Here is a 144179-nt window from a genome sequence, read left to right as displayed (position 1 = left end):
ATGAAGGAACAGAGCTCCAAAAGCTTGTGATTCCAAATAAACCTGTTGGACTTTAACCTGGTGTTGTGAGACTTTTTACTGTGCTCACCCCAGCCCATTGCCGGCATCTCCACATTAAGTCTAATGAAGACTGAAAAATTATAGCCAGTGCTTCTGTCATTTCCATTTTCATTTGTCCTTGGTTGCATCTAGCTGTATCAACTTTAAGTGCAGATAACCTATCCAATACCTCCCCTTTTTAATTTTAAACCTTTCAAGTGTCTCAATTATTTTGTATTTTCCCATAGCCTGGGTAGCATCTTCTTCCTCCATAAAGACAACTACAAAGTATTCATTTACTACCTCAGCTATGTCCTCTGACCCCATGTGTAAATCCCCCATTTTGTCCCTAATCAGCTCTATTACTCTTTTTGCCACCATTTTACCATTTAGATGCCGAGAGAAGACTTTGGGAATTCCCTTTTATGTTGGCTGCCAGCCTCTTTTTATACTCCTTCCTTGCTTCTCTTATTTGCTTCTTCACTTCTCCTCTGAACCTTCTATATTCAGCCTGTTTCTCAACTGTAATTTGTACCTGGCACCTATGATAAACAGACCCTTGCTTCTTTATATTAATTTTGATTTCTTTTGTCATCCAGGGAACTCGGCATTGTTTACCGTCTCTTTCTCTTTCAAGGGAATATTCTTCAACTGTGTCCAAATTATCTCTTCTTTGGAGGTAGCCCACTGATCATGTATTGTTTTTCCTGCCAGCCTTTAACTCTAATTTATTCAGCCCAGAACCATTCTTATTCCATTGAAGTTGTCTTTCCCCTGTTAAGTTTTCTTATTTGGGACAGATCCTTAGTCAGCCTAAACTTTATGATACAATGATGACCGTTCCCTAAACTTTCTCTTGCTGACACTTAATCAACTTGTCTCTTCGCATTTCCAAGAACTTGGTTTAGCAATGCATCCTCGTTGGACTGAAGACATACTGCTGTAGAAAATTTTCCTGAACACGCTCTAGGGACTCTTGATCCTCTTGGACATTTACACTAATATTATCCCAGTCTAAATTTGGATAAATAAAGTTCCCCAGCATATATACTCTATAATAATTGTCTATAATAATAAAGTTCCCCAGCATAAATACTCTATAATAATTGTGTCTCTATGCAATTTCCTTGCAAATCTTTTCTTCTACATCCTTCCCATTAGTTGGCGTGCTATAGACTACATGAGGCAATGTAATTGCATGTTTTTTTGTTCCTTAGCTGAAGCGAAATACATTCTGAGCATGACCCCTCTGGGAAATCCTCTTTCTCCAGCACAGCAATACTTTCCCTAATCAATACCACCAACCCTGCTCCTTGTTTATTTTTCTTCCTTTCATGAAAATCTTGTACCAGGAATATTTAACATCCTGTTCTGCCTTTCCAGGAGCCAGGTCTCTGTTATTGCTGCCTCATCGGGGCCAGGATTGTACAGCCCCTCCCATCTGGTAGGATATCATGGTTCCACCGAAGTAAACAGCAATTTAAATGGCCCTCTGCAACTACCAGGTGGAGACGTACAGTAGCAGGGCTGTTAAATCCTGGTGTATAATTCTACATGGCGATCTATGCCTGTTAACTCACCAATCTTATTAACCACACTCTGTGCATTCATACACAGGCATAGTAACCCTGATTTAGATTCTTCCACTTTCTCCCTTGCTCTGACCCCACCTATTAATCTACCATTGTCTACCGCTATCCAGTTTTCCCAGTTATTCTCTGCACTTCGAATTCCTTTCTGATATTGACCAAGATTCTCTGACTTTGCACATGGCTGGGATTCTGTGATCCTGTGGCCATGATTGCGGGATTTGGATCAGTGCCAAATTCTCCATTCTCACTGGCCGCATTGGTGGGGCAAATAACATCAGAGAATTCAAGCCATTATCTCTTCTTTCCCAAATCCCTGTTGGCTTCGTTTAAAATTTCCACATTAGCATCAGCATAATTCAAAACATAAGGCATGATAGAACAGAAAGCCTTTCTTTGACGTTAATGCTAATAACAATAAAGGAACGATCTGCACTTTTCTATTCTACGGTGTTCCTTGCATCTCCAAGTAAACTGAACATATTAAAAATAGACCTATTTTTCATTTGAGTTTTAGTAGAATAAAGAGACAATTAAATCAAGAATGAGTCAATCTTACCTCCTGGAGGAACATCACGTTCAAATAGGCAGAGTCGGTAGCCAAATTGTTTTTCTAGAATTGCAGGTAACAATCCCAAAGCAAATTGCTGCTCTTCCTCAGCATTGAGGAGAGTTTCATTACTCTCAAGGAGCAACACATAGGCATCATATTTCTTACTGTCTGAAAGTGAAAGCCAAGACGTTAGCTGCAATCAGCATAGCTAAACAGATTTTGTTTTTGGTTTAAAGTTTATCCAATTCCATCTCTCAAGAAGAATCAGCAGGGAGCAATCAACACTGATCTTGCCAGTGTGGCATACATCCCAAGAACAGAAAAATATAGTATTATGTTTATGCTTAGTGGTGTAGCAGAGGACAGGAAATTCTAGCTTTGGTATGTTTTGTGGAATGTGCTTTTTGAAATCTCATGTAACTTTTGAACAATAAAAAAAAACCCAATGTATGAGACATAGTACTATTTGGGCATTATATGATGTTTTAAATATAGAAGAACGCAAGGGAAACATTCCATGACATACTCACCTAAAAATATTAATGACTATCTTTTTCATCTGCACCGCTCATATATCAGTGTGCACTTTGTTAGATCAGCAAAACTTCTACAATCAATGTGATCTTGCAGGAACATCTATTACATGGTCTCTCATATTATTCAGGGCTTCACTCAGGGCTGTTACTTATTTACAGGTAGTAAGTGTTAGGCTTAGTGGTAGCATCGCCATTCATAAATTGATGGTTCAAGTCTTATTCTAGGTAACGTGGAAAACGAGAATACTGAGCAGAATTATGAGAAATAGATTACCCACTCCCTGACTAAAATGTCAGGGGGCAAGTTCACCGAGGGGAACATCCGCACCTTACACTCATTTAATGGCCAATTGGTCATTAATAGACTGAAGGTGGGATCTCTGCACCTCAGAAGGTCTCACCACAAAGAGCTACAAGTACTTTGGGACATAGGCATGTGGCATTGGTTTAGGTTGTGGATCAGTGTTTGGAGGAGTGGGGGTGAGGCAGGCAGGTCTTACTGGGTGTTAAGCAAGCAGGCCCTGCCAAGGGAGGTGAGAGCTTGTATTTTGAAATTCTAATGGGAGGAGGGAGGCCTGGAGATAAAACTGAGTGGGGTTGGGGGTAGTATTGGAGTAAAGGTGTTGAAGGGGCTCTCTGATGGGACCTAGATTAAAAGAGAAACTATCCCCTACTCAACACTAGCCTGCGGGAGAAAATGTGCTAGGGTGGTCACTTGGTGAGGGCCTCTTCTGCTGCTGGTTAATTCCCAACAGAAACAGAATAAATTGAATAGAATAGAATGCAATCTGCTCTGCTGAAGGAGGCCTTTTGGCCCAACAAGTCACTACCAATTCTGACAGAGCATCCCACCCAGGCCTTATCCCCACAAACCCAGCATATTTACCCTGCCAATCCTCCTAATCTACATATCTTGGTATATTAAGTGACAATTTAGCATGGCTAATCCATTTAAGCTGCACATCTTTGGACTGTGGGAGGAAATTGGAGCACCCAGAGAAAACCACATAGACACAGGGAGAATGTGCAAACTCCATACAGACAGTTACCCAAGGCAGGAATTGAATCCGGGTCCCTGGTGCTATAAGGAAACAGTGCTAACCACTTTGCTACTGTTCCGTACACGACACTGTACGGCCCTTAACAATGGAATAAGGCTCTAAAAAGTGGGAATTAATAGTCAACTTAAGAGCCCTCACTGGTTCACTGGTGGACGGATCACAGAAGACCATCCCAGCCACTAATACATTAGCAGTGGGGACAGGGATAGCTGGTGGGCAGCAAGCAGGTTACTCACCCACTGGATTTAATGAGCCCTCCTGCCTTCAAACCTTTGGGCGGGGGAGCATAAAAGCCAGCCCATCGGTCTCTAAATATAAGTTGACATTCAACAGGTAGAGTTGTAAGTGGCTCAGTCAGAAGGGTTGGGTTTGGGGTGTGCTCAAGAGAGAGACTGGAACCTTGGCTCTTAATATTGAATTGATGTACAGCTGAAGTACTTTGAATAAGAATCTATCCTAGGGTGGAACAAGGTGGATGGGGCCATTCATAAACACAACAATACCAAAATATTTTTTTCTCTTACTTATTGCCAGGAAGTATGAAATGCAAGCAAGGCTGCACTAATTGTCCAGCACATTTTGTTCTTAGAATGTGCTGGTGCTTTCTTTTGCTTGAATCATTGCAGGTCTTGACAGCATGTCTATCAGAACATAAAAAGAATGAACTGCATTTACTCAGCGCCATTCACATCCTCAGGCCTTCCCAGAATGGTTTTGTCATAAAGAGTGATCACTATGCAGTGTGTAGATGACTGCTTTAAAGTAAAGGAGTTGCTATCTTTCAGAGCTTTTTCACATTCCTACCTTTAAGAGTTTCATCTTTACCAGTGAGGTCCCTGAAGCAAAGGGCAATTTCCACATTGAACACTACACATGCAATAGCCACAACAATGAGTACGACAAGAACGGAAGCTAGTATTGTTATAACTCCATGAACATCACTCTTCCCTATGAGAGAGAAGAGAACATTTTAAGTGATCATTTATGCTGCTGTCTATTTTCATATAACAAATACAATCTTAGTGATGTCTGAAAAGTTGGCATAGACGCATTCCGTTAAACATTATATTTAAGAACATTTCTATTTGTTCTGACACGTGACATTTACATTTTAAAGGATTATAAAGCCACAAGAATGTGCATGAGGATTCCAGGAGATATTTTTGCTTCACAGCCACATCCCAAATGCAAAATAATGTGAATATTTAACATGTGGATAAAAATGTTTAATTGGAATGTTTCAACACAGGTTCTGATTAAGTTCATTAGTTTACTTGATTAAATGAGTAAAAATTCTATTCTTAACATGAAACTCCAGAAATTTTGCCTGGCCTTTGAATCCTCAGTTCTATCTTCTTTCCATGAATATCAAAAAACCCATCCAAATCCAAGGGGGTCCTAATTCTTAAATGCTAATTAGGGTCCTATGACACCACTGGTGTTCTGACTGCAATCTTAACTTTGGCCTGAGTGAGAAAGTTGGCAAAGGTCAATGTGGAAGTGATCAGAAGTTGAAATGCTCCTTCAGTAATCTTTCATTTTCAGAGGCAGGAGAAGGAAGAGTTCCATATGGCCAGGAGTCACCCAGTTTCCCAGAGACTGCCAGCCACTCCCCAACCATTTCCTGCCCACGTTAGCAGACAACTAAAACAATAAAATTTATTATTAGTCACAAATAGGCTTACATTTACACTGCAATGAAGTTACTGTGAAAATCCCCTAGTTACCACACTCCGGTGCCTGTTCAGGTACTCTGAAGGAGAATTTTTTTAGCATGGCCAATGTGCCTAGCCCGCACATCTTTCTGACTGTAGGAGGAAACCCAGAGGAAGCCCACACAGACACGGGGAGAATGTGCAGACTCCACACAGACAGTGACCTAAGCCAGGAATCCAACCCGGGTCCCTAGCACTGTGAGGCAGCAGTGCTAACCACTGTGCCACCATGCCACCCCAACGGGACAGTACCTTTCTGTTGGAGAATGATGTATCCAGAAGTATGCTCTTCTGAAGTTTGTAAAACACATTTAAAGTGTTTATTCAGCTGCTGTTCTTTAATTTGAGTAAATATCAGTGGACGTACAATATATCGTTCATCGTTTTCAACTTCCTCTCTGAAATGCACAATGAATTTTACTTTGACAATAAAATATCAGAATAAAGTTGCATTGAATTGCCATAAAAAAAGCAACATAAAAGTTGAACCAACAGCTTGTTTTTATTTAGCTCCTTAAACATAGAAAATTATCCAAGGATGAATCATAAAGGTACATGTTCATGATATCTCCAAAAAGTAGCATATAAAGCTGGAAGAGGGAGGATCCAAAGATGAATTTTTGAAAGTTTCCAGGGGTGACCATATCGGAGTGTAAAGAGAAGACACTGGTTAAGATGTTCTGACTATGGTGGGAGTGACTGCAACCAAGAAGGTGTGATACTGCTGAGCTGGACAATGGAGGAGGGACCATACGAGAAACTGGTGCAATTACACCTTTCAAGTCTTCAGATAGGTCAAAGAGGATAAGGAGGAAAACAGACCATGATCACAGTCACAGGGAATGTCACTTAGATAGAATTGTTTCAATACAGTTGGGGGATAAAGACCTAACTGAAGGGATACAAAAAGATCAGTACATATGGATTTGCTAGGTAACAACAAAGTCAAGGAGCAAATTAACAAAAAAAAACACAGCATATCAGGAAACCTCTGTGGAGAAAGGAGAAACGTCAAAGTTTTGTATGTAATATGTAAATCAGGACTGGGCTAAGAGACCCTGCAAATACCAATGATAGGTAAATATTTGTTCATTTGAAATTTTTAAACCTTTCCCGTGAAGGGAAGCAGAACAGGACTTTTCCCTCAATTCTACAGTTACAATTTCCATGCCAATACCTAGCCCTCACCATCACCCCACTCCCTCAACCACTACTGCAGATTCAAAGAACAACAAAGAACAAAGAACAAAATCAGCCCGGGAAACAGCCCTCCTGGGGCTTCATTTCAGCCCACTGCTGGCATGGCCAATTGTTTTGGCTCTGTTCTCAAATTCCATGAGAACATTGATTTCAGAGAGTCCTCCTCTCTAATGTGTTCCTGCGTGAAGACAGATAGAAAGAAGAGAAAGCAGATGACAAAGATGCCTGGCATATGTGTACTTAGTGAATGGAGCCCTGGGCAGGATCAGGACACAAGTTCTAGAGGAGATAACACCAGGTGGAGATATCAGTACATGTGAGACTGAGTGGTGAGGTGGCAGTGAGTGAGATTTTTGTGAACGTGTGACGGGTTTCTGAGTTGAGATTGAAGAGATGATACACTTATCCTGGCGGAATGGAAGAGATCATTATTCTTCTTTGTAGTGGGTAGATGCCTTGGCACTGACCACCGCTCCGACCATCTCCCAAAGTGGTTTGGTCACCTTGCTGAGAGTCCTACAGACAGAGCGGGAGTACAGGACATTGCAACAAGCCTTGACTGTGTCCAACAGGCACTCCAGTGAGACATCACTAAATTTGGGCACTGCGGGTTTCTTGCATTTGGAAGCCATATCTTCTGTAGAGCAGTCCTAAGTTGCAGAGAGTTTGGAAGCTGTGCAGGGACAGTGTTTAAATATGGTATCTGGATTTAAGGAGCATTGAGGCATGGTAGCACAGTGGTTAGCACTGCTGCTTCACAGCGTCAAGGACCTGGGTTTGATTCCTGGCTTGGGTCACTATCTGTGTGGAGTCTGTACATTCTCCCCATGTCTGTGTGGATTTCCTCCGGGTGCTCCGATTTCCTCTCACATTCTGAAAGATGTGTTGGTTCAGTGCATTGACCCGAATAGGCACCAGATTATGGCGACTAGGGCAATTTCACAGTAGCTTCATTGCAGTGTTAATGTATGCCCTACTTGTGACTAATAAATAAACTTTTAAACTTTTTGGGTCAGAGGCAGCCGACCAGCGATACAGTGTGTTCTCTCTGAATGAATATCTAAAGATGTTTTGAAGTGCAATTGTGAGAACCTGCCATTGCAGCCTGTCTTTCACCCACACCGCACTTTGCAGTTTTCAGGGAGATTCCCAGCCACAATATATTTTGAAACTAGTGCACCTTTTAGTTCAAATGCTGCACCTACACCCATGTCCCATGCGAATCAAGGGATTAAACACCTTTTGATTTATACCGTGGCATTTCCAGATAGTGGCTAAATAGCAACATCTGTGTAATCCATTATTCCCTGAACCTTAAGAAATCCACCAGATGGAAGAAACTCTTGCTATTGAGAATGCAGGTGTTGTTCCACACCAAAGTTAACATATTCATGGGCATGGCCAAACAGTGCATCGATCACCAAACTAAATGCTCTGTGGACCAAACAGCCACTTGCTACTGTGCTATCACTGTTGAGTCTTATAAGCTATCAATGGCATAGGCATTGGTATCTGAACTCATCCTAGCACCAGATATCAGGTGGTGGTGTATTGGTCAATAATCATCTCCTTAGGCAACCATTAATTTTTCCAAGCACTGTATGTCCACTCAGGACAGTGTCCAGTGTGTAGGCCAGAGGCCCGACTACCAGAGCAAACTCAGAAAGTGAAAATAATTGATAGGGTAGTATAGCACAAGGGGGCAGAAGGATAATATCCATGCCAAACCTTTCATGAGACAAGTTAGGAAATACATGTTTATGCAAAAGATGGTAGAAGTCTCCCATATAAAACAGTAAATTCTAGCTGAATAAATCATTTTAAATACAGGATTGACACATTTCTGCTAATCAAAGCTGTTAAGAGACAAAGTGTCAAGAATACAGATCAGCCATCATCTCAGTAAACTTTGGAACAGGCTGAAGGGGCTGAGCTGCTAATATTCCTGTTCCTGTGCAAACTAAAAGCAGAAACTAGGAGCTCTCAGAAATGATGTTATAAAACTGAGCATGGGTTAAAGTAGGAGAGGACATCAAATCAGATTTCTCTTCCATTTCCTGCTGCCACACAATCAGGGTGGCAGTGACCAATCCCACAGTGACTATGATCCTTTTCTGGAACTCCTGTGGGTTCCAGGTGCTACTTTGATAATAACATGGAAATGAGATTGGATTGACATCAAGACAAATCCCACCTTATATTCTGGCATCTCTGCTTGGCAGAGGCACCAACAATGAGCAGCAAGTGAGTCTTTGGCATTGATGCAGTTCTGCGCACATTGGAGAGCCTGAGAAATGCTGATTATACCAAAAGCAGGTTTTTCCCTTTAGGTCAGCAGAGCCTTTGTGATCTGAAGCTGTCTGGCTGCTTTTTATTTGATAATATACTCACAAGCTTTCGGGGTTACCCCCTTCGTCAGGTGAATGGAGAGTTCTGGCCTCAGACAGAGCATATAAAGCACAGACAGTTTAGAGATTACTGATTAAAATGCGAATCCTTACACCTAACCTGCTGTTCAAGACCTGAAGTGGCTGATAATGTGAGTGGAAGGAGCACTGATCGGCAGGAAAGCAGAAGGCTTTGCGGCTGACACGTATTACTTCAGCTATAGAATGAAGATCACCAGATGCTTTCTCCCACTTTCTAGGTGCCTACATCAGGGAACATACTGCCCAAAACAATAACCTGGCCTCAGAAATAAATCAAGAGCTCAGGTTATGTGAGATACTTTAGGGTGTACTTCATTCGATCTTTTTCCGAGAAATGGGAGAGCATCAGTCCATGGATTTAAGAGTTCTAAATCCAAGCAATGAAATTTGTAGAAAAGGCTATCTAAAGTTAAGGTGTGTGGGCTCTCCCACGCTGTCCAGAGACTGGAGTAATCAGTAACATCTTTCTCACTCTCTGTATGTAGGTAAGAAATTCCTGTTGGTAAGAAATTCTTTACTTATTCCATGTTTTCCAATGTAATACAGGAGGCTGCAGTAATGATTGTTGTCATATAGGCAAATGATAAACACAAAAAGTATATATCCCTTACCTCATATTATTTCGACACACAGGCTGTGTTTGCTTACATTTAACCACAGGGCTATCACCCAAAGACCAAGTTAGCCGCATCTGCGACATCATTGCGTTGCCAGCAACAACTCTGCAATTGATTGTTCTATTTTCACCTAAATATTTAAATAATCAGATATCAGTAGATATTACCAGCAATTGCATAAGTCCTGAAGATTGAATTAATTAAATTAATTGAGATTTAATCAATCTTGCACTCAAATGAGTTATTTGAAGGGAATCACAATAGTTTGATGTCTGGGCTGCTAGATTTTACATTTCATTCAATCTTTATCTAAAATTAAATAATTCTGTAAACAAAATATTCAATTGAGAAGTGATATTGGCTTGAGGAATTGCACTGAATGTGCAGCAGCCTTTATTATTTCAAATTGATATTAATTTACAGAAGCGTAATGTAAGTTGATAATACAAGTATAGTGGAGATTTTGATGGGAGGAAGAGAATCAGAGGCTGCTGAAGCTGTGGAAATAATGAAATAGGAACTAGACAATATTTACAACTGGTCAGAACTATGGCAAATGATATTCAGCATAGATAGGCACACCTGGAAGAAAAACATGCTTATTGACCTGAGTGAATGGAATCCAATGAGTTAGATTTGACTGAAAGAGATTTGTGGATGATTTAAAAATTTTCCAGTGCTCAGTGGAGCAGTAAATTAGCAAATCCAGTCAACTAGTTATTGCAATTATTTGAAGTTCTTCTCTCCCTTTTACATCTTGATTTTCTATTATCTGTGGGGTGGTTAAGTAGCATCTAGAGTGAAGAGAGATAAAAATGTCTGTCCAATGCTTCTGCTATATCCTTGGTTCCCATTATTAATTCCCCAGTCTGACCTTCTCAGAGACAAATGATTGCTTTAAATATTTTTCTTCTTTTCAAATGCTTGTAGAAATCCTTACTATGTGTTTGTATATTCCTAGCTCGCTTTCTCTCATACTCTAATCTCTCTCTCCTTACATATTTTTCAGTCATTCGTTACTAGTTTCTAAAATCTGTCCAATCTTCTGAATTACCACTAATCTTCACAGCATTGTATGCTTTTTCTTTAAATTTGGTTCCATTCTTAACTTCCATAGTTAGCCACAATCAGTGTACTCTTCCCATCGACTTTTCTTAATGTCCCTCCATTATCCTACTCTTTAAACTATTTTTCCCATTCACTTTAGCCAACTCAGTCTTCGTACCTTTCTAATTGCCTTTATTTAGGTGTAAGACACCAAACTTTGGGCCACAGTTCTTACCCTCAAAATGTCAAAAATTCTAATAGCCGGAATTTTCCAGCCATTCACACTGGCAGATTTTCTGGTCCCACTGATTTCCCAGGGGCATTCAATGGGAACTCCAGGAGATCCTGCTGCTAGTAAGCAGCACACCGCCTCATGCCACAAGAAACACCCCATAGGGAGGCTAGAAAATCTCCCCTCATTATGTAACGTTCACTGTTGGCTAGAAGCTTCTTTGCCATAAGGTAATTAATTAATCCTGTTTCACTGCACATTACTAAGCCTAACATAGCCTGGTCCCTGATTGCTAATAGAATGTCCTATTCTAAGAAAATGCCCTGAATTTATTCTATGACAAGAAAAGAAAGTTAGAAAGAAAGATAAATAAGTTAAAGGGTGGTTATAAGGTTTAGATGGCCAGCAAGAGTTGATGGACTAAGAAAACTATGATGGAATTCACAAAGGATCTAGGCAGATTCACATCAGTAAATTGCTGTTATAAGATTTAGAAATGTGTCAAGAATCCTATGCTTTTAGCTGAAATCAAGAACTTGTTGTGTTCCTTTGAAGTCCACTGCATTTCACTTTCTGTTTCCTTCATCATAAACCATTCTGCTAATCCACACAGGTAAAAAAAACATATAAAATAGAATACAAATAAACTGTACCCACCTAGAACAACTTCAATATGTTCTTTAAGTGGGTAAATTAACTTTGGTTTGTCAGAAGGTTCTGAAAAGAAATTAAAAAGAAGTTAATGGAATGAAATTCTCCAATGAGAACCATACAATGATCTGTATTTATTCAGAATTCTAAATGTCCAAGAACTTTACAGAGGTGAAAATAACCTGTACTACAAGAATCAGGAGTGATAAGCATGATCAAAAGTTAGGCTTTGTGAAAATGAGGTGAGGTAAATAACTGGGGAAAATTTAGTTGATAAATGAATGTATTAAAAGTGTATTCTATCAAAACATAAGAGTAAAAGTAATGTTATACAAACACATTGCTAATGTAATCAACATTAATTTCTATGTATGTTGATTTTATGAAATATATTATTTCCACAGGGGATAAACTGTGAATTTCTATGTCTGGTATGGAGTATGGCTGGACTTAAGCGCCATATCAGAAACCCAGATTTTTAAAATTACTCCCAGTAAATCATCCTATATAAACCTGGAAAATCTTATGGTACCTAACTTAAGTGTAAAACTTTCATACATTTTTATGAAAGTTTTATAAATTTGCATTGAGACAATGATGATAATCAAAAGTACATCAATGACTTAAAGCGCTATTCAAAGTACCTTTTAATTTGTGCACAGGATGCGGGCTTTGCTGGCGAGGCCAACATTTATCGCCCATCCCTCATTGCCTTTGAGAAGGTGGTGGTGAACTGCTTTCTTGAACCATATTGCAGTTTATGGGATGTAGGTACATACACAGTGCTGTTAGGGAGGGATCCCATGCCTGGATAAATGCTAGGTGATCTGTCTATTTTCATTCTTTTCTGTTCTTTCTGAAGTAATTTGATACAACTGATGGATTTGTCACCTCAGTGGGCAATTAAGAATCAATCACATTGTTGTGTGTCTGAATCCACATGTACGCCAGACTATGGAGGACCAGCGGATTTCCTTCCCTGTTGGACATTAGTGAACTAGATGGATTTTTACAACAATCTGGTCATCATTACTGAGGCTCCATTTTATTCCAAGTTTGTTTAATTAACTGACTTTTAATCCTCTATCTTCAGTGCTGAGATTTGACTTCATAGGTGGGAGTTTCTAGTCCTGCTCACTCTGAGACCTGAGGTCAATAGACCTTTCAATGGTCTGTCAAATTTTCTGTCCTGCCTGCGACAATTCCTGCAGGGCCAAAAATTTATCCACTTGTCTCCAGATCCAGGCGTCTGGATTGCTCAGTCAGCTATCGCTCCACAGTCAGTCCCACAATTCAGTCATCACCAGTGTGAAGCAGGATAAACTATACTGCAAGAATAAGATGGATATGAAAATAGGGTTGAAACACCTCCTCATTTTCAAACACTCCACATATTTTGGAATATTGTTACAATAGCATTTTTAAAAAATGGTCAAGGTTAGGTTCGATCCTAAGACCTGGATCAGAGTTTGCAGACTATCTTCTTGAAGGTATCCACTAAAAAAGGGCACAGTTGTTCTTGTCATCGTGACTTGACTAAAATGCTTGCTGACCTGCCAATTTAATAGTAGATAGCTATTTCATAGCAATACTTCCAAACAGGCCCAAGAGCTGACACTGGTATGCTGTGTTACAGGCATTCAGCCTACCAAGATTTCTTCCATCCCTCCCACCAAGATTTTAGTATAAAGTATTACCTTTCAGTGTCAATGATAATGTCCGTGTAATATTATACTGTACTCCAAAACGTTCAACTGTAAGTGTACAAGTGTAATATCCAGCATTTTCTTTTTCTAGCTTCTTAAACAGCAGTGATGATCCTGTGTGAATATTCTCCTGACAATTCTATAAGATGTAATCAACCAAATGTTGTTACTATTTAAACAAGCAAAATCAAAGCTTGTAACATGATCATTAAAAACAAATGAATTCTCATCACGTTTCAAGCTCCTGGTATTTAATTGTGTTTTATTGGCACTCAATGAAAATATTAGTCATAATGGAACTATTCAGTAATCTGAAATTACTCCTGCTCTATGCAAAAACGGGAATGCTAGATTATTGGTCACTTATTTCTCAAATAGGGCCTTGAACAATTTAGCTCCAATTCAACGCTAATTTTTTTATACATATTCCAATCCCAGTGATTATTATTGTTGCCTCACGGCGCCAGGGATCCGGGTTCAATTCCAGCCTTGACTGACTGTGTGAAATTTGTACAGTCTTCCTGTTTCTATGTGGGTTTCCTCTGGATGCTCCAATTTCCTCCCACAGTCTAAAAAAGCACAGGTTAAGTGGATTGGCTATGTTAAATTGTCCATTAATGTCCCAAAATGTATCGGTTAGATGGATTAGCCATGGTAAGTGTGCAGGGTTGGGCAGAGGAGGTGGATCTGGGTAAGATTCATCGAGTTGGTGAGACTGGATGGGCAGAATGGCCTCCTTCTGCACTGCACGGATTCTAGGTTTGGGTCATGATATTTTTTGGTTGATAATTAACAGGTTTTAAAAATGTTCACATTTAATGTCCTTGTTGCTTTCTTTTATTCATTCGTGGAACATGGGCATTGTTGGTTGGCCAACATTTATTGCTCATCCCTAGTTGCCGTGGGCAGTTGAGAGTTAACCACATTGCTGTGAGTCTGGAATTGTGTAAGCCAGACCGGGTAAAGACGACAGATTTGCTTCCCTAAAAGCCATTAGTGAACCAGATGGGTTTTTCCAACAATCGACAATGGTTTCACGGTCATCAGTAGATTCTTGATTTCAGATTTTTTTTATTGAATTCAAATTCCACCAACTGCTGTGGTGAGATTCGAATCCAGGTGCACAGAACTCTGAGTTTCTGGATTAATAGTCTTGCGATAATACCACTAGGCCGTCAGCTCTCCTAAATTTAGCCATTGCTGCTGCTGTAATTTAATGCTTGCTAACATTTCTAATGCTTCGCTCTCTCTTTAAAGTGCTGTTCTAAGTGAAAATGTGATTTACAAGCTTGGTGATCTAATTAACGAAGCAGAATGTAATCACCTTATACCATTTGAGATCTTCAATATTATTCTTATACTCGATTTGCGGACATTGCAATTCAATAGATGATCCAATTTCCCCTGTTCGGCCATATGTTAGTTCCTCAATGTAACATTCTTTATTGATTGGTATAACACTCAAATTCATATTTGGACCTGTAATGTTGTGCGTCCCATTGCTATTAAGCAGAAAATAGGTTAGAATAAATTGTGCTGAACATAAATCTGGAAACAAAAAGGCCAGAACTGATTTAGCAGCCAGTTCCAGATTACAGATGTGTTTTTTTCCACTCATTTCCTTATTCTTTACCATACATATTTGTAAAGGATTCATGATTATTCATTTCAATGTAGCAAAAGGCACACATGTTCTAATAGTATCATTGTGCCTTATTAATACAACACACATTTACTGCACTGTTTATCCTGCATTGCAAACTCAGTCTCAATACAAAGTTGTTTTCAGCAGCACTGTCACAAGATCAGACTTCGTAGAAGGTTTTTTAGACCAATATCGGGAAAAGGCAGGTTCCTTATGAGGAAAAGTTGGACTGGTTAGGTTCGTATCCAATAGAGTTGAGAAGATAAGAGGCGACTTGATCAAAACCTTCAAGATCCTGAGCGGTTTTGGCAGAGTGGATGTGGAGAGGTTGTTTCCTCTTGTTAGAGAACCCATAACAAGACGTCATGGATTAAAAAAGGGGTCATCCGTTTAAGATAAAGATGAGCTGAAATTCTTTTTCTGTCAGAGGTTTATGAGTCTGGAACTCTCTTCCTGAAAATGCAGTGGAATCAGAGTCTTCAAATATTTTTAAGGCAGAGCTGAGATCGATACTTGTTTTACACAGAGGTGAAAGGTTATCAGGGGTAAACAGGAATGTGGGGTTGAGGTTATAGTCAGAACAGCCATGATTTACTTGACTGGCAAAGGACACTCAAGGAGCTAAGTGGCCTACTCCTGCTCCTAATTTGTATGTATGCTTCTATATCAGATAAGCAAAAAGAAATGCCAAATTTCATTTCATTCAATGTTGAATAGTCATGTGAGACAAAGCAAAGGAAGTAGTCTCATGCCATTGATCAAAAATGATTTAGATCGACATAACTGACACAGAAGAGTCGGTGCTGAATACGCTGCCACGAATTGCTCAATCTTTGAAGTTGGTTCGCTGTCTACAAGGCTCAAATCAGAATTATAGAAACATAGAAACTAAAAGCAAGAGGAGGCCATTTGGCCCTTCGAGGCTGCTCTGCCATTCATTTTGATCATGGCTGATCATCATATTCAATATCCTGATCCCACCTTTCCCCCAATTATGGTGGAATGCACATTGCCTGCCTGAAAAACTGCAGCCACTAAACATCCAAAAAGCATGACATCATTCAGAACAAAGCAGTACATTTTCTGGCACACGTATCACTGGACCTCTCTATCACTAGCTTGTTGTGATGACAGCATATGCTTTCTACAGGATATGCTGTAGCAACTTATCAACATTGTGCTTCCTAACCAGATGATCATTGCTACCAGGGAGATCAGAAACATGAGAACCTCATTACCTCCAATTTTCACACCGGCCTGAACTGGACGAATAGTTTTGATCCTTTATTACCATTGTGTGAAAATCACGAATCACCCTATCTCACACCAAAAGGATTGCAGGTGTTCAAGAAAACCTACCTTTCCTGGGAACTAAGAATAAGCAATTATTATGGCCTTGTCAAATCAAACAATTTTTTAAAATTCACACTCGTTACATTTTATTATAATTCAGTACTATCATCTGTAACTATTATGACATTAACAGTGTTTCACAGGAATTAGATTTACTGCCTGAGATTTTTAATGAACTCACTTTGAATATAAAGTAGCATGTACTTGACATAAACTGATTAATACAAATTGGTTAATGTTCAATCCCTAACATCATAACAGTTATATCCTTCAGGTTTCATAGCAATATAATTATGTTATCAATCTAATGGTTATTAATCTAATGAAATTTTCTGTTAAAGGTAAAGAATCAAAGAAAAGCAAAAGAAACAGCAATAGAAATTGTTTTACCCAAAGCAGCTTGGTTGGAGAAAGCCTGAATAGCGTATTCTGGTAGGCAATGTACAAGAACTTTGGTGATGTTAATTGTCAACTGAACTAAATTGTGGTTAAAAGTATTATGGATAAATGTTGTGTTTTGTGCTGCCTGTATGTGCTAGAATTAAATGCCGGGAGATCTAGAATTCTCAACCTGTGGACTCCTCTTATTAATTTTAATAGACAAAAACTCACAGGCTGGCATGTTCAACCTCTCAAAATGTATTCCCAAATGTACCAGAAGCATGGACGTAAAGGGAGAGGAAAATCCATAAGGGTGGAAAACGATGGTGAGTGAATGGCAATGGAGAGAGGTGAGGGTGGAAAGGGGTGGCAGTGATGGGGGGTGGATAACATTGAAAGGGAGAGTGGCTGTTAGCAAAAGAGGGACTGTGATTGACAGTGTAAGTGGGAAACAAATAGCAATAAAGAGTCAGGCAGATCAAAAGCTACAGGAGGGGATTAAATAATAATAGAAGAGAGCAATAAATGAAACAGGCATTGGGGAGAGTGCTCGGGGAGGGGGGGGGCAAAAAGGAAAAGCTAAGAGATGTGTGTTAGAATGGCAAGAAAGGCAAATACCAGCTTCAGATGAGGAGATTGGAGAGGGAGCATGTTGGCATGAATTGAGAGAAGGAAAAGAGTGCCCACATGGACACTAGAGGGGAGGGAAGAATGCCATTTTCCATGGATCGAGTGGAGGAAAAGACCAACTTCTCTGCACTGATGAGACAGTGTCATGATGTGGAGATGCCAGCATTGGACTGGGGTAAACACAGTAAGACATCTCACAACACCAGGTTAAACACCAGGTTGAAACTCACCTGATGAAGGGGTGAACCCCGAAAGCTTGTGGGTTTACTATCAAATAAACTGGTTGGACTTTAACCTGGTGTTGTGAGACTTCTTGATGAGACAGAAGCATTCCAAGCTCCAATAGATAAGAGGCAAGAATGACATTGAACTGGAAGGTTTGGAAACATGGTCCTCGGAAAGGGATAGATGCTAAATCCAAAGGTCTTGTGTATATTTCCAAACAGGGTCAGCAGGGGCACAATACCTATGGGATATGAGCTGTTTTTGTTGGCCTGTTATGTCACCTTATTCATTTTTAGATTCAAGGTCAATTTTTATGTACAAAAATTACATAAATTTTAAAAAGTCAACATTTTCTATAGGGAAAGGTTCCTTAGCTCTCTAGAAATAAATTTTCTCCATCAGGCTTTTATTTTTCTCCTTCATGTTAAAGTACATTGCGTACTCTAACAGTTTAATTTAAAAATACCCAGGCAATTTATTGTCACATCTTGAGCTTTCAGGTTATTTAGAGGAGTGTAATTTTTTGCTGATTTTCTGCATAATGCTGCTAGCACACTCATCTGCCATCCATTTAGATGTATGGGCCCACACACACTCCCAGTCCACCACTATGAATAGATATCATTATTTCTACTTACAAGAGAGAACAAAAATATCTTCCAGTGTCATTGACAGTTCCAGGCCAAAATTCTAGTACGAGTCCTTCACCAGCAATTCTGTCCATTTTAACTAAAGGCTTCACAGGACCATTTTTGTGGATTTCTTTAAACCAAGTTATTGTCAATCCGAGTATTTTGAGGTCATTCATGGTCAGTAGGGTAGATGCAATACACAGTCTACAACTTAAATAAGCAGGTTCATGGTCAATGGCAAAGACTTCTGTTGATCCATCTGAAAGACATCTGCCAATCTGATTTCCTAAAATGCAGCAGAAATCGTCAAAATTTTATTAGAACACCACACTTTATTTCATAATATCTTATATCATAAGGCAAAATATTTTAAGGGATAGAAATGTAGCAGATAACATATATTCATAAATCTCCTTCAATGTAGAAAAATGCAAAAGTGGCACAGTGGGTAGCACTGCTGCCTCACAGCACTAGGGATTGGATCACTCTGTGTGGAGTTCTCCCTGTGTCTGTGTGGGTTTTTTCTGGGCGTTCCAGTATCCTCCACAGTCCAAAGATGTGTGGTTAGGTTGATTAGCCTTGTTAAATTGTCCCTCAGTGTCAGTGGGATTAGCAGGATAAATACAGAGGTTTACAAGGATAGGGCCTGGGTGGGATTGTTGTTGGTGCAGACTTGATAGGCTGAATGGCCTCCCTCTCCACTGTAGGGATTCTATTAAAAACTTCCAGGTCATTTCATACAGGCATGATGAGATAAAACTCAAGATGAATGTTATATTAGGAGTGTTTCTAAAATCTTGGTTAAAGAAGTGAGCTTTAAGGGTTGTCTTAAAAGAGGATAGGGGATATAGAGGTCTCAAAAGGAAATTTGGGAGTTTAAAGCCTAATTGGTTGAAGTCATGGTTGATAATGAAGTAGCAAAAGGTAATGGAGGAGGCACAGGAGGACAGGGTTGGAAACGTTCTCAGATATTTGCAGGATATAAGAAAGATGATGAGTTGGGAGAGAGGTGGCCATGGATAGATTTAAACATCAAGTTGAGAACTTTAAAGTTCAGGCTTTAAACTGCCAGAAGAAAATGGAGATGAGTGATTTAGAAGTGATGGACTTTTGCAAAGAATCAGATAAAGGTACTAGAGTTTTGGTTCAACCAGAAAAGCAAAAAAAACTGTAAAGGGTGGAGAGAGAAAGTATTGGAGTAGATCCATTGGAAAGACATTAGATGAGTAAAACAAAGGTGATCATAAATTCAGTTCAAGTATAATGCTGAGATTGTGGCCAATTTTGTTCAACTGAAGATGGTGAAGGGGATAGAATCTATACTAAGGATACAGAGTTTGTGGTGAAAGCTAAAGACACTTTGTTCCTACTAACGGAGTGAAATTGTAGCTTATTTAAGCATAGTTGTTGGAAAAGCAGCCTGAGAACATAGTGAGTGGATAGGCCAAGAAAGGTGGTGGAGAGATAGAACTATGTGGCATCAGCGTTCCCATGGAACCCACATCAACCCACATCTACAGATGGTATTGTCCATGGGTAACATGCAGATGAAGAACATAAAGAAACTGAAAGGAAACACTTGAGGGCCCCTAGAAGTACCATTGGATGGACAGAAAGAAAAATTGCTTGAGATACTGTGGCTATGATTTGATGGATGGGAGAGGAATCAATCCCTCATATATTCCCATGCTTCTAATGTTCAAAATTTTAAACCAAAAAGGTCTTTTTTGCAAAACATAAAACTTGTATTTTCCCAATAGAAAATCATATTCACCAAAGGATGAGAGAAGAATATGAGTGAATGAATAGCTTATCAAGCGATGTAAACACAATCTTACATATGTTTTATGCAGTTTAGATGCATGAAAAGAAAATCTAGGTTACCTTACCTTTGGTACTATATCCATTCATCACTTCTGACATGGTAAATGTTACCAAGAATATCCAGAACATTGCTATCAACCTGCAATTCAGATTAAAATGCAACAGTATAATTTGCTTCAACCTAGTATAGAATCATAGAAAAACTACAGCACGAACAGGCCCTTTGGCCCACAGGTTGCGCCAATCTTATCTCTACCTACTAGTCTTACCTATAACCCTCAATCCCCTTACATCCCACGTACTCATCCAGAAGTCTCTTAAAAGACCCTAACAAATTTGCCTCCACCACCACCGACGGCAGCCGATTCCACTCACCCACCATCCTCTGAGTGAAAAACTTACCCCTGACATCTCCTCTGTACTTACTCCCCAGCACCTTAAACCTGTGTCCTCTTGTGGCAGCCATTTCAGCCCTGGGGAAAAGCCTCTGGCAGTCCTGATCAATACCTCTCAACATCTTATACACCTCTATCAGGTCCCCTCTCATCCTTCGCCTCTCTAAGGAGAAAAGATCGAGCTCTCTCAACCTATCCTCATAAGGCATGCCACCCAGTCCAGGTAACATCCTTGTAAATCTCCTCTGCACCCTTTCTATGGCTTCCAGATCCTTCCTGTAATGAGGCAACCAGAACTGAGCACAGTACTCCAAGTGGGGTCTGACCAGGGTCTTATACAGTTGCAGCATTATCTCCCGACTCCTAAACTCAATTCCTCGATTGATGAGGCCAGTACATTATACGCCTTCTTAACCACATCCTCTACCTGCAAAGTCAACTTAAGAGTCCTATGAACCTGGACCCCAAGATCCTTCTGATCTTCCACACTGCTAACACTCTTACCCTTATTGTATTCCTTCATCCCATTTGACCTGCCAAAATGTACCACTACACATTTATCCAGGTTGAAGTCCATCTGCCACTCCTCCGCCCAGTCTTGCATCCTATCTATGTCACGCTGCAACTTCTGACATCCCTCCAAACTATCCACAACACCTCCGACCTTTGTGTCATCGGCAAACTTACCAACTCACCCCTCCGCTTCCTCATCCAGGTCATTTATAAAAATCACAAACAACAAGGGTCCCAGAACAGATCCCTGGGGCACTCCACTGATGACCAACCTCCATCTACAACTACTCTCTGCCTTCTGAAGGCAAGCCAGTTCTGGATCCAGAAAGCAACGCCCCTTGGATCCCATGCCCCCTCACTTTCTCAATAAGCCTTGCATGGGGGATCTTACTGAATGCCTTGCTGAAGCCCATATAAACCACATCCACCACTCTTCCTTCGTCAATGTGTTTAGTCACATTTTCAAAAAACTCATCCAGGCTCATAAGACACGATCTGCCTTTAACAAAGCTGTGCTGACTACTTTTGATCATACTATACTTCTCTAAATGTTCATAAATCCTGTCTCTCAGGACCTTTTTCATCAACTTACCAACCACTGAGGTTAGACTCACTCGTTGATAATTTCCTGGGCTATCTCTATTCCCTTTCTTGAATATAGGAACCACATCCGCAATCCTCCAATCCTCCGGAACCTCTCCCAACTCCATTGATGATGCAAAGATCACCACCAGAGGCTCTGCAATCTCTTCCCTTGCCTCCCACAGTAACCTGGGGTACATCTCATCCAGTCCTGGCGACTTATCTATCTTGGTGCTATTCAAAAGCTCCTCTTCCTTAATGTCCACACACTCAAGCTTTTTAGCCCACTGCAAGCCTGCACTACAACCACCAAGATCTTTTTCCACCGTGAATACTGAAGTAAAGTATTCATTGAGCATCTCTGCTATTTCTACCAGTTCTAGACAAACTTACCCACTGTCACATTTTATAGGTCCTATTCCTTCACATCTCATCCTTTTACTCTTCACATATTTGTAGAATGTTAGGGTTTTCCTTAATCTTACCTGCCAAGGCCTTCTCATGACCCCTTCTGATTGTCCTAATTTCCTTCTTAAGTTCCTTCCTACAAGCCGTATACGCCTCTAGATCCCTAACATTACCTAGCTCTCTGAACCTTTTGTACGTTTTTCTTTTCTTTTTGACTAGCAGGTTAACATAAACAGAACCCAAGACAATGACGTGTTCTCTGTGCAACCTCTAGATTTTACTATATTTACCTACATGCAAAGTATAAGATTCTAGGCATGATACTGCATTCCAGATCATAAAAGGCTCATCACTGACTGTTGATTGTCTCTTTAAGGGCAACACAACAGAAGAGGGTCACCTAGCTTGCAGGCCCAATTGGGATTGAGAGTGGGTGTGGTGGCATTACCCTTTAAATTGCCAAGTTAAACAGGCCACAATGAGGCTAAAAATCAGAGAAATGTACATTCCAAGCTAATAAAGAAATACATTTAGGGTTTGGAATAGATGCAAACAGACTGCACCCTATGGAATTAAGGAAGTACCAGCACCCAGCAATGTATCGGAATTAAAACATTTTTTAGGGTGGTGAAATATTATGGGTATTTTATTCCCAATCTTTCAATGGTGTTGGTACCCTTAAACACGCTGCTCAAGAAGTACCTGAGGTGGTATTGGAAAGAGCACCAGGAAGAGGCCCTTGAGCAGCTAAACTGGCATTTCAATCATCAAGTCTCTTAGTTCATTTGGACCCTCAAAAGACATAATTATTGGCTGTGATGCTAATGTACAGAATGTAATGTCTCTCTACAGAATCAAAGCAATGTTATCACATAAAATGGAAGATGGTGCAGAAAAGCCTATCATCTACACTTTGAGGAGTCTGACTGATACTGAAAAGGTTTACGCTTAAATTGAGAAAGAGGGACTAATCGCCATTTATGGAGTGAAGACATTTCATTCGTACATTTATGGGTGCCATTTCATAATAGTCACTGACCACAAATCTCTATTTGGCCTATTTGAAGAGGATAAGGCCATTCCTCCCATAGTTTCAGCATGGGTCCAACACTGGGTTCATTAGCTTGCAGTTCCCAAGTATACTTTTCAACATGGGCCAAGCACATTATAAACACGGATACTTTGAGCTGCTTTCCCCTTCCCGAAAGTGGACTCATCTGATGAAGGAGCAGTGCTCCAAAAGCCCGTGATTCCAAATTAACCTGTTGGACTTCAACCTGGGTGTTGTGCGACTTCTTACTGTGCCCACACTGATCTAACACCAGCAACTCCACATCATGGCTTCGCAAAACTATACTGCCTTCGGTAGTACCACAGGAAATTGTTCTTGCCCTACAATTTTTCAATACATTGTCCATGTTGGAGCCAGAGGTCACGTTATGGACCCAGGAAGACTCCTTAGTTTCTTGCATCAAACACATGGTCCTCCACGGCTAGCAAGTTAGGCCTCAGGATTTCAGGCCCTTCCAGATAAGAAAGGACAAGTTCAAACCAAAGTTAACTCTTCTAATGCTACTTCAGTAGTGGAGAACCTGCTAATGAATTCTGACATTCCTAAAGAATCAGGAAGTCCCCAGACTAATTTGTCTCATATAGAACTGTGTTGAGATCAATTTGTGTATAATATTGTAAGTCATTTGATTGTTAGGGTTTGAGTTACTCAGGAACTTAAAATGGGCAGGATGCAGTAGTGTGCTACACTAAGGGGGAGCTCTCAAACAGTCATGTGACCCATTTGGCCAATCAAAAAGGAGCACAAAGCCTGAGGCAAGCACACCAATCCTGGGGTGAAGCACAGATTTTTCCTCTGTCTGGAGTTGTGGAGTATGGCAACCCTTATATCACTCTTGGTAAATAGTTATTTTCCTCTAATAAGCTGTTTGTTGTTACTCAATATTGCCAAATCCTGAGAGACAGTTGCAGAGTGCACCTGAATTGGCTCTTGCAGTCAGAGATTTAGAAATGTTTGAAAAAAGAGAAAATAAATCTCAAAAGCAAGTGCTTTGGTTAAGTTTGGAGGAAAAATAGGAAGTTGAGTTAAAATAAAGTGTTGCTGCAAAGTTTTTAAAACAAGAATAAAGAGAAGAGAGGACAGAGAGTAGTGTTTTTAAGTGTTTGAAAAAAAAATGCCCAAAGGAGATGTAAAGTTTATTTATTAGTCATAAATAATGCTTACATTAACACCGTGCTGAAGTTACTATGAAATCCCACTAGTTGCCACAGTCCAGTGCAATGCGCCTAACTAGCACATCTTTCTGAATGTGGTAGAAAATTGGAGCATCTGGAGAAAACCCATGCAGACACAGGGGGAATATGCAAACTCCACAGACAGTGACCCAAGTGGGAATTGAACCTGGATCCCTTGTGCTTGGAGCAGCAATGCTAACCACTGTGCTACCCCTGGAGACCATAGATGTGTCATGGTCTTCAGAAGTGTGGGGAGCTGAAGAGGCAGAGATTGCCAGACTCCAGATCACAGCAGAGCCTGTGGTGGTCCCTCCACTGAAGGACTGCAGGCAGTGAGGTTCCGAATGTTTAGGGTGAAGTCCCCAACCTGTTTGAAAGGAAGAAGTTAAAGTGCTTAAAAAAAGGTCCCAAATAGATGGAAATGGGCACATCAAAAAGAAGAAAAGAATAGATTCTCCATGCAGGCAAAGGAAGAAAAGGCTGCAGAGATCACTGAAAGAATTTTCTAACAGTAGAGGAGATGATTTAAGAGGTAAAAAAAGGGGTTCAAAGGAAAGCAATCAGGATTTGTGCTGGGACTTCAAAAGCACAGGAAAAGTACATAGAGTGAACTGGCAGCTGCTGAGAGCAGTTAAAAAAGAATTGACAGTCTGAAAGCGATAATGTATTTAAATAGGTAATGCATTTAAAATGATAATACATTACATGTGGCAATGCACATAAAGCAGCAACCACAAGAAGAAACAGTGGACAATGCACAGGAAAATTGGAGAAGACCCATGATAGAGAGCAAATCTCAAAGACAGGTTCATAAGAAATGAAGACCATAAGAAAGAGTCAACACAAGACCTCAGAAGAGGCAATGAAGACTTCAAGAGAGCAATAAAAAGCCTCAAAGGTAAGGCACTGAAAGGCCTGGAAGGAGGAAACTAAAAGACCTCAAGGGGGGGGCAATGAAAGACCCCAGAAAGCGGCCCCAAAAGACCCCAGAAAGACAGCAATGAAAGACCAATAAATGACCAAATGAAGAGCAATGAGAGAATTGCAGAATAGAAACAAGTCAACACGGGCCTGGCTAACAACGAAACCAAAAAGCGTTTAGCCGAAGTTAGGACAAGTAGCAATGAAGGTTCCATTTGTGAAATATGTATGTTCATTAAGAACATGGTGGATTTCCCTCAGAACAAATGCAGAATCAAACACTTCAAAAGAAACTAGGAATACAAAGAGGAATCAGCAAAAAAAAACAAAGCTCTAAAACCACAAGATGAAATGACTGACAGCAAGCTTGGAAAAAAATTGACAAAATGAAGTTAAGAAGAAGGCTAACTTAATGAGGCAACGGAGAATTAGCTGAAGTCCACAAAAAGCAACCAGAAAATATAAACAGTGAAGTCCAGTGAAGAATTGAATTGGGAAAATAAGAGCTTGAAGAAAGAAGCATGACAATGAGGAATTAACTGAAGAAGTAAAAACATTGAAATTGACAGCAGAATCAGCAATTTGGATAGAGAAAGAAACTGAGATTACATGCCAGTAAACAATTGCTAAAATGGTCACTTGAATGGAAAAGCAGTAAGCATACATGGAAGAGTTACATGCTCAGTCATATTTGGAATTTGTGCATAGTTAAAGCCTGCCAATAAAAGTGTTTCAGCTTAAAAACACACAAGCCTCAAGATCTTATCAATGAGCCATCACCATTGCAACAACTAAAAAAAAAAGTAATAAGTACATAATAATATGACATGGTATCATAATATGAAACTTCAGTAGCCAGATCAAATTAGATCCCTGGAATTGTTGTCTCTGTGACTGGACCTCTGTCATACCCAATAGACATGGAGAGATGGATCATTCGTAAACATGTGGGTCACTTGAGGATTAGAGAGATGATCGGGCAGTCATCAAGAAACTGGCCACAAACCTATAAGCAACAAAGCATCCAAGTGCCTGATTAACCTGTTATAGACATTACTGATGTCTCCTTGGAAGCAAGCTGTAATGAACTGCCTGTGCCAGAAGGGTTACTCATTATTGTAGTCCCTGTAATGTCAATCGTGTAGAAGCATCTCAGACTACAGAATTACACCACTCCAAGAAACAAAAAAACTCGTGTGATGTTTAGTTACAGTTTAGAATTGTGTAGATTACTTACTAAAGATCATATAAAGGAGTTAAAGAAGAAGGGATGTGGTGATTGCACTGATTATCCCTTTAAGGGCAATACAGCGGGTGACCTGGTGTAGGGAACCAACTGCGATTGAGGATGGGTAATCACTCCAGGGAGTGAAGACCTCTCTTAGACAGAAGGCATCTCGTACACATGTAGAAAACATGTAGGAACTATAGCAGCCAGTGGGCTGCTGGTATTTGTATAGTTTTTCCTTGTTAATAACTACCTTTTGTATTCCTAATAAAATCTGAGTGTCATTTACATTGACACAGACTATATTATCAGTTTTAATACTTCATTCATTATTAATACTCACCTAGAAATTACATAAGAACATAAGAAATAGGAGCAGGAGTAGGCCAACTAGCCCTTCGAGCCTGCCCCGCCATTCAATAAGATCATGGCTGATCTGTCGTGGCTCAGTTCCACATTCCCGCCCTCTCCCCATAACCCTTAATCCCCTCTCTTATCAAAAACCCATCAACCCGCGTCTTAAAAATATTTAGCGAGGCAGCCTCCACCACTTCAATGGGCAGAGAATTCCAGAGATTCACCACCCTTTGAGTGAAGAAGTTCCTCCTCAACTCCGTTCTAAACCGCCCCCCCTTTATCTTGAGGCTGTGCCCCCTTGTCCTACTATCCTTTCTGAGCGGGAAGAGTCTCTCCACCTCTATGCTATCCATCCCATTCATCATCTTATACGTCTCAATGAGATCTCCCCTCATTCTTCTAAACTCTAACGAGTACAAGCCTAATTTATTCAGCCTCTCCTCATAGCTCAACCCCCTCAACTCCGGCATCAGCCTAGTAAACCTCCTCTGCACTCCCTCCAAGGCCAAAATATCCTTGCGTAAGTACGGCGCCCAAAACTGCACACGGTACTCCAGCTGTGGCCTCACCAATGCCCTATACAGCCGCAGCAAGACCTCCCTACTTTTATATTCAATCCCCCTCGCGATGAAGGCCAGCATCCCATTCACCTTCCTGACCACCTGCTGCACCTGCAAGCTGGGTTTTTGCGACTCATGCACAAGGACCCCGAGATCCCTCTGCACTGCACACTGGTCCCAAGGGGGAAGTTCATTGAAAGAAATTAGTAAGCATTTTATAGTAAAACTCTGCAGGCATTAAAATTTGAACATTCAAAATTGCTTTCATCTTATGAAATAAATAGAAACTGTAATTTACAGAAAATATTGCATAGGCGATAACATGTCAATGACAGGAGGGTAATGAGAATATGCGTACGTGACTTTTCACATAGCTAGGTCTTGTAATCAAGCAAATGTGGTTTTCTGATTATGAGAATAAACCACTAAAGGGCATTCCATGGACAGGCAGAAGGCAGGAAATACTGTTTCTATTGCTGACGTGCTATTGTCCCCGACTTACACAAACTTTATAATTGGAAATGTAATATCAAAATTTTGTGGATGACACCAAATTGGGGTAGATAGTTAGTTAATATTGAGGAAACCCAGGACAAAATATAAGAAGGCATTAAGTGGGTTAGATTGAATCATCCTGAAAATTTGGCAGGGAAATCTTAATGTACAATTAACCTTCTCCTGCTGATTGCACTGCAGACAGCCCATCAACTTTCATGATCTCTCTCCGTGTTTTGTATCAAGCCCTTCAGCACATTGAGAAAATTTCAATGCATGCACTCTTGCATGTTCAGCCATTGCTCAAGGTATCAAAGGGTAAATTTATTCCATATCTATGAAATATAGCACTGCTGTGGAACGGAAAATATTTGGATGGCATGGTAGCACAGTGGTTAGTACTGCTGCCTCACTGTGCCAGGGACCTAGATTCAATTCCGGCCTTGGGTTACTGTGGAGTTTGCACGTCATCTCCATGTCTACGTGGGTTTCCACTGGCTGCTCCAGTTTCCTCTCGTAGTCCATAGATGTGCAAGTTAGATGGATTGGCCGAGCTAAATTACGCCTTAGTGTCCTAAAGGTATGTAAATTAGGGGGATTAGTGAGGTAAAATATGTCAGGTTATGGTGATCCGACCTGGGTAGGATGCTCTCCAAGTCAGTGCCGACTCGATTGGCCAAATAGCCTCCTCTGCACTGTAGGGATTCTATGATCCTATTCTATGATTTACCATTCAGCATCAGTCCCAGTTTCAGTACGAATAGCTGTAGAGTAAACTCTTGTTTACTTTCCCCTCCAATGTGCCTTCGCCATGAACAAACATCTACCCTACAGCACCAGGTGCGTGGTTCCATTTTCCATGTTTAAGCACCTATCCATATTAACGCCTCAACAGATGTTGTTTTGCATTAATGACCAGAAACCACTGGACTGGAACTGCCAAATCTCAAATCAAATAAGGTCATTGCAGTCAGTGGACAGAAGAATCTTTCATCCTAATAGTCTAAGGAGACTCGGATCCAAATACAGAGGAAAAGAAGAAATGTAAAACCCACATCCTTTACTGTAATTTAAACATGCTCGGTAGTTAGTCTACCGAGAATTTAAATCCACTGCAATTACTTTACCTCAATAAAAACAAATTTAAATAGATATTCCTATGTTCTGTAGTCTGAGACATGACTTTTTATGTGAGGAAGACTATAGAAATATAAATTATTCAAAATCAATTGGGTTTTACCACTAAAGCAATATGCAGCAGGCTGTTACTAAATAAAAACATGAGGTCTGTGGTTACTACAAGGATCTGCCAATTCCGATAATAGTCAAGGGCAGAGGCATCTGTCCCCAGACCACATGTTTGTTGCAAAACTAAAGTTAAATGACCTATTTAATTAGACTTATTACAATTAGTAGTAACACAAGTCTGGAAGAGGTTAAAGAACTAGATTAGATTTCACCGACTGCAATTTAATTGACCCTTCCTTTTAGATAGTATCTATTTTATGTTTAGATTAATATGTGAACTATTATTAAAAAAACAAAAGTACAAAGAAGAACTAACATTTGTTGTATACAGTTAATGGGGAAAGTTTTTAAAGCAGTTCTTGGAATGATGGCAGATTTGGTGCTTGTTATTATTTGAGGTTTCCTCAAGTAGCTCCAAAGATTCTTTTTGTTTATTTACAATCCAACTAGGAATCAATTTATTTTAACTCTAATTTGCCACCCAACTTTGGTCTTCTTTTTTAAAATTTGTTTTTAGCTGTGAATAACACTGACAAGGCCAAATTTATTGCACATTCCTAGTTGCCCTGGGAAGATGGTGGAAGGTTTTTTTCAAAATGCCAGTCCTTGTAGTGATGGTGCCCCCACAGTGGGATTTGTTCAGGAATTCGAGGATACGGAAATTCAGGATATAATCATGATAAATGAATAGCAGCATTAGTAGAAGTCAGGATAGTATATGATCTGGAGGGAAATAGAATTCATGTAGCTGCTATCTTGGTTCTTGGGGCTAGTGTTGATATGAGCTTCTACAACATCACTGTTCTCACACAGAATTGTAGGATTGTTAAGATACACAAGAAAGGCCTTGGCCTCCTGGATGAGGCACCTGCTGTCCTCTCTCTCAAGGTGACAATTTGTCCGTGTCCCCTGCACCAACTCCATTGGCACTCTTACTAATTCCACACAGCCGACTAGACTAGACTGACCTGGCCTAGGCTGAGATGCTGCAGTCTGCAGCTGTGTTGATGGCCCAGAATCGCTTGACGTTTCACATCATAGCTATCTAAGTATCCTCAAAAGAAGCTCAGCTTTCCACCTCCCAAACCTTAGCAGCTATTAATAGAAACAAAGAAGAGGAAAATAATGGATGGCATAGTGGTTAGCTCTGGCAAACAGTGCCAGGGGCCTGGGTTCAATTCCTGGCTTGGGTCACTATCTGTGTGGAGTTTGCACGTTCTCCCTGTGCCTACATGGGATTCCTCTGGGTGCTCCAGTTTCCTTTCACAGTCCAAAGATGTATGGGTTAGGTTCATTGGCCATGCTTAACCGCCCCTTAGTGCTTGGGATGCATAGGTTAGAGGGATTAGCGGGATAAATATGTGAGGTTATGGGGATAAGGCCTGGGTAGGATTGTTGTTAGTGCAGACTGTATGGGCCAAATGGCTATTTTCTGCACTGTAGGGATTCTATGATAGAAAAAAGAGGCATTAGGGAGTTACACAAGAGTGATTATTAATTATTCCATTTAAATATTATTCAAATCTAAAGTAAATTGTTGAAGTATAAGTTTATTTTTAGCTGTATTTATTCATATTTGTAGTTAGTTTAGGGCAAGAATAAACACATCCCAACAACATGCTAAATAAGAATGTTATTCCTTAGCTAGCCATTGGTCTTTTTGTTAATCACCTCAACTTAGAGTTGTCTGGTTCTCAACTCTTCCACTAACAGGAAGAGTTCATCTCCATCAATGCTGCCTAGACATCTCCATGATTTTGAATACTCCTCTGAAATCTCCTCTCAACCATTTCTTCTCTAAGAACAATACCAGCTTTGGCAGCCTATCCTTGTAACTAAAATTCTTCCCTGGAACCATCCCTGTAAATATTTTTGCTCTCTCTAAAGCCTTCATATTGTTCTCAAATTGCAGAGCCCATAATGCACACAATACTCCAGTTAAGGCAGAATCGGTGCTTTATAAATATTCATTTGTAACTTCAAGAACATAAGAAATAGGAGCAGGAGTTGACCATATGGCCTGCTGATCTCTGGCTTCAACTTCACTTTCCTAGCCCCTGAACCATATCCCTTGCTTTGTTTTGCACTCTAGTTAAGAAAGCCCAAGAATCTGCTGCCTTTTTAACTTTCTCAACTTGCTCTGCTACTTTCAGTGCCACATGCATATATGCTTCAAGGTCCCAGTGTTTCTGAAACCACTTTACAATTGGACGCTTTATTTTATGTTGCCTCTCCTTGTTCTCCTGACCAAACTATATCAATTCACACTTCCCTGAATGAAATTTAGTTTGCTATGTGTATACCCATTCATGAACCAGTTTATCTCCTTTTGAAGTCTATCACTGTTCTTCTCACAGTTCAATATTTCTAAATTTAGCATCACCTGCAAATGTTGAAATTTGCCCAATGCAGTGGTCTCGGCACTGTTCATATGGAATTTTTCACTATTCTCCAGCCTGAAAAGCAACCCTTCACCACTACTGTCTGTTTCTTGTCACTCAGCCAACTTGATATCCATACCGACACTGTCCCTTACATTCCAAGGGCATCAATTTTATAAGCAAGCCTATTGTGTGCCACTTTATCAAATACCTTCTGTAATTAATATGTACATTAAATCAGCCTCATCGACCCCTTGCTACCTCATCAAAAAACTTAATCAAGATGGTTGATAGTAGTTACGATTTGATATTAACATTTTATTATCTTTCACAGGATGTGGGCCTAGTTTTTCCCCATCCTTAAATTGCCTTTAAGCAGCTAGTGGTTAGTTGCCCTCTTGAATCGTTGCAGTCCATGTGGTGCAGATACATCCACAGTGCTGTTAGGAAGGGAATCCCAGGATTTTGACCAAATGGCAATGAAGGAACAGTAATGTAGTTCCAAGTCAGGTAGGTGGTGCCTTAGAAGGCAATTTGCAGGTGGTGGAGTTCTCAAGTGTCTGCTGCCACTGTCCTCCAGGTGCTAGAGGTCATGGTTTTGGGAGGTGATGTCAAAGGAGACTTCGTGAGTTCCTGCTGTGCATCTATACATCTGTGATGGAGAGAGTGAATGCTCAAAATGGTGGATGGGGTGGCAATCAAGTGGGCTGTTTTGTCCTTAATCGTGTTGTTGGAGTCAGACTCATCCAGACAGGTGGAGTGTATTCCATTATGCTACAAACCTTTGCCTTGTAAATAATGGACAGACTTTTGGGAGACAGCAGACAAGTTACTCTCCTCAAAATTCCAGTCTCTTCTAGTCATAGTATTTATAAGGTTGGTCCAGTTCAGTTTTTGATCAGTAGTAACCACAACGGGATTCAGTGATGCCACACTGACTATTAAGGAAAGAGGATTAGATTCTCTCTTATTAATGTTGGTCATTGCCTGGCATTTGCTTGGCATGAATGCCATTTGCCACTTAATAACACCAAGCCTCCGTGTTGTCTAGGTCTTGCTACATATAGACACGGACAACACCTGTATCTGTGAAGTTGCAAGTGATGCTGAACATTTTATCAGCATCATTCCCACTCCCTTGTGATGGGGAGAAGTTCACTGATGATGCAATAGATGCTACGCTGATGAACTGATATATAAGTGTCCTGGGACTGAGACAATTGGCCTCAAATAAACAACCCTCTTCTTTTGTGCAAGGTATGGCTATAACCAATCGAGGGTTTCTGTCTTATTGCCTTTTACTTCAATTGTCCTAGGGGCTCTTTGATGCCACATTTGGTCAAATTTTGCCTTGCTATCAAGGGCATTCACTCTCTCACCTCACTTCACCTCTTGAATTCAGTTCTTTGGTCAATGATTAGACCATGACAGCAATGAGGTCAAGTGCCACTGGTGAAACACAAACTGAGCATCAGTCAGACAATAAGTGCTATTTGTTAGCACTGTCAGTTACAGCACTTTAATTTGATTTATTGTCTCATGTATTAACATACAGTGAAAAGTATTGTTTCTTGCGTGCTATATAGACAAAGCATACCGTTCATTGAGAAGGAAAAGAGAGAGTGCAGAACATAGTATTAGTCATAGCTAAGGTGCAGAGAAAGGTCAACTTAGTACGATGCAGGTCCATTCAAAAGTCTGATGGCAGCAGAAAACTAACTGTTCTTAAGTCACTTCGTACGTGTCCTCAGACTTTTGTATCTTTTTCCTGACACAGAAGTGGAAGAGAGAATGTCCAGAGTGCATGGGGTCTTTGATTATGTTGGCTGCTTTTCCAGGGCAGCGGGAAGTGTAGACAGAGTCAATGCATGGGAGGTTGGTTTGCATGATGGACTAGGCTTCATTCACAACTCTTTTTTTCGGTTGTTGCCATCTTGGACAGAGCAGGAGTTATACCAAGCTGTGGTGAAACCAGAAAGAATGCTTTCTTTGTTGCAGTTGTAAACGTTGGTGAGAGTCGTAGCGAACATGCCAAATTTCCTTAGTCTTCTGAGAAAGTAGAAGCATTGATTGAGAGTAGACTGATGGGGCAATAATTGGCCAGATTGGATTTGCTCTGTATTTTTTGTGGAGGCCCTAGGGCATTCAGACACTGCACTGGAGGTCTTGGCGGAGGTGGTTGACAGAAGGAGAAAATCTGTGTATCCAAAGGGGGTCAGGAGGCCCTCTGGGCATGTGGTCAAAAAGTAGCAGGAGTCATGAAGATCGATACCAGGAGCTAAGCCCAAAGGACCTGGATGTAGTGCCACAAGAGGTTCAATAACCTCACGCAAGTAGCCAAGGTACGTGAATGCATCTTCAGATGCCATATGCTATATCCTGCCAATTACACCACTAGCCACAATCACTGGTCAAGTCATTTATCTCTATTGATTGGGACTTATACTTGTCATTCATAGCTTCACCACTTTCCTTCACTCGCCTTGCTGTAAGCCTCCCAACTCCATCTCGCAGCTTGCAGATACTGCCACTTATTCAGCTTTGACAGCCACATCACCCAAACAGATTGCACTCATAGTGATGATCCTTCCTGCTATTTTTAACATGTGTTCAGTAGAACAAGGTTAAGAGAGGGAGTTGGCTGGAGCATTGAGTTCTAAAATGATAACTGGTGTTGCATGCTGATTGAAATCATACCCTTCCTGCTGGGCATACCCCCAGCAGACATTAGTTGCATGAACTCTGCCAAAAGCCCTCACCAAGGTGGTGGTGTCCACTACAATTTGCACAGACACGTGTGCACAGCATTAGCTCTTTTGGTGCCTTATCATACCCCTTGTGAACAGACAGTGGGATTAAGTAAACTCAAATTCACACCTCAGTGTTTCAAAAAGTGTATGTAGTTTTGATGTGGTTAACATTAACTTTCTTTAATGTGACACTAACACATTGATTTAAAGTAAAATGGACTCTCTTAGCTAATCAGGTCACAATTAGTTCCAAAATCTTGATCAAGTTATGAGTTCTAAAAGAATTCCATAAGCAAAAAATCAGTTTTTGCAACTTCCTGATCGCCTGTGTCAGCAGAAAAGAATTGTGAAATCTGACAACCCACAGCAACCTTGCTAACAAAGTGTAACTCACTGTAACACAAATTTCATGTTTCCTGTGTCAAAATAAAGGAACAATAACTAGAAAGTGGATCAGCCATGATCTTATTGAATGGCGGGGCAGGCTCGAAGGGCTAGATGGCCTACTCCTGCTCCTATTTCTTATGTTCTTACGAATGAAAAAAACCATTCACAGTTGCTGGCAGGTGCCCTTTCATCTCAAATCTCAAATCCCAATTAAAACAGGCTGGTAAAACTGACTGATAAATCTGAGCCAAACACAAGGCAGTTTGATGGGCAGAAAAGGTTCAAAGTCAGTCGCCGGAATTGAATGCCTCACCCACCGCAGAATCAGAGCAAGCAAGGTGAAGTGGGGGGTGGGGAGTGACAATGGAAATGTCCATTGACCACGGCTGGGAATTTGCAATCTCGCTCAAGCGAGGTTGTAAAATCTTGCCCAGGGTCTGATTTTTCTCTTTACATAGAAACAATAGAGGACCTACAGGTGAAACCCAATGCTGAGAAACAAAAAACTTCTCCACATGGTGTGAAAGATCAAAACTGGCAGAAGAGAGATGTTTGTAGCAGAAAGCACAACCAAAACAGCCTTATGTCTGTTAAATATAATTTTACTTTCTAATAAACTTTCTAGAATTACTATCCAAATATTCAGTTGCCTTAATTGGTTTTAGTCTTGTTGGAATAGGAGTTAAAAGTGAATTCACCTTCACAAGAATCTTGGTCCTCCCTTTCCATTTTGCTCTTCTAGTAAGAATCCCCAATCTTTGTCCCTGGCTTTCGCTTTCCCACAAGTGGAAATAATACTTTTTTTAATTCTTTCACAGGATGTAGTTGTCACTGGTAAGGTCAGCATTTGTTGCTATTCTCTAATTGCCCTTGAACTGACTGACTTTGAAGGCCATTTCAGGGGGTAGTTAAGAGTCAAGTACATTGCTGTGGGTCTGGAATCACATGTAAGTCAGACCAAGTAAGGATGGCAGATTTTCTTCCCTCAAGGATATTCATAAACAAGATGGGTTTTTACAAAAATCAATTATGATCACCATTACTGAGACTACCTTCAAATTCATTACTTGGATTAAAACTCCAACAACTGCCATGGTGGGATTTAAACCCATCATGAGCCGAGATATCTGAGTTACTAGCCTAGTGATGTTACACTACACTACTGTCTGCCCAATGTTAAGACATCAGGCTTCACTCGCTCTTATTATGTTACTATAGTTGCTGCTCCTGGTTCTGCTGAAAGTGGTATTTCTCTCTTTTCAACACCTCATTCTCCCAAGCCCAACTATCAGTTTCTTTTGCTGTCCGAGAAGGCACAATCCATAAATCTATGTCCAATCCCAGGAGGCTGTTGAGAAATCCAGGAGAATTGCCATCCCAATCACTTACACATTTCAGTCCTCCAACTCAGCTCTTCAGTATATCCCTGTTTAGTAGATAGGAAGCAAAGAGTTAGCATAAATGGATCTTTCTCTGATTGGCAGTCAGTGACTGGAGGGGTTCTGCAGGGATCTGTGCTAGGACTGTAACTGTTCACATTATATAATAATTGGGTGGGAGGGTGAACTGTGAAGTGGATGCAGAGATGCTTCAGTGTGATTTGGACAAGCTGAGTGTGTGGACATATGCATGGCAGATGCAGTACAATGTGGATAAATGTGAGGTTATCCACTTTGGTAGCAATAATAGGAAGAAAAGTTATTACTTGAATGGGTGTAAACTGAGAGGGGTGAATACTCAACGAGACCTTGAACTCCTCGTGCATCAGTCTCTGAAAGTGAGTGTAGTACAGCAAGCAATAGAGAAGGCAAATGGTATATTGGTCTTCATAGTGAGAGGACATGAGTATAGGAATGTTTTGCTGCAATTATATAGGGCATTAGTGAGGCCAAACCTGGAGTACTGTGTACAGTTTTGGTGTCCTTACCTGAGGAAGGATGTCTGACCTATAGAAGAAGTACAGTGAAGGTTGCAACCTTGGATGGCAGGTTTGTCATATGACGAGAAACTAAGTTGGTTAGAATTATTTTCACTGGCATTTAGAAGAGATGAGACAGGATCTCATAGGAACTTATAAAATTCTAACAGGGTTAGACAGGATAGGTTCAGAAAGAATGCCCCCAATGGTGGGGGAGTCCAAAACTAGGGGTCATAGTTTGAGGACAAGGGGTAAACTTATTAGAACTGAGGCGAGAAGAAATTTCTGAATGTGTGGAATTCACTACCACAGAACATTGTCTGATTTCAGGAAGAAATTAGTAAGAAGTCTTACAACACCAGGTTAAAGTCCAACAGGTTTATTTTGAATCACAAGCTTTTGGGGCGCTGTTCCTTCATCAGGTGAGTGGGGGTGAGTTCAGTGCCCCGAAAGCTCATGATTCCAAATAAACCTGTTGGACTTCAACTTGGTGTTGTGAGACTTCTTACCGTGCCCACTCCAGTCTGACGCCTGCATCTCCACATCAAGAAGAAATTAAATATAGCTCTAAGAGCTAAAGGGATCAAGGGATATGGAACGAAGGGGGGGGATCAGGATGTTGAATTTGATGATTAGCCACGATCAAAATGAATGGTGGAGCAGTCTCAAAGGGCCAAATGCCCAACACCTGCTTCCAGTTTCTATGTTTAAAATCTTTAGCCTTGGAACGGCATCATGAAAATATTTTCCACCATAAAACCATGAGTCGTGTCATCCCTCAGTTTTTCTTTCTGTGACTCAGTATCTATTCAAAGAACAAAGAACAAACAACAACCCAGCACGGGAAACAGGCCCTTCGGCCCAACGAGCCCTCGCCGCCGCATCCTCCTACACCTACCCTGCCCTGTGTGTATGTGAGTGGAACCCCTAATTTAGCCAGATTCAGGGGAGAATAGTGTCAATTTGGTACACCAATCAGCCTAAGAGCACATCTTTGGGGTGTGGGAGGAAACTGGAGGAAACCCACGCAACCACAGGGAGAATGCGCAAACTCCCACAGACACAGGCCCAAATCCACCTATCTGTACAACTAGCAGTGATAGTCACTGAGCTGTTGCGGCGCCCGTCTACTGGTCCAGGATTAAGCACACACACCGACACCAAGTACTAGGCCACTCCCGGGACCTCCAAGAGCAGCCCACGCACAACCCACCGTGCGCATGCCCCTCATTTGACAACAAGGTGGACCGACCCTGCGGAATAAAAAGACAAAAACGTTAACATATAAGTCTGTATTTCCGGTGTCTCCCGGGGCTCTGACCCTATTTAATACCCCCTACTATAACCCTCCATCCTTGTTTCGCTCATGTGTCTAAGTAAACCTTAAACAAGTCCAACGTGCCTGCCTCCACCACCCTACTCGGTAGCGCATTCCATACCCCCACGACCCTCTGCATGAAGAACCTTCCTCTCACATCCAAATTATACTTCTCCCCCCTCACCCTTAGATCATGACCTCTCGTAATTGTACCCAATCTAGGGAGCAGCCTCTCACTATTGACTCTATCTATTCCCTTCAGTATCTTATATACCTCTATCATGTCTCCCCTTAATCTCCATCTTTCCAAGGAGAAGAGTCCCAGTTTCTCCAACCTTTCCTCGTAACTCAGTCCTTCCATGCCAGGCAACATCCTGGTAAACCTCCTCTGCACCCTCTCCAGAGTCTCCACATCCTTCCGGTAGTGAGGTGACCAGAACTGGACGCAGTACTCCAAATGCGGTCTAACCAACGTTCCGTATTCCTTACTGGGTTTTTTGGCGTTCCTCCACACAAAGCTTATTTTTATCATAAAGGTGCTGTATAAAAACAAGTTCTGATAAATCAGAAGTTTTGCCAAGAAATGACAAAATAATCTTGATAGCCTCAAGTCAAGTACCACGAGATTTGAGGTCAGAGGTATGACTTTGATTTTAAAATCTTTCTAAACCACACTGAAATCAAAACTGAATACTTCAGTTCCTGAAATGACGTGGCATCAACTGATTCCACAATAAATGTCAGCACATTGTCAAATATATTCCTTTCTCTTCTGGACAGGGTCTCTGTGTCATGTGGGTGTTTCTTCAATCCCATTAAAGGCAGATCAAGTTAACACATTTGAGATATCACCAAATGTGATTTATAAGCTGCTTTATTACGCAGAACATAAAGAACATTGAGTTCAATGAGAAACATTTGGTATATAACCTGTTTTTGTAATATTGCAACAAATAAAGAAAACATGGGTGAGCTTGTCCACTCCAATAGGCTGTCTAACCTTAAGCTCCCTGTAACCTGTTCTATTCCCCAGGATAACATTTTGCTTACTTGATTCCTTTCTGTGGCCAGGCTGTCCCTATGTTAACTAGTTCTGATTATTAAAACTGTACTATTCACCAGGCTCCACATGCAGAGCTCAGTCTCCTATGACACAGTTGGGCTGAAGGCAACATAGGTGAAGGAGTGCCAACAGCAGCAAAGATCATAGCTGAAAGCATATGACCTGGAACTAGTGGCATAGTAATAGAACATAGAACATTACAGTGCAGTACAGGCCCTTGATGTTGCGCCAACCAGTGGAACCAACCTAATGCCCCTTTAACCTAAACTATTCCAATGTTATCCATATGCCTATCCACTGACCATTTGAACACCCTTAAAGTTGGTGAGTCCACAACTGCTGCAGGCAGGGCATTCCACGCCCTTACTACCCTCTGAGTAAAGAACCTACCTCTGACATCCGTCCTATAATTACCACCCCTTAATTTAAAGCTATGTCCCCTCGTGTTAGCCATCACCATCCGAGGTAAAAGGCTCTCACTGTCCACCCTATCCAATCCTTTGATCATCTTGTATGCCTCAATTAGGTCACCTCGTAACCTTCTTCTCTCTAATGAAAATAACCTCAAGTCCCTCAGCCTTTCCTCATAAGACCTTCCCACCCTACCAGGCAACATCCTGGTAAACCTCCTCTGCACCCTTTCCAATGCCTCCACATCTTTCTTACAATGTGGCGACCAGAACTGTACACAATACTCCAAGTGCGGCCGCACCAGAGTTTTGTACAGTTGTAACATGACTTCACGGCTCAAATTCACTGGACTAGTAATTCAGAGGCTCAGGTTAATGCCCTGGGGGCATGTGTTCAAATCCCTAGTTGAATTTGAATTCCAGTAATTAATAAAGAAATCTGAAAATCAACAATGGTGACCCCAAACTCATAAAACCCCATCTCACTCACCAATGCTACTTCCAGAAAGGAAATCAGTCAAACTTACCTGATCTGGGCTACAGGAGATTACAAACTCAAAGCTATGTAGTTGCCTCTGAAATGGTCTAGCAAGCCACTGAGTTCAAGGGCAACCAGGAATGGGCATTACCTTGCCATGCTGCCTACATCCCATGAAAATAATTCTAAAAAAGCACAAAGGCAATTGGATCTTGACTCATTGAAATAGTCTGTGCTTCAGGGAGGAGTGAGGAATGAAGGTGGTTAACAGGAATAGTAATGTCCACCATGGGAAACAAAATCTATTGAAATGATAAATGATGGAATGGAACTTAACTGATTTAATTCTAGAATCCTCACAGCTCAGGAGATGAAGCGGCTGTAAAAGGCCATTGACCCTAAATTCCACAAGAGGAGCCCCGTCAGTGAGAACCTTGGATGTCAAAAAATTTTATTTCCCTCTGTCATCCCATTTCGATGGTTCTCAGTGATTTTTGCTTTTTTTGATTCTGGATCTAGACTTGAGGTCACCCATGAATAACATTTCCAATCATGAATTTCTACACTCTTACAGGCATAAAATGTTTAGTAACATAAAATGGAACACAATGATTAGGTTCTAATGAGCAGGAGTGCTTTGTCATAATGTGACATCTCATGACCAACCCACAAATTTCTATATTTAATCCATGTTGTTGTTCAATAACTGCATTTCTGCAAAAAAGATTTTCCATAGACAGCAGAAATAAACAGCAAAGTTCAGCAAAGAAAACCACCTTGCCACGTTTCTCCGTATCTTTGAATCGTCAGCAGATCCTGAGGAGAGCAGGGGACTTGGTTTGTTAACTGGAGTGGGAGGAAGAATTTCAAACTGTAGGGAAGGGGACAGATTAATAGGGAGTGGAGGTGGACAGTTTCATTGGGAGGGTTAATTCAGCAATTCCAAGGCTGCTGATCCTGGGTTCTGGAGGAGAAGAGGATCAGGGGTGCACAATGTAGCTGCGGGAGGTCAGATGCTTGGAAAAAAGACTGGAGGTCTGGTTGAGCCATCAGCATGGTGGAATAGTGGTTAGCACAGCTGCCTCACAGCACTAGGGACCCGAATTCAATTCCCGGCTTGGATTACTGTCCATGCGGATTCTATATGTTCTCCCCGTGTCTGTGTGGGCTTCCTCCAGGTGCTCCAGTTTCCTCCCACAGTCGGAAGATGTGCTAGTTAGGTGCAATGGCCTTGCTAAATTCTCCCTCTGTGTGTCCCTGAATGGGCACTGGAGCACAGCGACAAGGGGATTTTCACAGTAACTTCATTGCTGTGTTAGTGTAAGCTTACTTGTGACATAATAAATAAACTTTAAGCTAATGGAAGGGGGTGGTCAGATGACTGGGGAGAGAATCAGATGCCTGAGGGATGTGGTTGGAGGCTTAGGAAGGAGTCAGAAGCTTGTTGAGTGTGGAGAGAGGATCATAGGTCTGATGAGTCGATTGTGGGTGGAAGTCAGAAACCATGTAGGATGGAGGTTGCCCAATCAGGCATGCTGGACACAGCAGGAACTTACCTCCTGCATCTGTCAAAGCCTCACTTGGATGGAGCTGTTAATCACAGTTATATTCACAAAGCTAAATGACAATAAGGTCAGCAGCCTCACTATAATATTTAAAGTGTCAAGCCGTTTCCTCACAGTGGGTTGGGTACCTGCTCATTTTCCCAACTCAGTTAATAAAAGACCAAAAGACTTGCATTTATGTAGCATCTTTCAAGATTTCAGGAAACCCCAAAGTGCTTTTAAGCTCATGAAGTTTGCCCTGAAGTGCAGCCAATGTGGGCAAAAGTTGAAAGCGTATTAAGTCAGAAGTGAACAGGTTGGAGATAGGTTTGATCCCACCAGACCCAAATTTATCCATGTTCTGTTGTTAAAATTTCCCCCATGAAGTCAGCCCCGCAGTCCACCAGTGAAGCTGTACACATGATACTTCTGCCTTGATTAAGAGATTATTTCAATGTTAAGCAAAGAACACTCCTCCCACCCCCAACTGCTAATGATGTCTAAACAGATGTTGAATTGATTGTGCTGTTATCAGACAACAAATTTTATGAAATTGGGCGCACAAAATGGAAGCAAACTAAAGTTATCCTCAGAGCCCTCCACTAAAATCACAAAGTAACAGACACTGATCAGTAGGCAAGAGCATGCTTTTAGAATGCAAATGAGGGCTAGCACATAAGGGAAATTGGACAGGATGGCACCTACAGGAACTAAATTAAAGACACATCCCCACCCCATCAAAATCAGCACTTCTAAACCAGTCAAACAACCCATGGAGACACCTAAAATTAACACAGTTAAGGAAGCGTCCCTGGCCCCTCAAAACTCTTGAGATCAATAACACACCTATGGTTCAAACCCCAGAGATTCCAGACCATTGATAACCAACCAGACAAAAACAATTAACACACACTTAAAACAATTGCTCCAACACTCGAAAACATCAAAACAGGATGGCTGAAGTCAAATACTGTAAATAAAGGATTAGCATTTGAAACGCGAAGTTCAGGTATAACTGTAGCCCCTTGTGGGGGAGTCTTTAGAGCACTTTCAGGACAGTCCGATTGTATGTCCTGACTGTGCTTCTCCATCGACGTAAAGAAAATAAAGCTGTGCCATTATTGAACTTCACCCTGAGTCCGTAGTGATCGGTTCGCCCACTCACGCTAACAATGCCAAGTGAATTTTATTGTTCCTGTAATTCTTCTGTATGTTTTACCTGCTCTGGAATAAATCAGCTTAATTTAAGGAGGAAATAGATAAATTTTTAGACTTTAAATATGGGTAGAGAGTGGAAATATGGCATTGAGACAGAGGATCAGGCATTATCAGAGTGAATGGTGCAGCAGGCTCAAATGGTCTACTCCTGCTCTTATTTTCTATGTTTCTATTAAACCAAACAATGCAGTGACACAGTGGATAGCATTGCTGTCTCACAACACCAGGGACCTGGGTTCCACTCCCAGCTTGGGTCACTGTCTGTGTGGAGTTCTCCCCATGCCTGCGTGGGTTCCTCCAGCCGCTCCAGTTTCTTCCCACAGTCTGAAAGACATGCAGGTTAGGGGCATTGGCCATGCTAAGTTCTCCCTCTGTGTACCCACATCAAAGTGTGGCGACTAGGGGATTTTCATAGTAACTTCATTGCAGTATAAATGTAAGCCTCCTTGTGACACTAATAAATAAACTTTAAAAAAAAACACCTCAGCTAATGTTAACTTTCGTGGAGAGAATAAGGGACAACCTTCAAACAGAGAGAACACAGTTTGTTAGATCTTCCCAACACTTTTATCTCTTGCCCTATTGTTTTGTTGGTCTCTGCAGTTTCAGTCTGACTTTTCACCATCAAAGATCTATTCTGCTCCTCAGCATATTTCACAGTAATTGGAGATTTGTGATTTTCCTTAGGATCCTGCTGTTGCGGAAGGTTTCACTGAACCTCTATAATTTTGCATGACCCTCAATACCTCAGCAAAACGTTCGGGGACTTTCTGCCATGGGCTCTAATAACTGATGCCCTCTCTGTGACCAGGGCTGGTGTTTCTACATCCCACTATCTCCAATTATTTCATCCAATAAATCCAACTGTTTAAACATTCTCACTTTTGTCATATCATTAATATGGATGCTTTTGGCATATGGAATGCCAATGGAATGAAATATGGAAAATTGTCCATGTCCTTTATCACAAAGATGACAAAATTTCAGGAAATAGCTGCCTTTCCATCTTGGATCATTTAGGATATCGATTTTTTTTAGCTGAGGCCAGGGAAGCAAAACTTTTTCAGGAATTAGAAAACAAAAACTCAGCTTTCACACTTCAAGGTCCCTTTAAAGGTTGGCTAGCATCACTTGAGTTGGAGCACTTTACAAAGGCAAGGTCCTGCATAAACATGCGAGCGGGTGATCATTTTCTAAGGCTGCAATTTACAAAACTTCTCTAGACAAACCATTACAATAACTGCGTTTTACAAATCGAAACAAAAATAGTTGCACTCCGGAGCAAGCAGCTCCGTCTACTTCAGATTCCTCACTTACTGTGATTCAGCCCAAAGGCAGCCGTGTCCTCCAGCATCAACTTACAGCTTCCAGGTTCAGGTACCAAAGGCCAGGAGAATAAAAAGCGAATGATGCACCCGCCCAGACCAGCGCCCTTTTACGTGTTGCGGTTTATGCAAATTGCTTTTGCAAGGACGAATTTAAACCAACTTTCGTGGAAACTCCGTGGGTGCGCGTAAATTCGGTCAGAGCATCATGCCACGGAACATTAGTGCAAAGTTGACACTCCTTTAAAAAAAAACAGAACATGCTCCTCCTTTTCTAAAGGAAGGAACACAGGGCAAAGTGGAAGGCGTATTCAGAAAATAAGAACAATAATGTGATAAGGCTGATGGGAGGGTTGGGGATTTCTATCAAATTTCACCATCAGTTCGAGATCGCTAGAGATCGATACGTTGGACAGAAATGGCTGGAAACACTCAGCCAGTCAAACAGTGCCTGTCACGAACCTATCGAGACTCGAAACGTTGCCTTTATTCTCTCTCCGCAAATACTGTCAGACCTGCTGATATTTGATTGTGATTTTTCTCTGACTTTTCACCATCAAAGATCTATTCTGCTCCTCAGCATATTTCACAGTAATTGGAAATCTGTGATTTTCCTTATTGTCGTTTTGCTGGGTGTTGCTGTTGCAGAAGGTTTCACCGAATCTCTATAATTTTGCATGACCCTCAATACCTCGGCAAAACGTTCGGGGACTTTCTGCCATGGGCCCTAACAACTGAAGCCCTCTCTGTGACCAGGGCTGGCGTTTCTACATCCATTATATCCAATTATTTCATTCAATAAATCCAACTGTTTAAACATTCTCACTTTTGGCATATCATTAATATGGAAAACTGTACACGTCCTTTATCACAAAGATGACAAAACTTCAGGAAATAGCTGCCTTTCCATGCAGGATCATTTAGGGTATAGAACTTTTTGGGGTTCTTGTTTCAGATTCCAGCATCTGCCCCTTGACAATCAAAGTTATCACCATCACTGAATCCCCCATTATCAACATTCTCTGGATTACCATTAATCAAAAACTGAACAATTCTAGTCATATAAATCACTGAATTCCCCCACAGTCAACATCAACAAGTTCATTATTACCTTCTCAAGGGCAATTAAGAATGGGCTATAAATGCTGGCCTAGCCAGCAACACCCACCTGTAAATGAATTTTTAAAAAAATGCTTTGCCACACAATTACAGATGACTTCGTCATTCATATTATGCAACCCAATTTCTTTGCACCAGGCCTTATGCAATATCCGGACAGCAACATCTAAAGGACTTGAAACTCAAGAACTGCAAACAAAATTCCAATGTACAAATGAGAATATCATGATGTAACAGTCTATTGCTGCATAACTTCTGCTTACATCTCCAAATTTAAAAATGATGAAACATTAGGCTTCATTGAAAAAAAACTGCACTTTCCATTGAGTGGTCAATATTTGTTTCATTTTAAATTGAAACTAATCACACAATTGTTGGGAATAAAGGAAAAGAAAGGCTTTTAAAAAGTACAAGGGCACTTTGTAATCAAAAGGGTAAGCCCTCCGTATACACAGGATCTGCTCAGATGAGGAGAATCGCAACAGACATCCCCAGAAGCTGAAAGATGCCTTCATAAGAATAGGATATGGCACGTGACTCATCAATCGATAGTTCCGACACACCACAGCAAAAAACTGCATCAACCTCCTCAGAAGACAAAAATGGGACATGGTGGACAGAGTATCCTTCATCGTCCAGTATTTCCCCAGAAGCTACAACATCTTCTCCGGAGTCTTCAACATTTCATTGATGAAGACAAACATCTCGCCAAGGCCATCTCCATACCCCCACTTCTTGCCTTCAAACAACTTCACAACCTCAAACAGACCATTGTCTGCAGCAAACTACCCAGCCTTCAGGAGAACAGTGACCACAACACCACACAACCCTGCCACAGCCAACCTCTGCAAGACATGCTGGATCATCGACACGGATGCCATCATCTCACATGAGAACACCATTAGGTACATACTCTTGCACCTCAGCCAACGTTGTCAACCTGATATGCTGCAGGAAAGGATGTCCCAAGGCATGGTACACTGGGGAGACCATGCAGACGCTACAACAATGGATGAATGAACACTGCTCGACAATCACCAGGCAAGACTGTTCTCTTTCTGTTAGCAAACACTTTGGCAGTTATGGGCATTCGGCCTCTGATCTTCAGGTAAACATTCTCCAAGGCGGCCTTCATGACACACGACAGTACAGAGTCACTGAGCAGAAACTGATAGCCAAGTTCTGCACACATGAGGACGGCCTCAACCAGGATCTTGGGTTCATGTCACACTATTTGTAACCCCCATGATGTGCCTGGGCTTGCAACATTTCACTTACTGTCCTGTCTAGAGACAATATACATCTCTTTAACTTATGCTTAATGCTATCTCCACTCACATTGTCTGCACCTTTAAGACTTGATTAGCTGTAAAGACTTGTGTTCTAATCACTATTCTGTAAACTGAGTGTGTGCCTTTATATGCCATATTTGTGATCAGAACTCCCCACTTACCTGACGAAGGGGCTACCAACTAAATCTATTGGACTTTAACATGGCGTTGTGAGCCTTCTTATTGTGTTTTCCCCAGTCCAATGCCAGCATCTCCATATCATGAAGAACTGCTAATGTGGTTCCGCTATTTAAGAAGGATTGTAACAATAAACCAGGGAACTACAGACCAATGAGTCTCACATCAGTGGTAGGGAAACTATTTGAGAAGCTTCTGAAGGATAGCATCTTGTCTCCACTTGGAGAGGCAAAGCTTGATCAGGGATAGTCAGAATTGCTTAGTCAGAGAGAGGTCATGTCCAACAAATTTGATTGAATTTTTTGAGGAAATGACTAGGTGTGTAGACAAGGGTAATGCAGTTGATGTAGTTAAATGGATTTCAGCAAAGCCATTGACAAGGTCCCATATGGGAGACTTGTAAAGATGATAAATTCACATGGGATACAGGGTAATTTGATAAAATGGATTCAAAATTGGCTCAGTTGTTGGAGACAGAGGGTGATGACAGAAGGCTGCTTTAGTGACTGAAAGTCAGTGTCCAGTGGCATACCACAGGGATCTGTGTTGGGGCCCCTATTATTTATCATTTATATAAATTACATTGATGACAATGTGGGAGGTAGAGTTAGTAAGCTTTCAGGTGACACAGATTGGACGGGTGATTAACAGTGAGGCTGAGTGTCTTGGGCTACAAGAAGATATGGATCAATTGAGGCATAGGTTACAAAAGCAGGGAAGTCATGTTGGAGTTATGTAGAACTTTGGTGAGGCCACAGCTAGAGTACTGTATGCAGTTCTGGTCACTACATTATTGGAAGAACGTGACTGCACTAGAGGGATGCAGGGGAGATTCACCAGGATGCTACCTGGAATGAAATATTTAAGTTATGAAGAGAGGTTGCGTAAACTTGGGTTGTTTTTGTTGGAGCAGCGAAGACTGAGGGGCGACCTAATTGAGGTGTACAAGATCACGAGAAACATAGACAAAGTGGATAATGAGCAGTTGCTCCCCTTAGTTGAAGGGTCAGTCATGAGGGAACATAAGCTCAAGGTGAGAGGCTGGAGGCTTGGGGGGCGGAATGTGAGGAAAAGATTTTTTACCCTGAGGGTGGTGATGATCTAGAATGCGCTACCTGGGAGGGTGGTAGAGGTGGATTGAGTTACATCCTTGAAAACAATCTGAATGAGCACTTGGCTTATCATAACACTCAGCGCTATGGGCCAAGTGCTGGCAGATGGGATTAGGTGGGTGTTCAGGTGTTCCTTCTGAGTTGATAAGGACTCAGTGGGCCTAAGGGCCTCTTCTATGCTGTTTGGTTCTATGATTCTCTGATTCTATGATTCCCTGATTCTATGAATAAAAATTATAACATGAAAGAAATATAAAGACTACTAGAGAGAAGTGAAAAGCCTTTTAAAAAATGGAAAGAAAGGTAAGAGTTCTTCAAAGAGTGTGGAGTGAAAGAGGTGAGATTTAATCACAGATCATGAGGTGAGAATTCTTAAAAGAGCAAGGAGAGAAAGGTGAGAGATCTTTAAAGAACACTCACTCTCATATGCTTGTTCTCACACACACATACACTCACTTTTACACATGCACACCCACATGTTCTCACTCACAAACATACTCACATACATTCATTCACTCTCACTCACACACACACTCATACATTCACTTTCAAATAAATTTGATCACAAGGTCAGGGTTGGACCTAAGAGAATGGAATGCAGTAAGTTCAGAGGGAGAAAAATTAGAGTGGGTGAGAGGGGCAGAGAAATTAAGACGGTTGATTTGTGGCAATCGTTTTCAGTAATGATCAAGAACAGGTAGGGGGCTGGAGAGGGGTCCAGGTAGAGGAGGAATACGCAGGTGGGTGAAAAGGGTGAGACCCTTGCCCAAAGAAGTAAGCGTGGAGACAGAGGCAATGAATTCAGCATCATGCTGAGGGCAAATTTCATTGAGGTGAGGAGAAAAGAGGATGAAACTGAGCCCTTTGCTGAGTATGGAACATTCAACATCAGAGAGGGATAAGTCGAAGTGTATAATGAATACACAGCAAGGGGTAGGATTAAAAGAAGGAATCGGATCAGAAGGATGGGAATGTGTAGTTGATCCAGGATAGGAGTTGGTATCTCTAAGTTGTTGGAATTTGCATTCCTTAACACCTGAAAGGAAGAGAAAAGTTTTTTTAAGGTGTTGGTTGAGATGAAGAATAAATGGAACCGGGGACAAGGACAGGTTTGAGAGAGGGTGAGTCAGTACTTCTAGAGAGGTTGAGTACATATAGAATCATAGACAAAATACAGCACAAACAGGCTCTTTGGCCCACAAGTTGAGCCGATCTTATCTCTACCTACTAGGCTTACCTATACCCCTCAATCCTATTAAGTCCCATGTACTCATTCAGAAGTCTGTTAAAAGACCCTATCAAATTTGCCTCCACCACCACTGACGGCAGCCGATTACACTCACCCACCACCCTCTGGGTGAAGAACTTACCCCTGACATCTCCTCTGTACCTACTCCCCAGCACCTTAAACCTGTGTCTTCTTGTGGCAGCCATTTTAGCCCTGGGGAAAAGGCTCCGAGAGTCCACCTGATCAATACCTCTCATCATCTTATACCACTCTATCGGGTCCCCTCTCATTCTTCGTCTCTCTAAGGAGAAAAGATTGAGCTCTCTCAACCTATCCTCATAGGGCATGCCACCCAATCCAGGTGACGTCCTTGTGGATCTCCTCTGCACCCTTTCAGTGGCTTCCACATGCTTTCTGTAGTAAGGCAACCAGGGCTCAGCACAGTACTCCAGGTGGGGTCTGACCAGGTCTTGTACAGCTGCAGCATTATCTCCCGACTCCTAGACTCAATTCCTCGCTTGATGAAGGCCAGTACACCATATGCTTCTTATCCACATCCTCTACCCGCGAAGCCGATTTGAGAGTCCTATGAACCCGGACCCCAAGATCCTACTGATCATCTACATGGCACTGAGTGTGGATCTCATAATACAGCGCGAACAGCAATCCTAGGAGCATTGTGTATCCCAGAAGGGCCTGTAATCCTGCGCGGATTTGAAACATGAGTGTTGGTGGTTGGAATCTGTGTGGGGTGAGAGGGAAAGAGAGAGAGAGAGAGAGACATTACTGAGGAAGAAAATGTGACTTTGGAAGCAAGTTTTGGTAAACATTTTGTCAGACACCAAGAAGGAAATGGGAAACAATGAAGAGTCAAACAGAATTCCTATAGGAGAGAAAAGCAGTACTTTCTCAAGGTTGGCATTCCTGGAAGAAAAATGACAGTGAACTAAGCACTAAATAAGCAAAATATCACAGATACTGGAATCTGAAACAAGAATGGTGTGTTGCATGGGATATTTCCAAAAAATGTTTAAGGTGGAAAAGTCACAGTCTAATGTTGTTGAACTCAATGTTGAGCCCTGAGGGCTGTAATATGCCTGTTCCTAAGATGAGATGCTGCTTCTCTAGCTTGGACATCACTGAACATTGCAGCAGGCCAAGAAGAGACATATGGGCATGAGAACAATGTGCTGAGTTACAATGGCAAGCGACAGGAAGACTGGGAGGTCATGATTATGGACAAGGAACAAAAACAATACAGCATAGGAACAGGCCCTTCGGACCTCCAAGCCTGTTAGGAACACAATCATGTGTTCCTAACTTCATCATCTGTTTGTATCTCTCTTGAAATCAAATCTTGGGGATACTAAGGGACAATTTAGCATGGCTAATCCACCTAACTTGCACATCTTTGGACTACGGAAGGAAACTGGAGCACCCAGAGGAAACCCACACAGACACAGGGAGAATGTGCAAACTTCACAGTCACCCAAGGATGGAATTGTACCCGGATCCCTGAAGCTGTGAGGCAACAATACTAATTACTGTGTTACCGTGCTGACCTTTGAGTTTAGAAAAATGAGCAGTGATCTTAAGTGCATGTAATTTGCATTATAATCTTTGATGAGCTGCCTTGATGAGCTACCTCAGGTCAGTAGTTTTAGCTGGGGTAAGGGTAATTATGAGGCTATTAGGAGTGAATTAGGAAGCATAGATTGGACTAGGAGATTACAGGGACTGGGAACATCCGAAATGTGGAGTTTTTTCAAGGAGCAGCTACTGCGAGTCCGTGATAGGTATGTCCCTGTCAGGCATGGAGGAATTGGTAGATCTAGGGAACCGTGGTGCACTAAAAGAGTTGAGTCGATGGTTAAAAAGAAAAAGGAGGCTTATGTTCGGATGAGATTTGAGGGCTCAGGTAGTGCACTAGAAAGCTTTAGATTGGCTAGGAGGGAGTTGAAGAGTGAGTTAAGAAGGGCTAAAAGAGGACATGAGAAGACATTGGCTGATAGGATTAAGGAGAATCCTAAGGCGTTCTATAGGTATGTCAGGAACAGAAGGTTGGTCAGGGCAAGATTAGGGCCAGTTACAGACAGCAGAGGGAAGTTGTGTGTGGAACCAGAGGAGATTGGAGAAGCATTGAACCAATATTTCTCTTCGGTGTTCACGCAGGGGGACATAAATATAGCTGAGGAGGACACTGGGTTGCAGGGGTATAAAATAGACAGTATTACGGTTGATAAGGGGGATGTACTGGATATTCTTGAGGGGCTGAAAATAGATAAGTCCCCTGGTCCGGATGGGATCTACCCTAGGATTCTCTGGGAGGCTAGAGAGGTGATTGCAGAGCCTCTGGCTCTGATCTTCAGGTCGCCATTGGTCTCTGGTGTAGTCCCGGAGGATTGGAGGATAGCGAATGTTGTCCCATTGTTTAAGAAGGGGAACAGAGACTTTGCCGGGAATTATAGACCGGTGAGTCTTACTTCTGTTGTGGGCAAGGTTTTAGAAAAAATTATTAGGGATAGGATTTATAGTTATTTGGAGTGTAATGAATTGATTAGAAATAGTCAGCATGGTTTTGTAGCGGGTAGGTCGTGCCTTACTAACCTTATTGAGTTTTTTGAGAAGGTGACCAAAGAGGTGGATGGGGGCAAGGCAGTTGACATGGTATATATGGATTTTAGTAAGGCGTTTGATAAGGTTCACCATGGTAGGCTTCTGCAGAAAATGCAGATGTATGGGATTGTGGGTAATCTAGGAAGTTGGATCAGGAATTGGCTATCAGATAGGAGACAGAGGGTGGTGGTTGATGGTAAATATTCATCATGGAGTTCGGTTACGAGTGGTGTGCCTCAGGGATCTGTTTTGGGGCCACTGTTGTTTGTAATCTTTATTAATGATCTGGATGAGGGTATAGTTGGGTGGATTAGTAAATTTGCTGATGACACCAAAGTCGGAGGTGTGGTAGATTGTGAGGAAGGGTGTCATAGTCTGCAGGGAGACTTAGATAGGTTGCAGAGCTGGGCCGAGAGGTGGCAGATGGAATTTAATGCGGAGAAGTGTGAGGTAATTCACTTTGGTAGGAGCAACAGATGTGTCGAGTATAGGGCTAACGGGAGGACTTTGAATAGTGTGGATGAACAGAGGGATCTAGGTGTATGTGTACATAGATCCCTGGAAGTTGGGAATCAAGTAGATAAGGTTGTTAAGAAGGCGTACGGTGTCTTGGCGTTTATTGGTAGGGGGATTGAATTTAGGAGTCGCAGCGTCGTGTTGCAGCTGTACACTACTCTGGTGCGGCCGCACTTGGAGTACTGTGTGCAGTTCTGGTCCCCACATTGCAGGAAGGATGTGGAGGCTTTGGGGAGGGTGCAGAGGAGGTTTGCTGGGATGTTGCCTGGTATGGAGGGGAGGTCCTATGAGGAGAGACTGAGGGATTTAGGGTTGTTTTCATTGGAAAGAAGGCGGCTAAGAGGGGATCTTGTTGAAACATATAAGATGATTAGAGGTTTAGATAGGGTGGATAGTGATAGCCTTTTTCCTCGGATGGAGAAAGCTGGCACGAGGGGGCATGGCTTTAAATTAAGGGGGGGTGGTTATAGGATGGATGTCAGGGGTAGGTTCTTTACCCAGCGGGTGGTGAGGGATTGGAATGCCCTGCCTGCTGCAGTTGTAAATGCGCCTAGTTTGGGGGCGTTTAAGAGATCTATGGATAGGTTTATGGACAAAAGGGGATTGGTATAGGCTAGTGGGTCATTGTTTTTGTAACTGGTCGGCGCAACATCGTGGGCCGAAGGGCCTGTTCTGCGCTGTAATGTTCTGTGTTCTATGTTCTATGCTCTTACTTACACACACACTCTCAATGCATTCATTCACTCACACACACTCTCACACACACCCACAAACATTCACTCGCACTCACACACACCCTCACAGAGATACACTCTCACATTCATTCACTCCTCTCACTCACACACGTACACTGGCACACACACTCACATACATTCACTCACACTCACTCTCACACACACTCACATAGATACTCTCACTCATGCACGTTCTCACACATTTCTCAAGTTTCTCTTCCTAACTCTATCTCCTTCCTCATCCTTCATAATATCCTGGTGAAACTGGAATGCACCTTTTCCATTCTGTTTAATATATTTGAGAGTACTCAAAACTACGCACTAATCCCAAGTACATCTAATTATACTCCTGAAAAATTCCAATATTAGCTTTTTTCCTTTGTATTCTGTACACCTAGAGACACCAATGATTTGTTTATCGATTTTTGAGACTCTGGCCGGAATTTTACTGGCGTGCCAGCCCCGATTCCCGGGGCGGGCATAGGTCAGAGAATGGCATTCTCCATTGGCCTCGGGCGGGATCGTGCGAAACTTGGGCAGACGTGCCGGTAAAATACCGCCCCGTCTTTTTAAGAGCCTATATATATAAACAATACAATTCCTCAGCTCCATATGACATCTTACGTTTTTGAAGTCCGTGTTTCCTTTCCGTATTTTTACTTGCAAACCTATCACTTTATATTTTTCTACGTTGAACTAATCAACCTCTGACCCTTTTGTGAGGGACTAAGATCTCATAATATATAGAAATGCTCATTGCTATTTCTATAATTTTAAAGTGCAACAAAGACCTTTAAAATGGCTGAACTCGGAATATTTGAAGTCATACTTCATTTAATTTCTGGAGGTTCAAAACTTTTGGAAAACACAAGCAAATAATTTTCAATTCAGTAAATATCCAGAAATTCTAAAAGTTCTTTTTTATCTTACTGGAGTCTAAGTGTGATGTGCAAATCGGGTACAAAAATGGCTGCACAAGAAATATTTCCAAGTTTTTGTGAGTTCTGAAGTTAAGGAATAAGATCATGAGACCCTAAGGCATAGGAGCAGAATTAAGCCATTCGACCCATCGAGTCTGCTCTTCATTCAATCAATATTTTTCTCATCCCCATTCTCCTGCCTTTCCCCTATAACCTCTGATTCCCTTATTAATCAAGAACCTATCTATTTCTGTCTTAAAGACCTGGCCTCCACAGTCTTCTGCAGCAAAGAGTTCCAGAGATTCACCACTCTCTGGCTGAAGAAATTCTTCCTCATCTCTATTTTAAATGATCGCTCCTTTAGCCTCAGTTTGTGCCCTCTGGTTCTAATTTTTCCTACTAGTGGAAACATTCTCTCCACGTCCACTCTAGCCAGGCCTCATATTATCCTGTAAGTTTCAATAAGATCCGCCCTCATCCTTCTAAACTGCAATGAGTGCAGACCCAAGGTCCTCAACTGTTCCTCATACAACAAACTCTTCATTCCATTGTACCAATGAGGATTGTGTTTGATTTCCTGGTGTTTACTTTGTTGATTATGAAAATTGATTGAAAACCTTAATACTAGTGGTTCTACGCAATCAGGTATTCAGCGACATGGTGGCACAGTGGTTAGCACCATAGCTTCATAGCACCACGGATCTAGGTTCGAATCCCAGCTTGGGCCTTATTTGTATGGAGTTTGAATGTTCTCCCTGTGCCTGCATGGGTTTCCTCTGGGTGCTCCTGTTTCCTCCTACAATCCAAAGATGAACAGGTTAGGTGAATTGGCCGTGCCAGATTCTCTCTCAATGTATTTGAACAGACACTGGAGTGTGGCGACTTGGGGATTTTCACAGTAACTTCATTGCGATGTGAACGTAAGCCTACTTTTGAGTAGTAAATAAATTTTAACATTGAAGAAAGTGGGAGAGGGGAATCTTCCACTTCCAGAAATGAAACTTTTGACATCCAGTTGAGATTAAAATAGTTTTCAAACAACTCACACAAAATCTGAACATTCTGATCAATGCCAAACACAAGAGTAAGATTTCTCTCCAGCATTTAGAACAAAGAACAAGAACAAAACAGCCCGGGAAACATTTCTGTGGCCAGAATAGTTGTACGCCACTCCACTAAGATTTATTTGTATATTTGCACAGAAAAGTAATGATATTGCAGTCAATTTAAACTTTGGTGCAGAGTATTATGTACACAACACACCACAGTTGAAAAGTCATAGTCCTGTTGCTGTTAGTGAAGAGATGCTTGACAGTTTTTAGGGAATTTTCTTTGTCCATTGTATTTTGCCCCAATTTATGTTTGGTGTAGAGGAGACAGCATTCTGAGCACTGAATAGAATTTGCTGAGTTGGAGGAAGCAACGGAAAACTATTTGGGATCCTCTGTGGAAGCAAACACCAATGTTGTACTTTCAATTAAAAAATGAAAAGCATTGGGGATTCGGGTGATTAGACAGACGCGATGAGGGTGACATGAACGGACCTGCTTTTTTTTCACAAAGCTCAAGTGGATGAAAAGGGAAGATATGCATTTGTGATAAGACCACATGGTAGATCACTGATGATGGAAATGTTCTAATCTCCTGAACTTTAGATACCATTGCAAATGTGCATTTAGTCCTTCACTTTGACTGGGCTTTAGTTTATTTTGCCTGCCGTGTAATACAACTTGATAATTCTGATGTTAGTGATATGGGAAGTACTGCAAACATAAATCAGTAATTGGTAAATGAAGATGGTGTTTTTTTTCTAATTAATTCATAAGATATAATTGCTTCTCTATATCTTTCCCATTGACTAGCAGTCTATACCATACACCCAGCAATGTTATTGTCCCTTAATAAAAACAAAAAATGCCAGAAAAGCTCAGCAAACCTGGCCACGTCTGTGGAGAGAGAAACAGAGTTAATATTTCAAGTCCAGTATGACTCTTCTACAGAACTATCTTCTTTAGCTCTGACAAAATAAATGCTCTCCTGATCCCTGTAAGATATCCTCTCTCTTCAGCACTGTAGTATTACCCTTGACCACTAAAACTTCCTTCCTTATCTTTCCTAAACATTGTGTATCCAAGAATATTTGCTATTAAATCCTTTTGTATTTTGAGCCAGGTCTCCATCATCACCATAATACTGGACTGGGATTCTCCCAAAAGAATTCTAAGTGCCAAATCTGTGTAAAAATGGGAGTCATTCCTGCTGTTTTCTTTTAAGCTTGATTTTCAAAATGTATCTCCCACACTCTGAGCACTGCAGAGTCCCTCAGAGAGATTCACTCTGAAAATACAAGGGTAGAACATAGAACATTACAGCGCAGTACAGGCCCTTCAGCCCTCGATGTTGCGCCGACCAGTGGAACAAATCTAATGACGCACTAACCTGAACTATTCCAATGTTATCCATGTGCCTATCCACTGACCATTTGAACGCCCTTAAAGTTGGCGAGTCCACAACTGCTGCAGGCAGGGCATTCCACGCCCTTACTACCCTCTGAGTAAAGAACCTACCTCTGACATCCATCCTATAATTACCATCCCTTAATTTAAAGCTATGTCCCCTCGTGTTAGCCATCACCATCCGAGAAAAAAGGCTCTCACTATCCACCCTATCTAACCCTCTGATCATCTTGTATGCCTCAATTAGGTCACCTTGTAACCTTCTTCTCTCTAACGAAAACAACCTCAAGTCCCTCAGCCTTTCCTCATAAGACCTTCCCACCGTACCAGGCAACATCCTGTTAAACGTCCTCTGCACCCTTTCCAGTGCTTCCACATCTTTCTTATAATGCAGTGACTAGAACTGTACACAATACTTCAAGTACGGCCGCAGCAGAGTTTTGTACAGTTGCAACGTGATCTCACGGCTCTGAAATTCAATCCCTCTACCAATAAGAGCTAACACACCGTATGCCTTCTTAACAACCTTATCAACCCAGGTGGGGTCTATATGGGCTGGAGAAGCTGATAGCATGGTGCTGAATGGGCCACTGCGCATCTGCTGATGGGTCAATGCAGAGATCAGAGCATGCGCAATACCTTCACATTGCCTGTCGCCCGATCACTGTCCAGAATAGCAACCCCTCATCGCTGACCTTCCAATTCCGCACACCGCCCGATCACTGGCCTTTCAGACATCTCCAACCCCTCCCCCCACCCCCCGGCACTCCCAACCTCCCCGCTCCCGGCGATCCCTTCTCCAACCCAACGGCCAGCCCTGACCAATCCCTTCCCTTTCCTCCCTCTGCAACTGATCCCAATTGCAGAGTGGCAGCAGGACCCACCACCCCCACTGATCTCCCACCCATAGGGTCCTCCCTGCCTAATAGGCCCTGCCCTATGTCATTGCCTAATGCCCAATGGGCAGTGCCAAGATGCCCTTTGGGCATTGCCATTTTGCCCCTTGAAACATGCCAGGGGATCTTGCTAGCTATGCCCAAGGGCCATCCCCTCTGTTACCCCGACCTCCTAGGGGACCTCCATGACCTTCCTTCACTTCTGCAGGGTTAAGCCACCAACTCCTTGCCAGGGGGAAATGTTGTAAACCCCGCTGGAGTGAACCAATCTTGGCGGGAGGGAGAAGAGGTTTGCGGGCCAGAGACTTCAGTCCCGGGCTTGATAATGATATTAAAATGTTAATCTTAATATTTAAATCAGCACCATACCAATTTCCAGTGCGGAGCTAACAACGTTGGAAATCTGGGCCCCGGAGATATGCAGAGGCTGTAGCACCCAACGGGGAGCCCACTAAACGGCCTCCGCTGATGTTGCCCCCCCTCCCCCGATTTCCACATGACTATTTGTGCCTGCAGCTCACCATCCTTATTTATCACACTATGCCTTCACAAACATGCACTGTGAACCTAATTTAGATCTTATTGTAATACCTTTTGGTCTGATTCCATCTAATACCTTACTATTTCTTACTGTAGGACTATCTGCTTTTCACAATTTTTCTGTACCTTGTGTATCATCCCTATGCCCACATCCTGGTTCCCAATTCCTGCCAACTTAGTTTAAAGCCTGTCCAAAAACAATGCAAGTGGCACTGGGAACAATCCGGAAATTATTATCTTGTGCTATTTTCTTTCCTAGATCCCTAAAATCTGCTTGCAATCCTTCATTCTTAGCTCTGCCTATTCATTGGTACTAATAACTGTACCATGATCACTTGCTGTTCACTTTCCCCCCTTCAGAATGTTCTGTCGGCATTCGGTGATATCCTTAACCCTGGCAGCAGGGAGACAACATCCCATCCGAATCGAGGGTGGCACAGTAGCACAGTGCTTACCACTGCTGCCTCACAGCACCAGGATTCCCAGCTTGGATCACTGTCTGTGTGGACTCTGTACATTCTCCCCACGTGTCCACGTGGGGCCCCTCTGGGTGTTCCAGTTTCCTCCCACACTCTGAAAGATGTGCTGGTTAGGTGCATTGACCCGAACAGATGCCATATCGTGACGACTAGGGGAATTTCACGGTAACTTCATTGCAGTTTGCCTTTCTTGTGATTAATAAATAAACTTTACTTTAAAAAATTCATATCTCCAACTGCAAAAATGTCCCTAGTTATAGAGTCCCCCATCACTATTGAATTTCTAATCTTCCTCCTATACAGATAAGTCACCTACAGTGACATGCACATGGCCCACACTGCTCTCCCCACGTTGAATCACAAGCATTCAGAACTGTTAGGCTGTTTTAACTAGATGCAGAGAGTGGAATATTTCAATTAAGTTTCCAAAGATTCAAAATCAGAGAGAGTGGGAGTGAAACCAGCTCAGATATCATTAGGTATAAAGCAAATTCAGTCATAGATAGTGGAAACAGATAACCCTGCAACAAAGCCTTCATCAACTCAACACAAAGAACAAAGAACAACCCAGCACGGGAAACAGGCCCTTCGGCCCAACAAGCCCACGCCGCCATTTTAACAAAGCATTTTCCTACACCTACCTTGCCCCGTGTGTATGCGAATGGTACCCCTATTGTAACCAGATTCAGGGGAGAATAGTGTAGGGTCAATTTGGTACACCAGTCAGCCTAAGAGCACATCTTTGGGGTGTGGGAGGAAACCCACGCAACCACAGGGAGAATGCGTAAACTCCCACAGACACAGGCCCAAATCCATGTATCTGCACAGCTGGCAGTGATAGTCACTGAGCTGTTGTGGTGCCCGTCTGTTGGTCCAGGATTAAGCACACACAGCGACACGAAGTACTAGGCCACGCTCGAAACATCCAAGAGCAGCCCACGCACGACCCACCGTGTGCATGCCCCTCATTTGACAACAAGGTGGACCGACACCTGCGGATTAAAAGAGACAAAACATTAACATGTAATACTACATTTCCAGTATCATCCCGAGGCTCTGACCCTTTTTAAAACCGTCTTATATAACCCTCCATCCCTGTTTCACTCATGTGTCTATCTAAGTAAACCTTAAACAAGTCCAACGTGCCTGCCTCCACCACCTTACTTGGTAGCGCGTTCCATACCCCCACGACCCTCCGCGTGAAAAACCTTCCTCTCATATCCAAATTATACTTCTCCCCCCTCACCCTTAGATCGTGACCTCTCATGATAGTTGTCTTCAATCTAGGGAAAAGCCTGCCACTGTTGACTCTATCTATACCCTTCATTATTTTATACACCTCTATCAGATCCCCCCTTAATCTCCATCTTTCTAAGGAGAAGAGCCCCAGTTTTTCCAATCTTTCCTCGTAACTCAGTCCTTCCATACCAGGCAGCATCCTGGTAAACCTCCTCTGCACTCTCTCCAGGGTCTCCACGTCCTTCTGGTAGTAAGGTGACCAGAACTGGATGCAGTACTCCAGATGCGGTCTAACCAACGTTCTGTACAACTGAAGCATTAGACGGCAGCTCTTATACTCTATACCCCTTCCTATAAAGGCTAGCATTCCATAAGCTTCCTTTGCAACCTTCTCCACCTGTGTTGACACCTTCAGAGACTTGTGCACTTGCACTCCCAGGTCCCTCTGCATTTCTGTACTCTTAATTGGTCTACCTTTTATCATGTAACTCCTCCCTGCATTATTCCTTCCAAAATGCATCACCTCACATTTGTCAGGATTAAATTCCATCTGCCATCTATCTGCCCAGTATACCAGCCTATCTATATCCTGCTGTGTCACCTGACAATCTTCCTCAGTATCCGCCAATCCAGCCATCTTGGTGTCATCAGCAAATTTGCTGATCACACCACATACGCCCTCTTCCAAGTGGTTTATATATATTATGAAAAGAAGAGGTCCCAGTACTGAGCCCTGCGGCACACCACTGGTGAAAGACCTCCAGCCAGAAAAGGACCCCTCCACTACTACTCTCTGTCTCCTATTTCCCAGCCAGTTTTCAATCCACCTAGCTACCTGTCCTTGTATCCCATGTGCCTTAACCTTTTCTACCAGCCTACCATGAGGGACTTTGTCAAACGCCTTACTGAAATCTATATAGATGACATCAACGGCTCGCCCATCGTCAACCGTTTTTGTCACCTCCTCCAAGAATTCCACCAGATTCGTAAGGCAAGACCTCACGCGAACAAAGCCATGTTGCGTATCCCTAATCAGATCGCAACACTCCAAATGCTTATATATCCTATCCCTAAGAATTTTTTCCAACAATTTTCCTACCACCGATGTCAAACTCACTGGTCTATAATTACCAGGGTTATTTTTACTACCCTTTTTAAACAGCAGTACAACATTAGCTACCCTCCAGTCCTGTGTCCAAAGAAGAGACAAAGATTTGCGTCAGAGGCCCAGCAATTTCATCTTTCACCTCCCTAAGCAGCCTGGGATAAATACCATCAGGCCCTGGAGTTTTATCCGTTTTTATGATACCTGAAAACCCTAACACTTCCTCCCTCGTAATGGATATTTCCTTCAAATGATCTACAACTCCCTCCAAGACATTACAAGACACCAAACCCCTCTCCTTCATGATAACCGATGCAAAGTATTCATTCAAGATCTCCCCCATTCCCTCAGACTCGATGCATAGCTCCCCTCCTTTGTCCCTAAGAGGACTAATTTTCCCTCTAAGAGTAAAATGCCTTTGGATTTTCCTTAATCCTATCAGCCAAAGCCATTTCATGCCCCCTTTTCGCCCTTCTAACTCCCCTTTTAAGCTCCCTCCTACTCTCTCTATATTCCTCCAGCGGTTTCTCCGTTTGCAGTTGTTTCGAACTAACATATGCCGCCCTCTTCTTCCTGACCAAGTCCTCAATATCCCCTGTAATCCACGGCTCTCTAATCCTGCCTTTCCCATCCTTCCTCTTTACCTGCACATGCCTTTCCTGCAACATTATCAGTTTGCCCTTGAAAGCCTCCCACTTGCCAACCGTGGACTTGCCAGCTAACAACCCCTCCCAATCAGTATCCTTCAGCTCCTTCCTAATCCGGCTATAGCTCGCCTTCCCCCAGTTCAGCACCCTACCCTTCGGACAGCACTCATCCCTTTCCATTTTTATCCTAAAGTAGACAGACTTGTGGTCACTGTTAGCCACATGCTCACCTACTGCAACCTCAACCACCTGCCCCGGCTCATTTCCCAACACTAAATCCAGTATAGCCCCCTCCCTAGTCGGGCTATCTACATACTGCTCCAAGGACCCTTCCAACACACATTTTACAAATTCCTCCCCATCCATACCCCCAGCTCTAGGCACCTTCCAATCCACCCCAGGAAGATTAAAGTCACCCACTACAACCACCCTATTCTTTCTGCACCTATCTAAAATGTCTCTACAAATACCTTCCTCCACTGCCCTCGGGCTGTTGGGTGGCCTATAGTATACCCCTGGCATTGTAATTTCTCCCTTTCTATTCCTCAATTCCACCCACAGCGACTCAATCCCTAACTCCTCCATATTGTCCTCCCTCTGCACTGCTGTGATGTGCTCCTTAACTAACAACGACACCCCACCACCTCTCTTCAACCCTCCTCTGTCACACCTAAAACACTTATACCCAGGAACGTTCAGCTGCCAGTCCTGCCCTTCCTTTAACCACGTCTCCGTCACTGCCACCAAATCTAAATTCCTCATGAACATCAAGGCCCTAAGCTCATCTGTTTTACCCGTTACACTCCTCGCATTAAAACAGACGCAATCCAACCACCCAGGCCCACTCGGATCCTCCTTTCCCCTGATAATTTTCCTTTCACCCAAATCTACCCTGTCACCAACTCGCTCCCGATCCCAGTGCCTAATGAGCTATCAGTCTCATCCCCACCCCCTCTCCATATTAGTTTAAACCCTGCCTAAACACTCCAGCTAACCTCCCAGCTAAGACATTTGTCCCCCTCCCATTCAAATGCTCCTCATCCCTCCTGTACAGGTGCCCTTCTCTCACAAATACTTCCCAGTGATCGACAAAAGTAAAGCCCTCTACCTTGCACCAATCCCTCAGCCACGCATTCAGCTGCATGATCTCATTATTCCTAGCCCTGCTGGTACTAGGCAGCAGCCCAGAGAGTGCCACCCTGGAGGCCCTGCTCTTCAGCTTGGCCCCCAACTCCCTAAATTGCCTACGTACATCTACCCTACTCTGTCTTCCTACATCCTTTTCTCCTATGTGTATTATTAATTCTGCCTGGGTCCCCTCACCCTTCAAAATTCCCTCTATCCTCTCCGATACGTCCTGTACCCCTGCTCCAGGGAGGCAGACTACCATCCTTGAATCACGCTTTTGCCCATAGAACCGCCTATCAATTCCTTTGACCCTCCCATCCCCCACCACTATCTCATTGCCAGCCCCCTTCCTTCCCTCTGAGTCATTCTGGCCCTCCTGTGTTTCCTTTTGTACCCCTGTTGATGCCTTTTGGGGGGCCACTGGGGTGGTCTTTGGACACTACAGAAGCTAATGCATCCAGCCTAAGGACAAACAGATGGATGGACAGCAGGAAGAGAGGAGATTGACTCAACCTCAATGTTCCTGAAGTTAGGGCCCTGTAAGCTCTTAATAGTTTTTGTCAGACATAAATGTACACCATTTAACAGAGCAGCTATTTAAAGTTGCTTAAAGTAATCTCATGAATTTGCCTAAGCTCAGAGTTTGTTTGCTGCCATGCTACATGCCCAATATCTGTTGATGCGCACTTATGGTGATGCACCAAATTGACCTCTGTAGCCTTTGGTCTTCATTTTGTTATATAATTTTGTTCATTAGTGATTTGCTCCTCAAATGCTAGATAATTCTGATTATGTATATATGTTTATTAAGGATTCATGTACCCAACTTTAAATTGTCCTTTATAACTAATAGAAAGTGGTTAATGCATGACTTGAGATCCGACTTCATCTTTGGTGGTCTGACAAGAGAGAGTTAACATGCTGGCTTAGTGGGCAGGGTTTTCCAGCCACGCTTGCCCCCAAAACTGGAAAGACCCGCCTGAGGTCAACAGACCTTTACATGGTCTGCCCCCTGCCCACTATGATTCCCGTTGTGGGCGAGATGGGAAAATTCTCCCAAGCAACTTGATATAATCGAAGATGAATAAATTAATCTCATTTTGATTCAAGTAAACTGTTCAGCAAGCTGACTCAGGGATCATTCATACCTAAAGCTACACTAGGAGTGAAAACTCCAGACAGTTCATTACTGAGGAGCTAAAGAACGGATTAAGAATTCATCCAATTCCTCAGCGTATATTTGTGAAGATATTAATACCCAACTTTTGCCCAGCTGTGTTATACATTCTAATAAATGCAAAGTAATAGATAGTGGAAGGACAACAACTGTGCTTTCAATATAATAAAACATTCCAATATGCTTCACTGGAATGTTATAAGACAAAATTTGATACTGAGCACATAAGGAGATTATAAGGGAAGATAGTCCAAAGCCTGGTCAAAGAGATAGGTTTTAAGGAGCATTTTTAAAGGAGGAATTAGACTTGGAGAGATGAAGAACTCCAGCAAGGGAATTCCAGGACTTACGGTCTTAGCATCTAAAGGTATGGTCATTACTGTGCAGCATGGTGGCACAGTGGTTAGCACTGCTGCCTCACAGCTCAAGGGACCTGGGTTTGATTCCTGGCTTGGACCACAGTCTGCATCTTCTCCCCATGTGTCTGCGTAGGTCCCCTCTGGGTGCTCTGGTTTCCTCCCACATTCTGAAAGATGTGCATTGACCCAAACAGGTGCCAGATTGTGATGACTAGGGGAATTTCACAATAACTTCATTGCAGTGTTGATAAATAAACTTACTGGTGGTGATTAAAGGAAAATAATGAGCAGCACAGATATACAATGAAGGAGAGTTCAAAGGGTTCTAAAGGCAATTGTAAACTTATCAGCTTCAATGTCAAGAAACGATTAAAACAGTGAACAACCAGAATAATGCTGAATCAAATCTAGGAGGCTGTGCGAGAGTTTTAAAATCCACTGATCACATCTCATCTTGTATATAGGGCTCAATTTTACCAACCTTGTCAGGATTGGCTGTGAAGCAAAGGCTTGCCGGTAAAAAGGTGATGGAAGGCCGGGGCAGGGTGCCTCTCATCTTTCAGCTGGGACGTTTTACCAATAGAGTTGAAGGCAGAGGACAGCCCTCCTACCCAGAAACAGCTGAACCTCTTAAGTGGCCAGTTAAGGGAGAGTGGAATGTGGGATCTCTGTCGGATAGGTAGACTACTTGGGGAACCCTGGAAGTTTCCTTATGGGGTCAGTGAAGGCACCCTTCAAATTGGATACTTGTACTTTTTTGGGGTCCTGTGGCTTGCATTATGGATTGGAATTCATTAATTACAGATTTGTTTTCATAAGTTAAAAAGCACTAAAGCAGTGATTTGTGGACTTTTCAGTATTCTTGTGGCTTGCACTGTGTGAGTTGAGGGTGGGCATGGTCAGGAGGCAATAATGGCATTTGAAGGTGGAGATTACAGCATTTGAGGTGGAGCTTGATGTCAATGATGGGGCAGGTCTTGACATCACCACAGTGGAGCACCATGTCACAGGGGTGGGAGGACAGGGAGCTGCAAGGAGACGGCCCATCATGGAGACAAAACATAAGGCCCCCAAAAGTGTAAGTCCACCTCTGTGTCTGGAAGGAATCAGCATGGAGACAGCACCCATGCCAAGTTTTACCTTGGAAATATATAGTTATGATTTGGTAATAAACAGCTTTATGTTTAACCATGTGAGTCTCCAGATTTTTCTGTGAAACACTAAATAAGCCTTATAACACCATTTCCCATCCACCCACCACCCTAATTGCATTCAACCCACTACATGTAATTTAGATCACTACAGATCAAACTTGTGTCAGAAAGGGTGCAGGAAAAGCAATAAAAGTGATAAACCTAACAAAGTGAAAAAATGACAACAGTGTCAAGGCTATGAGAAAAGATTAGAGAATGGTTTTGAAGTGTTAAAGAGGAATTTCATGAAAGCTTGTTAACTATTAAATGGCATTAGCAAGAGAATCAAAAAGCCAAAGACTTGCATATCTCAGCATAAGTACTTGGATGCATCTGTCTCCATCTTCTACTTCTTACCCTGAGAGGTGTGGGCAGTTCTATCATTTAAATATACCTGGCACATATAGTCTTGTCACCCACTTCAACCAAAACCAATTCATTTTGTGCCCGAAGTTACAATCAACCTCATTGAAATTATTAGTTTCAAGTTTCCAGAATGTACATATACCATGAATGACAATGTGACGGGTAACACACTCATGCACCTGCCATTTTCAAAAGCACAACTTTGAAAGCGAAATGAAAGTTTAAGGAATAAACCATCTACAAGGTGCACTGCAGCAGCTCACTAAAAGCCTCCTTCAACAGCACTTTCCAAGTCCGTGACCTTTACCACCTAGATGGACAAGGACAGTAACTGCATAGGGACACCGCAAGATACCTTCCAAATCACACGGCATCCTGGCTTGGAATTTCACTGCTGTCTCTTCACCATTGCTGCTTCAGAATCTTGGAACTCATTCCAGCAGCATAATGGGTGTACCTGCACTACATGGACTGCAGCAGTCCAAGGGAGCAGTCCACCACAACCTTCTCAAGGGTAATTAGGGGTAATCAATGGATGCTGGCTTGCTAGCAATGCAAACATTCCAAGAACAAATAAGAAAAATTGAATAAACCTTTGCCAAAATTATTGGAAAATACAAAATACCAAAAAGACTATTTTTAACATGTTTCAAGTTAAACATTGTGTCATATTTCTGGGTGTGGGTGTTATAATTCATCATCTGTCTCCATTAGTTCCACTGGAAAAAGATATAATGCAAATTTGGTGCTGCCGCCTCCATTCAATGATTGTAGCCTAGAGCTGGCCATCTTCGCACTTGGCACAGAAATGAACAGCATGCCGTGATTTTGTGATGAGGGTGCCAGAGGCCTTCAAGGGCTCATAAGGGACTGGGAAAAAATAATCAGTGAGTTCAATTTTGAGGATCTGACATTTCAAAATGGCGTCAGGGAAAGGGCAAGGATATTCAAATTTTCTGCATAGACCATGTTGCACTGTGAGTGCATTTTAAAACAGTCATTACAGAAAGTGCAATGGTATTGCAATGGGGAAATTCGCACTCTAAGACCTTCCAGCCACAATACACTGAGGGTTTGGAAATCGTATAGAACGCCTCAGGCTGTATGACTCACATGGAATGTGTGCAGTAAATATTCTGGGGCCATCTTATCAGCTCATTACACCGGTTGATCAGCATGGCAAGGTAGTAAGATCACAAGAGAGACAAAAAACTGTGTTTAAGCCTGGTTTCTCACCTCTCGTGATGATACTGGCCCTGAAGGGCATGTGACTGATTTTATTATTTAAATCTGAATTTAAATATTATTAGTGGTCCCAGGACCCAATTGCCGGGCTCACTTGCCTTAATGGCCTTGCCGATGTAGGTCCTCATTGGCGAGGATCATGCATGGTCCCCAGCAACAAGGACCAAACAGTATGGCCTCTCTGGTTGGACTGGAGACCATTGAGGCCTCCCCAGGTGGTCGGAGGCAAGGGGGACAGTGCCCCCACCCCCTTGGGCAGTGCCAGCCTGGGATGCTGGCAATGCCAGTCTGGCTCCCTGACAGTGTCCACCATCCATCAGGCAGTGCCAAGAGGTGGGGCTGAAGTTGAAGGGGTAGGATGTGAAGGGAAGGCTGTGCATGGGGAGCTACAAACTCTGCACTGGGGATTGCTGGGGTAATGATCAACCTGGCAATCATAGAGCATTACAGTGCAGTACAGGCCCTTCGGCCCTCAAGCTTGGGTGGGGTGGTGAACAGGGGTAGGGATCAGCCAGGGGATAAATAGGGGCATCGATTAGCCAGAGCAAGGCACATGAGCTGGGCAGCGATTGGGTGGGAGAGAGTTTGCAATCAGAGGTGGGTGATTGGGGTGAAAAAATCATAGAAACCCTACAGCACAGAAAGAGGCCATTCAGCCCATCAAGTCTGCACTGACCACAATCCCACCCAGGTCCCACCTCCATATTTACCCACTAACCCCTCTAACCTATGCATTAGGACACTAAGGGCAATTTTAGCATGGCCAATCAACCTAACCACACATCTTTGGACTGTGGGAGGAAACCCACGCAGACACAAGGAGAATGTGCAAACTCCACACAGACAGTGACCCTAGCCAGGAATCGAACCAAGGTCCCTGGAGCTGTGAAGCAGCAGTGCTAACCACTGTGCTGCCATGTCACCCATAGATCTACTAACTGCAAAGGAACATTACATTCGAATGTGCTTCAACTCACAATCTGGTCATTTTCAAGGTCTTTTAGCTGGTAAATGTGTAAAACAGGTGACTGATGTGTTATAGCATTGCTAAAGTGCAGAAGAGGCGATTCGGCTTGTCAAATCTGCACTGACTCACTCTGTTAGAGAACCTTACCAAGGACCTTTCCCCCACCCTATTCCCTTAACCCTCGGTATGGCTAATCCTCCTAACCTACACATCTTGGGACACTAAGAGGCAAATTTAACATAGCCAGTCCACCTAATTTGCATACCTTTGGACACTAGCAGGAAAAACTAGAACTAGAGGGCACAGAGGGCACAACATCAGGCTAAAGAGATGATCTTTGAAAACAGAGATGAGGAGGATGAGAGTGGTGAATCTGTGAACTCTTTGGCACAGAAGGTCGTGGAGGCCAGATCATTGAGTGTCTTTAAGACAGAGGTAGCTATGTTCTTGATTAAAAAGGGGATCGGGGTTATGGGGAAAAGGCAGGAGAATGGGGATGAGAAAAATATTAGTCATGATTGAATGGCAGAGCAGAGTCGATGGGACAATGTCCTAATTCTGCTCCTATGTCTTATGGTTGGAAACCAGAGCACCCAGAGACACGGGAATAATGTGCAAACTCCACACAGCCATCCGAGACTGGAATTGAACCCAGCTCCCTGGCTTTGTGAGGCAGCAGTGCTAACCATGTGGCACCACGCTGCTCAAAACACTCAAGCATGCCCATGAGGAGGCCAGTCGCATTAAGTGGGATAGCGGGTCCGATTGATTTTCCACATATGCAAACTGTCATTGGCACCTCCATATCATTCAGTGTATTTGCAAGGGGATAATTGCAAGATTTTACATGTGAAACCATCTAGAAATCAAAAGCAAAACCACATGCAAAAGTCAGTTTTCTCACCCTCTACCCCTGCTCTTTCACACATCCCCAGTGGTCACTGTCAAGTCATACCTTCCTATTCATGGTCATATATCTGAAAAGGCTACTCGTAGACTGCAACCAGGAATAGACAAGGTAGGAAAGTGGTGCTAAAGAACAATATTTATATACTTTACATACACAACAGAAACATAACATTTGCATGCCCTTGTACAACTACAACTCTTTACTCTTCCTTTTATGAACATTTCTACATGAATCAATCTCTGCGGTTTCAAGGCAGAGGCAGTTCATTTGATTTGATTTGATGTATTATTGTCACATGTATTAACATACAATGAAAAGTATTGTTTCTTGCACACTATGCAGACAAAACAGACCATTCATAGAGAAGAAAACGAGAGAACATAAGAAATAGGAGCAGGAGTAGGCCATCTAGCCCTTCGAGCCTGCCCCGCCATTCAATAAGATCATGGCTGATCTGTCGCTGCTCAGTTCCACTTTCCCGCCCTCTCCCCATAACCCTTAATCCCCTCTCTTATCAAAAACCCATCAACCCGCGTCTTAAAAATATTTAGCGAGGCAGCCTCCACCACTTCAACGGGCAGAGAATTCCAGAGATTCACCACCCTTTGAGTGAAGAAGTTCCTCCTCAACTCCGTTCTAAACCGCCCCCCTTTTATCTTGAGGCTGTGCCCCCTAGTCCTACTGTCTTTTTTGAGCGGGAAGAGTCTCTCCACCTCTATCCTATCCATCCCATTCATCATCTTATACGTCTCAATGAGATCTCCCCTCATTCTTCTAAACTCTAACGAGTACAAGCCTAGTTTATTCAGCCTCTCCTCATAGCTCAACCCCCTCAACTCTGGTATCAGCCTAGTAAACCTCCTCTGCACTCCCTCCAAGGCCAAAGAGAATGCAAAATGTAGTGTTACAGGGTGTAGAGAAAGATTAGCTTAGTGCAAAGTAAGTCTATTCAAAAGTCTGAGAGCAGCAGGGAAGAAGTTGTTCTTGAGTCCGTTGGTACATGACCTCAGACTTTTGTATCTTTTCCCCGAAGGAAGAAGGTGGAAAAGAGTATGTCTGGGGTGCATGGCGTCCTTAATTACGCTGGCTGCTTTGCAGAGGCAGCGGGAAATGTAGACAGAGTCAATGGATAGGAGGCTGGTTGATGTGATGGATTGGGCTACATTCACGACCTTTTGAAGTTCCTTGCAGTCTTGGGCTGAGCAGGAGGCATACCAAGCTGTGATACAACCAGGAAGAATGCCTTCTATGGTGCATCTGTAAAAGTTGGTGAGAATCGTAGCTGACATGCCAAATTACCTTAATCTTCTGAGAGAGTACAGGTGTTGGTGGACTTTCTTAACTATAGTGTTGGCATGGGGGAACCAGGACAGTTTGTTGGTGATTTGGACATCTGAAAACTTGAAGCTCTTGACCCTTTCTACTTCATCTCCATTGATGTAGACAGGGGCATGTTCTCCTTTATGCTTCCTGAAGTCAATGATAACCTCCTTCATTTTGTTGACATTGAGGGAGAGATTATTGTTGCCGCACCAGTCCACCAGATTCTCTACTTCATATCTGTACTCTGTCTCATCATTGCTTGAGATCCAACCCACCACGGTGGTGTCATCAGCAAACTTGAAAATTGAATTGGAGGGGAATTTGGTCACACAGTCATTGGTGTACAAGGAGTACAATTGGAAGCTGAGAAAACAGCCCTATGGGGCACCGGAGTTGAGGATGACTGTGGAGGAGGTGTTGTTGCCTATCCTTACTGATTATGGTCTGTGAGTTAGGAAGTTCAGGATCCAGTTGCAGAGGCAGGTGCTGAGGCCCAGGCCACAGAGTTTGGAGATGAGTTTTGTGGGAATAATAACGTTGAAGGCTGCGCATGTAGTCAATAAATAGGAATCTGACGTAGGCATCCTTGTTATCTAGGTGTTTCAGGGTTGAGTGCAGTGCCAGGGAAATGGCGTCTGCTGTGGGCCTACTGCAGCAGTAGGCAAACTGTTTGGATCCAAGTAGTCCGGAAAACTGGAATTGATTCATGCCTTGACTAACCTTTCGAAGCACTTCATAATGATGGATGGCAGAGCCACCTGCCAATAGTCATTAAGGCATGCTGCTTGGTTTTTCTTAGGTACCGGGATGATGGTCATCTTCTTGAAGCAGATCAGTACCTCAGATTGTGGTCAGATCCCTACTCTGTCTGTTGAGTTAAATTTGGACAACATTCTTTGCGCTTAGGAGCCCATAATGGCCCCAGCAATGACTGCTCCAACTGCACCTGTAAAGGAGGTATACACCTGCTAATTTCTAGAGTGAAGGAACTTGAGAGTTGCAAACAGCCAAACACACAGAAAACAAAGTCAAAGGTGGAAAAATGTTGTAATTGCCAGCACCTTCTGAAGCAGGCAGGCCAGTTTACTTCAGCAACCGAGAGGTAAGTTCACATCTAACAGTCTGGGAGGCTAGTCCACAAATCACCACCAGGAGGCTAGGTCTGCATCTAAGTCTTAGACACAGTGAAAAGTCTGACAACACCAGGTTTTAGTCCAACCTATTTATTTGATAACATACTCACAAGCTTTCGGATTAGTCCCTTCGTCAGGTGAATGGAGAGTTCTGGCCTCAGACAGAGCATATAAAGCACAGACAGTTTACAGATTACTGATTAGAATGCGAATCCTTACACCTAACCTGCTGTTCAAGATCTGAAGTGGCTGATAATGTGAGTGGAAGGAGCACTGATCACAGTTTAAAGAGATGTGTATTGTCTCCAGAAAGTACAGTAAGTGAGGTTTTGCAAACCCAGGCAAGTCACGGGGGTTACAGATAGTGCGACATGAACCCAAGATCCCTGTTGAGACCGTCCTCATGTGTGCGGAACTTGGCTATCAGTCTCTGTTCAGCGACTCTGCGCTGTCCTGTGTCGTGAAGGCCGCCTTGGAGAATGCTTACCCGAAGGTCAGAGGCTGAATGCCCGTGACCACTGAAGTGTTCGCCAACAGGAAGGGAACAGTCTTGCCTGGTGACTGTCGAGCGATGTTCATTCATCCGTTGTCGTAGCGTCTGCATGGTCTCCCCAATGTACCATGCTTCGGGACATCCTTTCTTGCAACGTATCAGGTAGACAATGTTGGCTGAGTTGCAAGAGTATTTACCATGTACCTGGTGGATGGTATTCTCACGTGTGATGATGGTATCCATGTCGATGATCCGGCATGTCTTGCAGAGGTTGCTGTGGCAGGGTTGTGTGGTATTGTGGTCACTGTTCTCCTGAAGGCTGGGTAGTTTGCTGCGAACAATGGTCTGTTTGAGGTTGTGTGGTTGTCTGAAAGCAAGAAGTGGGGGTGTGGGGATAGCCCTGGCGAGATGTTCGTCTTCATCAATGATATGTTGAAGACTCTGGAGAAGATGTCGTAGCTTCTCCGCTCCGGGGAAGTACTGGACGACGAAGGGTACTCTGTCCACTGTGTCCCGTGTTTGCCTTCTGAGGAGATCGGTGCGGTTTTTCGCTGTGGCGCATCGGAATTGTCAATCTATGAGTCGAGCACCATATCCTGTTCTTATGAGGGCATCTTTCAGGGTCTGGAGGTGTCTGTCACGATCCTCCTCATCTGAGCAAATCCTGTGTATACGGAGGGCTTGTCCATAGGGAATGGCTTCTTTAACATGTTTAGGGTGGAAACTGGAGAAGTGGAGCATTGTGAGATTGTCTGTGGGCTTGCGGTACAGTGAGGTGCTGAGGTGACCGTCCTTAATGGAGATGCGCGTGTCCAAGAATGCAACTGATTCTGGGGAATAGTCTTTATCTTAGAGTCAAGGCAGTGCAGAAACCTTCATGAAGGCAGTTTAAATGTCATTACTGGATCAGGAAAAGACGTTTCCCAAACTTGATCCTCAGCCTTGTATTGTGTGATAACTATAAGCTGGATTTGACCTAAGGATTTATTTCATTTAAATGTTGCTTGGGAAGGGGTAAGTCTTAAGGAATTCAGGGATCATTGGTATATATTGGAATGGGGGAAATTTTTTCATAAATTCTGTGTGTTTTAGTGATTCATGGCTTAATTGTCTTAAAGTACAGTAGTCTTGTTTGTATGTATTTGTCATTTCTTTAATTGAATAAATAGTGTTTATTAATTGTTACCTGACAACTGGGCTGATTATTCTCTCTGGGGTTTTACATGACTCCTCACATCATTCCAAAAATCAAACTGGACACTACCAAGAACCAGTGTTCCAAGTTGAGACATGCTCGTAGATAACATCAGCATGGTTCCTGCCACCGTCATCCTTTTCATGGCTGAAATGAATACCCATGCTCATACTATGTGGGAGAAATCTTTGCTGCAAATCAGTGGAACAATGAAAGACTAAATTTTCAGTATTCTTTATCTAATTTAAGGTCTCATCCAGAGGGCAGAATTTAATGATGCTCCCCACTATCCCCCACTCCCCGGGGTGGGACCTGAATAATCACGTTGGACAGACCATCACTTTCCCATCTCGGCCCCCCACTGCCCCCAATGAAGTCAAGAATAGGGAAGATGAAGGTCAATCTTCCAGCCAGAATGCCAATAGAGGTTATAGAATCTCGACAATACAGAAGGAGGCCATTCTGCCCATCAGGTCTGTACCGACCACAATCCCACCCAGGCCCTATTTCCATAACTCACCCCCCACATTTGTGCTGCTAATCCCCCTGACACTAGGGTCAATTTAGCATGGCCAGTCAACGTAATCTGCACATCTTTGAACTGTAGAAGAAACCAGAGCACCGGGAGGAAACCCATGCACATACAGGGAGAATGTGCAAGCTCCAGATAGGCAGTGTCCTGAGGCTGAAATTGAACCTGGGTTCCTAGCTCTGTGAGCAGCAGTGCTAACCACTGTGCCAAGGTGCTGCCCCTATTATTGGTCACTTAAGCACCTCAACTTGCTGCTGCTTGAAACCCATGTCATTTGGTGAGGCCAGCATCAGGCTTGGGGGGTGGCGGTGCGGTGGGGGATGGTAGGGTGATTAGGCAACTTGTGCCATAGTGTGGCTCCCCTGACATGGGCAAGGGCTTGTATGTATTGCAGGCACTGAAGAGCAGTTGGCACTTTGATTGACCAGCAATGTTTGCATGTGGGCTTTCTATCTTCAAAGGCCTGGTAATCCTAATGGCAGATAATTAAATTGCCTGATGACTATTTATTTTTGTCAGGATTTCTGGAAACAAACACAATGGGGTGGGCAGCCAACTTTCCAACTGGTTGATGGGGCCACCACCATGACCATTGAATTTTATCCAGGATGTGCAACTAATGGTGAAGGCATGCATGCATTTGTTTGATTGTCACATTTGATGCTGTATGCATGTGCCACTATTCCATGGAATCACCACAAAGGTGGGAAACATTATGCCACTCATACACATTTTGGAGGCAGACTCCTCCAAACTCTGCAATCATTCGCAGCTCATTTGGAATATCTGACAAACATAGCACATTTTTGGTTGCTACTCAATAAGTACCTTCTTCACCAATGGCATCCAGGATGGAGAAAATGCACCCAGCTGATTATTTTACATCTCCTGGTGCAAACTCTCTGCTGCTAACCCTGACTCCACCATCTGCAAATACAAGCAACCATGTAAAACCCTAACTGCTGCCACCAAGTATATGACTCGTGGTCTGCATAAATTCTGCGAGAGTGCACCCTACCAGGAAGTGAGCTCCTCTGAAAAGTCAGCATTGACAAATTCAACTACCTCCCAATGGATGTGTGAATGTCTTGAAGGACCTGTGGTTAAGAAGGTGTATGGTATACTGGCCTTCATCAATCGAGGGATTGAGTTTAGGAGTTGGGTGATAATGCTGCAGCTGTATAAAACCCTAGTCAGACCCCACTTGGAGTACTGTGCTCAGTTCTGGTCACCTCATTACAGGAAGGATGTGGAAGCTATTGAAAGGGTGCAGAGGATATTTACAAGGATGTTGCCTGGATTGGATGGCATGCCTTATGAGGATAGGTTGAGGGAGCTCGGTCTTTTCTCCTTAGAGAGATGAAGGATGAGAGGTGACCTGATAAAGGTGTATAAGATGTTGAGAGGTATTGATCGGGTGGATTCTCAGAGGCTTTTTCCCAGGGCTGAAATGGTTGCTATGAGAGGACACAGGTTTAAGGTGAAGGGGAGTAGGTACAGAGGAGATATCAGGGGTAAGTTTTTCACTCAGAGAGTGGTTGGTGAGTGGAATCGGCTGCCATCGGTGGTGGTGGAGGCAAATTCGATAGGGTCTTTTAAGAGACTTCTGGATGAGTACATAGGACTTAATAGGATTGAGGGTTATAGGTAAGCCTAGAAGGTAGCGATATGATCAGCGCAACTTGTGGGCCGGAGGGTATGTTTGTGCTGCAGTTTTTCTATGTTCTGTGTTCTATGAGTGAAAGGAAATGAATGGACACTGAAAGATAAACATGTTTAAAGTTAGCAAAAATGTTGGAATTTAATACAATGCTCAACATCATATTCCACTCACTGTTAACATCCAGTGAACATGATTGGGTGTTTTATACAGATTTAATTCTGTCACCATGTAGCTGCTTCAGCTCTAATTTCCCACCTCCAACACATAGGCAAGCTAAGACTCTGCTGATCTCCATAGCCTCATCATCTGCAGCTGTGAATTGCAAGATTATGGAGGGTTATATCTGGTTCCCAGTCTCTCCCTGCTGTCCTGTGCTCTCTTCTCCTGCAAGGATGAAACAAAGAGACTTAGGAGCGAGAGTAATGATTATCAGTTGGTTGGAGAGCATTTGTTCAGGGTGAGACCATATGTGCTGTACATGTTTTTTCTAAATTGGATTGTAAAGTACACTGCCAGTTTTCCTGGTCAAAATCTATCCCTTACTGAAATGTATTATCATATTGCTGTTGTGGACCTTGCTGTTTACAAATTCATTGTTGGGTTTTCTACATTGCAACAGCAACAATCCTTCAGAAATTCATTAGCTGTAAAGCATTTCAGGATTCCTGATATAATGAAAAGTGTTGTATAAATAAAAATCTTTCTACTTGGCCGACTACGAAGATATGCATGTCGCTGCAAAAGGATGAGGGTGAGTGTCAGTGGTGGATGGAGAGATGGGACAATGAGGATGTACATTCACCAAAGGATTGACGTACCTGCAAGCTAAGTTGGGATGAGTAATGAACTGTTGCAATAAGCTTGAGAAGGCAGATTGAGCCCACGGAGTTGAGGGTAAGGTGTTAGCGTGGATAGGGGATTGGTTGTCTAATAGGAGGCAGAGAGTTGGTATCAATGGGTGCTATTCTGATTGGCGGTTGGTGACTAGTGGAGTGCCACAGGGATCGGTGCTGGGGCCTCAACTATTTACCATTTATATAGATGATCTGGAGGAGGGGGCTGAGTGTAGGGTGACAAAATTTGCTGAAGACACGAAGATGAGTGGAAAAGCAAATTGCGTGGAGGGTGTGGAAAGTCTGCAGAGGGATCTGGATAGGCTGAGCAAGTGGGCAAGGACCTGGCAGATGGAGTATAATGTTAGCAAGTGTGAGGTTATCCACTTTGGCAGAAATAATAGTAGGAGGGATTACTATTTAAAGGGCGAAAAGCTGCAGCATGCTACGGTGCAGAGAGACCTGGGGGTCCTTGTGCACGAGTCGCAAAAACCCAGTCTGCAGGTGCAGCAGGTGATCAAGAAGGCGAATGGGATGTTGGCCTTTATAGCGAGGGGGATAGAATATAAAAGCAAGGAGGTCTTGCTGCAACTGTACAAGGCATTGGTGAGGCCGCAGCTGGAGTACTGTGTGCAGTTTTGGTCGCCGCACTTGCGCAAGAATATTTTGGCCTTGGAGGGAGTGCAGAGGAGGTTTACTAGGCTGATACCGGAGATGAGGGGGTTGGACTATGAAGAGAGACTGAATAGACTGGGTCTGTGCTCATTGGAGTTTAGAAGGATGAGGGGGGATCTTATAGAGACGTATAAGATAATGAAAGGGATGGATAGGGTAGAGGTAGAGAGATTCTTCCCGCTTAGAAAGGACAGCAGGACTGGAGGGCACAGCCTCAAGATAAGGGGGGGGGGTGCAGTTTAGATCGGAGTTGAGGAGGAACTTCTTCACTCAAAGGGTGGTGAATCTCTGGAATTCTCTGCCCGTTGAAGTGGTGGAGGCTATCTCGCTAAATATATATAAGTCACGGGTAGATAGGTTTTTGATAGACAAGGGGATTAAGGGTTATGGGGAGAAGGTGGGAAAGTGGAGCTGATCCACGACAGATCAGCCATGATCTTATTGAATGGCGGGGCAGGCTCGAAGGGCTAGATGGCCTACTCCTGCTCCTATTTCTTATGTTCTTATGTTTTTATGTTTGTTGATAAGCATACCAGGATGTGGGCAATGTGCTGGTGCCTCCCCTTTCCTGTCCTTAGATCAATTAAGAACTTCCTGCATTGAATCATGACCACAGCAGACATTTTCTGCTGCCTGACATCCATGACAACATCTATAGAGCAAAGGCTTAACATCAGGAGCGCCTGATAGTAAACAAACATAAGAACATAAGAAGTAGGAGCAGGAATAGGCCATCTAGCCCTTTGAGCCTGCCCCGCCATTCAATAAGATCATGGTTGATCTGAAGTGGATCAGTTCCACTTTCCCGCTTTCTCCCCATAACCCTTAATTCCCTTGCCTACCAAAAACCTATCTACCCATGACTTAAATATATTTAGCGAGGTAGCCTCTACCACATCAACAGGCAGAGAATTCCAGAGATTCACCACCCTTTGAGTGAAGAAGTTCCTCCTCAACTCCGTTCTAAACTGCCCCCCCACCTTATCTTGAGGCTGTGCCCTCTAGTCCTGCTGTCCTTTCTGAGCGGGAAGAATCTCTCTACCTCTACCCTATCCATCCCCTTCATTATCTTATATGTCTCTATAAGATCCCCCCTCATCCTTCTAAACTCCAACGAGTACAAACCCAGTCTATTCAGCCTCTCTTCATAGTCCGATCCCCTCATCTCCAGCATCAGCCTAGTGAACCTCCTCTGCACTCCCTCCAAGGCCAAAATATCCTCGCGCAAGTGCGGCGACCAAAACGGCACACAGTACTACAGCTGCGGCTTCACCAGTGCCCTGTACAGTTGCAGCGAGACCTCCCTACTTTTATATTCTGTCCCCCTCGCTATAAAGGCCAGCATCCCATTCGCCTTCTTGATCACCTGCTGCACCTGCAGACTGGGTTTTTGCCACTCATGCACAAGGACCCCCAGGTCCCTTTGCACCGTAGCATGCTGCAGCTTTTTGCCCTTTAAATAGTAATCCCTCCTACTATTATTCCTGCCAAAGTGGATAACCTCACACTTGCTAACATTGTACACCATCTGCTAGGTCCTCTCCCACTCGCTCAGCCTATCTAGATCCCTCTGCAGACTTTCCACACCCTCCGCACAATTTGCCTTTCCACCAATTTTGGTGTCATCAGCAAATTTCGACACCCTACACTCAGTTCCCTCCTCCAGATCATCTATATAAATGGTAAATAGCTGAGGCCCCAGCACCGATCCCTGCGGCACTCCACTAGTCACCAACCGCCAATCAGAATAGCACCCATTGATACCAAATCTCTGCCTCCTATTAGACAACCAATCCTCTATCCACGCTAACACCTTACCCCCAACTCCATGCCCCCTAACCTTCTGAAGCAACCTTTTGTGCGACACCTTATCAAACGCCTTCTGAAAATCGAGAAACACCACATCCACCAGTTCCCCTCTGTCTACTGCACTAGTTACATCCTCATAGAATTCCAATAAGTTTGTCAGACACGACTTCCCCTTAACGAATCCGTGCTGCGTCTGCTCTATCAAACAATTCTTCTCAAGATGCCTCGCTATTTCTTCTTTGATGACGGATTCAAGCATTTTTCCCACAACAGACGTTAAACTAACCGGCCTATAATTACCTGCTTTTTGCCTGCTACCCTTTTTAAACAGCAGCATAACATTAGCCGTTTTCCAATCTTCTGGCACTTCCCCGGAATCCAGCGAGGTTTGGTAAATAATCACTAAGGCATCTACTATCACCTCTGCCATTTCCTTCAGAACCCTGGGATGCATTCCATCCGGTCCTGGGGACTTGTCCACCATCAGTCCCGCTAGTCGATCAAGCACTACCTCTCTAGTGACAGTGATCGCATTCAGGCCCTCAACTCCTACCATCCTTCTATCTTTAATACCCGGCAAACTATTCGCGTCCTCCTCCGTGAAGACTGAGGCAAAAAACTTATTTAAGGCCTCAGCCATTTCCTCATCCCCCACCACTAAATCCCCCCTCTCATCCTCTAAGGGTCCAACATTCACCCTAGCCAGCCTCCTCCTCTTCATATATTTATAAAAACTCTTACTATCCTTTTTTATATTTAGTGCTAGTTTAGCTTCATAGTCTATCCTTCCTTTCTTCATCATCTTAGTCAATCTTTGTTGATTTTTAAACCTCTCCCAATCTTCTACTCGCCCACTACTTTTAGCCACTCTAAACTCATCAGCTTTTAATTTACTCTCCTTTATTTCCTTCGATAACGACAGCTGATTATCCCTTCTCCTACGATCCTTCTTTACCATTGGAATAAATTTCTGCTGAGCACCGAAAAAGATCTCCTTAAAGATCCTCCACTGTTCCTCAGCAGTCCTACCGACCAATCTGCGCCCCCAATCTACATTTGCCAATTCCTCTCTCATCCTATCATCCTGATACTGATATAACTACAGGTGTAATCACAATGCAATATCACATGGTTAAGTAACTGAGATCTGGAGGAAAGGAGAGATATTACCTTGTGTCGAGTCACTGAGATGTACGTAGATCTGTAAATAAACAGAACATAAGAACATAAGAAATAGGAGCAGGAGTAGGCCATCTAGCCCTTCGAGCCTGCCCTGCCATTCAATAAGATCATGGCTGATCTGTCGTGGCTCAGTTCCACTTTCCCGCCCTCTCCCCATAACCCTTAATCCCCTCTCTTATCAAAAACCCATCAACCCGTGTCTTAAAAATATTTAGCGAGGCAGCCTCCACCACTTCAATGGGCAGAGAATTCCAGAGATTCACCACCCTTTGAGTGAAGAAGTTCCTCCTCAACTCCGTTCTAAACCGCCCCCCCTTTATCTTGAGGCTGTGCCCCCTAGTCCTACTGGAAGAGTCTCTCCACCTCTATCCTATCCATCCCATTCATCATCTTATACGTCTCAATGAGATCTCCCCTCATTCTTCTAAACTCTAACGAGTACAAGCCTAGTTTATTCAGCCTCTCCTCATAGCTCAACCCCCTCAACTCCAGTATCAGCCTAGTAAACCTCCTCTGCACTCCCTCCAAGGCCAAAATATCCTTGCGCAGGTGCGGCGCCCAAAACTGCACACAGTACTCCAGCTGCGGCCTCACCAATGCCCTATACAGCTGCAGCAAGACCTCCCTACTTTTATATTCAATCCCCCTCGCTATGGAGGCCAGCATCCCATTCGCCTTCCTGACCACCTGCTGCACCTGCAAGCTGGGTTTTTGCGACTCATGCACAAGGACCCCGAGTTCCCTCTGCACCGTCGCCTGCTGCAGTTTTTCGCCCCGTAAGTAATAGTCCTTCCTACCATTATTCCTACCAAAGTGGACCACCTCACACTTGCCAACATTAAATTCCATTTGCCATTTCCTGGCCCATTCGCCCAGCCTATCTAGATCCTTCTGCAGACTCTCCACACCCTCCGCACAATTTGCCGTTCCCCCAATCTTGGTGTCATCAGCAAAGTTCGACACCCTACACTCGGTTCCCTCCTCCAGATCATCTATATAAATGGTAAAAAGCTGAGGCCCCAGCACCGACCCCTGGGGCACTGCACTAGTCACCATCCACCAATCCGAATAGCACCCGTTGACCCCCAGTCTCTGCCTCCTATTTGACAACCAATCCTCTATCCACGCTAACACCCTACCCCCAACTCCATGTCCCTCGACCTTCTGCAATAACCTCTTGTGAGGTACTTTGTCAAACGCCTTCTGAAAATCCAGAAAGACCACATCCACCGGCTCTCCTCTATCCACCGCCCTAGACACATCCTCATAGAACTCCAGTAAATTTGTCAGACACGACTTCCCTTTAATGAAACCGTGCTGCGTCTGCTCTATCAAGCAATTCCCTTCAAGATGCAGGGATGGCTTTTCTGAGTAATGAGCTGTAGCAGCTTTTTAGGGAAATGAGAAACCCTGAAGAAACTCCATCAAGAAGGCTCTGAACCCAAGATGAAACAATTTCCAATCATGAATTTGTTATTCCAATAGAGGGCTTCTTACATCCAGAACTAGGGAACAATATCTTCCCCCAGGACCCATGGCAGCACATTCAGGAATACAAGATGAACCTGAGTGCAGCATTTTAAAATCTCTTCTTTTTGTCTCTTGGAGGGAGTGCAGAGGAGGTTTACTAGGCTGATGCTGGAGTTGAGGGGGCTGAAATATGAGGAGAGGCTGAATAAACTAGGCTTGTACTCGTTAGAGTTTAGAAGAATGAGGGGAGATCTCATTGAGACATATAAGATGATGAATGGGATGGATAGGATAGAGGTGGAGAGACTCTTCCCGCTCAGAAAGGATAGTAGGACTAGGGGGCACAGCCTCAAGATAAAGGGGGGGCGATTTAGAACGGAGTTGAGGAGGAACTTCTTCACTCAAAGGATGGTGAATCTCTGGAATTCTGTGCCCGTTGAAGTGGTGGAGACTGCCTCGCTAAATATTTTTAAGACGCGGGTTGATGGGTTTTTGATAAGAGAGGGGATTAAGGGTTATGGGGAGAGGGCGGGAAAGTGGAACTGAGCCACGACAGATCAGCCATGATCTTATTGAATGGCGGGGCAGGCTCGAAGGGCTATATGGCCTACTCCTGCTCCTATTTCTTATGTTCTTATGTTCTTAATTTGTATGTCAGGAATTTCCCTTTTGATACTAGAGTTGGGGTTGGGTCAAGAAGTTCATCATCACATCAGATGGAATGGCAGATGGAGTTTAATTTAGATATATGCGAGGTAATACATTTTGGTAGCTTGAACTAGGGCAGGACTTATTCAGTTAATGGTAGGGCATTGGGGAGAGTTACGGAACAAAGAGATCTAAGGGTACATGTTCATAGCTCCTTGAAAGTGGAGTCACAGATGGACAGAGTAGTGAAGAAGGCATAAGGCATTCGGCATTCTTGGTTTCATAGGTCAGAACATTGAATGCAGGAGTTGGGACGTTTTGTTGAAGTTGTACAAGACATTGGTAAGGCCACACTTGGAATACTCTGTGCAATTCTGGTCACCCTATTATAGAAAGGTTATTATTAAACTAGAAAGAGTGCAGAAAAGATTTACTAGGATGCTACCGGGTCTTGATGGATTGAGTTATAAGGAGAGGCTGAATAGACTGACACTTTTTTCTCTGGAGCATAGGAAGCTGAGGGGTGACCTTATAGAGGTCTGTAAAATAATGAGGGGCATAGACAAGGTAGATGGTCAATATCTTTTCCCAAAGGTAGGGGAGTCCAAAACTAGAGGGCATAGGTTTAAGGTGAGAGGGGAGAGATGCAAAAGTGTCCAGAGGGACAATTTTTTCACACAGAGGGTGTTGAGTGTCTGGAACAAGTTGCCAGAGGTAGTAGTAGAGACGATACAATTTTATCTTTTAAAAAGCATTTAGATAGTTACATGGATACGATGAATATAGAGGGATATGAGCCAAATGCAGGCAATTGGGATTAGATTAGGGCTTTTAAAAATAAATAAGTGCGACATGGACAAGTTGGGCTGAAGGGCCTGTTTCCATGAAGTAAACCTCTATGACCCTATGACCCTATGTTCACTGACAACTACTGGATAAGAAATCAGAAATCTGATGATAATAAAATGATTGCATTAAAATTCACTGATGACTGCTGCATATATTTCTGGGGTTTCCTAGGCACTACCAGGCTCACAGGAGTCTCTGTAGTAAAATCCAGCCTATTGTTTCCACAGATTTGTTTTGAATTCAACCATCTTCAAGCACGCACTTTGTCCTCTGGATCTACTGTTCTGAACAAGATGAAACAGACTTTCATCGCCTGTAATACTTTAATTAATGGTTGTATGGTCTGTTGTGTGTAGCAACAAATGTTGAGTTATCTGCAGCTCAAGTCTTGACAAGTGCATAATTGCCTGGGAAGTTTAAGAACATAAGAAATAGGAGCAGGAGTAGGCCAACTAGCCCTTCGAGCCTGCCCCGCCATTCAATAAGATCATGGCTGATCTGAAGTGGCTCAGTTCGACTTTCCTGCCCTCTCCCCATAACCCTTAATCCCCTTGCCTATCAAAAACCTATCAACCCGCGTCTTAAATATATTTAGTGAGGCAGCCTCCACCACTTCAACGGGCAGAGAATTCCAGAGATTCACCATCCTTTGAGTGAAGAAGTTCCTCCTCAACTCCGTTCTAGACCGCTCCCCTTTATCTTGAGGCTGTGCCCTCTAGTCCTAATGTCCCTACTGCGCGGGAAGAGCCTCTCCACCTCTATCCTATCCAGCCCATTCATCATCTTATATATCTCAATGAGATCTCCCCTCATTCTTCTAAACTCTAACGAGTACAAGCCTAGTTTATTCAGCCTCTCCTCATATTTCAACCCCCTCAACTCCGGTATCAGCCTAGTAAACCTCCTCTGCACTCCCTCCAAGGCCAAAATATCCTTGCATAAGTGCGGCGACCAAAACTACACACTGTACTCCAGCTGTGGCCTCACCAGTGCCCTGTACAGTTGCAGCAAGACCTCCCTACTTTTATATTCAATCCCCCTCGCTATGAAGGCCAGCATCCCATTTGCCTTCCTGACCACCTGCTGCACCTGCAGGCTGGGTTTTTGCGACTCATGCACAAGGAACCCGAGGTCCCTCTGTACCGTTGCCTGCTGCAGTTTTTCGCCACCTAAGTAATAGTCCTTCCTACCATTATTCCTACCAAAGTGGACAACTTCACACTTGCCAACATTAAATTCCATTTGCCAGTTCCTGGCCCATTCGCCCAGCCTATCTAGATCCCTCTGCAGACTTTCCACACCCTCCGCACAATTTGCCGTTCCACCAATCTTGGTGTCATCAGCAAATTTCGACATCATACATTCGGTTCCCTCCTCCAGATCATCTATATAAATGGTAAATAGCTGAGGCCCCAGCACCGACCCCTGGGGCACTCCACTAGTCACCAACCGCCAATCCGAATAGCAGCCATTGACCCCCACTCTCTGCCTCCTATTTGACAGCCAATCCCCTATCCACGCTAACACCCTACCCCCAACTCCATGCCCCCTGACCTTCTGTAATAACCTCTTGTACGGCACCTTATCAAACGCCTTCTGAAAATCAAGAAACACCACATCCACCGGCTCTCCTCTATCCACCGCCCTAGACACATCCTCATAGAACTCCAATAAATTCGTCAGACACGACTTCCCCTTAATGAAACTGTGCTGCGTCTGCTCTATTAAACAATTCTCCTCAAGATGCCTCGCTATTTTCTCCTTGATCATGGATTCTAACATTTTACCTACAACAGACGTTAAACTAACCAGCCTATAATTCCCTGCCTTTTGCCTTCCACCCTTCTTAAACAATGGCATAATATTAGCCGTTTTCCAATCTTCCGGCACTTCCCCAGAATCCAGCGACGTTTGGAAAATAATCACCAAGGCATCCACTATCACCTCCGCCATTTCTTTCAGAACCCTTGGATGCATTCCATCCGGTCCTGGGGACTTGTCCACCATCAGTCCCTCCAGTCTTTTGAGCACTGCCTGTCTAGTAACAATAATGTCATTCAGGCCCTCCACTCCTACCATCTTTCCATCGCTAACACCCGGCAAATTATTCACGTCCTCCTCCGTGAAGACCGATACAAAAAAATTTCTGATTGGCTGATTTGCGTTGCTTAGGAAATAATAAGAATGTCTCCAACACTGACCTCAAAGTTGGAGGCTTGGGTTAGATGATAGTTAATTAGATACTTCCCCAGCATTAATTTCTAAAGTAACTCTGATTAACAGTGTAACCCACCTGATCAATCCTCCCACACTTCCAAATTATGACTACCTATTCAGCTGACCACATTCCATTCCCCTGAATCCAACTGTCCACCCCCTCCAGACCCAACTACTCACACTCCACTGACCCAGCAAACCATCCCTGCTCAACCCAACAATCCACCCAACTCAACTACCCACCCCCAATTCAACTATCCAACCCCCTAACCTGGTGCCCTATTCCCCCAACTCAACTTCCCATTCCCTTGACCTGGCACCCTATCTCCCCCAACTCAACTACCCATTCCCTTGACCTGGTACCCTATCCTCTCCCAACTCAACTACCCATTCCCTTGACCTGGTACCCTATCCTCTCCCAACTCAACTACCCATTCCCTTGACCTGGTACCCTATCCTCTCCCAACTCAACTACCCATTCCCTTGACCTGAATACCCACTCCCTTATCCAATTATCCACCCCACTCTGTCCCAATGACAACCACCTAGCTGACTGCCAACTACCCATCCTTCCAACCTGACTACCTCCCAAACTCCCCCCTTTAGGGTGTTGGTATCTTGCAAAGATGGGTGATTACCAAATAGATTAACAAATGAACAATTTATTATGGTAAATACAGAGAGTGATACAAAGGCTACCATACTCCATGACTCCAGACTCCTGGCTGGCAAGAAAAACCTGCTCTCAGCTCCAAGGTCTGTGTGCTCTCGCCCGATGGCTGAATGGGTCTTGTGACCCCCCCCCAAGAATTTGACCTTTAAGGATCACACTGCTACTGGGGACATATCATCTCCATTGTTCCATTTTGCCATTGCTCCACGTGGATATTTGTGCAGTAGCAAGGACGTGAAAAAGGACAGTTGCAACTGGCTTTGTAGTCAACATAAATGTGCTCAGTATCACCAGCTGTGGAAGATTTGGGTCTCATCTCTTTATCTATTCCATTTCCTTTCCCCACGCAGTTTCACACTACAACACCAGGTTTGCAGTCATGACTAATGTGGGTCAGGCATTTAGCTACAGGCATAAAACTGGACCAAAGGTGAATCAATACATGCAGCACTTTAAAAGAGGAAATACTGAGAAAGCCACTGGGTCCACACTGTTTCTTGATTAGACCTCTGTGTACTAGTTATAGCAAGAAGTCTGACAACACCAGGTTTAAGTCCAACCGATTTATTTGATAGTAAACTCACTAGCTTTTGGGGTTTGCCCCTTCGTCAGGTGAATGGAGAGTTCTGGCCTCAGACATTCACCTGACGAAGGGGGTAACCTCGAAAGCTAGTGAGTTTACTATAGAATAAATCGGTTGGACTTAAACCTGGTGTTGTCAGACTTTTTACTGTGTTTACCCCAGTCCAACGCCAGCATATCCACATCATGACTACTAGTTGTAGCCCCAAGCACACTCTCCACCTTGCTATGATGGTGTTGCTTGAGGCTTGATGCTCCACCTTTTTCTCCAAGATTTGCTGTTTCCAAAACAAAGAAGCAAGGCTGGCACTGATAATAAGCAGAAAAAGCTGACAAAAGAATTGTAAGGCATAAAATGTGTAGAAGTAATGCCCTGAGAGCTGGAAGCTCAGCTGGAATCTTAGTCCCAGTGAGCTGATGCTCAGAGCCCTCTCTTGTATTGATCCAAGAAGACTCAGGCACAATTCCTACGAGATTGTGTTGGTGACTCCAGTGGGGGCAAGGTGACAATATAAGCTACTAAATAGTTGGGGAGCTGCTTACCTGGGGCAGAAAGTTGTTTGATCCATCACGGGTAGCTGGTGAATGAAAATGGGTGGGAGCCTCAAGACACCATTATAGCCCTCCCAATCCATTCCTACCAGGTGAGTTGCATTAAGGTAGGCCTTAGAAATGTTCAAAAAAGCAGCCAATGCCCTGGTACAGTGAAGAAGGAATATATTCATCCAATTGTACTTTATTGCACGTATCCCCAAAGTTAACTTGAAAAAGAGAGTTAAAAAATGCCTCTACATTTTACTTCTAACCAATACCAAGGGCCACAGTAAATCCAAATATTAGTTATGTTGTTGTATTGAAAATAGGAAAACAAACCTTACATTATAGCAATTCTTGTGCTTTACAAGCAGACATCATTCTTGGTCTCTGTATTTTCCATGCTCCCACCTCCAACTTTACCAGTGTCTTTGATCTTACTTGTGTCTTGGCAAGAATCCCTATGTTTCCAGAGATAGCATATTGGCATGTTATCAATTTTCTAAACGCAAGATAGGCAAAAAATTTGTGAGAGTTCCTGGAAGCAATATTGCCCAATTATCAGTTCTATGAATTCACTGATACTTCCTGTATTCTCAGGAACGGATAGCAGATGTAGCTTTAATGTCTCACACCTTTGGTGGAAGACGTAAGTGGTTTGACCACAAAATTTCTGGGTATTTCTTCTTTTCTTTCTTTACAGTAATGAAGGCATCCTTCAGCTGAAATGTTCGTTGTAATAACAGTACACATTCTGGGCAGGATTACCCTGCCCACTCCTCGCACTGTGCTTTCTGGCAGTGATGGGCTCATCATTAGCCACCATCAGGTTCCTCCACTCCCACCGATGTGAAGACTGCTTCACTTTGATCACTGGCTGTATCACGATGAGATCCTCTGCAAGGGAAGGTCACCATCTGCAGGACTGCTGATAGTGATCCCCACTGGTGGGAAAGGCCAGAAATTTCTGATCTCTATTTCCTAAATGGCAATAATGCTCCGCGGTTGTGAAAGACATATGAATATACATTACTTATAGTGTGTCGGTGCATCTAAAATGAGTTGATCTTCCACAGTAACTGAAAACACTTCACTTACATATTTTACCTGCATTTCTATGTATAACTTGCATAAAGAAGCATCATAAGTATCAGTGGGTAAAGTGATGGGCATAGAAGTAATAGTTGATCTGACAAATAGATTTTTGGTACTATTCTTCCCACAATAAAGTAAAAAGGAATAAATTAGTTACTGAACAAATAAGGTAGAGATGCAGCACACTGAAGAGTTTTGGACCTTTCCTAAATTTCCCATTCTAAATGTTCTGTTGAATCAAGCACAATTTATTAACTCAATTTTACAGATACTTAACACAAAGCAATAAAAACATAGAAGTTTCTCATCTCCCAAGATCTTAGGAATCCTGAGCATTGTTAACACAGGCAATGACTTTCTCATCTCTCTCTCTGAAGTGATGTTGAACTATGTTCAGAAGAGTCATACCCCATAACATTATGCCAATGATTTCCAACATTTTCTCCTTCAGTCTTATTATTCCCCTTCTCTCATTTGGAAATAGTCCAAGTTCACCTCTTCCATTGGCTTCAAATGCAAGTTACCTCGTGTCGCCCGGCCTCTGTAACTAGAGCCATGCATTGTTTATCCACTGTTTACTTGGGTCTCTCAGAGTTTACATTCCACTGCAAACAAATTCCTCTAGATACAGAACAATTACGAAAACTGTCCACAAATACTAAAATCATAAATAGCAAAAATTTTGATTCATAATATCAGAAAATAAAGGTGTGCTTCTGATACAGATCAATTAGAGTAATGTGTGGGTTCAAACTGATTAAAGAAAAACACCTAATTTTATTGCGGGCAATTAAAATAGCATGCAGCTGCTCCAAACAAGACACTTAGGAACTTAAAATCGTAAAGCAATTAAATATCTGTTTCTGACAAACAACATCAACTAATTATCTATGATAAATAATCAACTAAGAATGTCTTGACTGACATTCTCGATCACAGAAATTCAAAAATCCAAAGATGTTACAGATTGAAAAAGATCATAGAATTAGCAAAATCTTACAGTGAACCTAAAAATTCCTCTACAGTGAACCTATAAGTACAATGATTTGATTTGATTTGTTATCGTCACATGTATTGGGATATGAGAACAAGCTTAAAGGATAAAAAGCAATTAAATAAAGGGCAACATTTGAATTACGTGCTCCAGGAACAGGACATGGCTAATATTTATTGGGAATTGTATGTAAATAATCCATTAGTTTTATCAGATTGGAAAATAACTAGCTGTGTACTTGAGAGTCCAACGTCTGCCTCTGGTGGGCACCATGTCTCCTCACCAGGAGTCCACAAGAAGAAAATTTACCATAACATATACAAGAGTGACAAACAACTGAAAAGGACGGTATTTAAAAAAAGCAATTTTAAAAATGAAAACCACCAAAATGTTCTATAATTTCCAAAGTAAGAAAAATTCAAGCTTAACCTTATTTAGGAATCTTATGAAACATCAGCTTCAATTTTCCAGCATATCAGAAGTCCATTAGGCCAATGAGGGCAGTACAAAATAGATTTAGCTTTGCTCTTTACCAAGTATTTTTGTATCATGCAGCTCCAATTTTGTTTTGTGAGTCATACACAGTATATGTTCAAGTCTTGCTTCTCAGTGGCATTTCATATCTCACCTGTTTCCAAAATTTTGAATAATCTCTCCCCAGTTTGTTTCTTTTATCTGGTTTCCATTTAATAATGCCATTTTTTTGAATGACATGTCTTATTGATTCTGGAAAGTCATTCAAGTAATTGCCTTTCTCCAATTCAATTAGAATTACTTTCACTACATTCTGAATCAAAGCTTTAAATAATCCAATCTGATGTTCAAATCCAGAGTATCCCTTGTCAACAATGGAAGGATTTTGAGCCAAAATGATTATCAATCTTCTGCTATTCCTTATGTTTTCTTCAATAACTTCAACCGCAGCTGTAAATAAAAATGAGCCAAAATATTTACTGTGATTATTTTGTTGTGAGCAGCACTTCTTGTCAGGTTATGTCGTCTATATGGATTTCAGTAAGGCGTTTGACAAAATCCCTCATGGTAGGTTGGTAGAAAAGATTAAGGCTCATGGGATACAAGGCCAGGTATCTAGATGGGTTGAGAACTGGCTTGCTAAGAGAAGACAGAGAGTAGTAGTGGAGGGGTCCTTTTCTAGCTGGAGGTCTGTCACTAGTGGTGTGCCGCAGGGCTCAGTACTAGGACCTCTTCTCTTTGTAGTATATATAAATGACTTGGAAGAGGGAGTAAGTGGTGTGATCAGCAAATTTGCTGATGACACCAAGATGGCTGGATTGGCGGGCAGTGAGGAGCAGTGTCTGGCAATACAATGGGATATTGATAGGCTGGTATATTGGGCAGATATATGGCAAATGGAGTTTAATCCGGATAAATGTGAGGTGATGCATTTTGGCCGGAATAATGTAGGGGGGAGTTATATGATAAAGGATGAGCCCATAAGGAGTATAGAATCGCAGCGAGACCTGGGGGTGCAAGTGCACAAGTCTTTGAAGGTGGCAGTACAAGTGGAGAAGGTTGTGAAGAAAGCCTATGGTATGTTAGCCTTTATAGGAAGGGGTATAGAATATAAGAGCTGGAGTCTAATGTTGCAGTTGTATAGAACGTTGGTTAGGCCACATTTAGAGTACTGCGACCAGTTCTGGTCACCTTACTACTAGAAGGACATGGAGACTCTGGAGAGAGTGCAGAGGAGGTTTACCAGGATGTTGCCTGGTATGGAAGGACTGGGTAATGAGGAAAGATTGAGCAAACTGGGGCTGTTTTCCCTTGAAAGACGGCGACTGAGGGGGAATCTAATATAAGATTATGAAGGGTATGGATAGAGTAAACAGAGGTAAGCTATTTCCTATGGTAGAGACACACAGCACGAGGGGCCATGGGCTTAAGGTGAGGTGGGGAGAGGTATAACACAGATATTAGAGGGAGATTTTTCACACAGAGGGTAGTGAGGGCTTGGAATGCTCTGCCAAGTAAGGTGGTGGAGGCAGGCACACTGGAGTTGTTTAAGAGTAACTTAGACAGGCACATGAGTGGGTTGGAGATGGGTGGATATAGGAGATTGTTTTAAACAAGGTTCATTAGCATTGGGACGTCCCTGGTAATGTAAAAGGATGTGGAATGATACTAATGTTTTTCTCTTTTAATTCACAGGTTTTAAGTCGGTCCGCCTTGTTGTCCAACGAGGGGCATACACGCGATGGGTCGTACAAGGGCTGTTCTTGAATGTTCAAGAGTGGCCTAGTGCTTCATGTCATTAGTGTATGCTTAAACTGGACCAGATGCTGGGCAACACGACAGCTCAGTGACTATCACTGTTTGCTGTGCAGACACATGGATTTGGGCCAGTGTCTGTGGGAGTTTGCGCATTCTCCCCATGCTTGCTTGGGTTTTCTCCGGGTGCTCCGGTTTCCTCCCACACCCCAAAGATGTGCTATTAGGCTGATTGGAAGTAATAAATTGTCCCTAAATTAGTTTCCTTCAATGTGGATTGCCATAAAACAATAGATAAGGGTCATGGGTGGAGGGGGGGACTGGTAATGTTAAAATGGCGGCGCGGGCTCATTGGGCCGAAGGGCCTGTTTCCCAGGCTGTTTTTGTTCTTTGTTCTTTGTTCTTTGTTATGGAGAGGCAAGCAAAAACTATTGGGGAAGAAATTTGGATGCAAAGTTAAGAAGGAGGCCAGTATCCGGGTGTAATTGGCAATCCCCACGACAGGTGTGTTAACTTCCAAGCACTCACTTAAAATAGGCTTTAGCTACTCAAAGGCCTAATATTTATTTTAGTGCCATTACATCAAATTTAGCAAAAGCAGGATGGTGCTGCCATCTCATTTCCATTACTGTAATCACCAAGAGGAAAGATTTATTTCACACAATTTTAATTTATCAGAGTGAACCAATGATTACACCAAAAGACAAGCTTAAAGGACAAAAATGCAAACAAACATAAGGCACATTTTTGAAAGGCATGCTCCAGGCACAGGACATTGCTAACATTTATCGGGACATTGTATGCATATAACACATGGTGCATTTGGCTGAGCCTCTGTACTCAGCAGGAAACCAAGTAGTTTTGCTCATCTCACATGATGCACTCACCTTCTGTTCTTAAAGGCTGTCTCCCTTAAAGGAAGCTACACTTAAATACAGAAGGGTTTTGCTGAATATTATTGTTGCAATTTGGAACAAGGAAAATGGAACATGAAGGCAGAAAGGAAGCTGCCAGTTCACAGGCGCAGTGTGGAAGGGTTTAGTGATAAAAGTGAACAGAAACAGAGATGCCTTGGTTCTGTAAAGGGTGGGGAACGTTGATGCTCAAGAGCCACCCTGTTCTGAAGAGATTAAAGAGCAGATGACTAGGAGGGCAATTATCAAAGTCTGGAACCAAGGACCTTGCAGGAATACCAGAGGAGGTCCAGTAGCTTCACATAAGTGATCAAAGTCATGAATGCCTCTGCATATGACATCACCAAGCCAACTTTCCACCTCTGATGTTGTGCAATGTAACATTGTCCAATAGCTCATTTAATACACTCAAGACTCAACCTGAAACTCCACCTCACTTTCACATGCCTACCAATGTTGCCAGCTTCACACCTGCTGTTCACTACCTCCACATACCTGTAGCTACTCAGCAATTGCAGGTATATCACCCATGCAGTGAAACACAATTACTGGCATTCTTCCTTCATACTTGAAGGACAATGTGACACAGAATAGAAGAGAACAGACCGGAAGGGGAAAAGATGCCTGTACATCCTGAACCCAATGGAGGAGATAGTTCTCACACATTCCGGAGTCAGCTGTAACTTGGTGCAATAACAGAAGTTTGTCAAAGTTACGTTATCTGAAAGTTGGGGCCCTGGACCTTTAAGTAACAGTGGTGCTTGGTCCCTCTTTCAGCTGATTGTTTGACCTTTCTTGAGTGACACACAAATTCATTGAATGGACTGCATGGTCCAAATTTGGAAATTTGGTTTCATGTTAGTCACCAGGGCTATGCGACTTCATGATAGCACCACTTCAGATGTTTCTGTTCCTTGCAGGGGATGTTTACACGAGCACCTTTCTCAAGATGGTTCATTAGGGTCCCAGGACAGAAGTAGCTGATGGCACAGTATGCACCCCCAGGGAGGCAATTGGCTTCTGAATTCTTACTTTCAGTGATGCTACAAATCCAAATTTCAGATTCCAGTCAAGTTATTTTTTAGAATATTTTCCATTGCAATGTACCCTAGAATATTTTTAAAGATGTTTTGATGAATTCCTGTATTTTCTAGAGAGTGTTGTCATATTCTCATGGGGTAGCAGAGTAGTAACCAGTTCATACAAAGTCTGCAGCAGGTATGGAAGGTGGCAGTGCCAAGTACCCCTAGGTCTGCAGGACAATAGGGAGATGGAGCAGTAGCAATGGAGAGGGCAAACTTCGTAGCATGCCCTTTGCCAATTTGAGTCTGACACCTCCATTCTCATTGACAGTGACAAGTGACTGCCTGGCCCCTCTGGCCTATGACTGCCTGGATGTTCCTAGCAGCTCTCCCCTATATGCTGCTACATTAATGTCCTTATCTGAGTCTTCAGCATTGGTACTTACCATCACCTCGCTCTCCAGTGGGCTGGTTAATGAATCATCCTGGTTCACTAAACCTGGCTGCAGTGACTCATTACTGCAATTGTTCAACATTGATCCCAACTCTAAGGTAAGTGCAGTGCAAGTATCTGAGCTGGTAGCTATGATTATTAGATCAAGGTCAGAGTCTCTTCATTAGTGCTCTGCCATTTCTCTCTTTCCCCTGTCTGGGAAGATGGAAACTGTTAGGTGGCCAAAAGAAGAAATCAAAAGATTAGTTGTCAGAAAGAGGGGCTGGAATGGAAAGCAAGAAGGCCAAAATATCACCATGAGTGTGTGCTGGGGTTGATAAGGGGAGTTAAGACAGAAAGATGTTATCATCATTAATGTCCCCAGTGATGTCAGATGCTGCAGTCCCCAACACAGCCAGCCCCATGATGTTCTGTAGGCCTCAGGAGATGTGTCCTCCTAGGCCCCAGGTGGCTCTGCTCCACTCCTTTCTATTGTATGCTATCTTGGCCTACAAGAGACAGAGGAGAATTATATTGATTGTGTTTCATTGTGCTTGGGTAAGGTACCTGTCATAGCAAAATAGCTAAATTAATGTGGAGGCACTGAGAGATGAATATGAAGATGGCAGATTTACCAAGTGTGTGAGGGTGAAGGGGAATATCCCGAGGGTGGTCCGATAGAGTCTTCTTTCACCATATGGGATGATGGATATCTCCTCTAGTTCACCTGGAACACTAATCTCTCCGAGACTGCATCCATTAATCTGGACCCGTGTCTGCAAATACTTTCACTGCAGCAAAATTTTGTCCTTTAAAAGGTAGTCTGCCTTTAAGAAGGTGCAGGATTAGTGTTCTGCATCAACACTACCAATGCCCCCGACTGTGTCTAGAGCTGGCTGACAGACCTGAGAAGGAGAGAGCAGCCTTGGAAGTACAGAACCTTGCACCATCATCATTCAGGGGAGATGGATAGATGAATTTCGTGTCTTCTCCATCTTGAACTGGACAGTGTGGCCACACCACAAATCACAGCTACCACATCCAATGTTGGGGTGTCAAAAATTAGAGACTTTAAATATCAGATAGACATCCAGGAGAGAGGTCTTTATTTAGAGAGTGGTAAGACTGAGAAATGCACTACCACAAGATGTAGTTGAGGCAAATGGCATAAATGTATTAAATGGGAATACAGAATGGATAAAAAGGTAGCAAGTAATAAGACAACATGGTGATAGGGTTAAATGTCGAAGGATGAGAGGAGTCTTATTGGGGTATTTTTGCCAACATAGACACCCAGAGATTTACAAACCTCTGAATGAGGAAATTTCTCCTTACCTCTTCTCAGTCCTCAGCAATTGACCCCTGATTCTGAGACTGTGTCGCTGTGTTCTAGATTCCCCATCCAGGGGAATGAAACAACTTCTTGGTGTTTACCATGTCAAAACCCTTCAGAATCTTATATGTTTCAATGAGATCACATCTCATTCTTCTAAACTCCAGAGAATATAAACCTAATTTACTCAATCTCAGATCATAGGACAACCTTCTCATCCTGGGAACCAATTTAGTGAACATTTGGAATTTTTTTTAATATTCATTCCCTTGAGAAGCCCTTAAGAAGACGGTGGTAAGCTTCTTGAATCGTTGCAGTCCATGTTCTGTGGGTAGACTCAAAATGCCAAAAGGGAGGGAATTCCAAGAGTTTGACACAGCAACTGTGAAGGAACAGTGATATATTTTCAAGCCATGATGGTGAGTGGCTTGGAGAGGAACTTGCAGTTGGTGGTGTTCCCATTTATCTACTGCCCTTGTCCTTCTAGATCGAAGTGGTTGAGGGTTTGGAAGGTGCATTCTAAGGATACATGATAAATTGTTGCATCTTGTAGGTAGTACACACTGCTGCTGCTACTGAGTGTCGGTGGTGGAGGGATTGATTGTTCTGTAGATGTGGTGCCAATCAAGTGGGCTGCTTTGTCCTGGAAGGTGTGAAGCTTCTTTAGTGTTGTTGGAGCTGCACCCATCCAGGCAAGTGGGGAGTATTCCATCGCATTCCTGACTCGTGCCTTGGAGATGGTGGATAGGCTTTGGGGAGTCAGGAGGTGAGTTACTCGCCACAGTATTCCTAGCCTCTGACCTCCTCTTGTAGCCATTGTGTTTATGTGGTGAGTCCAGTTGAGTTTCTGGTCAATGGTAATCCCAAGGATGTTGACAGTGGGGGGTTCAGTGATGGTAACACCACTGAAAGTCAAGAGGCGGTGGTTGGAGCATCTCTTATTGATGATGGTCATTGCCTGGCATTTGTGTGGCATGAGTGTTACTTGCTACTTGCCTGCCCAAGCCTGGATACTATCCAGATCTTGTTGCATTCATATATGGACTGCTTCAGCATCTGAGGAGTCGTGAATGGTGCTGAACATTGCGCAATCATCGGTGAACATCCCTGCTCCTGATGTTATGAGGGAAGGTCATTGATGAAGCAGCTGAAGATTGTTGGGCCCAAGAGACTATCCTGAGAGACTTTTGCAGAGATGCCCTGGAGCTGAGATGACTGATCTTCCACAACCACAACCATCTTCCAATGTACCTGGTATGAATCCAATTCGGTAAAAAGTCTGACAACGCCAGGTTTTAGTCCAACCGATTTATTTGATAGTAAACGCACAAGCTTTCGGGTTAGTCCCTTCGTCAGGTGAATGGAGAGTTCTGGCCTCAGACAGAGCATATAAAGCACAGACAGTTTACAGATTACTGATTAGAATGTGAATCTTTACACTTAACCTGCTGTTCAAGTCTTGAAGTGTCCGACATTGTGAGTGGAAGGAGCACTGATCACAGGTTAAAGAGATGTGTATTGTCTCCAGACAGCACAGTGAGTGAGGTTTTGCAAACCCAGGCAAGTGTTGGGGGTTACAGATGGTGCGACTTGAACCCAAGATCCTTGTTGAGACCGTCCTCATGTGTGTGGAACTTGGCTATCAGTCTCTGCTCAGCGACTCTGCGCTGTCGTGTGTCGTGAAGGCCGCCTTGGAGAATGCTTACCCGAAGGTCAGAGGCTGAATGCCCGTGACCACTGAAGTGTTCGCCAACAGGAAGGGAACAGCCTTGCCTGGTGATTGTCGAGCGATGTTCATTCATCCATTGTCATAGCGTCTGCATTGTCTCCCCAGTGTACCATGCTTCGGGACATCCTTTCTTGCAACATATCAGGTAGACAATGTTGGCCGAGTTGGCAAACTACCCAGTCTTCAGGAGAACAGTGACCACAACACCACACAACCTTGCCACAGCAACCTCTGCAAGACATGCCGGATCATCGACATGGATACCATCATCACACGTGAGAATACCATCCACCAGGTACACGGTAAATACTCTTGCAATTCGGCCAACATTGTCTACCTGATACGTTGCAAGAAAGGATGTCCCGAAGCATGGTACATTGGGGAGACAATGCAGACGCTACGACAACGGATGAATGAACATCGCTCGACAATCACCAGGCAAGACTGTTCCCTTCCTGTTGGTGAACACTTCAGTGGTCACGGGCATTCAGCCTCTGACCTTCGGGTAAGCATTCTCCAAGGCGGCCTTCACGACACACGACAGCGCAGAGTCGCTGAGCAGAGACTGATAGCCAAGTTCCACACACATGAGGACGGTCTCAACAAGGATCTTGGGTTCATGTCGCACTATCTGTAACCCCCAACACTTGCCTGGGTTTGCAAAACCTCACTCACTGTGCTGTCTGGAGACAATACACATCTCTTTAAACTGTGATCAGTGCTCCTTCCACTCACATTGTCGGCCACTTCAAGACTTGAACAGCAGGTTAGGTGTAAAGATTCACATTCTAATCAGTAATCTGTAAACTGTCTGTGCTTTATATGCTCTGTCTGAGGCCAGAACTCTCCATTCACCTGACGAAGGGACTAACCCGAAAGCTTGTGCATTTACTATCAAATAAATCGGTTGGACTAAAACCTGGTGTTGTCAGACTTTTTACCGTGTTTACCCCAGTCCAACGCCGGCACATCCACATCATGAATCCAATTAGCAGAGAGTTTGCCACCTGACACCCACTGATTCCAGTTTCGTGAGGACTTCTTGATGCCACACTCAGTTGAATGCAGCCTTGATGTAAAGGGCTGTCACTCTCATCTCACCATTGGAATTCAGCTCTTTTGTCTATGTTTGAATGAAGGCTGTAATGAGGCCAGGAGCTGAGTGACCCTGGCTAAACCCAAACTGGGCGTCACTGAGCAGGTTATTGCTGAGCAGGTGCTGCTTGATAACACTGTTGATGATCCCTTCCATCACTTTACTGATGATCGAGAGTAGACTGATTGGGCAGTAATTGGCCAGGTTGGATTTGTTCTGCTTTTCCTTTACAGGATAAATCTGGGCAATTTTCCACATTGTTGGGTAGATGCCAGTGTTGTAACTGTACTGGAAGAGCTTGGCTAGGGGAGCGGCAAGTTCTGGAGCACAAATCTTCAGTACTATTGCCAGAATGTTATCAGGGCTCATTGCCTTTGCAATATCTATTGCTTCCAAATGCTTCTTGATATCATAAGGAGTGAATTGAATTGGCTGGAGACTAGCATCAGAGATGCTGGGGACCACTGGAGGAGGCCGAAATGAATCATGCACTCAGCACTTCTGGCTGAAGTTGGCTGTGAATACGCCTGCCTTATCTTTTGCACTGATGTGTGCAATGTGTGAGGATGGGGATATTTGTGGAGCCTCCTCCTCCAGTGAGTTGTTTAATTGTCCACCACCATTCTCAACTGGATGTGGAAGGACTGCAGAGCTTAGATCTGATCCATTGGTTGTGGGATTGCTTAGCACTGTCTATCACTTGCTATTTTTGCCATTTGAAATGCAAGTAGTCCTGTCTGGTAGATTCACCAAGTTGACACCTCATTTTTAGGTATGCCTGGTGCTGCTCCTGGCATGCCCTCCTGCACTCTCCATTCAACCAGGGTTGATCCCCTCGCTTGATGGTAATGGTTGAGTGGGAGTTAATACTAGGCTATGAGGTTGCAGATTGTGCTGGAGTACAATTCTGCTGCTGTTAATGGCCCACAGCATCTCATGGATGCCCAGTCTTGAGTTGCTAGATCGGTTCAAAGTCTGTCACATTTAGCATTGTACTGGAAGAAGGCCTGGACAACGAGATCTTCTTTAATTCTAAATATGCAGTATTTTTAAAAAATGGCTATTGGAATTTCTGTTGCCTGTTTCGGTTAGGGCCAACCCTCCATGTTTTGATTTAGCATAGAAACCTCCATCTGCAACATGATTAGGTAAATGGAGAATCTCCTTTTCCGTTTTTTCAATAATTTTATCTAAGGCAATTAATTTGTTTTGGGATATCTCATTTAGTATTAAATGGCAGTAAAATTGTGGAATGAAGTAAGTTGTTACCATGCCGAACTTTTGGGTCAGCTTAATGGGCTGACTTTCAAGTTGTCAATCCATAAGGATAGCTCTACCTCCCAGTCCTTGTTCTTGGTTCCAACCCATGTGTCAATTTTGCCACCTAAGTACTTTTCTACCTATCCAGGTTCAATAAAGTTTACTGGAGGCTCTTTAATTTTCCAAGGCTCGCCATTATTGTACAAAAAAATTTTATTCTTGGACTGAATATAGAACCTTGCTGTTTTGGACATATTGACTTTAAGACCTGTTAATGAGCAAAATTGTTCCAAGATTTTTAAGATTTTCTCCATTCCTTATGGGTAGTGCTGACTATAGCTATGTCATTGGCAAATGCTAGGGCATTCACTGTAATTATCTCGTTAGTGGATTGGATAATACATCCCGTCCCCTTACTATCAAACGTACAAAAAAATGTGCGCATAACAATATGATAGTGAAAATGCCACACAACACTTGTATTACCTCCAAGGTAAATATAGCATTCCTCAGATATACATAAACTGCGCATGGTGCTCCAGATGTAGTCTTGCCAAAGCCTTGTACAACTATAGCAAGACTTTCTTATTCTTAAACTCCAACCCTCTCGCATTAACTCTGCTAGTTTCTTTCTATACCTGCATGCTAACTTCCTGAGTTCCTTGCATATCTACTTCTAAGTCTCTCTGAACAGAAAGAGAACAAACAGAGAGGGTAGAAAAGTTGATTTGTTTACATTTTAGTTGATCAAAGTGAGGCCATCTTATGTAATTAATATGTAAATAGGGCAAGGCACATCTATCTGGAAATGTCTGCCTGTAGATATTACAATTCATCAAAGAGGCTGTCACAGAACTGTGCAATCCCCTACAGTCAGAGTTTGAATATTTCAACAACAATGATGGTTCTATCTGTCAATGTCTTTAACTGTTATTCCACAGGGTCAATTTAAACATATTCCCAGCGTAGAGTTACATCCTGTAGATTAATATTTTTTCTGTGTTAGGTTCATGACCACTTGCAAGCACAGAGACTTTGGGCCAAAAGATACACTTCTTGAGCTTTTAAGGAGAGAATTTGATTGTGGGACTTCTTTATCCATTGTAATCTAGCACATTTGCTATCATCTCATAATGCAATCTATAAACAGTATCATCTGATTACAGTGTAAGGTAAGATCTAGATCAAAGTTTCTCATTTTCATTTGTATTTCGGACCAATATACAAGTGACACAGAAATAAACTTAAAATTAAGACTTTTTTGAGGAAACTAGTCACTACATTTTGTTCAGCATCTACCATGATCTCTTTATCATCTAGACACGATCGCTTTCAATATGTAATAGAAAAAATTCTCAGCATTAAGTTCCTTCATCTTACCTTGACCAGGAAGTTCATCTCTGCCAGATATGAAGAGTTTGTAGCCATATTTTTCTTCAAGTATTTGTGGCAAAATGTGAAGAGCAAAGTGGCTTGTACTGGAGTTACCGAGAGAACCCTCAGTCTCAGATCTTGGATAGATGACATACGCATCAAATATCTTACCATCTGCATGGTCAAATACAATTATTAATAATGAAAACAATAAATACCAATTAATTTGCTTGTACTAACTGATGATAGCGCATTGTCAATTCAGTAAAATGTGTAATTTGAAATCTTAAGAATGTAATGTAAAAATGCTCAATCTATGCAGTTTTAAACTAGAACTTACACTACAAAACTAATTAATATATAGGACAGGATCTTAAGCCCACTCTTTCCATCTGCAAGATCTTCAGCAGGAGTTCTAGATCCAGTGAAACCAGAAATGGTGTATCTCACTAGCGAGATCGTGATCTCCAATTTTCGCCTCCCCTCACCGGTGACGTAATCAGGTTCCATAATGGGTGAGAACCTGATTTCCATTCATTTAAATAAATTCTAAGCTAATTAAAGGTTCATCCAGACGTGAACCTGTCATGGGGATCCCTCCCAGGGCACAAAGGTCACTGGAGGAGAGAGACATAGCCAGGCAGTTCCCTGGCCATACCCGCTAGCACAGCACCCAGCCACAGGCTAGCACTGTGAACCGGGCAGTGCCAACCTTTGCAAGGGAATAGTGCTGGGGCAGGCTCCTAACGACAGCCTCACGTGCAAAGACTCTTCTACTTGCGGTGGAGTGAAGTAGACACAAGAGAGGGCTGGAGATGCCAATAATGATTGTTTAGGGGGGACGGGTGGGGGGGGGGATGAGGGGATGGGGATGGCAGTGATGGTTGGTGGGGAGGAGATGCCTGTGCTGATTGGGGCGGGGGGAAAGGAATGCCGGGGCTGATCAAATGGTGTGGTAAAGCCAGAGATACCTCCATGATGAAGGGGGGAGGGAATGATTAACATTTGTTTCTGTGATTGCGACACCCTGAAAAAAGGTGGCTCCAATCTCAGTAGAGCAGTTCCCTGCTCTAAGAATCCCCACCTCACTAAAGTGATGGCACAAACGAAGCCCACTTTTTTTTGGCATTAAAAAGGAAAAAGAAAACTGGCCAGTGGAGGTTTTCTCACCAAAACTAACACTCTGTCAGATTCTCAGAAGATTTCATCCATAGTGTCCTAAACTCAGAGATATTAGCCATTGATTGATGGAAATAATTGAAAAGTGATATTTCAAACGATCTGACGTACTCTCCAATGGAAAACAGCTGGCTAATTTAAAATCAAAATGACATTACATACTGGCTGATGTAAATAATATTACAATATTCAATACTGCTTCATTACAGTCATTAACTGACAGCAGTATTAAATTCTGCTTAATGTATATAAACTAAGCTTAGACTGACATATCAAATTCATCTTCACTTGCAGCCATAAACTCAGACTGATATTGGAAACTGCTTAATTTGGAAAACTGAAACATAAAATGATAATACATAAAATCTGATGTATTTAGCCTTAAATTAAGATTGATATTAAACAGTTCTTAATATATTTTGCATTCCAGTGGGCATGAGAACGGAGCACAAGGCTGGGCTGATATCTAGTGAGTACTCTGTGGTAACTCCCCTCCTTTCTAGTGGGTGCTCTTGATAATGAATTGTGATCCAGGCTAGCAATTGTCCACATAAAAAGGGACTTAGATAAGGACACAACCCAGAGCACAATCGCCAGTCGTGTGGAAGAAATTAGATGCTTCATGTGCTGCTCGGTACAGAAGAGGGCAAAAAGCAATTTGTTTACTATCTTCATACACTTTTGTTTCTTGGGGAACAACCTATTTGGACTGTGTCATGAACACTCCTTCTGTGGTCAACAAGTCCTGGAGTGGGGCTTGAACCTGAAGCTTCAGGTTCAGATTCAGATAGTGGGGCACAGCTACCTACTGAGCCACAACATCTCCAGGAAAAGGAGAAGAAGGAGAATGTATTTGATCTCATATGGAGCATGAAATTATACACTGTTTAATATACACAATTTGTCTTAACACTTAAAATCTCCAACAATGTTATTTTCTCCATAACATGTAAAGGCTATATCAAAATTTATTAAATAATATTGCATTTACCATTAATGGGCTTGTGAAGTCTAAACATTTCACGATACCAAAGGACAATGTCCACCTTGAAAACTTGGTATATTAATATACAGGCCAAAGTTACAAAGATCAATGGGACAATGATCTTAATCACATGAAGTGTCCAATCTGGTGCTAGGAAAGGAATGAAAGAATCATGACTGCAAGAAAGATTGAATTCACAAGCTATATTTTCTCATATGGTATATGAGGCGATATATCCAAGGGTTCATCCACTGAGTCTATGTGGGTTGAACTGAGAAATAAGGGGGAAATCACTTCGATAGCATTGTACTATAGGTCCATAAATAGTTTGAGGGAAATTGAGGAGCAAATATGTAAGGAGATTACAGACAGCTCCAAGAAAAATAGAGTGGTAATAGTAGGGGATTTTAACTTTCCCAACATTGACTGGGACAGTTATTGTATTAGGGGCTTGAATGGAGAGAAATTTGTTCAGTGTATTCCAGAGGAATTTCTCATTCAGTATGTGGGTGGCCTGACTAGAGGGGACAAAATTTGACTTCCTCTTGGGAAATAAAGAAGAGCAAGTGGCAAAAGTGTTAGTAAGGGATCACTTTGAGACCAGTGACCATAATTCCATTAGCTTTAAATAGTATGGAGAATGATAGGTCTGGCCGAAAAGTTAAAATTTTAATTGGGGCACGGCCAACTTTGATGGTATCAGGCAGGAACTTTCAACCATTAACCGGGGGAGTCTGTTGGAAAAAAAAGCGATGTCTGGTAAATGCGAGGCTTTCAAATGGTTCAGGGTAAGCACATTCCTCTTAGGGTGAAGGGCAAGTCTGGTAGAAGTAGGGAACCGTGGATGACTCGGGATATTGAGGCCCTGGTCAAGAAAATGAAGGAGGCGCGTGACATGCATAGGAGCTGGGATCAAGTGGATTTTTTGAGGGGTAGAGAGGATGTAGGAGTAGAGTTAAGAGAGAAATCAGGAGGGCAAAAAGGTGACACGAGACTGTTTTGGCAGATAAGGCAAAGGAGAATCCAAAGAGCTTCTACAAATATTAAACCCAAAAGAGTAAATAGGGAGAGAGTAGGACCTCTTAAGGATCAACAAGGTCATCTATGTGTGGATCCACAAGAGATGGGTGAGATCCTAAATGAATATTCCTCATCAGTATTCACTGTTGAGAAAAGCATGGGTGTTAGAGAGCTTGGGAAAATAAATAGTGATGTCTTGAGGAGCGTACATACAACAGAGAAGGAGATTCTGGAGCTCTTAAAGTGCATCAAAGTAGGTAAATCCACAGGACCTGACGAAGTGTATCCAAGGACATTGTGGGAGGCTAGGGAGGAAATTGTGGGTCCCCTAGCAAAGATATGTGAATCATTGATAGTCACAGGTGAGCTGTCTGGAGATTGGGGGCTGGCAAATGTTGTGCCTTTGTTTAAGAAGGGCTGCAGGAAAAAGTCTGGAAACTACAGGCCAGTGAGCCACATATCTTTAATGGGTAAGTTGTTCAAAAGTATTTTGAGAGATAGGATCTACAGGCACTTAGAGATGTGAGGGCTGATTAGGGACAGTTAGCATGGCTTTGTAAGTGGAAAGTCATGTATCAAAAATTTGATACAGTTTTTTGAAGGGGTAACAAAGAAGGTAAATGAGGGCAGTACAGCTGATGTTCTCTACACGGACTTTAGTAAGATCTTGGATAAGGTACCACATGGTAGGCTGTTGTATAAGGTTAAGTCTCACGGGATCCAGTGTGACGTAGCCAAATAGATACAAAATTGGCTTGATGACAGAAGACAGAGGGTGGTTGTTGAGGATTGTTTTTCAAACTGGAGGCCTGACCAACGGTGTGCCTCAGGGATGAGTGCTGGGTCCACTGTTATTTGTCATTTACACTAATGATTGGGATGACAATTTAGTAGGCATGATTAATAAGTTTGCAGATGACACCAAGATTTTTGGCATAGTGGACCGTGAAGAAGGTTATTTCAGATTGCAACGGGATCTTGATCAATTGGGCCAGTGGGCTGACAAATGGCAGAAGGAGTTTAATTTAGATAAATGCGTGGTATTGCACTTTGGTACTAAAGAGCACTAAATACGGGTTTGTTTGAATTCAGCAGTTACACCAAGGCCTACTGTTCTATTTCAATCAAAAATTAAACCCTACTTTACAATTAATATCAACAGTTCTTATCAGTTCTTCCAGGTTTAAATCTTTCATCATATATCAATTAACTACATGAGCACTAACCATTCACTACACCAAATAGGACAATACCAAACAATCCTTACTTCAATGACAGACTAAATTCAAAAGCAAAACCTTACATGGAGGCACAATTTTTACAAAACCATAACGAATGCCCCTTGGGTTGTTTGCAAAACATTCAAAAGTGGTTTGAAAGTCTTTTTCAATGATCTCGGAGATAATTAAATTCCTCAAAACAACTGTCGCATGATTAGCTTCTTTTTTGTCACTGTGAAAGGTATAAAACAACACAATTAGTAAATGTGTTAAGCAGACAAGTTGCAACTTTCCATTGCCGTTTCTTTAAAATGTGGACAAAAGGGTGTGGAATATTATTTTTATGCTCATGAACATACAGACAGCAAGTCTCCAACTTTTGTGAGCCTTAGGGGCATGTGTCAATGTTTACTTATTGATTTAATTGTCTCAATGTCTTCTTAATAGCCACAAAGGAATCACTCTCAGGGATCCTTCAAGGTGACATGCTTGAAAGAAGTGATCAGCCTCCATTAATTGCTCCTGTCTCTTTAAATTCATCTTACACCCAATTCTTCATCCACAAGCTTTCAGTGCAGATGGTCACAGTCACAGGAAAAGTGGCAGGTATTATATTTTGCTGAACCGTGACAATTTCTGCCTCTATTGGCACATATGCACAATCAGGGATGAATCCCAATCAGAAGTCTGTGTGTTTTCATGCAAATTAGCAGATCTGAGGGATATATGTGGATGACTCTCACAGCGTGCACAACTTGTCCAAAATTGTAATATTAAACAAACGTGGAATTTTATAACCTCACGCACACCCAGAAACCGGCTGGCACGTGGGCCAAGTAGTGGTGGGTGGGGAAGAGGAGATGGCAAAAAATCGAGAGTTTGTCACCTACTCTCTTCCCTGATGTTTCATCAGTAGCAGGGGAGGTGTCAGGCAGCTTGCCTGTCCACCATTGAGCAAATAGAGACCATTAAGTGGCCAATTAGTGGCCAATTGAGGCACCCTCCATTCCACTCTCCTACCCTTCATCTATCTCACCGGGGCCTGCCAGACTGGCCCCTACAGAAGGTCCCAAACTATCTTTTCATCCAAGTCCATCAAGGATCATCATTGGGAACTACATACAGTCAAAGATGTGGCCACTGCACCCTACAGTGCTGCTGGGATTAAAGAACTGCCTGAATAACCAGCAGCTCCCAGGGGCAAAACCTCGTCTCAGATGCAGATGAGGTCTCACTCTGAGCGTATTAATGGCCTGAAGATCATTAAAAAAAACAATTTGGGGTAACCTGGCTAAGTGGGGGCGGGCCTGCCCTCAAATTTTCAGCCAGTAACAGGGTCACCGACTTCACTTATAATTCAACGAAGTGGCAAAATGGCCCAAAATATGAGAAACTCTAATTGGGGTGAGTTTTGTAAACTGAGGAAAATTCAAACTAAATAAAAACAACTGAGGAGACATTGGGCAGAATTTTCCATGGTGTGTTTCACAGCAGCAGTGGTGACTCCTCCTCCACTCCCCTGCTATTGGCTGGTGGTGGGTCCTTCTGGTTTCCTGTTTATGCCTCATCACTGGGAAATCTGCAGTGGAGCTTCACCATCAGCAGGACCGGAAGATCCCGCCAGTGAGAACAGCTGGAAAAGTCTGGCCGTTACCTTTGCCCGTGAAGATATTTGACAGAATTGTAAGAACCAGTTTTCCACTGTTTTCACCCCAGACTCATTTTCCAGCATCAAAGCAGAGAAAAGCTGGACTCTAGAATAAAACAAATGTCATTTAAATGTCATGTAATGCACCACCTCTGATGTGGAACCATCGACGAGCCAGTGAAAGATTGTATTTAATTTGGGGTGAGTGTGTAATACTAAATAAGCTTTCTATTTAAACAATAACTTGCTGCTGAAAATATTTAACTGAGGTAACCATATGGAGGGAAGAAAACACTCATTTTTTACGTACAAATATACTGATCATGTGCAGTAAAAGGAAACTCACAAATTCTGTCTGTGACACATTTTAGACTGGGATTGTGCCTTTAAAATGAAACCAGATGCATTTAGGTACAACAATTAGTAAATAGATGTAAAACAGTAAGCAAATATAGAAATAGTGCCTGAGTTTTGTCGGTCTTGTACACTTAGTTCTCCCTTTTACATACTAATTATTTGTGAATCTGCGCGCAAATACAGGGAATATTCCATCCCATATAGCAGTAAGAGGGAGAGAAAGGACGTTTATCACTGATTTATTTGTAACCTTTACATTAATATGTAATGATGGACACAGCAGGTGTCAAGTTGTTAATATGGTATAACTCCAGCAATTTCTAGGCGCAACCTTACCCGCCATTCACACCACACTCTCGCTGCAGCAAGGTCGGAGAATTTGGCACTCAGCCAAATCTCCATTCACCATAGCGGGTTGGGAAAATCCCATCCGCAGGAACAATGGTAACATTCCAGCCAATGTCTTTTCCTGACAATTAGACAGGTTTACAGAATATTTTTACTTTTGCATACATCACCTACTTCACAATCAAGCTCTCATGTGATCCAAGGATTGAAAGTAAAACGTACATTTGATCTCCTTGCTTGATTCTGAGTCCATCTTCAGGAATATCAGTGTTATTCATTCTCCAGGAAAGGAAAATTATATCCATTTTACCAAATCCCACAAGAGCTTCACAGGTCACATTAAGCGTTGAGCCTGTGAAGCAAAAGTAAACATATGCAGCCTTAAAATAATGGATTAAATGCTGCAGTGTTCGCTTTCAAGTTAAAGCGGTTACCATCAATGTAAATAAATTTTTTGAGTTCCCTCTCCCAATGTGTTTCTGGTGTCACTGCAGACATTGAGGTTGAAATTGCACAGGGGAGATTATTGGAACCTAGTGGATTTACTGATGATACCTCTAAATGATTCAGTGTTTAACATTTTAATTTAATTAATATTGAGTCATAAAATGAATTGAGCACACAAAGTAAGCTTCATTGATAGATACCATTCTCCTAACTGAAGTAACACTGACAAATAGTTTTACTTATCAGCAAGGTTACCAATATGATTACCATGTAACTATCTAAATGCTTTTTGAAAGAAAAAATTGTACCCGCCTCTACTACTACCTCTGGCAGCTTGTTCCAGATACTCACCATCCTCTGTGTGAAAAAATTGCCCCTCTGGACACTTTTGTATCTCTCCCCTCTCACCTTAAACCTATGCCCTCTAATTTTACACTCCCCTACATTTGGGAAAAGATATTGACTATCTAGCTCATCTGCGCCCCTCATTATTTTATAGACCTCTATAAGATCACCCTTCAGCCTCCTACGCTCCAGAGAAAAATGTCCCAGTCTATCCAGCTGCTCCTTATAACTCAATCCATCAAGATCTGGTAGCATCCTAGTAAATCATTTCTGCACTTTTTCTACTTTAATAATATCCTTTCTATAATAGAGTAATCAGAATTGCACACAGTATTCCAAGTGTGGCCTTACCAGTGTCTTGTACAGCTTCAAGAAGACATCCCAACTCCTGCATTCAATGTTCTGACCGATGAAACCAAACATGCCGAATGCCTTCTTCACCACTCTGTCTACCTATGACTCCACTTACAAGGTGCTATGAACATGTACCCCTCGATCTCTTTGTTCTGTAACTCTCCCTAATGCCCTACCATTAACTGAGCAAGTCCTGCCCTGTTCAATCTACTAAAATGCATCACCTCGCATTTGTCTAAAATAAACTCCATCTGCCATTCATCAGCCCACTGGCCCAAATGATCAAAATCCCATTGCAGTTGGAGATAACTTTCTTCACTGTCCACTATGCCACCAATCGTGTCATCTGCAAACTTACTAACCATGATTCCTATATTCTCATCCAAATCATTAATATAAATGACAAATAACAGTGGACCCAGCACTGATCCCTGAGGCACACTGCTGGTCACAGGCCTCCAGTTTGAAAAACAACCCTCTGCAACCACCCTCTGGCTTCTGTCAAGAAGCCAATTTTGTATCCATTTAGATACCTCATCCTGGATCCTGTGAGATTTAACCTTATGCAACAATCTACCATGCAGTACCGTGTCAAAGGCCTTGCTAAAGTCCATGTAGACAACATCAACTGCACTGCCCTCATCTACTTTCTTGGACACCCCTTCAAAAAACTCAATCAAATTTGTGAGACATGATTTTCCACTCACAAAGCCATGCTGACTGTGCCTAAACAGCCCTTGCTTCTCTAAATGCCTGTAGATCCTGTCTCTCAAAATACCTTCCAACAATTTACCCACCATAGATGTGAGACTCACTGGCCTGTAGTTCTCAGGCTTTTCCCTGCAGTCCTTTTTAAACAAAGGCACAACATTTGCCACACTCCAATCAACAGGCACTTCACCGTGACTATCGATGATTCAAGTATCTTGGCTAGGGGACTGCAATTTCCTCCCTAGCCTTCCACAATGTCCTTGGATACACTTCATCAGGTCCCAGGGATCTGTCTATCTTGATGCGCTTTAAGACTTCCAGCACCTCCTTCTCTCTATATTGAAAGGAGAGGGCAGGAAAAGATATGGTTGGTGGAGGGATCCTGCTAGAGGCAGTGGAAATAATGGGGGATGTTTTGTTAAATATGGAGACTAGTGAGATGAAAAGTGAGGACAAGAGGAGCCATATTTTGGTTCTAGAAGGGAGGGGAAGAGGTGAGAGCAGAAATGTGTGAAATAGATTGGACTTCACACATATCTCGAGTGCATGTTTAAAATCTCTCAATTTTCTTGGTCCAATTTGTTCAGTATTAGTCTATAAGACCAATCAGCTATTACTCGGGCAGTCTTTGATTCCATTTTAATTTTGAAACTCAGTAAGTATTGTTTTAAATTCTTAATATACATAGTGCACACTGTTCTAACCACAGGTCTATTCCACATGTATGACATGCCCACTAAGTTGGTGAAAAAGAATATAAATCTCCTAGATATAAAAATATAAAATATAATCATAACATTTTGTTCAAGGTTTCTGAATTTTGCAGTGGGTTTCTTCTACTTTTTATGTACTTATAATCCAAAATAAGTAATCTGTTGCAATCTACCCTATTTATGCTTTTCAGTGTACTAGGGTGTACTGGGCAGCATGGTGGCATTGCTGCCTCACAGCGCCAGGGACCCAGGTTCGATTCCAGCCTCGGGTGCCTATCTGTGTGAAGTTTGCACATTCTCCCCGTGTCTGCATGTGTTTCTTCTGGGTGCATCAGTTTCCTCCCAAGGCCTGAAAGACATCTTGGACAGTTGCATTGACCCAAACAGGCACCGAAATGTGGCTAGTAGGGGAATTTCACAGTAACTTCATTGCAGTGTTAATGTAAGCCTTACTTGTGACTAACAAATAAACTTTAATGACCTGGATGATATCCTCTCCACATTCCTTTGAGAGCAACTTAAAATAAAATGTGGAGGAAAAAGATCAGGAAAAATAAATACGCAAACATAGACATTCTAAGAGTGACATTCTGAAAAGAAATGGATTAATCAAAGAAATAAAGAAAGAAGAAAAACAGGAGGTATTGAATAAAATTATTTACATGCAAATATTCTCTCAATGAAATAAGCCATTGTTCATGCAATTAACAATTCTTGCATTGTTCTATCCTGCGTGTTCCGTCATGCCTTCACAGACAATGCTCCTGGCAATGAATGCTCCTTCATAGATAAACTAGAATTATGTTCCTTATTGAAGTCTATGAGTTTGTGAATGTGGTCAAACAAAATATCTCCTCACTAGGAAATCTTTTTATCAATAGGTTTTCAGCATTCATCGGATGAAAGTGCTGTAAAAAGCTATCAATCCTTCGAATCATAGAATTCCTACAGCACAGAAGGAGGCCATTCGGCCCATTGAGTCTGCACTGTCCACAGTCCCACCCAGGCTCTTTACCCATAACTGTACTTATTTACTCGACTAATCCTCTGACACTAAGGGTCAATTTAGCATGGCCAATCAACCTAATTCACACATCTTTGGACAGTGGAAGGAAACCGGAGCACCCGAAGGAAACTCACACAGACATAGGGAGAACATGCAAACTCCACACACACAGTGACCCAAGCCTGGAATCAAGCCCAGGTCCCAGCTGCTTTGAAGCAGCAGAGCTAACCACTGTGCCACCCATTTGTCTTCAGTATTACAATAAGTGTTGAAGTACCACAACAAATATTTGATACAGAATGAAAACACTATTGATATGACTATTTCTTTGTACTTACCAAGACTTGCTTCAATAGTATTATTTTTAGGATTTATTATCTTTGGCTGTATAGTCTTCGTTGCTGTTGCTGAAACAATCGATTTTGATTGTGAGGATTAGAGTGTAACATATTCTGTACATAACCACAATTATAGTGTTGATGCTACAGTACTATAGACTACATATATTCTCCTGTGTTTGGAGATTGCACAGTCAAAGATTTTATTGGGTCTGGTAAAGTCAATAAAGAAAGAAGAAAAACAGGCAGCATTGTATTAAATTATTTACATGCAAATAAAGGAATTGCTAGGTGGTTCTGTGGGCAAACGCGGGACTCCAGGATGGTAGTCTGCCTCCCTGGAGCAGGGGTACAGGATGTGTCAGAGAGGGTAGAGGGAATCTTGAAGGGCCAAGGGACCCAGGCGGATGTAATTATACACGTAGGAGAGAAGGACGTAGGAAGGAAGAGTAGGGGGGTTATATGTAGGCAGTTCAGGGAGTTGGGGGCCAGGCTGAAGTGCAGGGCCTCCAGGGTGGCGATCTCTGGGCTGCTGCCAGGGCCCAGCAATAGCAGGGATAAAAATAATGAGATCCTACAGCTGAATGCGTGGCTGAGGGATTGGTGCAGGACAGAGGGTTTTAGTACTGCAGACCATTGGGAAGTCTTTGTGAGGGAAGGGCACCTGTACAAGTGGGGTGGGGAACATTTAAATGGGAAGGGTACACATATTTTAGCTGGGAGGTTAGCTGGAGTGTTTCGGCAGGGTTTAAACTAATATGGAGGGGGGGTGGGGAGGAGACAGCTCAGGCACTGGGAGTGGGAGTGAGTTGGGTGACAGGGTAAGTCTAGATGAGTGAAAAATCTCCCAGGAGAAGGAGGATCCGAGTGGACCTGAGGGTCTTCAGTGCATCTGTTTTAATGCGAGGAGTGTGACGGGTAAGACGGATGAACTTAAGGCCTTGATGTTCGCGAGGAATTTAGATGTGGTGGCAGTGACGGAGACGTGGTTAAAGGAAGGGCAGGACTGGCAGCTAAATATTCCTGGGTATAAGTGTTTTAGGCATGACAGGGGAGGGTTGAAAAGAGGAGGGGGAGTGGCGCTCTTAGTTAGGGAGCAGATCACAGCGGTGCAGAGGGAGGATAACATGGAGGGGTTGGAAATTGAGTCTCTGTGGGTGGAGTTAGGAATAGGAAGGGAGCCATTACTATGCTAGGGGTGTACTACAGGCCGCCCGACAGCCCGCGGGCAGTGGAAGAGGGTATATGTAGAGACATTTTGGATAAGTGTAGGAAGAACAGGGTTGTTGTCGTGGGAGATTTTAATCTCCCTGGGGTGGATTGGAAGGTGCCTAGAGCTGGGGTTCGGACGGGGAGGAATTCGTAAGATGTGTATTGGAAGGGTCCTTGCAGCAGTATGTAGATAGCCCGACTAGAGAGGGGGCTATACTAGATTTAGTTCTGGGCAATGAGCCGGGCCAAGTGGTTGAGATTGCAGTAGGTGAACATGTGGCTAATAGTGACCACAACTCTGTCAACTTTAGGATACGAATGGAAAAAGATGAGAGCTGTCCTAAGGGGAGGGCTAGATACAGCCGGATTAGGCAGGAGCTTAGGGATACAGACTGGGATAGGCTGTTGGAGGGCAAGTCCAAGATAGGCATGTGGGAGTCTTTCAAGGGAAAACTGAAATGGGTGCAGGAAAGGCATGTGCCGGTTAGGAGGAAGGATGGGAAAGGTAGGATTAGAGAGCCGTGGATCACGAGAGATATAGAGGACCTGGTCAGGAAGAAACGAGAGGCATGTGTCAGGTCTAAGAACTGGGAACGGAGAGAGCATTGGAGGAGTACAGAAAGAGTAGGAGGGATCTCAAAAGGGGAGTTAGGAGGGCAAAAAGGGGGCATGAAATGGCTTTGGCAGGGAGAATTAAGAAAAATCGGTCCCCTCAGGGACAGAGGAGGGGAATTGTGCTTAGAGTCTGAGGGAATGGGGGAGATCCTGAATGAATACTTTGCGTCGGTATTCATGAAGGAGAGGGGCTTGATGTCTGGTACGGTCATCGAGGGAGCTGTAGACCAATTAAAGGAACTATCGATTACGAGGGGAGAACTGTTAGGGCTTTTAGGTAGCATTAAAACTGATAAATCTCCGGGGCCCGATGGCATTTATCCTAGGCTGCTTAGGGAGGCGAGAGATGAGATTGCTGGGCCTCTGACGCAAATCTTGTCTCTTCTTTGGACACCGGTGAGGTCCCTGAGGACTGAAGGATAGCGAACGTGGTACCGTTGTTTAAAAAGGGTACATAGAACATAGAACATTACAGCGCAGAACAGGCCCTTCGGCCCACGATGTTGTGCCGACCAGTTAAAAAACAATGACCCTCTAACCTAAACCAATCCCTTTCCGTCCATAAACCTATCCACGGATCTCTTAAACGCCCCCAAACTAGGCGCATTTACAACTGCAGCAGGCAGGGCATTCCAATCCCTTACCACCCTCTGGGTAAAGAACCTACCCCTGACATCCGTCCTATAACTACCCCGACTTAATTTAAAGCCATGCCCCCTCGTGCTAGCTTTCTCCATCCGAGGAAAAAGGCTATCACTGTCCACCCTATCTAAACCTCTAATCATCTTATATGTTTCAATAAGATCCCCTCTTAGCCGCCTTCTTTCTAACGAACCCCAAATCCCTCAGTCTCTCCTCATAGGACCTCCCCTCCATACCAGGCAACATCCTGGTAAACCTCCTCTGCACCCTCTCCAAAGCCTCCACATCCTTCCTATAATGTGGGGACCAGAACTGCACACAATACTCCAAGTGCGGCCGCACCAGAGTTGTGTACAGTTGCAACATGACGCTGCGACTCCTAAATTCAATCCCCCTACCAATAAACGCCAAGACACCGTATGCCTTCTTAACAACCTTATCTACTTGATTCCCAACTTTCAGGGATCTATGTACACATACACCTAGATCCCTCCGTTCATCCACACTATTCAGAGTCCTTCCATTAGCCTATACTCGACACATCTGTTATTCCTGCCAAAGTGAATTACCTCACACTTCTCCGCATTAAACTCCATCCGCCACCTCTCGGCCCAGCTCTGCAACCTGTCCAAGTCTCCCTGCAAACTATGACACCCTTCCTCACTATCTACCACACCTCTGACTTTGGTGTCATCAGCAAATTTACTAATCCACCCAACTATACCCTCATCCAGATCATTAATAAAAATTACAAACAGCAGTGGCCCCAAAACAGATCCCTGAGGCACACCACTCGTAACTGAACTCCATGACGAATACCTACCATCAACCACCACCCTCTGTCTCCTATCTGCTAGCCAATTCCTGATCCAATTACCTAGATTACCCCCAATCCCATACATCTACATTTTCTGCATAAGCCTTCCATGGTGAACCTTATCAAACGCCTTACTAAAATCCATATATACCACGTCAACTGCCTTACCCCCATCCACCTCTTTGGTCACTTTCTCAAAAAACTCAATAAGGTTAGTAAGGCATGACCTACCCGCTACAAAACCATGCTGACTATCTCCAATCAATTCATTACTCTCCAAATAACTATAAATCCTATCCCTAATAATTTTTTCTAAAACCTTGCCCACAACAGAAGTAAAACTCACCGGTCTATAATTCCTGGGAAGTCTCTGCTCCCCTTCTTAATCAATGGGACAACATTTGCTATCCTCCAATCTTCCGGCACTATACCTGAGACCAACGACGACCTGAAGATCAGAGCCAGAGGCTCTGCAATCGCCTCTCTTGCCTCCCAGAGAATCCTAGGATAAATCCCGTCCGGCCCAGGGGACTTATCTATTTTCAAACCCTCAAGAATATCCAGCACATCCCCCTTATCAACTGCAATACTGTCTAGTTTACACCCCTGTAACCCAGTGTTCTCCTCAGCTACATTTATGTCCCCCTGCGTGAACACTGAAGAGAAATATTGGTTCAATGCCTCTCCAATCTCTTCCGGTTCCACACACAACTTCCCTCTGCTGTCTGTAACTGGCCCTAATCTTGCCCTAACCAACCTTCTGTTCTTAACATATCTATAGAACACCTTAGGATTCTCCTTAATCCTATCAGCCAAAGTCTTCTCATGTCCTCTTTTAGCCCTTCTTAACTCACTCTTCAACTCCCTCCTAGCCAATCTAAAGCTTTCTAGTGCACTACCTGAGCCCTCAAGTCTCATCCGACCATAAGCCTCCTTTTTCTTTTTAACCAGCGAATCAGCTTTTTTAGTGCACCACGGTTCCCTAGCTCGACCAATTCCTCCTTGCCTGACAGGGACATACCTATCAAGGACTCGCAGTAGCTGCTCCTTGAAAAAACTCCACATTTCGGACGTTCCCAGTCCCTGTAGTCTCCTAGTCCAACCTATGCTTCCTAATTCTCTCCTAATAGCTTCATAATTACCCTTCCCCCAGCTAAAACTACTGACCCAAAGTAGGAGGGATAACCCAGGTAACTATAGGCCGGTGAGTTTGACATCAGTGGTAGGCAAGTTGATGGAAAGGATTCTTAGGGATAGGATGTATGAGCACTTAGAGCGTTGCAATCTGATTAAGGATACGCAGCATGGTTTTGTAAAGGGGAAGTCTTGCCTTACGAATCTGGTAGAATTTTTTGAGGAGGTGACAAAAACAGTCGACGAAGGACGAGCCGTTGATGTCGTATATATGGATTTCAGTAAGGCGTTTGACAAAGTCCCTCATGGTAGGTTGGTAGAAAAGATTAAGGCTCATGGGATACAAGGCCAGGTATCTAGATGGGTTGAGAACTGGCTTGCTAAGAGAAGACAGAGAGTAGTAGTGGAGGGGTCCTTTTCTAGCTGGAGGTCTGTCACTAGTGGTGTGCCGCAGGGCTCAGTACTGGGACCTCTTCTCTTTGCAGTACATATAAATGACTTGGAAGAGGGAGTAAGTGGTGTGATCAGCAAATTTGCTGATGACACCAAGATGGCTGGATTGGCGGGCAGTGAGGAGCAGTGTCTGGCAATACAATGGGATATTGATAGGCTGGTATATTGGGCAGATATATGGCAAATGGAGTTTAATCCGGATAAATGTGAGGTGATGCATTTTGGCCGGAATAATGTAGGGGGGAGTTATATGATAAAGGATGAGCCCATAAAGAGTGTAGAAACACAGCGAGACCCGGGGGTGCAAGTGCACAAGTCTTTGAAGGTGGCAGTACAAGTGGAGAAGGTTGTGAAGAAAGCCTATGGTATGTTAGCCTTTATAGGAAGGGGTATAGAATATAAGAGCTGGAGTCTAATGTTGCAGTTGTATAGAACGTTGGTTAGGCCGCATTTAGAGTACTGCGACCAGTTCTGGTCGCCTTACTACTAGAAGGACGTGGAGACTCTGGAGAGAGTGCAGAGGAGGTTTACCAGGATGTTGCCTGGTATGGAAGGACTGGGTTATGAGGAAAGATTGAGCAAATTGGGGCTGTTTTGCCTTGAAAGATAGCGACTGAGGAGGGATCTAATAGAGGTATATAAGATTATGAAGGGTATAGATAGAATAAACAGAGGTAAGCTATTTCCTATGGTAGAGACACACAACACGAGGGGCCATGGGCTTAAGGTGAGGTGGGGAGAGGTATAACACAGATATTAGAGAGAGGTTTTTCACACAGAGGGTAGTGGGGGTATGGAATGCTCTGCCAAGTAAGGTGGTGGAGGCAGGCACGCTGGAGTTGTTTAAGAGTAACTTAGACAGGCACATGAGTGGGTTGGAGATGGGAGGACATAGGAGATTGTTTTAAATAAGGTTCATTAGCATTGGGACATCCCTGGTAATGTAAAAGGATATGGTATGATAATAATGTTTTTCTCTTTTAATTCACAGGTTTTAAGTCGGTCCGCCTTGTTGTCCAACGAGGGGCATACACGCGATGGGTTGTACAAGGGCTGCTCTTGAATGTTCGAGAGTGGCCTAGTGCTTCATGTCGTTAGTGTGTGCTTAAACTGGACCAGATGCTGGGCAACACGACAGCTCAGTGACTATCACTGTTTGCTGTGCAGACACATGGATCTGGGCCAGTGTCTGTGAGAGTTTGCGCATTCTCCCTGTGCTTGCGTGGATTTTCTCCGGGTGCTCCGGTTTCCTCCCACACCCCAAAGATGTGCTATTAGGCTGATTGGAAGTAATAAATTGTCCCTAAATTAGTTTCCCTCACTGTGGATTGCCATAAAACAATAGATAAGGGTCATGGGTGGAGGGGGGGGACTAGGAATGTTAAAATGGTGGCGTGGGCTCGTTGGGCCGAAGGGCCTGTTTCCCAGGCTGTTTTTGTTCTTTGTTCTTTGTTCAAATATTCTCTCAATGGAATAAGCCATTGTTTGTGCAGTTAGCACATTGTTGCGTTGTTCTATCCTACATGATCCATCAGACCTCCACAAACAGTGCCCCGGCAATGAATGAACCTTCAATGAATGAAATAGAATTGTGTTCCTTTTTGAAGTGCAATGGAGAGGGAGGACAATAGAGCAGACCGAATATAAAAATATGAAGTGCCTGATATTTACTTGGAGGCTAAGAGGGTGTGGATGAGGGCAAAAACAGCCAAGGAACTGAGCAAGACTAGGAACACAGAGTTAATTTTAACAATAGGATATCATTAACACCTTTTGGCTAAGATCAAGTGTCAGATTAAGCCCAAGATGGGGTGCAATACCTTATCTTGTCAGCTTGGATCTCGTTGTTTCTCTTGTGGGGACCTTGAATTGGATTTAACTGGAATTTGAATTTGTTTCTTTGGTGCAAGCAAGGAACAGATTTAGATCTGACAGGTCCATTCTGAACATTGGCTTCATAATTTTAAGAACAGAGTAATCATTTTTTTAAAAATCATTAACATATTGCCCCGCTACCTACCGCCTGGCAAGTGGGCTAATGAACAGGGGGAAGCACCAGCTGAGGAAGCTGTAAAGTGTTAACTCAACCACCAATAATAGCTACCGTGCTGTGGGCAGGGCTTAGAGTGTCTGAAATGACCAGAGCCCTGAACCGCGTGTGCACAGTTGGAAAAAAATTTGAAAAAGTGCACCCGTGTCATATCACTCCCGGGCCACAAAAAGCAGAGGAATTTTATCCACTCCCACCTGCTACCCAGACCGATCGCTACCCCCTGCCCCCTCCCCCCCCATCGATCACTTGCAGAGTGGCAGTGGACCCCCAACCGAAGATCCATCTGCCCTCTCCCTCCACCAGTGAGTGATCAGGCCTCTCCCCGACCACCCCCCCCCCTCCACCGGCCAGAGATACATCTTCCCCGCCTCCTTCCTCCCGCTCCCCCCCACCCCCTGAGAACAATCTGGCCTCACCCCCCGCCACCCCCACAAACAATAGTCTGGCCTCACTCACCGCCCCCCTCCCCAAAGGAACATCTGACCCACCTCCTCCTCCATCCCCACCAGACAACAATCAGCCCTCCCCTACCCCCGCCACCAGACAATGATCAGCCCTTCCCCCTCTTCTACCACCAGACAATGATTGGGCCTTCCTCCTCTCCTTCCCAATCAAAGATATATCTGACCCGCCTCCTCCTCCTCCACCACCTCCCCCCCCCCACCCCCCCCACCCAACCAGACAACGATCAGGCCTCCCTCCTTTCCCTTCCCAACCAGAGATACATCTGACCCGCCTCCTCCTCCTCCGCACCCCACCCCCTCCACCCCACCACCCAACCAGACAACGATCTGGTCTCCCCTCCACCATCCCCCACCAGCGATCTGAGTCAGAGAGCTGTTGGAAACTCTGAACTCGCTCTTCAGCAGCTGGAGCACCCAATTCAAACTTTCATTCAGCAGGTTCATTTTGGTGCAGTTCTGGATCGGCAAATAAGAACATAAGAAATAGGAGCAGGAGTAGGCCATCTAGCCCCTCGAGCCTGCCCCGCCATTCAATAAGATCATGGCTGATCTGTTGTGTCTCAGTTCCACATTCCCACCCTTTCCCCATAACCCTTAATCCCCTTGCCTATCAAAAACCTATCAACCCGCATCTTAAATATATTTAGCAAGGTAGCCTCCACCATTTTAACGGGCAGAGAATTCCAGAGATTCACCACCCCGTGAGTGAAGAAGTTCCTCCTCAACTCCATTCTAAACCGCCCCCTCTTTATCTTGAGGCTGTGCCCTCTAGTCCTACTGTCCTTTCTGGGTGGGAAGAGCCTCTCCACCTCTATCCTATCCATCCCATTCATCATCTTATATATCTCAATGAGATCTCCCCTCATTCTTCTAAACTCTTAACGAGTACAAGCCTAGTTTATTCAGCCTCTCCTCATAGCTCAACCCCCTCAACTCCGGTGTCAGCCTAGTAAACCTCCTCTGCACTCCCTCCAAGGCCAAAATATCCTTGCGTAAGTGCGGCGACCAAAACTGCACACAGTACTCCAGCTGCGGCCTCACCAATGCCCTATACAGCTGCAGCAAGACCTCCCTGCTTTTATATTCAATCCCCCTCGCTATGAAGGCCAGCATCCCATTCGCCTTCCTGACCACCTGCTGCACCTGCAGGCTGGGCTTTTGCGACTCATGCACAAGGACCCCGAGGTCCCTCTGCACCGTCGCCTGCTGCAGTTTTTCGCCATGTAAGTAATAGTCCTTCCTACCATTATTCCTACCAAAGTTGACAACCTCACATTTGCCAACATTAAATTCCATTTGCCAGTTCCTGGCCCATTCGCCCAGCCTATCTAGATCCTTCTGCAGACTCTTCACATCCTCCGGGTGGTAAAGGGGGAAATGCTGATAATGTTGGGTGGGCAGTTCATTAATTCAATTGAAATACATGCAAATACATTTAAATCACCGTTGTGCCCATTTCAGTGCGAATCGAATCGCCGCTATTGCCGGGTTTTGGTAAAGTGGCCATTTGCGTGGATGCGGGCACGGATCGTGTTAATGGCTTCGCACCCGACTTTACCACATTTTCATGCCCGAAAATGGGCATGACGCAATGGTAAAATCGGACCCTCTGACTCAGATCAGTGGTGGGGGGGGAGGGTAGCGGGTCAGATCATTCTCTGATGGGAGTGGGACAAGGGGAGTGAGGCCAGACCGTTGTCTGGTTGGGAGGAGGGAGAGGAGGAACCGGGTCAGATGTATCTCTGGTGGGGGGTGGGAGGATGGGTGGGGAAAGTCCAATTCCTCACTGGTGGGGTGGGGTGGGGGTGGGGAGCAGATGGATCTCTGATTTGCGGGGGGGGGCGGGGGGGGGGGGGCGGCGTTGGCCAGATGGATCTCTGGTGGGGGAGGAGGGGGAGGCTGGGGGTGGGGTGTGCTGCCACTCTGCGGGCAATCAGTTGAGGGGGGGGGGGGAAGGGAGCAGGGGGGTCACAATCAGTCTGGGTAGCAGGGGGTGGATAAGTGGGGCAGTGATATGTGTGTGCACCATCATCCCACTTTTCATTCCTGGGCTGCTTTGTCCACATTTTGCGACCCAGGAAAGATCTGACACAGCCGCGCTTTTTCGAAATGTTTTTCTAACTGTACATGCACAGTTCCGAGCTCCAATCGTTTTGGGCCTGCTAAACCCCGCCCATAGCGCAAATAGGACCCACAATTTTTTTTCAGGAGAAGTGCGTATGGGAGCGCTTGAAAGCAGATTTCTATGTCAGATCTGAATTAAGCCCAGCTTCAGCACTTAGAATGAAAATTGTAAAATCAGGCCCTATGTCTTCCAAGACAATCCATCAATAAAAGAGAAGCCACGTGAGGGCAAGTGGGGTTTAGAAATTGGGTGGGGGTGTGCCGTGGCAATGTCAGCAATTGTAGGGACCAGGGTAAAAATCAGAGCGTCTTGGTGGAGAATGAACAACTGGAGATTGACTCTGGGGCAAGGGAGCACTCAAATGCACTGTCGAGGCCTAATATGTATGAGCATTCTGCCTCTTCATGGCATCCTCCTTCCCTCTACCATGAAGTTTGTGACAGGCACATACACTAGATTGGATCAGATTGTGTTACACACCTTTCTCTTTCAAATGTTCCTTATCACTCCTTTTTCATTTTCATGGAGAGGCTGATGTCCAGGTGGATGCCTTGGTCTCCCCATTAATAAATACTTACTCTGTCCCTCCCCCATCCTTCTGTGGCTGCAACATATTGGTGCAGCTAGCTGCCAGAAGCAATTGAAGTGCAGGAATGAATCAGTCTGGGGATTAGCTGTACCCAGTCCACCACACCTATCCCCTCACATTGGCTTTATAGATTTGTGGGGCCCATAAATCCCTATATCAGAATTGAAATACATGTAGTTTTAAAATTGCTATTTTACTTCTTTAAATAAATATTTATGCAGATCATGTACAAATGCATTGTACTCTTTCCATGTGTTTATGAAATTATGTCAAACATTGTATGCAAGTACGAATATGAACTATTAAAAGAATTAGGAAAGATGTTTTCTCAAGTCCTGAGATACACATTGCCATTTTAGGAAAGGTATACAAACTGCAGATGTGTGAAAATTGATATCTACAATGTATAAATTTCAAATTGATATGTAGGACATGCCATTGAAATCTCATTCTAACACTCTCACTGTGCTAAATATTTCCAATGACAGCATGCAGTTTCTGTTTGTTTATAGTGAAAGTACAGCTTTTCTTTTCTATTCCTGCAGCTTGTACATTCACTGGGTTCTTTTTATCTCCTTCACTTCAGCAGAATCTTTCCCTACTGCCCAACAGATTAATCAACTCCTTTGACGCAGACCCTCTTTTCATAACTTAACGACGGTGCCACCAGATTTCAGGGGAATAGAGAAAATGTTTTATGGGCACTCTGCAGGCCTCTTTGAACAGACAACAAATTGATATTGGTGCCATCATGCCAGGTGGTCCTGCCTCACATCCAACAAACCACAACAAAGTTGGAAACTGCCAGCATAAACTCTGCAGTGGAGAATTAATAAAAACAAAAGTTGAGACCCTGACTGGAGAATCCCCCCACCCAACCCACCAGCCTCTCTCAGGGAAACAATAAGGATGAAGGATAGGTTTGTAAGGTTTTGGGGATGGATAATGAGACATATTGTGAGCCTAGTCAAAGAGAAAAAGGAAGAATTTGTCAAAGCTAGGAAGCTGGGACCACATGAACCAAGTGTGGAATACAAGGAAAGTAGAAAGAAACTTAAGCAAGGAGTAAAAGGGGTCATGAAAAAGCATTGACCAGCAGGATTAAGGAAAATCCCATGAAACATGGCAGAGGCCAATCCTGTTTTGTCGGACTAATGTTGACAACTTGCTTTAGGATATTATTTTTCACACATGTTCTAAAGGCAGCATGGTGGCACAGTGATTGGCAGTACTGCCTCAGCATCAGGGACCCAGTTCAATTCTGTCCTTGGATATCAGTTTTACACATATATAAAGAGCAAGAGGGTAGCCAGGGAGAGGGTTGGCCCACTCAACGACGAAGGAGGGAACCTACGTGTGGAGCCAGAGGAAATGGGTGAGGTACTAAATGAGTACTTTGCTTCAGTATTCACCAAAGAGAAGGACTTGGTGGATGATGAGTCTGGGAAAGGACGTGTAGATAGTTTGAGTCATGTTGAGATCAAAAAGAAGGAGGTATTGGGGTTCTTGAAGACAAGTCTCCAGGGTTGATGGAATATAACCCAGAATAATGAGAGAGGCAAAAGAGGAAATTGCTGGGGCCTTGAGAGAAATCTTTGTATGCTGACTGGCCACAACAGAGGTCTCAGAGGACTGGAGAATAGCCAATGTTGTTCCTTTGTTTAAGAAGGGTAGCAAGAATAATCCAGGTAATTACAGGCCAGTGAGCCTTACATCAGTGATGGGGAAATTTATTGGAGAGGAATCTTCAAGACAGGGTTTATTCCCATTTGGAAATAAGTGGACGTATTAGTGAGAGGCAACATGGCTTTGTGAAGGGGAGGTCATGTCTCATCAACTTGATCGAGTTTTTCAAGGAAGTGACAAAGATGATTGATGACAGTAGGGCAGTGGATATTGTCTACATGGACTTCAGTAAGGCCTTTGACAAGGTCCTTCAAGGCAGATTGGTGCAGAAGGTGAAGTCGCATGGAATCAGAGGTGAGCTGGCAAGGTGGATGCAAAACTGGCTCAGTCAAAGAAGACAGAGGATAGCAGTGGAGGGGTACATTTCTGAATGGAGGTCTATGACAAGTGGTGTTCCTCAGGGATCGGTGCTGGATCCTTTGCTGTTTGTAATATATATAAATGATTTGGAGGAAAATGTAACTGGATTGATTAGTAAGTTTGCGGACAACACAAAGGTTGGTAGATTTGCGGATAGCGATGAGGACAATCAGAGGATACAGCAGGGGATATAGATCAGCTGGAGACTTGGGTGGAGAGATGGCAGATGGAGTTTAATCCAGAAAAATGTGAGGTAATGCATTTTGGGTGCTAGAATACAGATAGGAAATATATAGTAAATAGCAGAACCCTTAGCAGTATTGATAGGCAAAGAGATTTGGGTGTACAGGTACACAGATCCCTGAAAGTGGCAATGCAGGTGGAGAAAGTTGTCAAGAAGGCATACGGCATGCTTGCCTTCATCTGCTGGGGTATTGAGTTAAAAAATTGGCAAGTCATGTTGCAGCTTTATAGCACCTTAGTTAGGCCACACTTGGAATGTAGTGTTCAATTCTGATCGCCACACTACCAGAAGGATGTGGAGGCTTTGAAGAGGGTACAGGAAAGATTTACCAGGATGCTGCCTGGTATGGAGAGCATTAGCTATGAGGGGAGGTTGGAGAAGCTTTATACCCCATAACCCTATTGTATTTGCCCAATTAATACCCTGACACTAAGGAGCAATTTACCATGGCCAATCAATCTAATCTGCACATCTTTGGACCATGGGAGGAAACTGGAGCACCCAGAGGAGCCCCATGCAGACAAAAGGAGAATGTGCAAACTCCACACAGACTGTTACCCAAGGACGGAATTGAACCAGGTCCCTTGTGCTGTGGCAGCACTGCTAACAACTGTGCCACCATGCCGCCCTTAGAACATGTGTAAAAAATAATATCCTAAAGCAAGTTGTCAGCATCAGTCTGATGAAACAAGGTTGGCCTCTGCCATGATTTGTGTGTCCTCAGCTGGCTCAGAAGACCAATCCTGGAAGCACGGGTCTTTGGGCAAAGAGGACAATCAAAGAACAAAGAAATCTGCCTCGTACATCTCTTTTAAAACTCTTTTAAAACCAGGTCCCTTGTGTTCTCACTGGAGTGACAGAGGTTGAGGGGAGACCTGATAGAAGTCTACAAGATTATGAGAGGCATGGACAGAATGGATAGTCAGAAGCTTTTTCCCAAGGTGGAAGAGTCAATTACTAGGGAGCATAGATTTAAGGTGCAAGAGGCAAGTTTTAAAAGAGATGTACGAGGCAGATTTCTTTGTTCTCTGATTGTCCTCTCTGCCCAAAGACCCGTGCTTCCAGGATTGGTCTACTGAGTCAGCTGAGGACACACAAGTCATGGCAGAGGCCAACCTTGTTTCATCGGACTGATGCTGACAACTTGCTTTAGGATATTATTTTTTACACATGTTCTAAGGGCGGCATGGTGGCACAGTTGTTAGCAGTGCTGCCACAGCACAAGGGACCCAGTTCAATTCTGTCCTTGGGTAACAGTCTGTGTGGAGTTTGCACATTCTCCTTTTGTCTGCATGGGGCTCCTCTGGGTGCTCCAGTTTCCTCCCATGGTCCAAAGATGTGCAGATTAGATTGATTGGCCATGGTAAATTGCTCCTTAGTGTCAGGGCATTAATTGGGCAAATACATGGAGTTATGGGGATAGGGCCTGATGGGTTTGTTGTTGGTGCAGGCTCGATGGGCCAAATGGCTTCCTTCTGCACTGTAGGGATTCTATGGTGTAGTTTGCACTATTAAGCTCCTTAATAGGGCTGTTTTCCATGTCTTCCCTCCAACATCTAAATAGGATCAGTGGAAGTATGAGCATGTCTTTCACCTTCCCTTTTTATGAAAAGCTGTAAAAGAAACTCTCGCCCTCCAATCTTCCACCAACTCATCCCCAAAGAGTCTCTTTCTCTCTTGATTCTTTGAAGATTTCTTTACTGTTGGCCAACTCACAAACTGACTTTCTTAGCTCCCATTCTACCGGCCACTGCAGTTTGGATGATTTGCCAAGTCCATACAAGATAATTGTCTCATAATATCACATCACTTTATGAACACAGAACAGATGTTAGTGTTGTTGAACAGTTGAATTATTACTTTTCTTCAACTTGTATTTATAAGTACAGCAGTAATGCATTTTGGGCAACTCATCCAGTTATCAAATATATCTGAGAAACAGAAATTGTGTTACAAAATTAACTTTGTTTTATATTTCCGATTATCTCAGTCCCTATCAATGTATTAAGCAAATTCATACACAGAAGATAACAATTCATTTCACACGCCACATTTGTCTTCAATCTTCTTTATGCTACCTCTTTCTAATCCACTCTGAAGTTGAGGGGGCTGATATATTTTACCCAAGGATCTGTGAGTGTTCTCCTTCTACTAGTTGTTAAAAATGCAAACATATGAACTAAATATTTACAAGTATGGCTCTGTAAAACAAATTATACCATTCAAAAATCTACATTCTTAATTTGATAGGAGGAAGAGATGAAGATAGATATGTTTACCAGTTGACTTACTTCTCATTTTTAATTCTGTTGTCCTTGTTACTCCATACTTCTTGCCAAGATGCTGGTATTCCAGTTTACATGTATACATTCCATTATCTTCAGAATTTGCATCCTTAATTGAGAGTTGTTTGTCATTGTGAAAATATTTTTTATTGTCAATTGCAATAGGTTTACAGTCCTGAAAATGAGAGCAATGGTGTGAGTGTACATTGCCTTGTCTTATTTGTTATAAAGACATTTTAATCTGATAGCAAAATGTAACTTACCAAATTACGCTTAACTCACTGGCAGTGGGAAGATAAACTTTCCACCTTCAATGTTGGCAGGAATCAATGATAAATAAAGGTTGGAAATAAGGCTACCAACTACTGTAATTATAGAATCATAAATCATAGGTCATAGACTCCCTACAGTGCAAAAGGAGGCCATTCGGCCCATCAAGTCTGCAGTGATTCTACGACAGAGCATTTTACTCAGGCCCCATCCATATACTTACCCCACTAATCCCCCTAACGAACACATCTTGGGTCATTAAAGGGCAACTTAGCATGGTCAATCAACTTAACCCATGGCCTACCACCTTGTCACAATTAATTGATAGAATAAATCATAAAATAACATCATTAGCAGAAAATCCATGTTTATAGAATCAAGAGAGAACCTTATGGTAGATGTGGAAATTAAATGAGCCTGGATTTTTACAAATACATTGTAATTTCTTCCCAAGTCATGTTTATAGTGTGCCCTCGGATGAGGTTACCAGAATAATATATACAATGTCTCATACCAAGAGAATTTAATATGATGTCAGAGAATGTTTTAGATGAGAAAACTATCAAATCGATTACACACATCCATCAAACAAAAAACTCAACTAGTGGAGGACTGCCAATCACATAAGAATGTAATAATCAACTAGGAAAGACAATTTGAAAGTTTTTTTAAATTTCATTGTCTTTCTGAAGTTTATATAAATCATCCAGTGTCCAGATTGTCAAGACTAAACCTATAACCAAAGATGCATGTTGGGAGAAGTCCTGGTGCACCACAGAAACTTTACACTGTTCCGTGGGAATTATCTTCATAGATAACCAGGAAACAAGAAATGTTAGGCAGATAAAACTTTGTCTAGCAAATGGCTAACCACACAACTCATTCCCAATCACCCCCCACAGACCTCTCGACTACCCCTCACCATGTAATTAATTCCTTGATACCCCAACCCAACACAACCCAACTACACAATTACCCCTTTGACCACCCAACTACCCATGTGATCTGACCTGACTACCTCACCCAACCACCCCTTAATCTGACCTTATTACCTGACCACCATCCTGACAAGCCAACTACTCCCCTGACTTGATCTGACTAATCCCCAAACACCTCCCCACAACCCCATGCACCACCCCCCCCTCCCACCGCTACTCAATGTGTGTACTGCTCCCAACCAATCACCAATCATCCGTAAGACCATAAGAAATAGGAACAGAAGCAGGCTGATTGGCCTGTCAAGCCTGCTCTGCCATTCGATAGGATCATGGCTGATCCAACATTCCCCCAACATTCCCAATGCTCCAACAAAACCATCCATCCCCCCCAACCAGGCCTGACTACCCCCTTCTCTCCGACCAGACTAGAATTAAGTAGCAATTTTTGTGTGGTGAATAGAAGTCTTGTGCATTAAAGGGATTATTTCATGAAATTGCCTACATTGTGACTCTGTTAACTGGGGAATTAGTTGTCTGAAATGTTTTGGCAGGGGGCCCAATTTTTTGAATTTTAATTTCAGTATAGTCTTACTCTATGATGACCTCCTTGCATTAATTTGATGTCTGGATCAAGGTGAATTTCTCGACAACCCCGTAGAACCACAAAAACAAGAAGGTCACCATTAAGAAGACAAAACAACAAACATAAGCAAATGGTATGCTTTGAGCTGAAGCAAGTATGGATTTTCCATCAAATGGAAACTGTGTGCTGCCAACAAATGGACAATGCAGTAACAAAAGAGCACTGAAAGCTTTGTGACATTGTAAATATGGACTATGTTTGATGGGTTGCTCACGCTTTACTCACAGTGCTACAATGTAATAAAAAACCCTGATACTTCAGGCCCCAAACCCTAAGCTAAACATGACACAGTGGTGTGTATTATCATAGTATCTCATAGAACAGACAGTGACCCAAGCCGGTAATGGAACCTAGGTCACTGGCGCTGTCAGGCAACAGTGCTATCCACTGTACAACCATAGCATTTACAGCAAAGAAACAGCTGGCCAACTGGACTGGGTGGATGTTTATAGTCCACCTAAGGCTTCCTCCTACTTCACCTTGTTCTGTCAGTGCAGCTTCCTTTTTCCCTCGTGCACTTTATTACTTTACCCCCAAATGCATCAATGCTATAATAAAAGCAGGAGTCAGATAGCATCAGTGGAGAGAGAAGTAGAGATACAAAGGTCAGCTCTGACAAAGAGTCACCCAGACTTGAAATGTTCCACGGCTGGGAGAATCGTGCATCGGCCAATTTGCAGGCTTCCAATTTGGGGAGGGGGTGCCCCCTATGTGTGGGCACCCTGGCAATGCCAGTCTGTGCCCCCGACACGGCCCAAAGGGCAAAGTGCCCGTGCCCGCACCTTGGCACTGCCCATCAGGCATGGAACAGTGATAAGGGGGTGGGGTCTATTTGGGGCAGGGCCTACGGGTGATGCCTAGGGGACAATCGGTGGGGTGGGAGGCTCCTGCTGCCACTGTGCATTGGGATCTGGTCAGGGCAGGAGGGAGGCTAGCGACTGGGGACGGCTGGGGGGAGGGGAGTGGTGGTCAGCCAGGGGCAGAGGTGGGGGGATCTGCCAGACCTGAGAGGAGGGCCTGGTGGCTGGAGACCGTGCAACAAGGGAATGGGGGGGGAAGCAGTGTGAGGCATCCCGAGCTGCCCAGTGATTGAGCTGGCCAGCAAACTGCAGGTTGATAGTTCAGGGTCATTGCACATGCACAGAGGGCCGCTGGTTTCAGCCTTTCCAGTGTGAATAGGCCTCACCCCCTGAAATTTAATAATATTCACGCTGGTGACCTCTGCAGTGCCCAGAGGGTGGGAGATTCTAATGTGAACTCCCATTGAAAAAAACAGTGTGAATTACTCCATTTTTCTTGCAAATTCAACACTTTTTTGGGTGAATCCCGGCCATGGTTTCAGAATGACCAAGGTTTGAAATTAAATATTCCAGACTGCTTGGCTTTTAGAAGTGAAAGGTAAAATGGAAAAAGAGGTAGAATTGCCCTAATTATGAAGAATTGGATAAAGTCATTTGAAAAAAGGATCATAGCTTCACAAACTCAAGATTGAAATCAGGTTACAATTAAAAGGAGCAGAAAGCAATGAATGGGAATTTGGTGTTATAGTTCACTCTGGGAGTCTGAACTGCTGTGGCAACATGTATCTTTTACATGCACGCAATAATCTGGAGCTGTGGATAGTGACGTTAGAGGCTCCAACATTCTTTCTATCACATGGATGGTCAGGAATCTTTCCCACTCTTAATGCCTGTTATTGGCACATGTTGGAAGAATTTGCATGTTGACACGTGTATTGTACAATGAAGCAAGATTAGTTAATAACCTTCTGGTAAAGAAGCCTCTGGGGAGAATGATCACAATATGGTCGAATTTTCGACTGAGTCTAAAAGTGATTTGGTTAGGCATGAAACAGATGCCCTAAACCCAAACAAATCAAATCATACAGCTATGAGAGGTAGTTTGGTTAAGGTAAATTGGGAAACTAGATTGAAAGAAATGTAGTAGATAAACAAAGGCAAACATTGAAAAAATTCATTGATAATCCACAATAATCCACTTTTCTTTAAAAAATAAAACATCCCATGGAAAAAAAATGGTCCAACCGTGGCTAACAACAAAAGTATTAAATGAAAGAAAAAGGTTTATGTTGCCAAAACAGTAATAGGTCTGAACATAGTCAGGATCTTGAAATTCAGCAAAGGATGACAAAAAATTGATAAGTAAAACAAAAATAGGATATGAAAGTAAAATAGGAAACAAAAGTAAACTAACTCCAGGCATAAACAAGGGATTTGAAATGCTTTGATAAGTGTATAAAGGAAGAACATGAGTCCCTTAGAGGCAGACAGAAGAAATAATAGGAAATAAGAAAATGGCAAAAAGATTAACAAATATATTGGTGGGAAGGGGATATGGGAGTACCAGCAATTTCTTGCTACTGGCCAGTGTGGTGGTTCGCCAGGATGTCCCTGTCTGTGCTCTATTTCCAGGGAGGCAGTCGGATGTGTAGTCAATTAAAATGCCAATTGAGCCCTCCCCCCATCTCCCACAAAATTCAGTATGTTGCATCTGTCTTCCTGAAGACACCAAAAACATCCACAAGTAGTAGGATCTAAGGTACAAGCAAAAATGAGGAAGTAAACAATATAAGTAAAGAACTAGAACTGGAGAAATGAGTGAGACTAAAAGCTGACATCCACTGGATCTGATTTCCCACACCATAAGGTATTAAAAGATGTAGCTGCAGTGGCAGTAGCTGCATTTGATCCTCCAGAACTCCCAAGAATAGCCCCCATAGATAGGATAGCAAATATAACCCCCACTATTGTAGAAAGGAGAGAATAAATAGGAAACTGTAGGCCAGTTAACCTAATATCAATTAGAAGGAAAATGCAAACATCTATATGATAAAACAGCACTTAGAAAATCAGAGAATGACCAGGCAGAATCAACATAGATTTATGAAAAAGAAATCATGAGCCCGATTTTACCATTTTGATTCTAAGTGCTGAATCTGGGCATAATTCAGATCCGACTTGAAAATTTGTTTTCAGGCACACCCCCCCGCATCCCCCCCCCCCCCCCCCCCCCCCCCCCAAATTTAGCACTTACCCTGAAAAAAAATTGCAGGCCCGAATTGCACTGTGGACGGGGCTTATTGCGCCCAAAACGATCGGAGCCTACAACTGAGCATGCGCAGTTAGAAAAATAAATTAAAAATCGCACCACTGTCACATCACTCCCAGGCTGCAAAAATCGGATAAAGCTGTCTGGGAGCAATGGTCCCCGCAAATATCACCCCTATCTCTACAACATAACTGTGCCCCTTATCCACCCAACCCCCTGCCACCCAGACCGATCACGATTCTCTGCCCCCTTTCGCCCTCACTGATCAAAAAGTAAATCATACGGAGGATAAAAAGAGGGATTTAGATGGGCTGGGTGAGTGAGCAAGAACATGGCAGATGAAATATAAGGTGGAGAAATGTGAAATTTTCCGCTTAAATAGGGAAAAAAAACTTTTTAAAAAAATGACGAGCGACTGCAAATTGTTGTTACTTGGAAGGAGCTGATGTTCTTATATACAAATATACAAAGCACAAAACATTAACATGCAGGTATTAAACAGTCCCCCACATGGAGCTCCACCAACTGCCAACTAACCCCCACCCCACAAATCTCTCTCTTCTGACTCAGAACAACTAGTCGAACGACAATACCACTATGCCACCACCTCCCCATTTACCCTTTCCCTGGCTTATCAAATACTTTTAAACCTGGCTGGCCCTTTGACTGGATTGCCATTTCATTGCAAGTTACAGTCAATTATTCTATAAGGGCATCGACTAGACTAGGACTATATTTCTTTGAGTTTAGAATAATGAAACGTAACCTCCTTGAAATACATACTTCATATTTCATCTGCCATGTTCTTGCTCACTCACCCAGCCCACCTAAATCTCTTTTTTTATCCTCCGTATGATTTACTTTTTGATGTAACTTTGCATTATCAGCAAACTTCAATATATTACATTCAGTTCCCTCATTAATGAGTTCCCTCATTTGTACAGATTATAAATCCTTGTGATGTGGACCAGTTACAGCCTCCCAACAAGAATATTACACCTTAATTTCTACTCTATTTTCTATCTGTTAATAAATCCCCACTCCATGCTAATATATTGCACCCAATCCCATGAGTCCAAACTTTGTGTAATAACCTTTTCTGTGGCACCTTATCGAATGCTTTACGAAAATCTAATTACGCTACAACGATTAGTTTCACCTCGTCCATCCTATTAATTCTAATCTCAAAAATTAACAGATTTGTTAAACATGGGTTCCAATTTTATTACTGTATCGCGACCATTTTCGGGCATGAAAACGTGATAAAGTCGGGCATGAGGCCATTAACGCAATCCGCGCCCGCATCCGCGCAGATGGCCACTTTACTGAGACCTGGGAACAACCACGATCCGATTCGCACCCGAAACGGGCGCAATGGCATGCATGCATTTACATTGAATTAATGAATTGCCCACCCAACTTTACCGGCATTTCCTCCTTTACCATCGCGTTCATGCATCCAGATTCGACGCAAAACTGACATGCTCGGCAAAAGGTCTGTTTTGGGCACTCCAGCATCTGAAGAAGTAAGTTCAGAGCTTCCAGCGGCTCTCTAATTCAAACAGGTGATGGGGGACAGTGGGTGGGGGGAATGGAGACGGGCAGATCATTCTCTGTTGGGGGGGTGCGGGAAGAGGAGGTGGATCAGATGCATCTCTGGTGGATGGGGGGGTGGGGAGGGAGGACAGATTATCGTCTGGTTGAAGGGGGGTAGATGTCGTCTGGTGGCGGGGGGGGGACACACAGAAGGAGGCCAAATTGTCGTCTGATGGGGGGGAGAGCAGGCTGGCCTGATCATTCTCTGGTGGTGGGGTGGGGTGGGAGGGAGACCAGATTGTTGTCTGGTTGGGGTTTGATATTATAACTTGGTGAGAGGATATTTCCCTTAGTTGGGGAGGGTCACGGTCTATGAATAAATTATTAGTAATTTATAACTGAGATGAGGAGAAATTCTTTCACTCAAAGGGTTGTGAACCTTTGAAATTCTTTACCCCGGGGAGCAATGGACACTCTGTCATTGAACATATTCAAGTTAGCAATCAACAGATTTTTGGATATTTTAATGGAATCAAACGATGTGGAGTTGAGGTCATGTTCTTATTAAAAGATGGAATAGGCTTTTGTTCTTCTGCTTGATTGAAGTCAACAAGATACCATTAAATACTACTGACAACCCTAACAAACAACTGGCAGTGAATGTTGGAGTCGGCAGAGAGGCAGATTCTAAGCTGAGCCATCTGTGGCTGATGAGTTTCAATAATTCCACAAATCATGAGCAGTGAGTGAACAATAAAGGTGATTTGCCTGTACATCATGCTCAAAATCCTCAGCAATAACATGTTTACTTCCACTTACCTAGCCAATGTCAGTAAAGGATGTTCAGTGAAACTCTATCCACTAAAATGATGTGCAGCGATGCTAATAAGTGCTAGCAGGGAAATTGAATGGCAATCAGCCCTTTAACAATCCTTTGGGTGGTTGTTGCTGACATGAACTTTAACTCCTTTACCAAGTTAGTGTCTTGCACTAAGTGTGGACTGAACTGGCATTTTAGCATAAGATTCAATCTAAGCTATCTCCTCAAGACTTAAAGTATCCAGGGAAAATTACTCCCACTATGTTTTTTGTTTCATTTTCATAAACATATAGCCTGACAAACATACCTTGAACCATTGCAGAACTGAAAATGGTTGAAAATAATCTTCTATATCAGGGCAATAAATCTGTATAGAACCGGGATTTTCTTCCTGAGGCTGCTCCAGTACATTCTCATGAAAGCACCGGCCATGGGATAGTTGAAATACTTGTACATGAAAATCATCCTTTACACAATAAGATGTATTCCTGAAATAAAAAAGATTGTTCTCTGGTATACATCAAGCAGTAGAATCTTGACAGAAAATGCCAGAACAACTCAGCAGGTATGGCAGCATCTGTGGACAGAGTCATATGGACTTGAAATGTTAACTCTGAGAGAGAGAAGCAGAGTTAACATTTCACATCCATATGACTGTCTCCACAGACGCTGCAAAACTTCTAGGCGGGATTTTCTGGCCACATTCACCCCAAGATCAGAAATTCCTACCCTAGGTCAACAGATCTTTGCATGGTCCACCAAATTTTCTGTCCTGTCTGCTATGATTCCCATGGCAGCCGTGATGGGAAAATTCTGCCTGCTGAGTTTTTCCAGCATTTTCTGTTTTTATTTCAAATTCCCAGTATTTTGTTTTTATATTTTCAGGAAATCTGGATCACAGTTATAAAACTAATCAACACAATAATCTTATAAGTTTGAGTAGGTGAGTGTTTATTCAATTAAATATTTAGTTGCCTCAAAACCTGTCATTAATTTGCATGAAACTCCCCCCAGACAGCATCACAGTTTAATGCATGTTATAAATTTCAGCTATATACTTCCTCAACCCTATGAGTTTAATTGTTAGGCTGGGTAGCTTTGATGGAAAACAGTCCAGAAAAGCCATCGGTGGAAATATTGCAGTGCAGGGGCATGAATAAACAAACATTGCAAATTTCCTTAGGATGAAATGAAGTAAAGAACTGAAGCAGTTTAACTCTAATTAGAAAGAACGATTTCATAAAAATGAAGCCAAGAATTGATAACGAAAACAATTTGTGTGCGTTATAACATTTGCATTTTAACAGGAAAATGTAATGAAAGAGACAAACCTTTAACTAGTGGAATTTAGATAGTGAATACGAAGGTAGCACCTTTGGGGTGGGGTATGGGGGGTGGGAGGGCGTGGTGGGGGTGGTGCAATTACAGAGCAAACTGAACAGCAGCAACTAGAGATGGTACAGCAGCGGATCATGAACCATCGGGACAGAATGTCATCTCAAATTCAGTCTCTCCTGCTGAAGTTCTAGCTTTTAAAAATGGATGCTTTTGGAGTATGACAGGTCATTGAAGGAATTGCAGGACTTCGTTACAAAGCTATCAGTCCACTGCAGTGATTGTCTTCACATCTCAATTACTCATTGCAGCCCACCGCTGTAGTACAGGCATGGTCATACAATGGGCCCAATTTTACCATTGCATTGCGCCCATTTTCGGGCATGAAAACTTGGTAAAGTCAGACGTGAAGCGATTAGCGTGATCTGCTCCTGCATCTGCACAGATGCTCACTTTACCAAGGCCCGAAAATGGCCACAATGCAAACCACGGGCGTAGCGGCAATTTTAATGTATTTTCATGCATTTAAATTGAATTAATGGGCTGCCCACCCAATTTTACCAGCATTTCCCCCTTTACCATCGCATTCCCCCATCCAGATTCAGCGCAAAACAGACATGCTCAGCAAAGGTCTGTTTCAGATGTTCCAACTTCTGAAGAGATAAGTTCAGGGCTTCCAACGGCTCTCTGACTCAGATCGGTGGATGTTGAGGTGGGGGGGGGCGGAAATTGAGGGAGGGGGAGGGAGGCAGGCCAGATCATTCCCTGGTGAGGCGGGGGGAGTAGGCGGTGGGCCAAATGTATCTCTGGCAGGAGGGAGAGAGGAGGCGAGAGAAGTGGTGGTGAGATAGAACTGGATGACTTCAATGTAAATGGAAGACTAGCCTTATATATTTAGATGGAGCAGCATGTAAACGAGTAGTAGGAGGGAGCCAAGGACAGACCCTTTGGGGACACTAGAGTAATGGTACAAGAGTGGGAAGAAAAACGATTGCAATTGGCATTGGACATGATTAGATAAGAATTAAATCAGGTGAAAGAAATTCCACTCAGTTGGAAAGCAATGAAGAGGGATTGACGAGGATGATCTGGTGAACCACGGGTTATAGAGTCAGAGTCATAGAGCAATATAGCACGAATATATTGGGACAATTTATTAACACCAATCAGCCTAAAAGCACGTTTTTGGGGTGTGGGAGGAAACTGGAGCACCCGGAGAAAACCCACGCAAGCACGGGGAGAATGTGCAAACTCGCACAGACACCGACCCAAGCCGGAGATTACACTCGGGTCCCTGTAACTGTACAGCAAACAGTGATAGTCACTGAGCTGTTGTGTTGCCCATCAGTTGGTCCAGTTTAAGCGTACACTAACAACGTGAAGCACTAGGCAACTCCCGAAGCAACATCCAAGAGTAGCCCTCGCACGACCCACCGTGTGTATGCCCCTTGTTGGCCAACAAGGCGGACCGAATCGCCTGTAGATGTAAAAAAGAGACATCAATAAACATACAACAGCCTATACAAACATTAATGGAAGATCCCCAAAAGCTCCAACGTAAGAGACAGGTGAGCCATAAAATTTGTTGGACGGCCGATAGGAACCTATTAATACCCAGGAACGTCCTGAGGCTCTTGATCCTTGAGCCCGTGACCCCTTGTGATTTTCTCATCCAACCTGGGAAAAAGCTTCCCACTCTTCACGCTATCTATACTCTTATACACCTTATACACCTGTAATCTTATACAACTCTATTAGGTCTCCCCTCATTCTCCGTCTTTCCAGGGAGAAGAACCCCAATTTGCCCAATCTCTCCTCATACCAGGCAGCATCCTGGTAAACCTCCTCTGCACTCTCTCCAAAGCCTCCACGTCTTTCCGGTAGTGTGACGACCAGAACTGGACGCAGTACTCCAAATGCGGTCTAACCAACATTCTATACAACTGCAACATTAGATGCCAGCTTTTATACTCTATATCCCTTCCTGTTTAAAGCTGGAGTAACTTAATTATTGCAAAAGCAAATCTTACTGCAAAATGCAACGGTAAATCCCAGAATCTGTCAATGTTGCAGGCAAAAACCAAAGGGAAAGAGAATTATTCTTCTGTCTTTGATCAGTGATTTTAATCTCAACATTATTCTTGTAGCATCGAAATCTAAACGAATCCTCTTCCTCTGGGTTCAATGAATCCATGAAGATTGTTAGTTTAAGTGTCTCATTTTCAAGAATTTGTATGTTGTTTTCATTTTGAAGATGAAAACAGTCAGGGGAATCTGGAGGAAGAAAACAACTTTTAAAACTTGAAAATAACCATCATGTTGTTGGTTTACAGTCAGGATGAGATCATCTGATTATATATCTCACAATATTGGTCAGCATTGCTCCAATCAACTTTTTTGCAAGAAATCAGATTGCGTTAGTTCAGAGAATCAGAATTAACTTGTGACATGTTAACCATATATTCAAATTTCAGGAAGACACTTTCTACTGAGTGAATATAAGGTCAATTGTTTTCAGATTTAAATACAAGATATAGCCTAAAATTGGTATGGTGAACATAAGAAATAGGAGCAGGAGTAGGCCATATAGCCCTTCGAGCCTGCCCCGCCATTCAATAAGATCATGGCTGATCTGTCATGGCTCAGTTCCACATTCCCGCCCTCTCCTCATAACCCTTAATCCCCTCTCTTACCAAAAACCCATCAACCCGCGTTTTAAAAATATTTAGCGAGGTAGCCTCCACCACTTCAACGGGCAGAGAATTCCAGAGATTCACCACCCTTTGAGTGAAGAAGTTCCTCCTCAACTCCGTTCTAAACTGCCCCCCCTTTATCTTGAGGCTGTGCCCCCTAGTCCTACTGTCCTTTCTGAGCGGGAAGAGTCTCTCCACCTCTATCCTATCCATCCCATTCATCATCTTATACGTCTCAATGAGATCTCCCCTCATTCTTCTAAACTCTAACGAGTACAAGCCTAATTTATTCAGCCTCTCCTCATAGCTCAACCCCCTCAACTCCGGCATCAGCCTAGTAAACCTCCTCTGCACTCCCTCCAAGGCCAAAATATCCTTGCATAAGTACGGCGCCCAAAACTGCACACAGTACTCCAGCTGCGGCCTCACCAATGCCCTATACAGCCGCAGCAAGACCTCCCTACTTTTATATTCAATCCCCCTCGCGATGAAGGCCAGCATCCCATTCGCCTTCCTGACCACCTGCTGCACCTGCAAGCTGAGTTTTTGCGACTCATGCACAAGGACCCCGAGGTCCCTCTGCACCGTCGCCTGCTGCAGTTTTTCTCCATGTAAGTAATAATCCTTCCTACCATTATTCCTACCAAAGTGGACCACCTCGCACTTGCCAACATTAAATTCCATCTGCCATTTCCTGGCCCATTCGCCCAGCCTATCTAGATCTTTCTGTAGACTCTCACCACCCTCCGCACAATTTGCCTTTCCACCAATTTTGGTGTCATCAGCAAATTTCGACACCCTACACTCAGTTCCCTCCTCCAGATCATCTATATAAATGGTAAATAGCTGAGGCCCCAGCACCGACCCCTGGTGCACTCCACTAGTCACCATCCGCCAATCCGAATAGCACCCATTGACCCCCACTCTCTGCCTCCTATTTGACAACCAGTCCTCTATCCACGCTAACACCCTACCCCCAACTCCATGCCCCCTTACCTTCTGCAATAACCTCTTGTGAGGTACCTTGTCAAACGCCTTCTGAAAATCAAGAAAGACCATATCCACCGGCTCTCCTCTATCCACCGCCCTAGACACATCCTCATAGAACTCCAGTAAATTTGTCAGACACGACTTCCCTTTAACGAAACCGTGCTACATCTGCTCTATCAAGCAGTTCCCCTCAAGATGCCTCGCTATTTCCTCCTTGATGACGGATTCTAACATTTTACCTACAACAGACATTAAACTAACAGGCCTATAATTCCCCGCCTTTTGCCTGGCACCCTTCTTAAACAACAGCGTAACATTAGCCGTTTTCCAATCTTCCGGCACTTCCCCGGAATCCAGCGACGTCTGGAAAATAACCACCAAGGCATCCACTATCACCTCCGCCATTTCTTTCAGGGCCCTCAGATGCATTCCATCCGGTCCTAGGGACTTGTCCACAATCAGCCCCTCCAGTCTGTCGAGCACCACCTCTCTAGTAACAGTAATGTCATCGAGACCCTCCAGTCCTACCACCTTTCCATCTCTAACATCCGGCAAATTATTCACGTCCTCCTCCGTGAAGACCGAAACAAAAAAGTTATTCAAGACCTCAGCCATTTCCCCATCCCCTACCACTAAGTCCCCCTTCTCATCCTCTAAGGGACCAACGTTCACCCTAGCCAGCCTCTTCCTTTTTATATATTTATAAAAACTCTTGTTATCCTTTTTTATATTAAGCGCTAGCCCAGCTTCATAGTTTCTCCTACCCTTCTTTATCAACTTCTTTGTCAATCTTTGTTGACATTTAAACCTCTCCCAATCCTCTTCTCACCCACTACTCTTAGCTACTCTAAACGCCTCCACTTTTAATTTAACACTTTCCTTCACCTCCTTCGTTATCTACGGCTTATTACCTCTCCTCCTACGGTCCTTTTTGACCATCGGAATAAATTTCTGCTGAGCACCAAGAAAGATCTCCTTAAAGATCCTTCACTGCTCCTCAACAGACCTACCTTCCAACGCGCTCCCCCAGTCCACATTCGCCAATTCTTCTCTCATCCTACCGTACTCCCCTCTGTTCAAACAAAGGACGCGCGTCTGGGAACCCACTTTCTCCTCCTCCATCTGCACCAGAAACTCCACCATACAATGATCACTCTCCCCAAGAGGATCCTTCACCGCAAGTTCCCTAATTCTACCCGCCTCATTACATAGCATGGGAGGGGATTACTGCTTTCCACTTTGTCCAGCATTTATCCTACACCTAAAACCCAAAACATACTGGGGAACAATGGATACTCCTACAGATGTACAGGAAGAGTGTTACTACCAAACAGTTAGAGTACAATTCTTTTGTAGAAAAAGGGCCTGTAGAAGAAGAATGTAACCTGTTCTTCGGAGTGCAATTAATTCTTCTGGGATAGATTGTTATTAGCCTTCTCCCTGAAAAGCTTTCTTAAGGCAATGAGATTGGATTTTTAGAATGTTTATAATTAAGTAAAATATCTCAAGGCACTTCACAGAAGTGTTAACAAAAAATATTTGACAACACGTCACAGAAACTGACACACAGGTTAAGAAAATCTTGGGGAACATTTGAAGGAGGGATGAAAGATCAAGAGATGGAGAGATTTATGGAGGATATGCCAGAACTTGAATGGGATCTTGAATGGGTGGCACAGTGGCTAGCACTGGTGCCTCCCAACGCCAGGGACCCATGTTCAATTCCGGCCTTGTGTGACTGTCTGTGTGGAGTTTACATGTTCTCCCCATGTTTGTGTGGGTTTCCTCCAGGTTTCCTCCCGCACTCTAAAGATGAGCTGGCTAGGTGGATCGGCCAAGTTAAATTGGCCATTAGTGTTACGAAGATCAGCAGGGTAAATACATGGATTTACAGGGATAGACCCTGGATGGGATCGTTGTCTGTACAGGCTCAATGGGCAAAATGACCTCTTTCTGCTCGGTAGGGATTCTATAATTCTACGACATGCCAGCTCTCAGGCTGGAAACACTCCAGCCAGAGCAACATAATTGGAATGGAAGAAGAACCTGCACATTCAAATTCTTTTTTGTTATGATCTCAAGGATTTTCAAAATTAGGAACAGATGAGTTGCACAGAGGGATAGTTTGTCCTTTCATAACCCAGATGTCAATTTGAAACTATTAGTTGAAAATACATGATTGTTACAAAATGGAATTGAGGCTTAGTAGGTGCCAACCTTTCAGAAATGCCGCATTGTCTCTTGAAATAGGACAATGAACTTTCCTGAGACTGCTGAACCATAACATCACCGTGGAGAAAGTTCTGCAGTTAGCAACGTCATGTCCTCCCCTTTGAAAAGATGTCTTTGACAAAGGGTCTTCTGGACTCGAAACATCGGCCCTTTTTTCTCCTTATAGATGCTGTCAGACCTGCTAAGACTTTCCAGCGTTTTCTCTTTTGGTTTCAGATTCCAGCATCTGCAATAATTTGCATATATCATGTCCTCCCCCAGAACCAGTCTCAAACAATCTGAAGACAATGTTGAGACCACATGATCCGTTTTGGCATTCTACATATGAATTTCTAAATGTAAAATCATTCTTTTTTTTCTAACAATACCATTCTGAAACCAATTTAACCAAAATTATTCCCTCTGTTCAATTTACCTTGTTCAGCCACTATTTGAAGGATGTGGGCCGCAGCAAGGATGATTGACAGTAAAGATGCCATTTAATTTCTGCAGACCTTTGAAAAAACATGTGTTAATTATAAATCTCAAACTATGAACTCTTTTAAAATCATACTGCATGTATAATAAATAATAAAGCAAGTGATATTTTGGTAAAGATACAGGTTTTATCAATGCTAAAGCAATTTAGTTTGCATGGATGACTATATTAATATCTAAAGTTACACATGAGACAAAAGTATCTGATTATTTATTTGAGAAAAACTGGATAGTTGATTTTTAACAATTCATTTTACAGGATGTGGGCATCACTGGCTAGGACAGCATTTATGGTCTTTCATAAGGTGGTGGTGAGCTGCCTTCTTGAACCGCTGCTGTCCCTGAGGTGTGGGTACATCCAGGATGCTGTTAAGGAGGGAATTCCAGGGTATTGATCCAGCAACAGCGATAAATTTCCAAGTTAGGATGATGACTTAAAGTGGAATATCCAAGTGGTGGTATACCTAGGTATCTGCTACTCTTGTCATTTTAGATGGTAGTGACCGTGAGCTGGAAGGTGCTACCTGAAAAATCCTGGTGAGTTCCTCCTTTACATCTTGTAGACTACCACTGCTATAAAAGTAGCGGAGGGATTGAATGTTTGTGGAAGGGGTAGTAATCAAGCGGGCTGCATTGCTCTGGGTGGTGTCAATCTTCTTAAGTGTTGTTGGAGCTAAACTCATTCGGACAAGTGGAGCGTATTCCACCGCACTCCTGACTTGTGCCTTGTAGCTGGTGGCCAGGTTTTGGGGTCAGTAGATGTTACTTGCTACAGGATTCCTAGCCTTTGACCTGCTCTGACAGCCACAGTATTTATATGGCTAGTCCAGTTCAGTTTTTGGCCAATGGGGATTCAGCACTGGTAATACCATTGAATGTCATAGGGCGATGGTTAGATTCTCTGGCACTTGTGTGGCACAAGTGTATTTTCTATTTGTCAGCCTAAGTCTGGATATTCTTGTTGCATTTGGGCGTGAACTGCTTCGGTATCTAAGGAGTTGCAGATGGTGTTGAATATTGTGCAGTCACCTATGGACATCCCCACTTCTGGCCTTATGATGGAAAGGAGATCATTGACGAAGCAGCTGAAGATAGCTGGACCTAGGACACTATCTGAAGAACTACTGCAGCTGAGATGATTGACCTCCAACCAACACAACCATTTTCCTTTGTAGCTGGTATGACTTCAACCAGCAGAGAGTTTTCCCTCGATGACCATTCATTCCAGTTTTGCTGAGGCTCCTTGATGCCACACTAAGTCAAATGCTTTCTCTCATCCCACCTCTTGTGTCCATGTTCGAACCAAGCCTGTAATGAAGTCAGGAGTTAAGTGACCATGGCAGAACCCAAAGTGAGTGCCTGTGAACAGGCTATTGCTAAGTAAGTGCCACTTGATAGCACTCTTGGTGACTCCTTTCATCACTTTACTGATGATGGAGAGTAGACTGATGAGGTAGTAATTGGCTGGGTTGAATTTGTCCTGTTTCTTGTCTATAGAACATAGATGGACAATTTTTCACATTGCTGGGTAGATGCCAATGTTGTAGCTGTATTGAAACAATGGCTAAGGGTGTGACATTTTTCTGGAGCACAAGTCTTCAGTACTATTGCTGGAATATTATCAGGGACCACAGCCTTTGCAGTATCCAGTGCTTTCAGCCCTTTCTTGATATCGTGTGGAGCAAATTGAATTGGCTGAAGACTGACATCTGTGATGCTCGGGACAACTGGAGGAGGCTGATGTGGATCATCCATCTGGCATTTCTGGCTGAAGATTGTTGCAAATGCTTCAATCTTGTCTTTTGCACAATGTGCTCAGCTCCTCCAAAATTGAAGATGAGGATATTTGTAAAGTCTTGTTATCCCGTGTTGTTTAATTGTCCACAAACATTCATGGCTGGATGTGACAGGACTGCAGAGTTTAGATCTGATCAATTGGCTGTGGAATTGCTCAGCTATCTGTTGCTTGCTGCTTATGCTGTTTGACACACAAATAGCCCTGTGTTGTAATTTCACCAAGTTGACACCTCACTTTTAGGTATGCCCTATGTTGCTCCTGGCATGCCCTCCTGCACTCTTCATTGAACTAAGACTGGCTTGGTGGTAATGGTGATTTGTCAGGAGGCCATGAGGATGTGTACAATTCTGCTTCTGCTAATGGCCCTGAGCACCTCTCAGATGCCCAGTCTTGAGTTGCTAGATCTGTTCGAAGTATATCCCATTTAGCACAGTGGCAATGCCACATAACATGATGCAGGATGCCCTCAATGTGAAGAGAGGGCATTGTCTCCACAAGAATTGCGTGGTGGTCACTCCTACAAATACCATCATGGACAGATGATTTGCAACAGGCAGATTGGTGAGGATGAGATCAAGTACGTTTCTCCCGCTTGTAGGTTCTTTCATTACCTACTGCAGTTCCAGTCTAGCAGCTCTATGTCCTTTAGGACCCAGTCAGCTCAGTATGTGGTGATACTACTGAGTCAATCTTAGTGATTGACATTGAAGTTCCCCACCCAGAGTACATTCTGTGCCCTTGCCACCCTCAATGCTTCCTCCAAATAATATTCAACATGATTCATCAGCTGAGGGGGAATGATACGAGTTAATCAAACAAGATTTTGCCCATTTGACCCAGTGCCACGACACTTCATGGAGTCCAGAGCTGGTGTTGAGGGTTCTTAGAGTGACTCCCTCCTGACTGTACACTCACACTGCACCACCGCCTATGCTTCGTAAGACAGGAAGTACATGGTGGTTTCTGGGGCATTATACATCTATAATGTACGATTTCATGAGTATGACTACGTCAGGCTGTTCCTTGTCTAGTTGCGAGACAGCTGTCCTAATTTTGGTGCAAGCCCCCATATGTTAGTGAGGAAGACATTGCAGGGCTGACAGGCCTTGGTTTGCTGTTGTCACTTCTGATGCCAAGTGGTCCATCTGATTTCATTCCTTTGTATTATCTTCATGGCTGTTGAATACAACTGAGTGGTTTGCTAGGTTATTTAGAGGGGCATTTAAGAGTCAACCACATTGCTGTGGGTCCGGAGGCACATGAAGATGGGCCTTTATGACAATCGATAATGGTTTCATGGTCATCATTAGACTTTTAGTTCCAGATGTTTTACTGAGTTTAAATTACACATGGTGTTCATTACCCTGGGGCTCCTAATCCAGTGACAATATCACTACACCACCAACTCCCTTGATGGTTAACAGACTCACAAATAAGCTGTAAAAGTATGCCACATTTGTATATTTAGTCCATACATGATCATTTCTTCACAAAGTACATTTGATTCAACTTTTATTCTATTCTGTTAGGGATTATTGCAATTATATAATATGCTTTGCACTCTGCATCTGAACTGCTTGACACTACTTTCTGAATTTTAATTGAATTGGCTACATTAAAAATTCTCCAAGTCAGAAATTCTATTGTTGAGTAATTGAGTAAAGGACTTTCTGTGCCATGTCTTTTCCTCCACTTATGTCTCAGCACAGAAATATATTTCTAATTGGGAAGAAAATTAATATCTATGGACAACTGCATAACAAAGAAATTGCATGGAATTGGAAGAGAATGCTTCAGGAGAGAATTAACTTTGCCCACCAGAGGCAGTACTCCACATCAAGACCCATCTTTTTTCCTTACTTCATGAAGCCTCCTGGTACCACTGCAAAAGTAAATCACCATAACTTGCAGAATTATTATATCATTCCATCATGCAATCAGTAACTTGGTCAGACCCTGTCTATACGTTAGAAGATGTATTATTGGCTTCTGAAGAAATTCCAATTGCACCAGAACGAGTCTGGGAAATGAGAAAATGAGACTCTTTGGAGCCACCTTGCACTCGATAATCAATGGAAAGTTGTGCAAATGCCAATCCTCTCCATGTAACACAGGCATACCTTTTGCATCTCACAAGCTGGCTCTTATTTACAAACTACTTCCACGGAATATTTAAGGCAAGTTCATTCTTATCAAACAACGACTGGATGGGACAGAGTTTGATTTGAAAGATTGTCTAGGAATGTAGCAGCACTGAAAGACAGAAATCAAGATGCTGAGGTTTGCATTTGAAGGGGTGGGGTGATGTGTGGGGGGATAAGCCCTGCCACAAAGTGGTCTGCAACTGTTACTGTAACCAGGTGGGCAGGGGGCATCAAAACATTCAGGTGGGATAGCCATTTAACACTCCTAAACATTTGTGGGAAAATGGCCCAGCACTAACATAACTCATTACACATTAATAAAGTTAGTAGAACCTGTCAGTTGTATTGATTATATAATCCGT

At 43.1% G+C, this 144179-nt stretch overlaps 2 protein-coding genes across 2 annotated transcripts in view; both read right to left on the bottom strand.

Moving 5' to 3' along the window:
- LOC145349292 (interleukin-18 receptor 1-like) overlaps positions 1–44533 on the bottom strand; it is a 53294-nt gene extending 8761 nt beyond the window's left edge. The window contains exons 1-11 of the mRNA XM_080197799.1: positions 44503–44533; positions 43804–43831; positions 20131–20204; positions 18248–18527; positions 14700–14877; positions 13367–13514; positions 11676–11735; positions 9734–9869; positions 5746–5891; positions 4583–4726; positions 2188–2349 (exon numbers count right to left, since the gene is read on the bottom strand). Of these exons, the coding sequence (XP_080053925.1) occupies positions 2188–2349; positions 4583–4726; positions 5746–5891; positions 9734–9869; positions 11676–11735; positions 13367–13514; positions 14700–14877; positions 18248–18527; positions 20131–20204; positions 43804–43831; positions 44503–44533 (1387 nt within the window). The remainder of the gene's footprint in view (positions 1–2187; positions 2350–4582; positions 4727–5745; positions 5892–9733; positions 9870–11675; positions 11736–13366; positions 13515–14699; positions 14878–18247; positions 18528–20130; positions 20205–43803; positions 43832–44502) is intronic.
- Positions 44534–88384: 43851 nt separating this feature from the next.
- Positions 88385–139877, bottom strand: LOC145348978 (interleukin-1 receptor type 1-like). Its single transcript, XM_080197153.1, has 10 exons — positions 139814–139877; positions 135514–135757; positions 132456–132636; positions 124879–125047; positions 110194–110262; positions 106502–106631; positions 104010–104158; positions 101693–101836; positions 99529–99696; positions 88385–89056 (listed from the first exon to the last, which is right to left on the bottom strand). Exons 1-10 carry the CDS (start codon positions 139875–139877, stop codon positions 88725–88727), a joined length of 1650 nt encoding a protein of 549 aa, XP_080053279.1. The 3' UTR covers positions 88385–88724.
- Between the last annotated feature and the right edge of the window lie 4302 nt (positions 139878–144179).

Source organism: Carcharhinus amblyrhynchos, chromosome 10 (genome assembly GCF_965287045.1).
Source record: "Carcharhinus amblyrhynchos chromosome 10, sCarAmb.v2.hapA, whole genome shotgun sequence".
Classification (NCBI taxonomy): domain Eukaryota; kingdom Metazoa; phylum Chordata; class Chondrichthyes; order Carcharhiniformes; family Carcharhinidae; genus Carcharhinus; species Carcharhinus amblyrhynchos.
Note: the sequence above shows the minus strand (reverse complement) of the source record. Positions and strands in the feature narration are given on the sequence as shown.

What these genes read in the sequence shown, in the direction of transcription:
- LOC145348978 (XM_080197153.1), bottom strand. Translation starts at nt 139,877, where the DNA reads ATGGCATCTTTACTGTCAATCATCCTTGCTGCGGCCCACATCCTTCAA. An exon ending in TCAAATAGTGGCTGAACAAG is followed by an intron (nt 135,758 to 139,813) that starts GTAAATTGAACA and finishes TTCTTCCTCCAG; the next exon opens with ATTCCCCTGACTGTTTTCAT. An exon ending in TGTAAAAATTGTGCCTCCAT is followed by an intron (nt 101,837 to 104,009) that starts GTAAGGTTTTGC and finishes TTCCTTTCCTAG; the next exon opens with CACCAGATTGGACACTTCAT.